At 43.3% G+C, this 144,179-nt stretch overlaps 6 protein-coding genes and 4 non-coding genes across 18 annotated transcripts; 7 read left to right on the top strand and 3 right to left on the bottom strand.

Moving 5' to 3' along the window:
• Nucleotides 1-48,370: 48,370 nt before the first annotated feature.
• ntmt1 (N-terminal Xaa-Pro-Lys N-methyltransferase 1) lies at nt 48,371-52,972 on the top strand. Of its 5 annotated transcripts, none has more exons than XM_046290440.1 (5): nt 48,371-48,528; nt 50,392-50,532; nt 51,056-51,219; nt 51,459-51,711; nt 51,968-52,972. In XM_046290440.1, the coding sequence occupies exons 2-5, from the start codon at nt 50,448-50,450 to the stop codon at nt 52,222-52,224; spliced, it is 759 nt and encodes a 252-aa protein (XP_046146396.1). In that variant the 5' UTR covers nt 48,371-48,528; nt 50,392-50,447; the 3' UTR covers nt 52,225-52,972. The 5 variants fall into 5 exon arrangements, with proteins under 5 accessions (XP_046146396.1, XP_046146398.1, XP_046146395.1 ...); XM_046290439.1 differs by having other exon boundaries at nt 48,376-48,518; nt 51,462-51,711; XM_046290438.1 differs by having other exon boundaries at nt 48,379-48,518.
• Nucleotides 52,973-53,286: 314 nt separating this feature from the next.
• Nucleotides 53,287-67,255, bottom strand: ndor1 (NADPH dependent diflavin oxidoreductase 1). Of its 2 annotated transcripts, none has more exons than XM_046290436.1 (15): nt 67,106-67,255; nt 65,709-65,848; nt 63,637-63,714; nt 63,369-63,466; nt 62,946-63,044; nt 62,645-62,746; nt 62,328-62,531; nt 62,000-62,127; nt 61,678-61,895; nt 61,360-61,467; nt 61,019-61,133; nt 60,648-60,794; nt 54,056-54,174; nt 53,835-53,929; nt 53,287-53,617 (listed from the first exon to the last, which is right to left on the bottom strand). In XM_046290436.1, the coding sequence occupies exons 2-15, from the start codon at nt 65,841-65,843 to the stop codon at nt 53,473-53,475; spliced, it is 1,791 nt and encodes a 596-aa protein (XP_046146392.1). In that variant the 5' UTR covers nt 65,844-65,848; nt 67,106-67,255; the 3' UTR covers nt 53,287-53,472. The 2 variants fall into 2 exon arrangements, with proteins under 2 accessions (XP_046146392.1, XP_046146393.1); XM_046290437.1 differs by having other exon boundaries at nt 67,179-67,215.
• An 80-nt stretch (nt 67,256-67,335) lies between these two features.
• Nucleotides 67,336-93,023, top strand: fkbp15a (FKBP prolyl isomerase family member 15a). 3 transcript variants are annotated; one of them, XM_046290435.1, is made up of 26 exons: nt 67,336-67,487; nt 75,430-75,536; nt 75,839-75,908; nt 76,098-76,167; nt 76,717-76,791; nt 77,072-77,170; nt 77,790-77,939; nt 83,158-83,226; nt 83,503-83,646; nt 83,795-83,934; nt 84,036-84,084; nt 84,371-84,490; nt 84,892-84,928; nt 85,013-85,113; nt 85,198-85,276; nt 85,386-85,495; nt 85,677-85,778; nt 86,537-86,631; nt 88,990-89,092; nt 89,214-89,385; nt 89,563-89,699; nt 90,045-90,233; nt 90,414-90,536; nt 90,631-90,744; nt 91,124-91,231; nt 91,453-93,023. In XM_046290435.1, exons 1-26 carry the CDS (start codon nt 67,441-67,443, stop codon nt 91,540-91,542), a joined length of 2,700 nt encoding a protein of 899 aa, XP_046146391.1. In that variant the 5' UTR covers nt 67,336-67,440; the 3' UTR covers nt 91,543-93,023. The 3 variants fall into 3 exon arrangements, with proteins under 3 accessions (XP_046146391.1, XP_046146390.1, XP_046146389.1); XM_046290434.1 differs by having other exon boundaries at nt 84,847-84,928; nt 85,419-85,495; XM_046290433.1 differs by having other exon boundaries at nt 84,847-84,928.
• On the bottom strand, nt 92,464-109,941 carry lrsam1 (leucine rich repeat and sterile alpha motif containing 1). The gene is made up of 25 exons (XM_046368027.1): nt 109,567-109,941; nt 108,886-109,131; nt 108,633-108,689; nt 108,284-108,328; nt 108,013-108,090; nt 107,251-107,319; nt 106,709-106,793; nt 106,407-106,528; nt 104,140-104,230; nt 103,729-103,838; nt 103,429-103,458; nt 103,191-103,313; nt 100,110-100,249; nt 99,522-99,566; nt 99,168-99,238; nt 98,887-98,986; nt 98,410-98,497; nt 97,913-97,987; nt 97,284-97,364; nt 96,500-96,694; nt 96,060-96,190; nt 95,282-95,357; nt 95,093-95,165; nt 94,990-95,048; nt 92,464-94,812 (listed from the first exon to the last, which is right to left on the bottom strand). The coding sequence occupies exons 2-25, from the start codon at nt 108,955-108,957 to the stop codon at nt 94,690-94,692; spliced, it is 2,139 nt and encodes a 712-aa protein (XP_046223983.1). The 5' UTR covers nt 108,958-109,131; nt 109,567-109,941; the 3' UTR covers nt 92,464-94,689.
• A 1,865-nt stretch (nt 109,942-111,806) lies between these two features.
• On the top strand, nt 111,807-114,522 carry rpl12 (ribosomal protein L12). Of its 2 annotated transcripts, none has more exons than XM_046290431.1 (6): nt 111,807-111,974; nt 113,133-113,206; nt 113,476-113,574; nt 113,662-113,743; nt 114,041-114,127; nt 114,367-114,522. In XM_046290431.1, exons 1-6 carry the CDS (start codon nt 111,938-111,940, stop codon nt 114,483-114,485), a joined length of 498 nt encoding a protein of 165 aa, XP_046146387.1. In that variant the 5' UTR covers nt 111,807-111,937; the 3' UTR covers nt 114,486-114,522. The 2 variants fall into 2 exon arrangements, with proteins under 2 accessions (XP_046146387.1, XP_046146388.1); XM_046290432.1 differs by lacking the exon at nt 111,807-111,974 and adding an exon at nt 112,008-112,088.
• Nucleotides 112,871-112,992, top strand: LOC123989647. The gene has a single exon (XR_006830602.1). It is a non-coding gene; the product is annotated as a small nucleolar RNA SNORA65 (small nucleolar RNA).
• Nucleotides 113,276-113,399, top strand: LOC123989646. The gene has a single exon (XR_006830601.1). It is a non-coding gene; the product is annotated as a small nucleolar RNA SNORA65 (small nucleolar RNA).
• On the top strand, nt 113,807-113,930 carry LOC123989643. The gene has a single exon (XR_006830599.1). It is a non-coding gene; the product is annotated as a small nucleolar RNA SNORA65 (small nucleolar RNA).
• LOC123989644 lies at nt 114,181-114,302 on the top strand. Its single transcript, XR_006830600.1, has one exon. It is a non-coding gene; the product is annotated as a small nucleolar RNA SNORA65 (small nucleolar RNA).
• A 2,738-nt stretch (nt 114,523-117,260) lies between the features above and the next one.
• pole3 (polymerase (DNA directed), epsilon 3 (p17 subunit)) lies at nt 117,261-121,511 on the bottom strand. Its single transcript, XM_046368315.1, has 4 exons — nt 121,022-121,511; nt 119,316-119,401; nt 119,022-119,140; nt 117,261-118,391 (listed from the first exon to the last, which is right to left on the bottom strand). The coding sequence occupies exons 1-4, from the start codon at nt 121,085-121,087 to the stop codon at nt 118,207-118,209; spliced, it is 456 nt and encodes a 151-aa protein (XP_046224271.1). The 5' UTR covers nt 121,088-121,511; the 3' UTR covers nt 117,261-118,206.
• Nucleotides 121,512-144,179: the final 22,668 nt, after the last annotated feature.

Here is a 144,179-nt window from a genome sequence, read left to right as displayed (position 1 = left end):
AACAGGGCTAACCCTAACCAGAGAGGGAACAGGGCTATCCCTAACCCTAACCAGAGAGGGAACAGGGCTAACCCTAACCCTAACCAGAGAGAGAACAGGGCTAACCCTAATCCTAACCAGAGAGGGAACAAGGCTAACCCTAATCCTAACCAGAGAGGGAACAGGGCTAACCCTAACCAGAGAGGGAACAGGGCTAACCCTAACCCTAACCAGAGAGGGAACAGGGCTAACCCTAATCCTAACCAGAGAGGGAACAGGGCTAACCCTAATCCTAACCAGAGAGGGAACAGGGCTAACCCTAATCCTAACCAGAGAGGGAACAGGGCTAACCCGAACCAGAGAGGGAAGAGGGATAACCCTAATTCTAACAAGAGAGGGAACAGGGCTAACCCTAATTCTAACCAGAGAGGGAACAGGGCTAACCCTAACCAGAGAGGAAACAGGGCTAACCCTAATCCTAACCAGAGAGGGAACAGGGCTAACCCTAATCCTAACCAGAGAGGGAACAGGGCTAACCCTAATCCTAACCAGAGAGGGAACAGGGCTAACCAGAACCAGAGAGGGAAGAGGGATAACCCTAATTCTAACAAGAGAGGGAACAGGGCTAACCCTAATTCTAACCACATTTACATTTACATTTAAGACATTTAGCAGACGCTCTTATCCAGAGCGACTTACAAATTGGTGCATTCACCTTATGACATCCAGTGGGACAGTCACTTAACAATAGTGCATCTAAAACTTAGGGGGGGTGGTGTGAGAGGGATTACTTAACCTATCCTAGGTATTCCTTAAAGAGGTGGGGTTTCAGGTGTCTCCGGAAGGTGGTGATTGACTCCGCTGTCCTGGCGTCGTGAGGGAGTTTGTTCCACCATTGGGGGGCCAGGGCAGCGAACAGTTTTGACTGGGCTGAGCGGGAGCTGTACTTCCTCAGTGGTAGGGAGGCGAGCAGGCCAGAGGTGGATGAACGCAGTGCCCTTGTTTGGGTGTAGGGCCTGATCAGAGCCTGGAGGTACTGAGGTGCCGTTCCCCTCACAGCTCCGTAGGCAAGCACCATGGTCTTGTAGCGGATGCGAGCTTCAACTGGAAGCCAGTGGAGAGAACGGAGGAGCGGGGTGACGTGAGAGAACTTGGGAAGGTTGAACACCAGACGGGCTGCGGCGTTCTGGATGAGTTGAAGGGGTTTAATGGCACAGGCAGGGAGCCCAGCCAACAGCGAGTTGCAGTAATCCAGACGGGAGATGACAAATGCCTGGATTAGGACCTGCGCCGCTTCCTGTGTGAGGCAGGGTCATACTCTGCGGATGTTGTAGAGCATGAACCTACAGGAACGGGCCACCGCCTTGATGTTAGTAGAGAACGACAGGGTGTTGTCCAGGATCACGCCAAGGTTCTTGGCGCTCTGGGAGGAGGACACAATGGAGTTGTCGACCGTGATGGCGAGATCATGGAACGGGCAGTCCTTCCCCGGGAGGAAGAGCAGCTCCGTCTTGCCGAGGTTTAGCTTGAGGTGGTGATCCGTCATCCACACTGATATGTCTGCCAGACATGCAGAGATGCGATTCGCCACCTGGTCATCAGAAGGGGGAAAGGAGAAGATTAATTGTGTGTCGTCTGCATAGCAATGATAAGAGAGACCATGTGAGGTTATGACAGAGCCAAGTGACTTGGTGTATAGCGAGAATAGGAGAGGGCCAAGAACAGAGCCCTGGGGGACACCAGTGGTGAGAGCGCGTGGTGAGGAGACAGATTCTCGCCACGCCACCTGGTAGGAGCGACCTGTCAGGTAGGACGCAATCCAAGCGTGGGCCGCGCCGGAGATGCCCAACTCGGAGAGGGTGGACAGGAGGATCTGATGGTTCACAGTATCGAAGGCAGCCGATAGATCTAGAAGGATGAGAGCAGAGGAGAGAGAGTTAGCTTTAGCAGTGCGGAGCGCCTCCGTGATACAGAGGAGAGCAGTCTCAGTTGAATGACTAGTCTTGAAACCTGACTGATTTGGATCAAGAAGGTCATTCAGAGAGAGATAGCGGGAGAGCTGGCCAAGGACGGCACGTTCAAGAGTTTTGGAGAGAAAAGAAAGAAGGGATACTGGTCTGTAATTGTTGACATCGGAGGGATCGAGTGTAGGTTTTTTCAGAAGGGGTGCAACTCTCGCTCTCTTGAAGACGGAAGGGACGTAGCCAACGGTCAGGGATGAGTTGATGAGCGAGGTGAGGTAAGGGAGAAGGTCTCCGGAAATGGTCTGGAGAAGAGAGGAGGGGATAGGGTCAAGCGGGCAGGTTGTTGGGCGGCCGGCCGTCACAAGACGCGAGATTTCATCTGGAGAGAGAGGGGAGAAAGAGGTCAGAGCACAGGGTAGGGCAGTGTGAGCAGAACCAGCGGTGTCGTTTGACTTAGCAAACGAGGATCGGATGTCGTCGACCTTCTTTTCAAAATGGTTGACGAAGTCATCTGCAGAGAGGGAGGAGGGGGGAGGGGGCGGAGGATTCAGGAGGGAGGAGAAGGTGGCAAAGAGCTTCCTAGGGTTAGAGGCAGATGCTTGGAATTTAGCGTGGTAGAAAGTGGCTTTAGCAGCAGAGACAGAGGAGGAAAATGTAGAGAGGAGGGAGTGAAAGGATGCCAGGTCCGCAGGGAGGCGAGTTTTCCTCCATTTCCGCTCGGCTGCCCGGAGCCCTGTTCTGTGAGCTCGCAATGAGTCATCGAGCCACGGAGCGGGAGGGGAGGACCGAGCCGGCCTGGAGGATAGGGGACATAGAGAGTCAAGGGATGCAGAGAGGGAGGAGAGGAGGGTTGAGGAGGCAGAATCAGGAGATAGGTGGGAGAAGGTTTGAGCGGAGGGAAGAGATGATAGGATGGAAGAGGAGAGAGTAGGGGGGGAGAGAGAGCGAAGGTTGGGACGGCGCGATACCATCCGAGTAGGGGCAGTGTGGGAGGTGTTGGATGAGAGCGAGAGGGAAAAGGATACAAGGCAGTGGTCGGAGACTTGGAGGGGAGTTGCAGTGAGGTTAGTGGAAGAACAGCATCTAGTAAAGATGAGGTCGAGCGTATTGCCAGCCTTGTGAGTAGGGGGGGAAGGTGAGAGGGTGAGGTCAAAAGAGGAGAGGAGTGGAAAGAAGGAGGCAGAGAGGAAAGAGTCAAAGGTAGACGTGGGGAGGTTAAAGTCGCCCAGAACTGTGAGAGGTGAGCCGTCCTCAGGAAAGGAGCTTATCAAGGCATCAAGCTCATTGATGAACTCTCCGAGGGAACCTGGAGGGCGATAAATGATAAGGATGTTAAGCTTGAAAGGGCTAGTAACTGTGACAGCATGGAATTCAAAGGAGGCGATAGACAGATGGGTAAGGGGAGAAAGAGAGAATGACCACTTGGGAGAGATGAGGATCCCGGTGCCACCACCCCGCTGACCAGACGCTCTCGGGGTGTGCGAGAACACGTGGGCGGACGAAGAGAGAGCAGTAGGAGTAGCAGTGTTGTCTGTGGTGATCCATGTTTCCGTCAGTGCCAAGAAGTCGAGGGACTGGAGGGAGGCATAGGCTGAGATGAACTCTGCCTTGTTGACCGCAGATTGGCAGTTCCAGAGGCTACCGGAGACCTGGAACTCCACGTGGGTCGTGCGCGCTGGGACCACCAGAGTAGGGTGGCCGCGGCCACGCGGTGTGGAGCGTTTGTATGGTCTGTGCAGAGAGGAGAGAACAGGGATAAACAGACACATAGTTGACAGGCTACAGAAGAGGCTACGCTAATGCAAAGGAGATTGGAATGACAAGTGGACTACACGTCTCGAATGTTCAGAAAGTTAAGCTACATAGCAAGAATCTTATTGACTAAAATGATTAAAATGATACAGTACTGCTGAAGTAGGCCAGCTGGCAGTGGGTGCGTTGTTGACACTACACTAATCAAGTCGTTCCGTTGAGTGTAATAGTTTCTGCAGTGTTGCTATTCGGGGCTAGCAGGCTAGCTAGCAGTGTTGTTTACGTTACGTTGCGTTAAAAGAACGACAATAGATGGCTAGCGAACCTAGAAAATCGCTCTAGACTACACAATTATCTTTGATACAAAGACGGCTATGTAGCTAGCTAAGTAGCTAGCTACGATCAAACAAATCAAACCGTTGTACTGTAATGAAATGAAGTGAAAAAGTGATACAACCTGTGAATGCGACCGGGTAGTTGAGTTCTATACAGAAGACGTTGGCTAGCGTTGGCTAGCTGTTGGCTAGCTAGCAGAGTTGGCTAGCTAGCAGAGTCACCTACGTTAAGGACGACAAATAGCTGGCTAGCTAACCTCGGTAAATTAAGATAATCACTCTAAGACTACACACTCTAAACCTAAACAACACAATTATCTTGGATACGATGATACGATGATACGAAGACAGCAAAGACAGCTATGTAGGTAACTAACACTAAACTAATCAAGTCGTTCAGTTGAGTGTAATAGTAATAGTTTCTCAGTGCAGCTAATCAGAGAGGGAACATGGCTAACCCTAACCAGAGAGGAAACAGGGCTAACCCTAATCCTAACCAGAGAGGGAACAGGGCTAACCCTAATCCTAACCAGAGAGGGAACAGGGCTAACCCTAATCCTAACCAGAGAGGGAACAGGGCTAACCAGAACCAGAGAGGGAAGAGGGATAACCCTAATTCTAACAAGAGAGGGAACAGGGCTAACCCTAATTCTAACCAGAGAGGGAACAGGGCTAACCCTAACCAGAGAGGGAACAGGGCTAACCCTAACCAGAGAGGAAACAGGGCTAACCCTAATTCTAACCAGACAGGGAAAAGGGCTAACCCTAATTCTAACCAGAGAGGGAACAGGGCTAACCCTAACCCTAACCAGAGAGGGAACAGGGCTAACCCTAACCAGAGAGCAAACAGGGCTAACCCTAACCCTAACCAGAGAGGGAACAAGGCTAACCCTAACCAGAGAGGAAACAGGGCTAACCCTAATCCTAACCAGAGAGGGAACAGGGCTAACCCTAACCCTAACCAGAGAGGGAACAGGGCTAACCCTAATCCTAACCAGAGAGGGAACATGGCTAACCCTAACCAGAGAGGGAACAGGGCTAACCCTAACCAGAGAGGGAACAGGGCTAACCCTAATCCTAACCAGAGAGGGAACAGGACTAACCCTAACCCTAACCAGAGAGGGAACAGGGCTAACCCTAACCAGAGAGGGAACAGGGCTAACCCTAATCCTAACCAGAGAGGGAACAGGACTAACCCTAACCCTAACCAGAGAGGGAACAGGACTAACCCTAACCCTAACCAGAGAGGGAACAGGACTAACCCTAACCCTAACCAGAGAGGGAACAGGACTAACCCTAACCCTAACCAGAGAGGGAACAGGACTAACCCTAACCCTAACCAGAGAGGGAACAGGACTAACCCTAACCCTAACCAGAGAGGGAACAGGACTAACCCTAACCCTAACCAGAGAGGGAACAGGACTAACCCTAACCCTAACCAGAGATGGAACAGGACTAACCCTAACCCTAACCAGAGAGGGAACAGGACTAACCCTAACCCTAACCAGAGAGGGAACAGGACTAACCCTAACCCTAACCAGAGAGGGAACAGGACTAACCCTAACCCTAACCAGAGAGAGAACAGGACTAACCCTAACCATAACCAGAGAGGGAACAGGACTAACCCTAACCCTAACCAGAGAGGGAACAGGACTAACCCTAACCCTAACCAGAGAGGGAACAGGACTAACCCTAACCCTAACCAGAGAGGGAACAGGACTAACCCTAACCCTAACCAGAGAGGGAACAGGACTAACCCTAACCCTAACCAGAGAGGGAACATGACTAACCCTAACCCTAACCAGAGAGGGAACAGGACTAACCCTAACCCTAACCCTAACCAGAGAGGGAACAGGACTAAACCTAACCCTTACCCGAGAGGGAACAGGACTAACCCTAACCCTAACCCTAACCAGAGAGGGAACATGACTAACCCTAACCCTAACCAGAGAGGGAACATGACTAACCGTAACCCTAACCAGAGAGGGAACAGGACCAACCCTAACCCTAACCCTAACCAGAGAGGGAACATGACTAACCCTAACCCTAACCAGAGAGGGAACATGACTAAACCTAACCCTAACCAGAGAGGGAACAGGACTAACCCTAACCCTAACCAGAGAGGGAACAGGACTAACCCTAACCCTTACCAGAGAGGGAACAGGACTAACCCTAACCCTAATCCTAACCAGAGAGGGAACAGGACTAACCCTAACCCTAACCAGAGAGGGAACAGGACTAACCCTAACCCTAAACAGAGAGGGAACATGACTAACCCTAACCCTAACCAGAGAGGGAACAGGACTAACCCTAATCCTAACCAGAGAGGGAACAGGACTAACCCTAACCCTAACCCTAACCAGAGAGGGAACAGGACTAACCCTAACCCTAACCAGAGAGGGAACAGGACTAACCCTAACCCTAACCCTAACCAGAGAGGGAACATGACTAACCCTAACCCTAACCAGAGAGGGAACAGGACTAACCCTAACCCTAACCAGAGAGGGAACAGGACTAACCCTAACCCTAACCAGAGAGGGAACAGGGCTAACCCTAACCCTAACCAGAGAGGGAACAGGACTAACCTAACCCTAACCCCTAAGAGAGGGAACAGGACTAACCCTAACCCTAACCAGAGAGGGAACAGGACTAACCCTAACCCTAACCAGAGAGGGAACAGGACTAACTAACCTAACCCTAACCAGAGAGGGAACAGGACTAACTAACCCTAACCCCTAACCTAACCAGAGAGGGAACAGGACTAACCCTAACCCTAACCAGAGAGGGAACAGGACTAACCCTAACCCTAACCAGAGAGGGAACAGGACTAACCCTAACCCTAACCAGAGAGGGAACCTAACCCTAACCCTAACCAGAGAGGGAACAGGACTAACCCTAACCCTAACCAGAGAGGGAACAGGACTAACCCTAACCCTAACCAGAGAGGGAACAGGGACTAACCCTAATCCTAACCAGAGAGGGAACAGGGCTAACCCCCTAACCCTAACCAGAGAGGGAACAGGACTAACCCTAACCCTAACCAGAGAGGGAACAGGACCCTAATCCTAACCCTAACCCTAACCAGAGAGGGAACAGGACTAACCCTAACCCTAACCAGAGAGGGAACAGGACTAACCCTAACCCTAACCAGAGAGGGAACAGGACTAACCCTAACCCTAACCAGAGAGGGAACAGGACTAACCCTAACCCTAACCAGAGAGGGAACAGGGAACAGGACTAACCCTAACCAGAGAGGGAACAGGGCTAACCCTAATCCTAACCAGAGAGGGAACAGGACTAACCCTAACCCTAACCAGAGAGGGAACAGGACTAACCCTAACCCTAACCAGAGAGGGAACAGGACTAACCCTAACCCTAACCAGAGAGGGAACAGGACTAACCCTAACCCTAACCAGAGAGGGAACAGGACTAACCCTAACCCTAACCAGAGAGGGAACAGGACTAACCCTAACCCTAACCAGAGAGGGAACAGGACTAACCCTAACCCTAACCAGAGAGGGAACAGGACTAACCCTAACCCTAACCAGAGAGGGAACAGGGCTACCCTAACCCTAACCCTAACCCTCCTAACCAGAGAGGGAACAGGGCTAACCCCCTAACCAGAGAGGGAACAGGGCTAACCCTAATAACCCTAACCAGAGAGGGAACAGGGCTAACCCTAACCCTAACCAGAGAGGGAACAGGGACTAACCTAACCCTAACCAGAGAGGGAACAGGGACTAACCCTAACCCTAACCAGAGAGGGAACATGACTAAACCTAACCCTAACCAGAGAGGGAACAGGACTAACCCTAACCCTAACCAGAGAGGGAACAGGACTAACCCTAACCCTAACCAGAGAGGGAACAGGACTAACCCTAACCCTAACCCTAACCAGAGAGGGAACATGACTAACCCTAACCCTAACCAGAGAGGGAACAGGACTAACCCTAACCCTAACCAGAGAGGGAACAGGGACTAACCCTAACCCTAACCAGAGAGGGAACAGGCTAACCCTAATCCTAACCAGAGAGGGAACATGACTAACCCTAACCCTAACCAGAGAGGGAACAGGACTAACCCTAACCCTAACCAGAGAGGGAACAGGGCTAACCCTAACCCTAACCAGAGAGGGAACAGGGCTAACCCTAATCCTAACCAGAGAGGGAACAGGGCTAACCCTAACCAGAGAGGGAACAGGGCTAACCCTAATCCTAACCAGAGAGGGAACAGGGCTAACCCTAACCAGAGAGGGAACAGGGCTAACCCTAACCAGAGAGGGAACAGGGCTAACCCTAATCCTAACCAGAGAGGGAACAGGGCTAACCCTAACCAGAGAGGGAACAGGGCTATCCCTAACCCTAACCAGAGAGGGAACAGGGCTAACCCTAACCCTAACCAGAGAGGGAACAGGGCTAACCCTAATCCTAACCAGAGAGGGAACAAGGCTAACCCTAATCCTAACCAGAGAGGGAACAGGGCTAACCCTAACCAGAGAGGGAACAGGGCTAACCCGAACCCTAACCAGAGAGGGAACAGGGCTAACCCTAATCCTAACCAGAGAGGGAACAGGGCTAACCCTAATCCTAACCAGAGAGGGAACAGGGCTAACCCTAATCCTAACCAGAGAGGGAACAGGGCTAACGAACCAGAGAGGGAAGAGGGATAACCCTAATTCTAACAAGAGAGGGAACAGGGCTAACCCTAACCCTAACCAGAGAGGGAACAGGGCTAACCCTAACCAGAGAGGAAACAGGGCTAACCCTAATCCTAACCAGAGAGGGAACAGGGCTAACCCTAATCCTAACCAGAGAGGGAACAGGGCTAACCCTAATCCTAACCAGAGAGGGAACAGGGCTAACCAGAACCAGAGAGGGAAGAGGGATAACCCTAACCAAGAGAGGGAACAGGACTAACCCTAACCCTAACCAGAGAGGGAACAGGGCTAACCCTAACCAGAGAGGGAACAGGGCTAACCCTAACCAGAGAGGGAACAGGGCTAACCCTAACTAACCAGACCTAACCCCTAACCAGAGAGGGAACAGGGCTAACCCTAACCCTAACCAGAGGGAACAGGGAACCAGAGCAAACAGGGCTAACCCTAACCCTAACCAGAGAGGGAACAAGGCTAACCCTAACCAGAGAGGAAACAGGGCTAACCCTAATCCTAACCAGAGAGGGAACAGGGCTAACCCTAACCCTAACCAGAGAGGGAACAGGGCTAACCCTAACCCTAACCAGAGAGGGAACATGGCTAACCCTAACCAGAGAGGGAACAGGGCTAACCCTAACCAGAGAGGAACAGGGCTAACCCTAATCCTAACCAGAGAGGGAACAGGACTAACCCTAACCCTAACCAGAGAGGGAACAGGGCTAACCCTAACCAGAGAGGGAACAGGGCTAACCCTAATCCTAACCAGAGAGGGAACAGGACTAACCCTAACCCTAACCAGAGAGGGAACAGGACTAACCCTAACCAGAGAGGGAACCCTAACCCTAACCAGAGAGGGAACAGGCTAACCCTAACCAGAGAGGGAACCTAACCCAGAGAGGGAACAGGACTAACCCTAACCCTAACCAGAGAGGGAACAGGGACTAACCCTAACCAGAGAGGGAACAGGGCTAACCCTAACCCTAAGAGAGGGAACAGACTAACCCTAACCCTAACCCTAACCAGAGAGGGAACAGGACTAACCCTAACCCTAACCAGAGAGGGAACAGGACTAACCCTAACCCTAACCCTAACCAGAGAGGGAACAGGACTAACCCTAACCCTAACCAGAGAGGGAACAGGACTAACCCTAACCCTAACCAGAGAGGGAACAGGACTAACCCTAACCCTAACCAGAGAGGGAACAGGACTAACCCTAACCCTAACCAGACCCTAACCAGAGAGGGAACAGGACCCTAACCCTAACCAGAGAGGGAACCTAACCCTAACCCTAACCAGAGAGGGAACAGGACTAACCCTAACCCTAACCAGAGAGGGAACAGGACTAACCCTAACCCTAACCAGAGAGGGAACAGGACTAACCCTAACCCTAACCAGAGAGGGAACAGGACTAACCCTAACCCTAACCAGAGAGGGAACCTAACCCTAACCCTAACCAGAGAGGGAACAGGACTAACCCTAACTAACCCTGACTAACCCTAACCCTAACCAGAGAGGGAACAGGACTAACCCTAACCCTTACCAGAGAGGGAACAGGACTAACCCTAACCCTAACCCTAACCAGAGAGGAAACAGGACTAACCCTAACCCTAACCAGAGAGGGAGCAAGACTAACCCTAACCCTTACCAGAGAGGGAACAGGACTAACCCTAACCCTAACCCTAACCAGAGAGGGAACAGGACTAACCCTAACCCTAACCAGAGAGGGAACAGGACTAACCCTAACCCTTACCAGAGAGGGAACAGGACTAACCCTAACCCTAACCAGAGAGGGAACAGGACTAACCCTAACCCTTACCAGAGAGGGAACAGGACTAACCCTAACCCTAACCCTAACCAGAGAGGGAACAGGACTAACCCTAACCCTTACCAGAGAGGGAACAGGACTAACCCTAACCCTAACCAGAGAGGGAACAGGACTAACCCAAACCCTAACCAGAGAGGGAACAGGACTAACCCTAACCCTAACCAGAGAGGGAACAGGACTAACCCTAACCCTAACCAGAGAGGGAACAGGACTAACCCTAACCAGAGAGGGAACAGGACTAACCCTAACCCTAACCAGAGAGGGAACAGGACTAACCCTAACCCTAACCAGAGAGGGAACAGGACTAACCCTAACCCTAACCAGAGAGGGAACAGGACTAACCCTAACCCTAACCAGAGAGGGAACAGGACTAACCCTAACCAGAGAGGGAACAGGACTAATCCTAACCCTAACCAGAGAGGGAACAGGACTAACCCTAACCCTAACCAGAGAGGGAACAGGACTAACCCTAACCCTAACCAGAGAGGGAACAGTACTAACCCTAATCCTAACCAGAGAGGGAACAGGACTAACCCTAACCCTAACCAGAGAGGGAACAGGTCTAACCCTAACCCTAACCAGAGAGGGAACAGGACTAATCCTAACCCTAACCAGAGAGGGAACAGGACTAACCCTAATCCTAACCAGAGAGGGAACAGGTCTAACCCTAATCCTAACCAGAGTGGGAACAGGGCTAACCCTAACCCTAACCAGAGAGGGAACAGGACTAACCCTAACCCTAACCAGAGAGGGAACAGGACTAACCCTAACCCTAACCAGAGAGGGAACATGACTAACCCTAACCCTAACCAGAGAGGGAACTAGACTAACCCTAACCCTAACCAGAGAGGGAACAGGACTAACCCTAACCCTAACCAGAGAGGGAACAGGACTAACCCTAACCCTAACCAGAGAGGGAACAGGACTAACCCTAACCCTAACCAGAGAAGGAACAGGACTAACCCTAACCCTAACCAGAGAGGGAACAGGACTAACCCTAATCCTAACCAGAGAGGGAACAGGACTAACCCTAACCCTAACCAGAGATGGAACAGGACTAACCCTAACCAGAGAGGGAACAGGACTAACCCTAACCCTAACCAGAGAGGGAACAGGACTAACCCTAACCCTAACCAGAGAGGGAACAGGACTAACCCTAACCCTAACCAGAGAGAGAACAGGACTAACCCTAACCCTAACCAGAGAGGGAACAGGACTAACCCTAACCCTAACCAGAGAGGGAACAGGACTAACCCTAACCAGAGAGGGAACAGGACTAACCCTAACCCTAACCAGAGAGGGAACAGGACTAACCCTAACCCTAACCAGAGAGGGAACAGGACTAACCCTAACCCTAACCAGAGAGGGAACAGGACTAATCCTAACCCTAACCAGAGAGGGAACAGGACTAACCCTAACCCTAACCAGAGAGGGAACAGGACTAACCCTAACCCTAACCAGAGATGGAACAGGACTAACCCTAACCCTAACCAGAGAGGGAACAGGACTAACCCTAACCCTAACCAGAGAGGGAACAGGACTAACCCTAACCCTAACCAGAGAGGGAACAGGACTAACCCTAACCCTAACCAGAGAGAGAACAGGACTAACCCTAACCCTAACCAGAGAGGGAACAGGACTAACCCTAACCCTAACCAGAGAGGGAACAGGACTAACCCTAACCCTAACCAGAGAGGGAACAGGACTAACCCTAACCCTAACCAGAGAGGGAACAGGACTAACCCTAACCCTAACCAGAGAGGGAACAGGACTATTGTATAAAAAATTAAGTATTCTCCTTTTTCCTTCTGTTTTTCTTTAAACAAAGGTTTTTTCCACCTCTGGAGTTGCGGTACGGCCCATCGGCTAGCTTTCTCTCTGCCTGCAGTCCTACAGTACAGATTCTAGCGTGGGGGCTGCTAAGAGGGAGTTTGCCTCTGCAATATTAATGAGAAAATGGGCCATGCATTTTTAACAATGCACCAGCCACCACTGGAGACCCAGCTCTCTCTCTCTCTCTCTCTCTCTCTCTCTCTCTCTCTCTCTCTCTCTCTCTCTCTCTCTCTCTCTCTCTCTCTCTCTCTCTCTCTCTCTCTCTCTGCACCAAGGCCATTACTCTGACTTTCTCTTTCTGTGTGTCTCTACAGTCGTGGCCAAAGGTTTGAGAATGACACAAATATAAATTTTCACAAAGTCTGCTGCTTCAGTTTGTATGATGGCAATTTGCATATACTCCAGAATGTTATGAAGAGTGATCAGATGAATTGCAATTCATTGTAAAGTCCCCCTTTGCCATGCAAATGAACTGAATCCCCAAAACACATTTCCACTGCATTTCAGCCCTGCCACAAAGGACCAGCTGACATCATGTCAGTGATTCTCTCGTTAACACAGGTGTGAGTGTTGTTGAGGACAAGGCTGGAGATCACTCTGTCATGCTGATTGAGTTCGAATAACAGACTGGGCGCTTCAAAAGGAGGGTGGTGTTGGAATCATTGTTCTTCCTCTGTCTAACATGGTTACCTGCAAGGAAACACGTGCCGTCATCATTGCTTTGCACAAAAAGGGCTTCACAGCCAAGGATATTGCTGACAGTAAGATTGCACCTAAATCAACCATTTGTCGTATCATCAAGAAATTCAAGGAGAGCGGTTCAATTGTTGTGAAGAAGGCTTCAGGGCGCCCAAGAAAGTCCAGCAAGCGCCAGGACCGTCTCCTAAAGTTGATTCAGCTGCGGGATTGGGGAACCACCAGTACAGAGCTTGCTCAGGAATGGCAGCAGGCAGGTGTGAGTGCATCTGCACGCACAGTGAGGCAAAGACTTTTGGAGGATGACCTGGTGTCAAGAATGGCAGCAAAGAAGCCACTTCTCTCCAGGAAAAACATCAGGGACAGACTGATATTCTGCAAAAGGTACAGGGATTGGACTGCTGAGGACTGGGGTAAAGTCATTTTCTCTGATGAATCCCCTTTCCGATTGCTTGGGGCATCCAGAGAAGACAAGGTGAGCGCTACCATCAGTCCTGTGTCATGCCAACAGTAAAGCATCCTGAGACCATTCATGTGTGGGGTTGCTTCTCAGCCAAGGAAGTGGGCTCACTCACAATTTTGCCTAAGAACACAGCCATGAATAAAGAATGGTACAAACACATCCTCCGAGAGCAACTTCTCCCAACCATCCAGGAACAGTTTGGTGACGAGCAATGCCTTTTCCAGCATGATGAAGCACCTTGCCATAAGGCAAAAGTGATAACTAAGTGGCTCGGGGAACAAAACATTGATATTTTGAGTCCATGGCCAGGAAACTCCCCAGACCTTAATCCCATTGAGAACTTGTGGTCAAACCTCAAGAGGCTGGTGGACAAACAAAAACCCACACATTTTGACAAACTCCAAGCATTGATTATGCAAGAATGGGCTGCCATCAGTCAGGACGTGGCCCAGAAGTTAATTGACAGCATGCCAGGGCAGATTGCAGAGGTCTTGAAAAGAAGGGTCAATACTGCTAATATTGACTCTTCAACATCAACTTCATGTAATTGTCAATAAAAGCCTTTGACACTTATGAAATGCTTGTAATTATACTTCAGTATTCCATAGTAACATCTGACAAAAATATCTAAAGACACTGAAGCATCAAACTTTGTGGAAATTAATATTTGTGTCATTCTCAGAACTGCTGTTCACAAATGCTCTCCATCCAACCTCACTGAGCTCGAGCTGTTTTGCAAGGAAGAATGGGAAAAAATGTCAGTCTCTCGATGTGCAAAACTGATAGAGACATACCCCAAGCGACTTACAGCTGTAATCACAGCAAAAGGTGGCGCTACAAAGTATTAACTTAAGGGGGCTGAATAATTTTGCACGCCCAATTTTTCAGTTTTTGATTTGTTAAAAAAGTTTGAAATATCCAATTAATGTCGTTCCACTTCATGATTGTGTCCCACATCTTGTTGATTCTTCACAAAAAAATACAGTTTTATATCTTTATGTTTGAAGCCTGAAATGTGGCAAAAGGTCGCAAAGTTCAAGGGGGCCGAATACTTTCGCAAGGCACTGTATATCTCTCTCTGTCTCTGTCTCACTCTCTGTCTCTCTCTGTCTCTGTCTCTCTCTCTCTCTCTCTCTCTCTCTCTCTCTCTCTCTCTCTCTCTCTCTCTCTCTCTCTCTGTCTCTGTCTGTCTCTCTGTCTCTCTCTCTGTATCTCTCTCTGTCTCTGTCTCTATCTCTATATATATCTCTGTCTCTCTCTCTGTCTCTCTCATTCTCTCTGTCTCTCTCTCTGTCTCTCTCTCTCTCTGTCTCTCTCTCTGTCTCTCTCATTCTCTGTCTCTCCCTCTGTCTCTCTCTGTGTATCTCTCTCTGTCTCTATCTCTATATATATACATGTCTCTCTCTCTGTCTCTCTCTGTCTCTCTCATTCTCTCTGTCTCTCTCTCTGTCTCTCTCTCTGTCTCTCTCTGTCTCTCTCTCTGTCTCTCTCATTCTCTCTGTCTCTCTCATTCTCTCTGTCTCTCTCTCTGTATCTCTCTCTCTGTATCTCTCCCTGTCTCTATCTCTCTATATATATATATCTCTGTCTCTGTCTCTCTCTCTGTCTCTCTCTGTCTCTCTCTCTGTATCTCTCTCTGTCTCTGTCACTCTCTCTCTCTCTCTTTCTATATATATATATATATATGTCCCTGTCTCTCTCTCTGTCTCTCTCTGTCTCTCTCATGCTCTCTGTCTCTCTCTCTGTCTCTCTCTCTGTCTCTCTCTCTGTCTCTCTCTCTGTATCTCTCTCTGTCTCTGTCACTCTCTATCTCTCTCTCTTTCTATATATATATATATATATATCTGTCTCTGTCTCTCTCTCTGTCTCTCTCATGCTCTCTGTCTCTCTCTCTGTCTCTCTCTCTGTATCTCTCTCTCTCTGTCTCTCTCTCTGTATCTCTCTCTGTCTCTGTCACTCTCTCTCTCTCTCTCTATATATATATATATATATATATATATATATATATATATATATATATATATATCTGTCTATATATGTATATATATATATCTGTCTCTGTCTCTGTCTCTGTCTCTGTCTCTGTCTCTGTCTCTCTCTCTGTCTCTCTCTGTCTCTCTCTGTCTCTCTCATGCTCTCTGTCTCTCTCTCTGTCTCTGTCTCTGTCTCTCTATCTGTCTCTCTCTCCGTCTCTCTCTCTCTCTGTCTGTCTGTCTTTTACTCTTCTCTCGTTCATTGCTCTCTCTACCACTCCCTTAGTACTCTCTTTCCATTGACTATCTTCATTATTTATCTCTCACATTTTCTCCTCTTCTTCAACCATCTATCTCTCTATTTATCGTTTTCCGATGGAGGTTCCCAGGTTTAGCTCTTTCATTCCCAGGTTTAGCTCTTTCATTCCCAGGTTTAGCTCTTTCATTCCCAGGTTTAGCTCTTTCATTCCCAGGTTTAGCTCTTTCATTCCCAGGTTTAGTTAGCTCTTTCATTCCCAGGTTTAGCTCTTTCATTCCCAAGTTTAGCTCTTTCATTCCCAGGTTTAGCTATTTCATTCCCAAGTTTAGCTCTTTCATTCCCAGGTTTAGCTCTTTCATTCCCAAGTTTAGCTCTTTCATTCCCAGGTTTAGCTATTTCATTCCCAGGTTTAGCTATTTCATTCCCAGGTTTAGCTATTTCATTCCCAGGTTTAGCTATTTCATTCCCAGGTTTAGCTCTTTCATTCCCAAGTTTAGCTCTTTCATCTTCTTCTTGTTTGCCTATCCATGTCCTTACTCCTTTCTCTCTCTCCCTTCATCCCTCCCTCTCTTTTTATGGCATGCACACAGTCAGTCATCTTCATGACTTTGAACAAGCCATTGACTTTAACCTTCCACTGACTATGGGAGGTTAACTAATGCGTAGCACCTTGCATTCTGATAACAAGCACACAATGGCTGGAAATTAACACGATTTGATGTAGTGATTTCACTACTTCCGATTCCATGTGAATAACAGGCAGCCTATGGTGTAGTTCTAATGGTTCTATGGGTTCCATGTGAATAACAGACAGCTTATGGTGTGGTTCTAATGGTTCTATGGGTTCCACATGGTTAACAGACAGCCTATGGTGTGGTTCTAATGGTTCTATGGGTTCCACATGGTTAACAGACAGCCTATGGTGTGGTTCTAACGGTTCTATGGGTTCCACATGGTTAACAGACAGCCTATGGAGTGGTTCTAACGGTTCTATAGGTTCCATGAATTGCACAATAAAATATACTGAACAAAAATATAAACGCTACAGGCAACAATTTCAAAGATTTTACTGAGTTACATACAGTTCATATGAGGAAATCAGTCTAATCTATGGATTTCACGACTGGGAATACAGACATGCATCTGTTGATCACAGATACATTTTAAAATGGGTAGGGGCGTGTATAAGAAAACTAGTCAGTATCTGGTGTGACCACTATTTGCCTCATGCAGCGCAACACATCTCCTTCTCATAGAGTTGATCAGGCTGTTGATTGTGGCCTGTGGAATGTTGTCCCACTCGTCAGTGGCTGTGTGAAGTTGCTGGATATTTGGCGGGAACTGGAACTCTGTCGTCAGGGCTGTGTGAAGTTGCTGGATATTTGGCGGGAACTGGAACTCTGTCGTCAGGGCCGTCACCAGAGTTTCATAACAATCGGGGCTCAGTCCTGAAGACCATGGGTTTGTGGTTCCGAAGAAAATGGCCTTTTCTAAAACAATTTCCTGCTATTCCTGTCATTATAGAATTTGGCAAATGTATTTGAATGAATCTGCAGCACTTCCTGCAGCGCTATGATCTCCCCATGGCCAAATTTATTCATTACTTTTTATTATTCATTCAATCGATTGTGGTCAATAACCCCATATGATATTATTGTGTAGGTCTACTGTTACAATCATATTTCAAATAATCTATCAGCTGGTAGCCTAGCCTCCAATTACGAGAATAAATTCAGTAAGTTAATGAAGCCAATGGTGACTTCAGCTACAGTACCAGTCAAAAGTTTGGACACACCTACTCATTCAAGGTTTTTTCTTTATTTTTACTATTTTATACATTGTAGGATAATAGTGAAGACATCAAAACTATGAAATAACACATATGGAATCATGTAGTAACCAAAACTGTATTAAACAAAACAAAATACATTTTATATTTGAGATTCTTCAAAGTAGCCACCCTTTGCCATGATGACAGCTTCACCTGGAATGCTTTTCCAACAATCTAGAAGGAGTTCCCACATATGCTGAGAATTTGTTGGCTGGTTTTCCTTCACTCTGCGGTCCAACTCATCCCAAACCATCTCAATTGGGTTGAGGTCGGGTGATTGTGGAGGCCAGGACATCTTATGCAACACTCTATCACTCTCCTTCTTTGTCAAATAGCCCTTACACAGCCTGTAGATCTGTTGGGTCATTTTCCTGTTGAAATACAAATGCTAGTCTTTTTATTTTGGTCTCCCCCACTCTCTCTGTCTTCACCTTCTCTTAACTTCTCTCCATTTTACTCCTCTTTTTTTCTCTCCTCTTGTCCCTCATTCTCACCCTAACCGTCCCTCTATCTGTCCCTCTTTCTCACTCTCTCTCTATCTCCCTCTCCCTCTCCCCCTCTCCCTCTCCCTCTATCATTGTTTGGGCTGTAATCAGAGTGTGCTGGGCAGATTAGAGCAGACAGGAGAGTGGAGCGAGTCCTCAGCCCGCCTCCGCCTGTGACCTAGAAAACATGAGCCTCCAGCCTGAGAGAGAGACAGAGGAAGAGAGAGAGAGAGAGAGAGAAGGAAGAGGAGGAGAGAGGGAGTGTGTGTTTGAGAGAGAAATGGGTTAGACATGCACGCTGGGTTGAGGGCGGGGTTGAAATATTGTGTAACACTCTGTCCTATTTAATCCTGTAAACACGAACATGCACACAAACTCATGCTACCTCCCATTCTCTGTATTGCTTTCACATAGACACACACAAAATGAACCAGACACCGGTCTTACACACAGCTAGGGCTGGGTCCAGCAGGTTGAAACAAAACATTGCAGATAGACTTCCTCACATAGAAAGAATGCATTTGCTCTAGACCGGGTATTCCAAATCTGGCCCCAGGTGTACGCGCATATTTTTTTAAAGATAATTTTTGTAACGTTTATTTTTCTTCACATTTTTAAACAGTCCATTAATATTTTCCAACGGGGCTATACATTTGGGTGAGGTTTTTTTCTCACCTGAGTAGCCCCGTTTCACTGCCAAAAATGTCATTAAACCTTCTAGTGTTCAACAAAATAACAACACAATGTCAAATACAGGTAGCCTAGTCAAATAATTAACATCCAATCACATTAACCGTTACTGTCTCGCAGGAATTCCACTAACGGTCTGTATGTAGCCAAACATAGCTGCTGCTCATGTTGTTATCAGTACTGATGGCGCAAAAGCCATGACAGGGAGACAGTGGAGTGGTAAACGCATGTGCAAGCAGTTGCTCTCTCGCCTTCTCCAAGAAGAAGACGACTCAATTACCACCCCATCGTCGGGGGGGATTGTGCGATTGTAGATGCCGCACTTCCTAGGAGTCACATGTATCCCCTGTCACCGACAGAGACAGCGGCTATGGAGACATATGTCTCGGAATCTCTGCGTCAGGGGTACATTTGGTCCTCCGCTTCACCTGCCTCCTCCAGTTTCTTGTTTGTGAAGAATAAGGAAGGAGGTCTGCGCCCGTGTATTGACTATCAAGCCCTTAACCAGATCACTGTGAAGTACAATTACCCACTACCTCTCATTGCCACAGCGATTGAGTCAATGCAAGGGGCAAGCTTCTTCACTAAACTAGATCTCAGAAGCGCTTACAACCTGGTGCTTATCCAGGAGGGAAACGAGTGGAAGACAGCATTCAGTACCACCTCAGGTATTATGAGCACCTTGTCATGCCGTACAGGTTGATGAATGCTCCGTCAGTCCCCCAAGCCTTTGTGGACAAGATTTTCAGGGACCTGCACGGGCAGGGTGTAGTGGTGTATATCAGTGGTGTATATCGATGACATTCTGATATACTCCACTGCACGCGCCAGGCATGTGTCCTTGGTGCGCAAGGTGCTTGGTCAACTGTTGGAGCATGACCTGTATGTCAAGGCTGAGAAATGCCTGTTCTTTCAGCAGTCCGTCTCCTTCCTAGGATACCGCATTTCCACCTCAGGGGTGGAGATGGAGAGTAACCGCATTTCAGCCATGCGAAATTGGCCGACTTCCACCACGTAAAGGAGGTGCAGCATTTTTTAGGGTTTGCCAATTACTACCGGAGGTTTATCCGGGTTTTGTTCAGGTAGCGGCTCCCATTACCTCCCTGCTGAAGGGGGGCCCAGTGCGGTTGCAGTGGTCGGCTGAGGCGGACAGGGCTTTTGGTCACCTACGGGCTCTGTTTACCTCGGCTCCCGTGCTGGCGCATCCGGATCCTTCTTTGGCGTTCACGGTGGAGGTGGATGCGTCCGAGGCTGGGATAGGAGCCGTGCTCTCTCAGCGCTCGTGAACACCACCGAAGCTCCGCCCATTGTGCTTTCTTCTCGAAGAAGCTCAGCCCGGCGGAGCGAAACTATGATGTGGGGGACCGGGAGCTGTTGGCTGTGGTCAAGGTGTTGAAGGCGTGGAGACATTGGCTTGAGGGGGTTCAACACCCTTTTCTCATCTGGACTGACCACCGCAACCTGGAGTACATCCGGGCAGCAAGGAGACTGAATCCTCTTCAGACAAGGTGGCCATGTTTTTTACCCGTTTTGTGTTCCCCCTTTCTTTCAGACCAGGTTCCCAGAATGTGAAGGTAGACTCACTGTCCCGGCTGTATGACACAGAGGAGCGGCCCATGGATCCTACCCCAATATTTCCGGCCTCCTGCCTGGTTGCACCGGTAGTATGGGAGAGCTGGACGCGGACGTTGAGCAGGCGTTACGTGCAGAGTCAGCTCCCCTCCAGTGTCCCGCTGGGCGTCTGTACGTTCCGTCTGCTGTCCGTGACCGGCTGATCTATTGGGTCCACACGTCACCCTCCTCTGGTCATCCAGGCATCGGTCGGACGGTGCGCTGTTGAGTGGGAAGTACTGGTGGCCCACCTTGGCTAAGGACGTGAGGGTTTTTGTTTCCTCCTCGTCAGTGTGCGCCCAGTTTAAGGCTCTTAGGCACCTGCCCAGAGGTAAGCTACACCCCTTACCCGTTCCACAATGGCCTTGTGGAACGGGTCGGTCGATTTTCTCACCTCACAGGGTAACACCACGATACTGGTAGTTGTGGACCGTTTTTCTAAGTCCTGCCGTCTCCTTCCTCTGCCCGGTCTCCCTATGGCCCTACAGACTGCGGAGGCCTTGTTTACACACGTCTTTTGGCACTACGGGGTGCCTGAGGATATAGTGTCTGATCAGGGTACCCAGTTCACTTCGAGGGTCTGGAGGGCGTTCATGGAACGTTTGGGGGTCTCGATCAACCGGGGTTTTCACCCTGAGAGTAACGGGCAGGTGGAGAGAGTGAACCAGGATGTGGGTAGGGTTTCGGCGGTCCTATTGCCAGGACCGGCCAGGGGAATGGGCGGCATTCGTGCCCTGGGCCGAGATGCCACAGAACTCGCTGCGCCACTCTTCTACTAACCTCTCCCCCTTCCAGTGCCTACTGGGGTACCAGCTGGTTCTGGTGCCTTGGCATCAGAGTCAGACCGAGGCTCCTGCGATGGACAACTGGTTCAGGCACGCGGAGGAGACCTGGGACGCCACCCATGTTGACATCCATCGGGTTGTGCTGGGCCTTGGCGTACTCCGTTGGCTCCATACTGGATTCAAGGCGTTGGGCGAGGGGCCTTCAATACTTCATGGACTGGGAGGGGTACGGTCCAGAGGAGAGATGCTGGGTCCCGGTGGAGGATGTTTTGGACCCTTCTATGCTGCGGGAGTTCCATCGTCTTCATCCGGATCGCCCTGCACCTCGCCCTCCGGGTCGTCCCCAAGGCCGGTGTCGGCGTGCTGCTGGAGCCGCGCGTCAAGGGAGGGGGTACTGTCACGACTTCCGCCAAAGTCGGTCCCTCTCCTTGTTCGGGCGGCGTTCAGCGGTCGACGTCACCGGTCTTCTAGCCATCACCGCTCCACCTTTCATTTTCCATTTGTTTTGTCTTGGTTTTCTGCACACCTGGTTCACATTCCCTCATCTGACTAATGTATATTACCCTCTGTTCCCCCCCATGTCTGTGTGTGGAATTGATTGTTTGTTACGTGTGGTTCACCTCAGGCTGGTTTGCGCAGGGTATGTGTTTGACCCGTGTGCAGTTAGCAAGCAGTTTAGCAGTTACATTTTGAGGGCCCCGGTGGCAATAAATGAATAAACCCTAAAGCTTACCGTATCTTGGAAGAGTTCCAGTGTTGAATAGCCATAGCCAGCTAGGTAACATAGCATCTCTCTCTGTTTGATCCGAGTGTTTGAGCAAGCTAGCTAAGTAAGTGAAAGTGAAATTGAAAAAATGAAACATAGCTCTCTCTCGCTCTCTCTTGCTTCTCCTTCATTTTTGAAAAAATAACTATTATCTTTATCTTTCTTTTAGTCAACTACTCACCACATTTTATGCACTGCTAGTGTAAAGGACGTCACGCTGGTTTCTTAATGAGTACCATTTCCTCCCGATTCGGCCCATACCTGGTGCAAACTCGGGACCGCTGTCTCACAAACACACATGACCGCCTTCCTCAAACGTCTTAGCCGATCGCGCCACCTCAAAACCTAGCTGTTGAGGAGCCTACCTGTTGAGGAGTAAGTTTAACACATCGTCATGTGCTACACTAGCTAGCTGTAGCTTATGCTTTCAGTTCTCCGATCCTTTGATTGGGTGGACAACATGTCAGTTCAGGCTGCAAGAGGCCTGATAGGTTGGAGGACATAAGCCAGAAGTTGTCATAATTCATGTGTAAGTCTATGGAAGTGGGTGAGAACCACAGCCTCCTAGGTTTAGTATTGAAGCTAATGTACCCAGTGCAGAACAGAAGCTAGCTGTCCTCCGGTACACCATGGTGCTACCCTACAGAGTGTTGCTGAGGCAACACTTCATTGCAAAACAGTGTGTTTTAATAAATTATTTGGTGACGTGAATATATTGAAAATATTAAATTCACGTAGGAAGATGGTCCTCCACTTCCTCCTCTGAGGAGCCTCCACTGACACATACACACATGCCTTCACACACACACACACACACACACACACACACACACACACACACACACACACACACACACACACACACACACACACACACACACACACACACACACACACACACACACACACACATTTCAAATCAAATCAAAGTTAATTTGTCATGTGCGCCAAATACAACAGGTGTAGACCTTACAGTGAAATGCTTACTTACAGGCTCTAACCAATAGTGCAAAAAAGGTATTAGGTGAACAATAGGTAAGTAAAGAAATAAAACAACAGTAAAAAGACAGTGAAAAATAACAGTAGCGAGGCTGTAAAAGTAGCGAGGCTACATACAGGCACCGGTTAGTCAGGCTGATTGAGGTAGTATGTACATGTAGGTATGGTTAAAGTGACTATGCATATACGATGAACAGAGAGTGGCAGCAGCGTAAAAGAGGGGTTGGTGGGTGGGCGGGACACAATGCAGATAGCCCAGTTAGCCAATGTGCGGGAGCACTGGTTGGTCGGGCCAATTGAGGTAGTATGTACATGAAGGTATAGTTAAAGTGACTATGCATATAGAAAATAGGGTTGGGGGGGGGCACACAATGCAAATAGTCCGGGTAGCCGTTTGATTACCTGTTCAGGAGTCCTATGACTTGGGGGAAAAAACTGTTGAGAAGCCTTTTTGTCCTAGACTTGGCACTCCAGTACCGCTTGCCATGCGGTAGTAGAGAGAACAGTCTATGACTGGGGTGGCTGGAGTCTTTGACAATTTTTAGGGCATTCCTGACACCGCCTGGTGTAGAGGTTCTGGATGGCAGGCAGCTTGGCCCCAGTGATGTACTGGGCCGTACGTACTACCCCCTGTAGTGCCTTGCGGTCGCAGGCCGAGCAATTGCCGTACCAGGCAGTGATGCAACAAGTCAGGATGCTCAGGACCCATGCTAAATCTTTTTAGTCTCCTGAGGGGGAATAGGCTTTGTTGTGCCCTCTTCACAACTGTCTTGGTGTGCTTGGATCATTCTAGTTTGTTGTGGCTGTGGACACCAAGGAACTTGAAGCTCTCAACCTGCTCCATTACAGCCCCGTCGATGAGAATAGGGGTGTGATCGGTTCTCCTTTTCCTGTAATCCACAATCATCTCCTTAGTCTTGGTTACGTTGAGGGATAGGTTGTTATTCTGGCCTCACCTGGCCAGCTCTCTGACCTCCTCCGTATAGGCTGTCTCGTCGTTGTCGGTGATCAGGCCTACCACTGTTGTGTCGTCTGAAAACTTAATGGTGGTGTTTGAGTCGTGCCTGGCCATTCAGTCATGAACAGAGAGTACAGGAGGGGACTGAGCACGCACCCCTGGGGAGCTCCAGTGTTGAGGATCAGCATGGCAGATGTGTTGCTGGCTACCCTCACCACCTGGGGGCAGCCCGTCAGGAAGTCTAGGATCAAGTTGCAGAGGGAGGTGTTTTGTCCCAGGATCCTTAGCTTAGTGATGAGCTTTGAGGGTACTATGGTGTTGAACGCTGAGCTGCAGTCAATGAATAGCATTCTCACATAAGTGTTCCTTTTGTCCAGGTGAGAAAGGGCAGTGTGGAGTGCAATAGAGATTGCATCATCTGTGGATCTGTTTGGGCGGTATGCAAATTGGAGTGGGTCTCGGGTTTCTGGGATAATGGTGTTGATGTGAGCCATTACCAGCCTTTCAAAGCACCTCATGGCTACGGACGTGAGTACTACGGGTCTGTAGTCATTTAGGCAGGTTGCCTTTGTGTTCTTGGGCACAGGGACTATGGTGGTCTGCTTGAAACATGTTGGTATTACAGACTCAATCAGGGACATGTTGAAAATGTCAGTGAAGACACCTGCCAGTTGGTCAGCACATGCCCGGAGCACACGTTCTGGTAATCCGTCTGGCCCCGCAGCCTTGTGTATGTTGACCTGTTTAAAGATCTTACTCATGTCGGCTACGGAGTGCATGATCACACAGTTGTCTGGAACAGCTGATGCTCTCATGCGGCAGGGTAGCCTAGTGGTTAGAGCGTCAAACCCCCGAACTGACATGGTACAAATCTGCCGTTCTGCCCCTGAACAGTTAGTTAACCCACTGTTCTTAGGCCATCATTGAAAATAAGAATTTGTTCTTAACTGACTTGCCTAGATAAATAAAGGTCAAATAAAATAAAAATGCATGCCTCAGTGTTGCTTACCTCGAAGCAAGCATAGAAGTGATTTACCTCATCTGGTAGGCTTGTGTCACTGGGTAGCTTGCAGCTGTGCTTCCCTTTGTAATCTGTAATAGTTTGCAAAGCCCTGCCACATAAGACGAGCGTTGAAGCCGGTGTAGTATAATTCTATCTTATTATTGACACTTTGCCTGTTTGATGGTTCATAGCAGGATTTCTTAAAAGTTTCCGGGTTAGAGTCCCGCACCTTGGAAGTGGCAGCTCTACCCTTTAGCTCAGTGCAAATGTTGCCTGTAATCCATGGCTTCTGGTTGGGGTATGTATGTACAGTCACTGTGGGGACGACGTCCTCGATGCACTTACTGATAAAGCCAGTGACTGATGTGGTGTACTCCGCAGTAGAGGACCATCTTCCTAAGTGAAAATATTAAATTCACTTAGGAAGATGGTCCTCGACTTCCTCCTCTGAGGAGCCTCCACTGACACATGGCTTTACACACACACACACGCCTACACACACATTTATCCCCCACAACCCCATATTATCCCCAAAACACACAATCACACTTACGTAACTCAAACACCCAGACAATGCCACAAGCACACATGCCTTAAAACACACATATACACACACACACACTCATTCATATATAATTTCTCTCCGCCAAGCGAATACCCTCTGAATCCAACTCCCCTCTTTGGTACCACATTCCTTTCCTGTTATTCCTCCCCATTCCACAGCACCAAGGCCAGGTTCCCCCTCCACTCAGCCATGATGTAATGTCACGGTAATGCTGCACATCAAACGAGCTCAAGGCGCCGCAGACCTGCCCAGACACTGTGCGTGGGGGGATCTGAGACTGACACACACACACACACACACACACACACACACAGGCAGGCAGGCAAAGTGCACGCACGCATGTTTTCGCAAGCACACACACTCAGTTCTCTACTCTGAAGAATGGAGTTGGGTTACTATGTTGGTTTAAATAAGCTGGTAAGGCTGTGGAGTAGTGGGTAGGCCTACAGCCATTGCTTTTTGGACCATTAACATGAAAAGCAACACTTCTATTGAGCTTTCGATCATTAAAGGGAAAGTAGCATGATGTTTTACTCACCAAAGTAACAACACAGTGTGGTCAAAGACTTAATAACTTAGTTGTAGTCACCATCTGGTTGGCTATAAGTACAAACATAGTTATGTTTTTGGGGTTATTGCAAATGTATTAACTTATTTCCGGATATCTTCTAAACTACCCACAATGCACTAACATCATATGGAGGACCTACTCTGTGCTACCGAGTTTGTATGCTAGTTAGGTAGCTCAAGCTGACTAATGTTAGCCACTAACCATGCTAGCATGTAATTAAGATACAAATCAAATTAAGATTAAGATAACTTTATTGGTCAATTGCACACAAGTTCCAAGGACTTACGCTTTTAACCTAACCCTTCCGAAAGACACACATGCATGTTTTGGAGAGGTGTGGGGGCTGCTACACTGAATGCCCAGGGAGCTGTTGTTGTGGGGGTTTAAGTGCCTTTGTCAAGGGCACAACGGAGGCAATGGCATCTAGGATTTTCTACCAGCAACCATCTGGTTGCCAGCTCACTTCCCAACATATTTTTCCGATGGGACCCGGGATTTGAACTGGCAACCCTCCGGTTGCTGGCTCGCCTCTCTAATTTATAGCTAACGTTAGCTGGCTGGCTAACTTGCTGGCTAAGATAACTGCATATACAGTGTCTTCAGAAAGTACTCATATCCCTTGACTTATTCCACATTAGTTGTGTTATAGCTTGATAGATTTTTCTCTCTCACCCATCTCCACGCAAAACCACATAATGAACTAAGTGAAAACATGTTTTTAGAATTGTTTTGCTAATTTATTGAAAAAGAAACGCAGAAAAATACAATTTACATAAGTATTCACAACCCTGAGTCAATACTTTGTAGAAGCACCTTTGGCAGTGATTTCAGCTGTGAGTCTTTCTGGGTAAGTCTCTAAGAGCTTTCCACACCTGGATTGTGCGACATTTTCCAATTATTATTTTCAAAGTTCTTCAAGCTCTGTCAAATTGGTTGTTGATCATTGCTAGACAACCATTTTCCGGTCTTGCCATAGATTTTCAAGCAGCTCTAAGTCAAAACTGTAACTCGGACACTCACAAACATTCACTATCTTCTTGGCAAGCAACCCCAGTGTAGATTTGGCCTTGTGTTTTAGGTTACTGTCCTGCTGAAAGGTGAATTCATCTCCCGGTGTCTGGTGAAAAACAGACTGAACCGGGTTTTCCTCTAGGACTTTGCCTGTGCTTAGATCCCTTATGTTGATTTTTTATCCTGAACAACTCCAGAGTCCTTATTGATTACATGCATACCCATAACATGATGCAGCCACCACTCTGCTTGAAAATATGGAGAGTGGTACTCAGTAATGTGTTGTATTGCATTTGCCCCAAACATAACACTTTGAATTCAGGACAAAAAGCTAATTGCTTTGCCACATTTTTTGCACTACTACTTTAGTGCCTTGCTGCAAACAGGATGCATGTTTTGGAATATTTGTATTCTGTACAGCAGAGGTGGGACCAAGTCATTGTTTTACAAGTCACAAGTAAGTCTCAAGTCTTCACACTCAAGTCCAAGTCAAGTCTCAAGTCAAGACCATCAAGTATCAAGTCAAGTCTCAAGTCCTAAACTTTGAGTTTGGAGTCCTAAAAAAGTCAATATGTGCTCTTCACCAAATGTAATACCATTTCATATTTTTACATTTTTAACAAGAGTAATAGTTAGTATATGACATTTACGCAAATCATGAATGCTTTTAAAAATATCTATGAATTTATTACTTTCCAAATAAATGTTATATTTCCATGGAAATACATGGGTAGCCATGAGAAAGACACCACCCCCCCCCCCCCCCCAATAGTGATCGACTATCGAGGATCGCTATAGGGAGCAATCGAGCGATGTAGGCTTGTACACAATCACCCAACCTTAACACACACACACTCTCTCTCTCTCTCTCTCTCTCTCTCTGTGTGTGTGGTTATAGTAGGCTAACGTATGTCAATGGTTAAAGGAACAGCAGTAACATCAGGCAGGATTTAGACTACCGACTGCCTAGCTAGTTGTAGCTCAATCTTGGGTGCAATGATCACGTTCCTGCACTGACTGACTGTGTTGAGGCTCATTGATTTAACGTTAGGTTAGCCTACATGATGCACTAGTAATGTCACGCCCTGACCTTAGTTATCTTTGATTTCTTTATTATTTGGTTAGGTCAGGGTGTGACAAGGGTGGTTTGTGTAGTTTTGTATTGTCTAGGGTTTTTGTATGTTTATGGGGTGTTCTATCTAGGTGTTTATATGTCTATGGTTGCCTAGATTGGTTCTCAATCAGAGGCAGCTGTTTATCGTTGTCTCTGATTGGGGACCATATTTAGGTAGCCATATTCCTTGGAGAGTTTTTGTTGTTATTCTATGTTTAGTTGCCTGTTCTGCACTATCCATATTGCTTCACGTTTAGTTCTGTTCAGTGTTCTCTCTTTATTAAAGTGTTATGTTCACTTACCACACTGCGCCTTGGTCTCCTCTTTATGACGACCATGACAAGTATAGTAATAAAATATAAAGCTGTCGGCTATATTAGCCACGACTTACCATTCTTTGTGCAGCTTCAAATGTCAAACAAAGTTGGAAATTGTTGTGCCTCCAACTGTAATTTTCTTCCCTGTAACGGTATTCCTTAGGTGAAGTAGAGGCGGACCAAAACGCAGCGTGGTGGTTATTCATGTTTTTTAATAAAGACACTAGACATGAATAAACTAACAAAAACAATCAACGTGGAAAACCAAAAACAGCCCTATCTGGTGCAAAACACAGAGACAGGAACAAATCCACATATGGTTCCCAATCAGAGACAATGACTAACACCTGCCTGATTGAGAACCATATCAGGCCAGCTCAGTTGGTAGAGCATGGCGCTTGTCACGCCAGGGTAGTGGGTTCGATCCCCGGGACCACCCATACGCAGAATGTATGCACACATGACTGTAAGTCGCTTTGGATAAAAGCGTCTGCTAAATGGCATATATATTATATTATAACATAGAATGCCCACTCAGATCACACCCTGACCAACCCTGACCCACCCTGACCAACCAAAACATAGAAGCATACAAAGCAAACTATGGTCAGGGTGTGACATTCCCGCATGTTTTGCAAGTTGCAATCCATTTTTTGTTGATACAGCGTCGTCTTTATATCCGAAAATAATTATTTTGGGTATCATCTTTCCAAGGGCTCCATCTGAATTCACCCACCAACGTTCCTCTGCACTGCCACGTACAACTTCTTCTCAGCTGGCACAATTTGATTGGCTGCTGTCCGATTCAAACTGTAACCCGTTAAATGAAGAGTTGATGCGCTGCACAATTTTTAATAGCATCATTTTTAATATTTGGGCTTGGGAAGGGTATCAAGTCAGATCGAGTCATAAGGCTCGAGTCCAAGTCATGTGACTCGAAAGTCACGAGTCCACACCTCATGACCTGCTGTACAGGCTTCCTTGTTTTCACTCTATTAATTAGGTTGGTATTGCAGAGTAACTAAAATGTTGTTGATCCATCCTCAGTTTTCTCCTATCATAGTCATTAAACTCTGTAACTTTTAAAGTCACCACTGGCCTCATGATGAAATCCCTGAGCAGTTTCCCTCTCCAGCAACTGAGTTGGAAAGGATGCCTGTATCTTTGTCGTGACTGGGTGTATGGATACACCATCAAAGTGTAATTAATAACTTCACCATGCTCAAAGGGATATTCAATGTCTGCTTTTTTTTTACCCAACTACCAATAGGTGCCCTACTTTGTGAGGCATTGGAAAACCTCCCTGGTCTTTGTGGTTGAATCTGTGTTTGAAATTCACTGCTCAACTGAGGGACCTTACAGATAATTCTATGTGTGGGGTACAGATATGAGGTAGTCATTAAAAAAATGTTGAACTCTATTATTGCTCACAGAGGGTGCAACTTATTGTGTGACTTGTTACATAAAAATCTAAAACATAATTCCACTTTGACATGATATTCAATGTAATTTTGTAATTTTTATTAGGATACCCATTAGCTAACTCTGTAACACTAGCTAATCTTCCTGGGGTCCAACACCAATTAACAAGACATTACAAACAACCACAAATCAAGACTTCACAAACATTCAACAAGTAGACAATACAGATAATTAAAATACCTGACAGGAAACACATTTAACATTCAGTTGATGCTTTCTATTTCCTGTCCAGTCATATAGCATTAGATGTTCTTTACTTTTTTTCTTGAAGGTGGATTTACTTTTTGCCTGAGAAATATGGATTGGTAAAGAGTTCCATTCAGCTATGGCTCTATATAAAATTGTAGATTTAAGGTTATTACCATATAGATAACCATATAACTGGACAGTACTCTAAGTTTGATAGGACCAGGGATTTAATCACCTGATTCAGAGTGCTAGATGTTACATACTCTGAACATTTTCCTGTAACAGCAATTCCCTTACCCATCTTAACAACCATTGTATTTATGTGTTCTGACTATGATAAAGCTGTGTCTAAAATGATGCCTAGTAGTTTCTATTTTTCACTTACTCTACATGCGTTATATTCATTGACACATCAGCAGCATATATCTTGAACCAAATACAATACATTTCATTTTAGAAATGTTCAAAACCAGTTTGTTCATATCAACCCACTCAGACACCATTCTTAGTTCACTGCTCATCTGTTAGCTCACTACATTCTGATGCTGCGCAATACATTGTAGAGTCATCAGCATACATGACCACCCTTGCTTTGTTCATTACTGAAGGTAAATCGTTAGTAAAGTTAGAGTAGAGAAGTGGGCCTAGGCAACTTCCTTGAGGAACACCACAGTGTACATCTTTACTGTTTTAAAAGCTACCATTAAATAACAATTTTGCTTTCTCCTGGATAGATAGCTTATCAATCCATGATAGAGCTGCAGAATTAAAACCATAACATTTGTGTTTACCTAGTAACAGTTCATGATCAATTACATCAAAAGCAGCACTGAAATCTAGCAACACTGCACCAACTAACTTCTTGTCTTCCATACTCTTTAACTCTTTATGTAGGACAGTGACAAAAAAATCTAAATTGAATCCATTTTAAATTCAGGCTGTAACACAGCAAAATGTGGAAAAATACTTTCTGAAGGCACTGTTGCTAATATTCTTTGATAACTGGTTAGATGGAGTTGCATATTTCTAAAGCTTTGGTTTACTTTAACGTAGCTGTAAGCTAGGTGTTGGCTGAATCATTCCGTGTTAATGTAACGTTAGCAGGCTGGTAGAGCTAATGTTAGCAGACTAGTTGGTTAGCAACCTTACAAGTTGATTTATCACAATACATTCGTAAAATATTTGCTTGTAAGTTGACTGAAAATTGACTTGAAACCAGTAGTGATCAGAGCAAACAATTTGGTTTCATTTCAAGTTATACATTTGATGTTATTTCTGTTGCAGTTTACATTATAGGGAATAGGCTGGCTTGCCAGGTCCTCTATATTACTTCACACCCCGGAAAATAATTTTCCAACATGACTTAGTTATTCTTTGGAATTCTGATCGGTTTTATGTAATAACCCGTAAAATACAAATGTGAGGTGTAACTTTGTATTGGGACTTTTGATGTGTATACTAATGCAAATCCACATGTTACATGTGGTTACGTTTATGCTACTTACCCTATAAGTTGTCTTTACTGTGTCATAAGCATGGCATTGCTGATATAATGCTATATACTTTATTAACACTTTACCCAACCTTCAAATGAGTCATAATGCTTTACAATTGAGCCATGAACCCCACATACTTTGCTGCAGTATATGACAACAGTCAATATCATACGACACTATGTTATAGTTCATTACACAACGGGTGGGTCTAATCCTGAATGCTGATTGGTTAAAACAGCATTCCAGTCAGTGTCTATTCTACAAGTTACCACCGGCTAAATCTATGCCATAATGCAACAAAACATATAGGTCATGACAGGCAATTATATAAGTCATATCTCAGATGACAATAATCATTTACAACATTTTTATTCACATTTTGTCATGTGTTATGACACTTTATGATGCGGTTATGACATTGTTATGGATGCATCATGAACAACACTGAGTGTTACCGTCAGTTGTCAAAGCCTGATATCAGTTATGACTGCTTATGAAATGCTATGTCATGGTAATGACAGTGCATAGACAGATTCATGACAGGGAATCAATAAAAGTAACAGTTACTGAACAATATACAAATAAATATGTCTGAACATGTCTGCCAATGTATTTTGCTATTCTACTCCCACTCCCTTTTTATACACTGATAATAAAACATCTTATGTGGATGATAAAATGGTGTCTATTTAAATCCTGCCATAGAATGTCAGCTTGTAGCTGTATAGAGCCTACAGAGGCAAACAGGAACAGCTCTATATTGTGTGGGAAGAGAGAGAGAACATTCTAGACTCAAAATGCTATGTGCTGCAGACTTGATGTGTTTGTACACAGCTGTAAATTAATAGACTGTGTGTGTGTGTGTGTGTGTGTGTGTGTGTGTGTGTGTGTGTGTGTGTGTGTGTGTGTGTGTGTGTGTGTGTGTGTGTGTGTGTGTGTGTGTGTGTGTGTGTGTGTGTGTGTGTGTGTGTGTGTGTGTGTGTGTGTGTGTGTGTGTGTGTGTGTGTGTGTGTGTGTGTGTGTGTGTGTTACATTGTTCATTCTATGTTGTCTGTGTGGGAGGGTAGCAGTGTGTCAGTGATTTGCCAGCTTTCTTGTGTGTGAGCAGTGCTAAAATGTTTGATACTTTCATACTTCTCTCATGTATGTGGGTGTATTGTCTATACATGTAGTAAATAGACTGGCCAAGTAAATATGCAGCAATATATACATTTTTAATGGTTTTGGAGAATTTTGAATTGTGTTGAAACATTTGGAATAGTCTTGACGCATTTTCAATTGTCTTCAAGCATTTGTTTCCTTGGAACCCCATAAGGAGGCTTACATACTGTAACCGTGTCATAGTGACATAACATCGGCCATCAACAGTCATTAGAAGTGTTATGCTTAGACAAAGATCTGATGTGGAGAACAGTTTGATATAATGTTGAGTTCTTATTATCTTATAAACTCAATCAATCATAATGAGTATGTTGTTGTTATCCAAACAGACTAGGTGTATAGAGAGAGGATTTCTATTTTGGTTAATGTTTATTTTGTTTCTCTCCCATATCTCTTTATTTCTCTCTCTTTCTCCATCACTCACTCACTCACGCACTCACTCACTCACTCACTCACTCACACACTCACACACACACACACACACACACACACATTAGTGGTGTGAGGGTTAGCTGTTTCTTCACCCGCACCCGTCCACAATTGCTAATAACCGCAACCGCCCGACTTTGTGATAAAGTGGAAATCTGAGGCCCATACCCGACCTAAGCTGCAAATATAGAAAATGCGCTGTAGGCTATAGTCAGAAACAGTGGCCATTTTTTTGACAGTGGGTGCAGGATATTGTTTTGCCTAATGTTTCTGCTTATAGTTTCCAAGATTTTGGTAGGATATTTGTTAGTCAACATGTCTATAATTAGATACATGCAGCTTCTCTTCTGTCATTCATTATATGTTGCCCTAGAAGACTAAATAAACCATTGTTCACCAGAATAATGTCATAAATGATAGAATGAATGCTTCAATTTCTCTGTCATCTCTGTTTCCTTCAGGCAGCAAAAGCGTTTAGGGACCAGGGAGAAAATGCAAGCCTATTTGAAGATGCAGTCTTGTGACTGTCAAATTTGTATAGCGCCTGACAATCATCACACATAACAGAGGCACTGCTATCATCCTCTTTCACCAAATCCTTTCTAAACTTGACTTTTCAAGCCTTCCCTTCTCTTTATTTTAAACTCTTCATTCCACAGCTCTTCTCTTTTCAAATTAAAATCAGACATTGTCCTTTTTGCCTCAGTGGATCAACATGAACTTTTTCTGCCTGTTCCCAAAAGCATTTGGTAGATTGGCGTGTAGGCTATTTGGAGTAGGTAAAGGTAGGCTCTAAAGCCTCGTTCACATTACAGATAAGCCCTCCATTATATTGTGCCAGATGTCATGCATTTCAATGGGAACGTCCACAGCGGAGTGGAAACGCAACGCCCCCCCCTTGCAGTTGAAGGCTTCGTTGTGAGACCGACGCAGCATACTTTGACATTTTTCAAACTTTGTGTCGTCTTCAGTCCAGCCAGAGTCCATCAAAGAACAGGAAGTTACCAAACCACAGAAGAAGATGAATGTGGTGGTTTTCAGTGATGGCTTTATGGGATAGCTAGCAACTTGTAACAATGACCTATTCCTATAAGTTAGTACTATTTTAATAGTAATGTTAAATCATATACATTGGCTGTTATGCCAATTATATTATATGACTGTCGCCTCCCGTTTAAGTTTATTGTGATGGAAATGACGTTTGTTTTTTAGTATAATTACTTGGCTAGCTAACTGCTCTGCAATGCAAGCCAATTTGACTTGCTATAAAGTTATAGAAACAAGTTGTGGAAAACCAACATGTTTTATTATCATTATCATTATCCTGCCTTGAATGAAAAAGTAATTTTTTGAAATATCTCAAAACAAATGCAATCTCTGATGAGACATGTTCTCCTCCAAACACTACACTTCTCCGTTCAGTAGCTTCACAAGACTGTGAAGATGATGTATGGCTTAATGAAATACTTCACAATGATAACAGGGCATAAAACTAAAGGCGTCAGCATGCTTTAGTTCGGCTGGTGCTTAGCCGACCCGAATGAGTGTGCACGCATACTCCTTAAAAGCAGAAATAGTACTGTTTGTCCATTTTGAGACACCGTAACCAGTATGCACTTCCTCTAAATAGTCCGAATTAATATAAGATAACAAAAAAAAATCTGTCATTTTTACACTTTTGACGAAGAGATCTTAGTCGCACAATTTTAGTCGCACAACTAAGACGTTTGATGCAGTATTTTTCAATAAAAGAATGTGCATGAAAACAAGTCGTTTCTCGTTGAATGACAACAAAGACTTTATTGAAGAATCCTTACTGTTGACCAATCACTGATGAAGGGCCGTAGACTTCGGCTCCGAACTTCGGCTTGCTTGGCTTGCCTCCATAAAAATAATTGTGTGCCTGAACAGCCAAAATTAAAAGCTCACTGAAATCCAAAACAAACAAAAACATCACAAAATGGTGGGATAATATATGTATGAACTCTTCCTGTTTGGGCTGGTAAGCATGCAGACGGCTTTAGGCTCATGCACTAATGCCTGATAGCCTAAAAATAATTAAAGAAAAACCTCAAATGTAGCCTATAGAGATCTGAATTGCATATGTATTGTTTTCTCTTTAATCAACCTGACCTCCACCCACCCGCCCTTCATCCACACAATGTATCATGACCCTACACCCGCCAAGCACGCAGATACAACCGATGGGACTGCGGGGTATAAATCAACCCGCCCATCACGAACACGCACGCACACACACACACACACACACACACACACACACACACACACACACACACACACACACACACACACACACACACACACACACACACACACACACACACACACACACACACACACACACACACACACACACCTAAACCTCTCCATTGCCTTCCCTTGCCAGCGGCTGGTTGAGCACACACGTCCTACTTTTGACACACATAAAAAGAAGAGCACACAAACCCACACACATAAATATACTCAATTGGTAGAGCATGCAACGCCAGGATAGTGGGTTCAATTCCCGGGACCAGCCATACGTAAAATGTATACACGCATGACTGTAAGTTGCTTTGGATAAAAGCATCTGCTAAATGACTTATAATATATTATATTCTATATTACTACACCTACTACGGAACCCACACACCTCCTCTCGCGTCATAAGAGGAACGCACACACTCCCCTTCTAGCGTCATATGATGAGCGAACACACTCCTCCTCTCACATCATAAGAGGAGTGAACACACTCCCCCTCTAGCATCATAAGAGGAGTGAACACACTCCCCCTCTAGTGTCCTACAAGGAGCGAACACACTCCCCCTCTAGCGTCATAAGAGGAGTGAACACACTCCCCCTCTAGTGTCCTACAAGGAGCGAACACACTCCCCCTCTAGCGTCATAAGAGGAGCACACACTCCCCCTCTAGCGTCATAAGACGAGCACACACTCCCCCTCTCTCATCATAAGAGGAGCACACACTCCCCCTCTAGCGTCATAAGACGAGCACACACTCCCCATCTCTCATCATAAGAGGAGCACACACTCCCCCTCTCTCATCATAAGAGGAGCACACACTCCCCCTCTCTCATCATAAGAGGAGCACACACTCCCCATCTCTCATCATAAGAGGAGCACACACTCCTCCTCTCTCATCATAAGAGGAGCACACACTCCTCCTCTCTCATCATAAGAGGAGCATACACTCCCCCTCTCTCATCATAAGAGGAGCACACACTCACCCTCTCTCATCATAAGAGGAGCACACACTCCCCCTCTCTCATCATAAGAGGAGCACACACTCCCCCTCTCTCATCATTATTATTGTTCTTTTTTTTACCAGTTAGGGCTCATTGAGATTTAAAATCTCTTTTTCAAGAGCTTCCTGGCCAAGATAGGCAGCACCAAGTCATTACAAAAATTACAGACAAACAACATGAAAAACTATAAGTAATCTAGTAAAAACCATAGAATTCACAAGAGTATAACAAAATCAAAAACAGCTAATTAAAAACACTGACAGGTCACGGAATCAGTCTCAAGATCATTCATCAGTGATTTAAAACCACCAATCGGGACAAGTTCTTCCAGTTTAAAAGTATTTTGTAAGGTGTTCCAAGACGATGGCGCAGAGAACATAAAAGCCCTTTTACCAAATTCAGTTCGGACATTTGGAACAGTTAGCAGGATAAAGTCCAGCGAACGAAGAGAGTACCCACCACATTTCTGAACAATAAAAATGCCCAAATAAAAAGGTAATAAACCCAAAATGGCTTTGTGAGCATACGAGGGACTAGAGAAGGCCAGCCAACCCTGGTATACAAAGTGCAGTGGTGCGTAAGGGTTTTGCAGTTTAAAATGAATCTCAAAGTGCTATGTTAAAGGGTGTCAATTGATCTCAAACACTGAGCGGAAGCATCATATGTAAAATATCCCCTTTGTCTAGTAAAGGCAGAAATGTAGCTCATACTAGACTCCTTCTGGCTTCAACAGAAAAACAGGCCTTATTCCTAAAATAAAATCCCCTTTTGTAAGTTGTTGAATATGCAATTTAAAAGAGAGGCCGTCATCAATTAAAATTCCAAGATATTTATATGAGGTTACAACCTCAATCTCAATGCCCTGACAGGTAGTAATAGGTGAAACGTTCAGAGGTTTTCTGAATTTCTTGCTTTAGAAAACACCATTAGTTTAGTTTTGTCAGTATTGAGGATAAGCTTCAATTGACACAAGGTATGTTGAACATTATAAAAAGTTCTGGAAAGCTTTTGTAAGAGACGAGGCACAACAGTAAATAACAGTATCATCAGCATAAAAATTAAGTTGCGCATTTTGGACATTTTTGTCTAAATTATTTATATAAATAGTGAATAAGAGAGAACCAAGTACAGAGCCTTGGGGCACACCATTACAGACAGACAATTTAACAGACATGAGCCCATCAAATTGAGTGCACTGAGTTCTATCAGACAGATAGTTAGCAAACCATGCAACTGCATGCGCCGAAAGACCTACACTCGACAATCTCTGCCTTAGTATAGCATGATCAACTGTATCAAAAGCCTTAGAGAGATCAATAAAAAGTGAGACACAGTGCTGTTTTTTCTCAAGGGCTTCTGTGATATAATTTAGAACCTTCATGGCTGCTGTAATTGTGCTATGCTTCTTCCTGAAGCCCGATTGGTACATTGATAAAATAGAGTTAGTAAATAAAAACTCTTTTAGCTGTCCACTCACAAGGGTTTCAAGTATTTTCACCAGGGGTGACAGCTTTGAGATTGGCCTATAATTATTTAAAAGAGTTGGATCTCTCCCTTTTAAAAGTGGTAGGACAAATGCTGATTTCCAGATCTTTGGAACATTCCAGGGTTAGAATGAACAGAGATGTAAGTGGTTCAGCTATGAAATCAGCTGCCAGATTTAAAAAGCAGGGATCCAGAAGATCAGGACCTGCAGGTTTTCTCTGATCTAAGGATTTCAGGGCTTTATGTACCACCTGCACTGAGAATGGCAAAAAGCTACAAGTTTGACCAGCTCTCACTGGTTCATCCACACAGAATTGTACAGAGACAGAGGACACTGAATCAAACAGCTTACCAGATGATACAAAGTGCTTATTGAAACAATTCAGCATTTCAGTTTTGTCATATACATTTATTCATTAACATTACTGTTACCAGACAAATATTTAATAGTCTTCCAAAACGTTCAGGTTATCAGTGGTAACAGACATAAAATATTCAGACTTGGCCTTCCTGAGAAAAAAAGAAGACTTGTTTCGTAACTGCCTAAAAATAAGCCAATCAGCATCAGAACATGACTTCCTTGCTTTTGCCCAGGCTAGATTACGGTCGTGAGTAATACAAGACAGCTCAGAGGAAAACCATGGATTATCTTGCCCTTTAACCCTGAACCTGTGGAATGGGGCATGTTTGTTTACTATTTGGGAAAAACCACCATGAAAGAATTTCCAGGCAGTTTCCACATCAGGGATATGCTCAATCTTGCTCCAGTCAAAATAAAACAAATCATGAAGGAATGCCTGCTCATTAAAACACTTCAAATTTGTCTTACGAATAAAACGTGGGTTTGTCTTAGGAACCTTAGTATTTCTAACAGCAACAACAGCACAATGGTCACTTAAATCATTACAAAAAACACCAACCGCAGAATATTTATGTGGAACATTTGTCAATATCGAATCAATCAGGGTAGATAAGAGGAGCGAACACACTCCCCCTCTAGCTTCATAAGAGGAGCATACACTCCCCCTCTTGCGTCATAAGAGGAGTGAACACACTCCCCTTCTAGCGTCATAAGAGGAGCACACACTCCCCCTCTACGTCATAAGAGGAGCACACACTCCCCCTCTCTCATCATAAGAGGAGCACACACTCCCCCTCTCTCATCATAAGAGGAGCACACACTCCCCCTCTACGTCATAAGAGGAGCACACACTCCCCCTCTAGCTTCATAAGAGGAGCACACACTCCCCCTCTACGTCATAAGACGAGCACACACTCCCCCTCTACGTCATAAGACGAGCACACACTCCCCCTCTAGCTTCATAAGAGGAGCACACATTCCCCCTCTACGTCATAAGAGGAGCACACACTCCCCCTCTAGCTTCATAAGACGAGCACACACTCCCCCTCTCACGTCATAAGACGAGCACACACTCCCCCTCTAGCTTCATAAGAGGAACGCACTCTCACCCTCTACGTCATAAGAATAGCAAACACACTCACCCTACACACACATGCTTTTACTGTTGTACAGCACACGCACACAGTAGCATGTCTAATGACTGGGCAGGCATGGTTGAATTCACATGTGAAAGCACAGACAAAGACACATACACACACACATAGGAGCACACACATGTAGGAGCACACACACGTAGGAGCACACACACATAGGAGCACACACGCGTAGGAGCACACACACACGTAGGAGCACACACACACGTAGGAGCACACACACACGTAGGAGCACACACACACGTAGGAGCACACACACGTAGGAGCACACACACGTAGGAGCACACACACACATGTAGGAGCACACACACGTAGGAGCACAAATACGTAGGAGCACAAATACGCACACACATAGGAGCACACACACACACATGTAGGAGCACACACACACACGTAGGAGCACACACGTAGGAGCACACACACACACGTAGGAGCACACACACGTAGGAGCACACACACACATGTAGGAGCACACACACACACACGTAGGAGCACACACACACACGTAGGAGCACACACACACATGTAGGAGCACACACACGTAGGAGCACACACACGTAGGAGCACACACACACATGTAGGAGCACACACACACGTAGGAGCACACACACACGTAGGAGCACACACACACATGTAGGAGCACACACACACGTAGGAGCACACACACACACGTAGGAGCACACACACACACGTAGGAGCACACACACGTAGGAGCACAAATACGCACACACATAGGATCACACACACACATATAGGAGCACACACACACACGTAGGAGCACACACGTAGGAGCACACACACACACACACACACACATGTAGGAGCTCACACACACACAAACACACGTAGCAGCACACACACGTAGGAGCACACACGTAGGAGCACACACGTAGGAGCACACACACACACACACACATGTAGGAGCTCACACACACACACACACACGTAGGAGCACACACACGTAGGAACACACACACAACACACGTAGGAGCACACACACACACGTAGGAGCACACACACAACACACGTAGGAGCACACACACACGTAGTAGCACACACACACGTAGGAGCACACACACACACGTAGGAGCACACACACACGTAGGAGCACACACACGTAGGAGCACACACACAACACATGTAGGAGCACACACACAAGTAGGAGCACACACACACACACGTAGGAGCACACACACACACACGTAGGAGCACACACACAACACACGTAGGAGCACACACACACGTAGTAGCACACACACACGTAGGAGCACACACACACACGTAGGAGCACACACACACGTAGGAGCACACACACGTAGGAGCACACACACAAGTAGGAGCACACACACACACACACGTAGGAGCACACACACACACACGTAGGAGCACACACACACCCGTAGCAAGAGGACAGTTGGGTGATTGTGAACATGAGTTCCCCCATTGAACCAATCATTGATTTAACTAGAAATAGTTAAATAAAGGTTCAATAAAAAATACAATTACATTTTTTTATGTTTACATTTTTTTATGTTTACATTTTTTAAATTGAACCGTTATTTAACCTGGCAAGTCAGTTAAGAACAAATTCTTATTTACAATGACGGTCTACCCCGGCCAAACCCTAACGGCTCTGGGCCAATTGTGCGCCACCCTATGGGACTCCCAATCATGGCCGGTTGTGATACAGCCTGGAATCGAACCAGGATCTGTAGTGACGCCTGAGACTGCTGCACCACTCGGGAGCCCATGTTGCAGGTAACTGGCCTCCATTTGCATATTACACTGTCTTCAGGGTAGGCCTTGTTCCATGGCAGCTTTCTAATACGCCTTTCCAATGTAAAGCATGGCATTGTGAAGCTAGTCAAAAGTTGAAAAACTAGGTAATAAGCAGTCATGAAATTGCTTATGATAGAGTGATATTTCCATCGTACATCAATGATAAAGACGAAGTGTAGAGAAAAATGCAGGCACAACTCCCATTCACATTCACATCCCCAGAAGTAGCGTATTATCATTTATATGCTATGATATCAGAAAATGTATACATAGCCTATGTCATACTGTCCCTTCAGAATGCTTGACTTATTCCACATTTTGTTGTGTTACAGCCTGAATTCAAAATGGATTAGATATATATTTTTCAACTATCTACATACAATACCCAATGATGACAAACTAAAAATAGTTTTTTAGAAATTTCTGCAAATGTATTGAAAATTATATTCATAAATATCTAGTTTATGGAAGTATTCACAACCCCTGAGACAATACATGTTAGACTCACCATTGGCAGCAATAACAGCTGTGAGTCTTTCTAAGTAAGTCTCTGAGATCTTAGTACATTATCATTTAAAAGGTTCTTCAAACTCTGTCAAGTTGGTTGTTGATCATCGTCAGAAAGCCATTTTCTAGTCTTGTCATAGATTTTCAAGCTGATCTAAGTCAGAACTGTAACTAGGTCACTCAGGAATATTCAATGTTGTCTTGGTCAGCAACTCCAGTGTATATTTGGCCTTGTGTTTTAAGTTATTGTCCTGCTGAAAAGTGAATGAAAGGTGAATTTGTCTCCCAGTGTCTGTTGGAAAGCAGACTGAACCACATTTTCTTCTAGGATTTTGCCTGTGCTCAGCTCTATTCCATTTCTTTTTATCCTAAAAAAAACTCCCCAGTCCTTGCAGATGACAAGCATACCTATAACATGATGCAGCCACCATCATGCTTGAAAATATGAAGAGTGGTACTCAGTGATGTGTTGTGTTGGATTTGCCCCAAACATAACGCTTTTTATTCAGGACATAAAGTTAATTTCTTTCCCATATTTTTTGCAGTATTACTTTAGTGCCTTGTTGCAACAAGGCACTAAAGTAATATTCCAAAACATACATCCTGTTTGCAACAAGGCACTAAAGTAATATTCCAAAACATGCATCCTGTTTGCAAACAGGATGCATGTTATGGAATATTTTTATTCTGTACAGACTTCCGTCTTTTCACTCTGTCATTTTAGGTTATTATTGTGGAGTAACAGCAATGTTGTTGATCCATCTTCAGTTTTCTCTTGACATTGTTATTCATCTCTGTAACTGTTTTCAAATCACAATTTCGTTCCTCTCTGGCCACTGAGTTTAGTAAGGACTCCTGCATATTTATAGTGACTGGGCGTTTGATACACCATCCAAAGTGTAATTAATAACTTTAATGTGCTCGAAGGTATATTCAATGTCTGTTAAAACAAACAAAAAAATCCACCAATAGGTGCCCTTCTTTGCAAGGCATTGGAAAACCTCCCTGGTCATTGAATCTGTGTTTGAAATTCACTGCTCGACTGCGGGACCTTACAGATAATTGTATGTATGGGGTACAGACATGTGGTAGTCATTTTAAAAAATCATTTTAAACACTATTATTGCACACAGAGTGAGTCCATGCAACTTATTATGTGACTTGTTAAGCACATTTTGACTCCTGAACTTATTTAGGCTTGTCATAACAAAGGGCTTGAATGGTTAAGACCTTTACGGTTTTTATGTTATATTAATTTGTACAAATTTGACTTTGACATTATGGGGTATTGTGTGTAGACCAAAATATCAATTGAATCCATTTTAAATTCAGGCTGTAACACAATAAAATGTGGGAAAAGTCAAGGGGTGTTAATACTTTCTGAGGGCGCTGTATGGCAGATACACATTTGACTTGTTTTATGAGGAAGGCCATCCTACTCTTCCTCCCTGGATGAGCCTCCTCTGTTGTGTGGTAGACTGTTAGCCTTTCTAGTGTATGCCCCTTACACATCTCAGATAAATAAGCTGTATAGTGGTCCGAATGAATATCCATGTCCTTTCAAAGTCCTCCAGGTAAAAACGGCAACAGTGCATCCAAACTGGTGCCTAAATTAGCATTTACATTTGGTCCAAAAGGGATTTAGCCATGTCTAGCCAACATGGAAAATGTGTAATATCTCACAGTTATGGTGGTTATGACTAAAACTTCTGAAAGTTAGAAAATCACTTAGGAGGGCAGTGCTACGTTTCAGTGCCCTCACCTGGCCCATTTGCCAAAGTGCAATTCTCCTCACATTGATTTGATAAGCACTTGTTGTTCCCCCACCGGTGGCTTGTTCACTACAGTGGCCTTACAGCAACCTAGGGGTAGAACACAAGCACTTTCATTACCGAGAATAATAGATAGTACTAATATACACTCCTAAGTTTCAATGAACCACGGACAACTACTAATGATGTTGACCTTTGCCCTCTGATGGCTATTGTGGGTGGATTGAAAATCTTGTAAAAATGTGTAGGTTGAAAACTGAAAGTGATCGCCTCACAACTTCTTTTAATTGGGTGTTCGTAGACTTTTTCAGTGGGACAAGAGGGTAATGTTTAATGTAGCCTAGCAAAAGCATGCAAATCGATATATTTAGGAAATAGGTTTTGGAGTCTTAAAACCTATTTGACACTTGTAAGCATAAGTCTATATTCAATAGGCTACAGACACTAAAGTGACTTTTAGATGTACACAATAAATTGTTCAGTTCTTCTTTTTCAATGGGAGAAGACAGTATTACCAGTTTACAATCAATGGAGGCTGGTGGAAGGAGGAAGGGCTAATCGTACTGGTTGGAATGGAATAGTGGAACGGAGTCAAACGTGGTTTCCATATGTTTGATGTGGTTGATACCGTTCCATTAACTCCATTCCAACCAGTACAATGAGCCCGTCCTCCTATAGCCCCTCCCACAAGCCTCCAATGTTTGAAATGTCCCCAATTCAACATTCAGTGCACTAACTCTAGATTAAGCTCTAGTAGACACCAGGGATGCATGGACCGAGAATACCAACTGCATGAAGCACAACATTGCCATCTAGCGGTAGCCTGGAAGAAAGCAGATAGGTTGTTATTATCTATTAAAGATATAAGCCTGTAGTGTTCTCTGATCTACTTTATGTCATTTTATGCTCTCAAAAGTTCCATCCATATCCCTCTTTTTTTGTTGTTGTTTACAATTCATCCTCTTCCTTGTCACAAAGTCAAATGTGTCACAATCACATAGACTCTTTCAAGCTAACTCCAGCCTGGACAGTGCTGTTTTTTAAAAGAGCTATGTGAGAATCTCAATGAGGTCTTCACTGCGGCATCAGCTAGTGAATTGATGCAGATTCCTATACATTTCATTTCATTGATATTATCTCTTCACATAGAACATACAGGTATCCTTGTGTGATAATACTGAACTAAGAATTCTGATACTGAATGGAATTGTGTTTGGTTTTATTATTTCGAAATGCCACAAAATTAAGAAAAGATATTCCACATCAAGCTCTCAATTCAAAGAGGTGCAGCAACATTTCTGTGTAGCTCACTTCAGTTCATGTGTGTCAGGTGTTGCTAGAAGCAGTCCCCTCCACAGTAACAGTGACACAGCACAACCCTTCAGAGGGACCAATCAGATTTAGGGCTGGTCGGTGGTTGGGACATCCTCGTCTGATAGACCTAGGCCTGTATTCGTAAAGCTTCTCACAATAGGAGTGGTGACCTAGGATAAGGTCCCTCCTGTCCATATAATCTTATTAACTATAATCTAAAATGCTAAACTGATCCTAGATCAGCACTCCTACTCCGAGGCACTTCATGAAAACGGTCCCAGGTAATGCAGACCACTTGGAGTAGCAGCTAGGGTGTTGGACTTTGACTGACAGACATCAGTAAGATTTATGAATTTAGCCCAGCTACAAGACATAGACCATGGACTAGAACAGACTTAGATACTGGATTATGTTAGGATAATACAGTCGTACGAAACTCTAAGGCATTCATTCATAAGTTATATTCTTCAAGAATCAACCGTTGAACAGCAGAAAATCTTGTAGATTTTGGATTTAACCAGTTTAGATCATCTTCTTGGAGTTACCGAAATGCCTCTCTGCCTTCGGAGAACATTTAGATGACAGTCCCACAATATTGTACAATATCCTGCAACCACAATATTGGCAAAACATTTCTAAAATATTCATATCTCAGAATTAGGTCATGGCCTTATTACAACATTAAGAGAATGTTATTGTTGGGTTGCCATACTAACCTGGGCTGTATTCAGAGTTGAAATATTGAGAATGTTGCAGAAAGAACTGTAATAGATATGGCACAATGTCAGTCAAACCTATCTGTTCATATGCATTTCTTTCTGAACGTTCTGTAACGTTTCACCCTCCGAACAGGCCCTTCATTGGCAGACAGACTTCTTTGCCATTAAGTTTGATTGGCTCTGAGTTTTCCTGCTTCCCTCTAATTGAACGTCTTCCAGATCTCAAGCAACGAGACTGTAGATCTGTCAAAGCTCAGTGTAATGAGATTTTTATATGGAGGAGACACAAATAAGTGTCACCTATATTGATGAGGCCTCTGCACTTCACACGTATTTCACACTGCATTGATAGTCACGTAAACCATAAGGCAGCACTTTGGTTTATATTTCAGATATACTTCTCGTGTAATATATGGGAGTCTAGTATTTTTCTCATGTAAATTTGGCTCTGTGATATTGGTAATGCCCTTGGGTTGGAATTTATTTTGCCTGTTGTAATATTTAAATACAGTCAGAGCCCAAAATGAGTCTAACTACGGAGTATACTACAGACAAAGAATGGATTTGAAATGAGGGTGCAACTAGAAATAATGTGATTTATACCTAATTATTGTTGATTTTTTTATCAACATAAACAAAATACTTACATTTTGGATTCCAATCCTCAAATCGAGGGTTGAGTGAGTCACAATGGGGCATATGACACCTGGGGGAAAATGTGTATTCTGTAGTAATAGAAAGCTCTTGATGAGATCTACCCAATGGCAAAAAATCTACCTTAACATCAATCACATGAACTCAGCAAGGTGTGGGACAGGGGCTTAGCAGTCTTGGCATGTTGGTATGCATCTGCCCTGTGAAGTGGCGGCTTCGTATGGAAGTGTTTCCCGTGTAAGCGAGTGTGCGTTTGTAAGCATGTACGGTATGTAGATGATGGCCCGGCAAGGCTGTGACCTTGTGCTTATGTGGATGGTGGGGGGATGAGGCGAGTTTCCGGATGTGATTAGGATGATGAGTGTCGCCGACTGACCTCAACCCCTAGTGAGCACCAGCTTACCCATCAGCTACCCCCTACCCAACCCCCTTCTCTCCATCTGTCACCTCCCAATCCCACTACTAGCATTCTAAAGATGGTGACCTTGGAGAAGTTCCTTGTTAAAGTACTCTTTCTCAATTCATCTTTCCTCGATTCCTTGCATCATCTCTCTTCACCTCCTTTTCAAAATGCATAGAAAGAGAGGTGGGACCTTGGACCTTCTCTTCCAGTACTGTTGAGGAGGCAAGGACAGGAAGGGATTTGTTAGCATGTTGATCTGCCCAGATCTAAATCTTTGTCACACAACTTCAATAAGTCACATAATTTCAATTTAATTCAGGACGTACAGTACAGAAATATACTAGCATCCACCTATAAAACAATCAAGTCGAAGACAGACACGGCGAGACAACAGGAGACACAGAAGGACACAAGAAAGGACAATTATTTGAAGAGGAAGTCTGTCGAGAGAGCAAACGGAGAGATGGTGGAGGTAGAGAAAAGCATGGAGAGATGAAGGTAGGGAAGGGATTCTCAGGCTGGCGTTGCTGACTAAGGACTATCTGATAAAAGTGTTGATTTCCTCTCCATTTCACTGCTGCTGCTTTGTAATTCTAATGAGCAGGGAGAGTGTCAGGCAGAGACAGAGAGAGCAGATCAGATTAGATATCGACTGACTTGGGGCTGTCCAACTTCCTGACAGGCAAGCATTGCACTGAGTCATCAGTGAGCACCGCCAACAGCTGGTGAAGAGGACAGAGAGAGAGAGAGAGGCAGAAACAGAGAGAAGCAGAAAGAGAGATAGATGGATTGATGAACAGATGTACGACAGACCATGTATACACCCTGCACACCCATTGACAAATACACAAAACAAAAGCAAAGTCTTCTTCTCATGCTTAGTTGATTTCAAAAAGGTTTTGACTCAATTTGGCACCACAGTCTGCTATAGAAATGTATGGAAAGGGGTGTTGGGGGGAAAACATATGACATTACAAAATCAATGTTCACAAACAACAAGTGTGCTGTTAAAATAGGCAATAAACACAGATTTCATGCCAATAAAGCCCCTTTGAATTTAAATTCAATTGAGAAAGGCAGGGGGAGTGACAGAGTGAGGAGAGTGAGAGACCAAAACAGAGGAAATTCAGAGAGAAAGGGATAGAAAGAGAAAGAAAGCGAATTGCTTATTTCACTTGCTTGAGCAATGTAAACATTTCCCATGCCAATAAAGCCCTTTGAATTGAATTGAGAGGCAGAAAAAGAAAGCAAGTGAGAGAGAGAGAGAGAGAGAGAGAGAAAGAGCGAAAGAGCAAGATCAAGAGAGCAAGAGAGAAAGTGAGCGAGAGAGAGAGAAACCAAGAGAGAGAAAGAGGGGGGGGGGTGTGGCTGATATAAAGTGGAGAGGGGTGGTGGAGAGCATAGACAACAGTGAAATGGACCAGAGGGAATGGGTGGAGAAAAGGGTGAGAATAGCGGGAGACAGAAAGAGAAAGAGGTAGGTGGAATAGAAGCAGAAGAGAAGTAAACAGTTATAGTAGAAAGAAGATATGGAGGCAATGACTGATAGATGGAGAGATGACCATATGAGAGGGTAATGGGGGGACTAGGGAGAGAAGGGTAAGGCAAGACAGGCCAGACAAACCCAACTTCTTCACGACACAACCAAATTCTCATGAATTTTGATCTCTGCTGATGCACACACATACTGTAGCCCAACACATAGCCTATCTGTAATTCCGCGATAAACCACTGAGTGGAGACAGTGAACTATCTCATGCCACAAAGCGCAAACCAAATAAGGAAATTACGTGGACTGCAAGGCGTTTGGCAGTGTGGTGTACAGGGATGCTTTCTGCAAGCAGAAAAAAGCACGTTGGCACTTGATTTGTGACATGATCGAGGTGTTTGGTGATTTAGGACTAAGACGTACGTGAAGGTAAATTGCCGCATCCCAGTTTGTAAAGATTAGCTTTGATTGAGGTCAAATGTTGGGCGCATTCAACTTCACAGCCTTGTCAACGCACTGATTCAACATGCTACCTACCGGTAGCTAGCTACTTTATCATTGATGGCTAAGTCAGTGGTTATCAGTCCTTGACAACAGTCTGCTTCCAAAAATAGATCCTTAAAGTAAAGTGCCTTGCTGTCATAACCACTTTGCTTGCTAACCTCCCAGATAGCCAAACTAGAAAACCATTGGCATTGCACTTCAACAAACAAGCTAGCTACCAACTAGCTAACATGGCAGTTTCTGGCTACCTGACCCCCATGTTCATTGTCAACGTGCACATTGGTTACTAGTTAGATTTGTTTTCAACCAGTAAGCTTTCTTCAATATGTGTGCATGTCACTAGTCGTGTCTGCCTTGTACATTTTGTTACGGTTGGTTTGATCATAGACCCTGATCTGCGGAGGGTCGCCCTCCCAGTTAGACCAGCGAGCTACACTACTTGGCAAAAAGTATGTGGACACCCCTTCAAATGAGTGGATATATCAGACACACCTGTTGCTAAAGTGTATAAAATCGAGCACACCACCATTAATCTCCATAGACAAACATTGGCAGTAGAATTGCCCGACTTTCAACATGGCACCGTCATAGGATCCCACCTTTCCAACAAGTCAGTCAGTTCGTCAAATTCCTGAGCTGCCTGGTCAACTGCAAGTGCTGTTATTGTGAAGTGGAAACGTCTAGGATAGGGCTGCCAAACCCTCTTCCTGGAGATCTACGGTCCTGTGGGATTTCAGTTCAACCGTAATTTAACACACCTGATTCTACTAATTAGTTGATCATCAAGACCTTAACTAACTGAATCAGATATGCTAAATTAGGGTTGGACTGAAAACAACAGGACAGTAGATCTCCAGGAAGAGGGTTGGGCAGTCATGGTCTAGGAGCACAATAACTGTTTGTCAGAATCTGGGTTTCCATGGCCGAGCAGCCTCACACAAGCCTAAGATCACTATGCACAATGTCAAGCATTTGCTGGAGGGGTGTAGCTCGCTGCCATTGGACTCTGAAGCAGTGGAAACGTGTTCTCTGGAGTGATGAATCATGCTTCACCATCTGGCAGTCCGACAGATGAATCTGTCTTTGACTAATGCCAGGAGAACGCTACCTGCCATAATGCATAGTGCCAACTGTAAAGCTTGGTGGAGGAGTAATAATGGTCTGGGGATGTTTTTCATGGTTTGGGCTAGGCCCCTTTGTTCCAGTGAAGGGAATTCTTAACGCTATTGCATACTATGACATTCTAGACTATTCTGTGCTTCCAACTTTGTGGTAACAGTTTGGGGAAGGTCCTTTCCAGTTTCAGCACGACAATGATTTGTGCACAAAGTACTGACCTCAACCCCATCGAACACCTTTGGGATGAATTGGAATGCTGATTGCAAGCCAGGCCTAATTGCCCAACATCAGTGCCCGACCGCACTAATACTGTTGTGCATGAATGGAAGTCCCTACAGCAATGTTCCAACATCTAGTGGAAAGCCTTCCCAGAAGAGGGGGAGCTGTTATAGCAGCAAAGGGGGACCAACACCATATTGATGCCCATGATTTTGTAATGAGATGTTTGATGAGCAGGTGTCCATATACTTTTGGCTATGTAGTGTACTTGGTTAATTCTCTGCCATGCCCCACAATAACCCTGGTCACAAGATGAGTGCTGAACTGGGGCCAAGTTGGGCCACATTTGGCTACTCTCTGTGTGTGTGTGTGTGACAGGTGAGGATAAATGCAGACCTCTCACGTCATCACTAGGACTTGGGAGTAAGGTTAAACGTGTCTGTCTCCTAGGGTTTCTCGGGGACACATGCTGGAGAGAATACACGACGTCAGCTAATCATACCATCATGAATAACATGAAGTCGGCATCTCGGAGAGGAGTGAAGAAGCCTGGGAGGGGAGTAGGCACTGCTTCAACCAACGTAACACAAGGTGCAGGCCCTACTAAGGCAAAAAATCTGATGGTCAGGTAGCCAGAAACTTACTAACTAGAAGTCAACCTAGATGTGGCATGTTCCCTGCATTGCTCGCAATAAGGAGAGAGAACTAAATAACCTTCTCCAAAGTCATGGGTCAGACCTACTAGTTGCTTTGTTATTCTTTCACTCTGTGTGACTTTAGCTTTAGTCATAATAATCAACTTTATAATGAAGGCCCGAGGGGGTGTGGTATATGGCCTATATACCTCTACTAAGTGTTGTTCTTATGCACAACGCAACATGGGAGTGCCTGGATACAGCCCTTAGCCGTGGTATATTGGCAATATACCAGAAACACCAGAGGTGCCTGCCTTATTGGTATTATAAACTGTTTACCAATGTAAAAATGTTTTTTTCATACCCGTGGTATACGGTCTGATATACCACGGCCTTCACCATTCAGGGCTCGAACCACTCAGTTTATAATGATGCATATGTGGGCAATCCTACTTACCTCAGCCCCTTGGGTTCTTCAGATAGGATGGGTGACGGTGTGCAGAATGAGACCGTTTTCTACTCCAAGGCTGAAAACTACTGGAGAGAAGTGGCGCCCACCGTGGATGGCATGCTAGGAGGCTACGGCAAGATCTCTAACATTGACATTGACGGCTCCAAGAAGTTCCTGCAGAAATTCCTTGGCGTAAGAACCAGTTTCCAAACTTGTCTGTAGAAACACACTTAAAGCGCATCATGTTAGGTTATTTATTTGCATGCATACTTTGTTTGCACACATAACGAAACCTAATGGGGGGGACATGGCTTAAAACATTTCAGGAAAATGATGGGCCAAGTATAGAGCATTGGCATACTTCTTCTGCAGTTATCTGGTGCTGACATGTCAAGAAACCCACTCTAACCTCTCTCTCTTGGCACTAAAAGCAGGGTGAAGGGAAGACCGGCAATGGCTGCGCCCTGGACTGCGGCGCCGGAATAGGGCGCATCACCAAGCGACTGCTGCTGCCCCTCTTCAACACTGTGGACTTGGTGGACGTGACTCAGGAGTTCCTGGACCAGGCTAAGGTCTACCTGGGCGATGACAGCAAACGGGTGGAGAACTACTTCTGCCTCGGCCTGCAGGACTTTATCCCACAGGACAGACGCTACGACGTCATCTGGATCCAGTGGGTCATTGGTGAGTCCTCTCAACTCACAATTCTAAAAGAAAATTGGGGTTAACTGACCCGTTTGCTAAGACAGCTCTATGTTTAACTTGCTTAATTCTCAGACTTGATCATTTTTTATTTTGATTAGCTTTGTAATACAGTATGTTCTGTATTTATTTTACTCAGGCATATTGCAATTCAGCTGCAAATGTGTACAACATTATGCAATAAAACCAGACTGTTAAGCTAGAGCTAGCCGCCCTTCCCTCCTTCCCCTCACCTCAGGCCACCTGACTGACGACCACCTGGTGGAGTTCCTGCACCGTTGTCGCGGCGGCCTCCGCCCTGAGGGAATAATTGTCATCAAGGACAACGTGGCCTATGAGGGCGTGATCCCCGACGATGTCGACAGCAGCGTGTGCCGGGAACTGGCTCTGGTGAAGAGCCTGGTGACCCGGGCAGGCCTCACTATCGTCTGTGAAGAGCAACAGATGAACTTTCCTGACGAGATCTACCAGGTCCACCAGCTGGCCCTCCGATAGGGACAGAGATGTACGGGTGTGGAGGATGGGTGCCAATGCCAAAATGCTGCTGCCCATGCTCAAGCCATGGGACTTTCATGACAAGCCTCCTGTCCACTGAAAGTTGGACAGTCCAGCTTAGTGTGTAGGCGTGTTTGTCTAATGGCGTATATATGACCCACTCTGTGTGAATACATCAGGTAGAGGTTTTATCGTCAGTGTAATTTACTAAAGGATAATTGTGACTGATTCTGGGATCACCCTTAGGAATTATGGATGTACTGTATGGGGGCAGATCAGGTAAGGCTCAGAAATGCAAATGCCACTGAGTCAATTCTTTACTGGAGGACATGAGTTACAGCACTTGAGTTCACATAGGACAGGGATGAGCAATTCTTTTCAGGGCTATGTTCCATAGGGCACACAGTTTTGCAATGGAAACTACACAAAAACATATTTGGTCAAGTTCACGTACCTTATTGTAAATGACCCAGGTTCTCACTTTTGCCTAACGCACAATTCATTCATGTCACTGAATGCTCAGTGTATCTGGTCACATCTGTTTTCCCAAGTCGGAATTAGATCGAGCAACAAATCAGGAACAAAGTATCCCATCACTGGCCCTCCACATTACCCGTTTGTCATTTATTCACAGTACCAAGAATACATAGATTGGCTGTTTGTAAGATGTGGCAAATACTGATGAAATTTAAGTACTGTATGTTTCCCATGAGTGTTCAAATGTCAAATTAAACAACTTTTCAGGAAATCTCATTGTTTTGTGGTTTAGGTTACTGGTTGTGGGGGTGTGATGAATCTTTGGTCTAGTAGTTTCTATAACAAAGGTATGTTTTGATACCTTTATTTACATCAAGTTCGATAATGGTCAGATCAATCTCAATTTGTCCACTAAAGGGACCCTATATTTGGGACAATTCAAATGTTAGGACCTTCAGTGTTAACTGAAACTTTTTTTTTTGCATTATTTATTAGCTGCAATTGTACAGATAGTATGTACATGTCGTATTGTTTTTCATTAAGTGCATGGCAGTCAAAGTAAGGAATGTCAGACTTAGTCAAATACACTTTGGAAACATTTAATAGCGCTATGCAGTGTTGCTTGTAATAGTGCAGTAGTATAATATCTAGTAATATTTGACACCTATTTTCTTTGATTTTGAATTCCACTGATTGTCAAATGAAAGCACTTGGAGCAGTATACTGATAAAGCTTGCTGCGTTTGAATAGCACCACTCTGTAGCCATGTGATCAGGACCAAGTCTCGCTCTGGAATCGGCCTGCCCTCTCCATGGCGACCAGCATCTCGTCCGCCTCGGCAGAGGACACGCCCCCTTGGCTCTGAAAGCCCTCCTTCAGGGCGTCACACACTGCCGTCGGCATCTGTTTGGCGTTGCTGGATACGGATGATAGAAGATATGCATCAGTAAAGACCTAATCTGGGGTTGTGCTCATTAGGGCACACCATGCACATTCTGATTGGTAAAACATTCGGCTCTGTATTTCATTCCATTTTGTGTCTACTGAACACGACCAGGGTAAGATGCCCACACATTTACCAAGCACCATTTTATCAATGTAGCACACTTTTCAGCACGTTAAAGTACACTCACCCTGCAATGTAAAAGTAGCCGTTCTTTTTGGCGATCAGGTCCCATAGCAGCTCAGCTTGCTCCTGCACACGCTGTTGCACATAAATCTTGTCTTCCTGCAAAAATCACACAGAAACATCCATTAGAGTGAAGTGTGTGTGTGTGTGTGTGTGTGTGTGTGTGTGTGTGTGTGTGTGTGTGTGTGTGTGTGTGTGTGTGTGTGTGTAGCCTGGTCTACCTACCTGGTCCCTGGAGAAAGCTGTGAAGAGTGTCAGCTGCCCTGCTTTCTCCATCTCCTCCCATTCTGAGCTGCAGTAGAAATCCTTAGACTGGGACCGGCAGCCAAAATACAGCACATTGGCTGATATACAAGAGGAGAAACAGGATTCAATTTACTAACCGGTATATGAACAGAAGGGAACAAGTATAGCAACAAAGGTACACATGTCTGTTACTAGGTAGAACACACATTGACTGACTCATACAGGAAATGATAGAGGAGTGGGGAGAAAGCTATGACTAAATCATTGACAAGGCCATCGATGACATGACACCATTCACTCCTATGTGAAGAGTCAACAGCACATTTGAAGCCCAGGAAGTCTGTTTTTAGCTTGCCAAGACTGCATCTCATGGAGACAACATGTGTAGTTAGAGCTACTCCAGGAAGTGACATTGCAGGATCAAGGTGCTGCCCCCTCGCATTGAGGATAAAAAATAAACTGAATGGAGCTAACCACAAACAAAATCCTAGAGGAAAACCTTGTTCAGTCTGCTTTCCACCAGACACTGGGAGATGAATCCACATTTCAGCGGGACAATAACCTATAACACAAGGGCAAATCTACACGAGTTGCTTGCAAAGAAGACCGTGAATGTTCCTGAGTTACCGTTTTGACTTAAATCTATGGCAATAACTGAAAATGGTTGTCAAGCAATGATCAACAAACAATTTGGCAGAGCTTGAAGAAATTTGAAAATAATAAATGGGTAAATGTTACACAATCCAGGTGTGGAAAGATCTTAGAGACTTTCCCAGAAACACTCACAGATGTAATTGCTGCCAAAGGTGCTTCTACAAAGTATTGACTCTGGTGTGAATACTTATGCAAATGAGATTTCTGTATTTCATTTAATATATTTGCAAAGAATCCTAAAATATATATTTTTACTTTGCCATTATGGAGTGTATTGTGTGTAGATGGGTAAGGATTTTTTTTTTTTAAATACATTTTGAATTCAGGCTATAACAAAATGTGGAATATGTCAAGGTGTATGAATACTTTCTTAAGGCACTGTAAATTATCCTTAACTTCTCTGTGCGATTTTGAAATAAAAAAAATAGGTTGAAGGACATACACTACCATTCAAAGTTTGGGGTCATTTCGAAATGTCCTTGTTTTGGAAAGAAAAGCTCATTTTTGGTCCATTAAAATAACACGAAATTGATCAGAAATACAGTGTAGACATTGTTAATGTTGTAAATGACTATTGTAGCTGGAAACGGACGATTTTCAATGGAATATCTACATAGGTGTTAATAGGCCCATTATCAGCAACCATCACTCCTGTGTTCCAATGGCACGTTGTGCTAGCTCATCCATGTTTTTCATTTTAAAAAGGCTAATTGATCATTAGAAAACCCTTTAGAAAGTATTTTAGCACAGCTGAAATTAGCCTTTTAAAATTATAAACTTGGATGAACTAACACAACGTGCCATTGAAACACAGGAGTGTTGGTTGCTGATAATGGACCTCTTAACGCCTATGTAGATATTCCTTTTTTTTTTTTATCAGCCGTTTCCAGCTACAATAGTCGTTTACAACATGAACAATGTCTACACTGTATTTCTGATCAATTTGATGCTATTTTAATGGACCAAAAACAAGGACATTTTTAAGTGACCCCAAACCTTTGAACGGTAGTGTACATCTAGTGTATTAGAAGTAACTATTGATACCATGATCGTCTGCGAAACATTTATTTTTTAAATCTATACAAAGATTGGAAAAATGGCAATATTCATTGGGATTCACTATAATGGGGGATCCTGTTTTCTGCTAACAATGCCTGCAGTACCGCAGTCTGCCTTGAACTACCGTGGATTCAAATGTGTATTTTTTATTTATTTAATTATTCAAGTCAATGAAGAATAAATTCTTATTTACAATGACGGCCTACAAAAGGCAAAATGCATCCTGCGGGGACGGGGGCTGGGATTAAAAATAATAATATAGGACAAAACATCACAAGAGACACCACAACACTACAGAAAGAGAAACCTAAGACAACAACACAGCATGGTAGCAACACAACATGACAACAGCAGCACAAAACATCACAAGAGATACCACAACACTATAGAAAGAGAAACCTAAGACAACAACACAGCATGGTAGCAACACAACATGGCGACAGCAGCACAAAACATCACAAGAGACACCACAACACTACAGAAAGAGAAACCTAAGACAACAACACAGCATGGTAGCAACACAACATGGCGACAGCAGCACAAAACATCACAAGAGATACCACAACACTACAGAAAGAGAAACCTAAGACAACAACACAGCATGGTAGCAACACAACATGGCGACAGCAGCACAAAACATCACAAGAGACACCACAACACTACAGAAAGAGAAACCTAAGACAACAACACAGCATGGTAGCAACACAACATGGCGACAGCAGCACAAAACATCACAAGAGATACCACAACACTACAGAAAGAGAAACCTAAGACAACAACACAGCATGGTAGCAACACAACATGGCGACAGCAGCACAAAACATCACAAGAGACACCACAACACTACAGAAAGAGAAACCTAAGACAACAACACAGCATGGTAGCAACACAACATGGCGGCAGCAGCACAACACATGGTACAAACATTATCAAAGGCAAGAAGGTTGAGACAACAATACATCATACGAAGCAGCCACAACTGCCAGTAAGACTGTCCATGATTGAATGAAGAGATAAACTGTCCAGTTTGAGTATTTTTTATGCAGCTCGTTCCAGTCGCTGAGAGAGGGGGCAGTTCTTCTCCCCTACTAGAAAGGATTGGTTCGGAATTGGGGCCATATTTAATTCAGTAAATGTACAGTGTTGTGATAGAGGAGTAATGTTAATTTCATTAATAACAAAAAACATTTCGCCAACCACCTATTTTTCCTGACAAACTAATGAACATATCGAGATGCCCTGAAAAAAACGATAACCATTAAATAACTTAATTTAAATCGACAAACAAATGTAACGAGACGAGAATTCTACGAGACTAATGGACAGTGAATGTGACGTGAACCTTTTCACCAATGTTGTCCAATCAACATGGATGAAAAGGTATACCGGTATAATGCAATCCTCCCAGTAACCATGTTTTTATGGGATTAAAAAAATGTATCTGTGCTGGAAGTTTCCGTACAATTTTATAAATGCAGACAGATAATTTGTTCGTTAACAAGGGGGGAATTTTTTTGTGTTGGTAAAATGTATTATGCGAGAAATGGCAGTGGAAATGCCTTTAAGCAAAAATATTGAAATAATAACCATCATATCGAAGTAAACTTGGACTCAGGAAATGTTGTGTGGTCCTCTCACTACGACTCATCTGGAAAACATGCATGTTATTAGGCTACACATTCAATAAATTAGCTTTACAGGTTATTCAAATTATACAGTGATCTTGATGCTCCTTTCAAATAAATATATATTTTTTACATTTAAGTCATTTAGCAGACGTTCTTATCAAGAGCGATTTACAGGGGCAATTAGGGTTAAGTGCCTTGCTCAAGGGCACAGACACATTTTTACACCTAGTCAGTGCAGAGATTTAAATCCAGTTTCCTTTCAGTTAGTGGCCCCAAACGCTCTTAGCCGCTATGTTATCTTCCGCCCTATATATCGAGGGTCTTATTCTGGTGACAAGATGATCGATGCTTGACTGCCGTTTAACAAATAAACATATTCTCGCTATTATCTATAATAATCTCATCATGTTGACTAGCCAACCCGAACTGTATCCCGAACTGTATCTGCAAGCTGTTGGCTAGCCTCTAGTAACTACCCATCCCGCATGAGGGAGGGTAATCATCGACTGACACTAATTAGCATAATGCAACGGACATAAATATTCCTAGAAAATATTCCTATTCATGAAAATCACAAGTAAACACATTGAGACACAGCTTAGCCTTTGGTTAATCACCCTGTCATCTCAGATTTTCAAAATATGTTTTACAGCCAAAGCTAGACAAGCATTTGTGTAAGTTTTTCGATAGCCTAGCATAGCATTTTGTCCAGCTAGCAGCAGGTAACTTGGTCACGGAAATCAGAAAAGCAATCAAATTAAATCGTTTACCTTTGATGAGCTTCGGATGTTTTCACTCACGAGACAGTTTGTTCTTCACGTTTGGCTAAGAAATCGCCCGGAAATTGCAGTCACGAAAATGCCGAAAAATATGACAAATTAGCTCCATAATATCGACAGAAACATGGCAAACGTTGTTTATAATCAATCCGCAAGGTGTTTTTCAAATATCTATTCGATAATATATCCACCGGGACAATTGGTTTTTCAGTAGGACGGATTGGAATAATGGCTACCTCTGTATTTTACACGGGAATCACTCTGGGAGCCATCAGTTGACCAGTTGCGCAATGTAGCCACTTACGGGTATTCTTCAACATAAATGAGTAAAATTACGTCACAATGCTGTAGACACCTTGGGGAATACAGAGAAAAAGTAATCTGGTTGATAGCCCATTCACTGCTCAATGGGGATGCATTGGAACACAGAGCTTTCAAAACATGAGGCCTGCAACATCAGTTCTGTTATACTCACAGACAATATTTTTACCGTTTTGGAAACTTTAGAGTGTTTTCTATCCTAAGCTGTCAATTATATGCATATTCTAGCATCTTGTCCTGACAAAATATCACGTTTACTACGGGAACGTTATTTTTCCAAAAATGAAAATACTGCGATGCAAATACATTGAACTTTAGATTTTTATTCGTTATATGAAAAAGTACATTTTGTGTGCACTACGTATGTTTGGTGGAAACACCACTGGTGGGAAAATATGCATATTTTCGTTATGCAGATTTCTTAATATTCACATGAAACCTAGCTATTGGCTTATTGAGCTGATATGCCCGATCTCCCACACAACTCCCATGAGGTCACTTCAGTCACTCATCAATCTTTTGACCTGATGCGCAGGCAGCCAGGACACTCCATTGTAACAAACCTCAACTAGAAAAAATCCTTACTCTCTCTTACTTTCATGTAGCCTATTACCATGTGCACTGTTATTCATCAGTGTTTCCGTTCTTGCGGTCCACTACTGCGAGTGCAGTTGCTTTTTTCCGATTGGAAATACTCATGCTATTTGCTGAATATTTGACATACAATAATACTTCTGGCATTGTTAGAAAGCTCAGATTCTCCCCCTTTGTCACTTATGTACCCCATCACAAGGCTAGGATGGGGAGCAAATCAGAGCTGTAGGCCTAAATTGTTTAACCTGTAGCCAAGGCTTTGAAATCTTTGGTTTGAAGAAATCAACTGTGGGAGCAATTATTAGGAAATGGAAGACATACATACTGATAATCTCCCTCAATCTGGGGCTCCACGCAAGATCTCACCCCGTGGGGTCAAAATGATTACAAGAACGGTAAGCAACAAATCCCAGAACCACACGGGGGGACCTAGTGAACGATCTGCAGAGAGCTGGGACCAAAGTAACAAAGCTTACCATCAGTAACACACTATGCCGCCAGGGACTCAAATCCTGCAGTGCCAAACATGTCCCCCTGCTTAAGCCAGTACATGTCCAGGCCCGTCTGAAGTTTGCTAGAGAGCATTTGGATGATCCAGAAGAAGATTGGGAGAATGTCATATGGTCAGATGAAACCAAAATAGAACTTTTTGGTAAAAACTCAATTCGTCGTGTTTGGAGGACAAAGAATGGTGAGTTGCATCCAAAGAACACCATACCTACTGTGAAGCATGGGGGTGGAAACATCATGCTTTGGGGCTGTTTTTCTGCAAAGGGACCAGGACGACTGATCCGTGTAAAGGAAAGAATGAATGGGGCCATGTATCGTGAGATTTTGAGTGAAAACCTCCTTCCATCAGCAAGGGCATTGAAGATGAAACATGGCTGGATCTTTCAGCATGACAATGATCCCAAACACACCGCCCGGGTAACGAAGGAGTGGCTTCATAAGAAGCATTTCAAGGTCCTGGAGTGGCCTAGCCAGTCTCCAGATCTCAACCCCATAGAAAATCTTTGGAGGGAGTTGAAAGTACGTGTTGCCCAGCAACAGCCCCAAAACATCACTGCTCTAGTTATTGACCAAATACTTATTTTCCACCATAATTTGCAAATAAAGTCATTAATAATTTTCTGGATTTTTTTTCTCATTTTGTCTGTCATAGTTGAAGTGTACCTATGATGAAAATTACAGGCCTCTCATCTTTTTAAGTGGGAGAACTTGCACAATTGGTGGCTGACTAAATACTTTTTTGCCCCATTGTATATGGTAAATCATGGCTTGCATTGGTTACAATCTGCCACAATAGCTATGTGCCAGCTATATGAAGGAAAGTAGGCCTAGTTGGACAAGGCTATCTTAATGTGCACATCATGGAAGTTACCAGTAAAAATGTGACTAAAAGTAGACTGAAATCTTCCAGAGTTTTAGTCGACTGATAATAACTAAAACTAAGGATGAAATAACTAAGACTAAATCTAAAATAACACGGTACAGGAGTGGTGAGTGGAGGGTAAAGCCAATCCAAGGGTAACTCACCAGTCTTGCCCTGGGCTATCCTCTCCTGCAGAGCAGACCTGAAAGGAGCCACTCCCGTTCCAGGCCCAACCATGATCACAGGGGAGTAGGGGTCCTTAGGGAACTTCATACTCCCCTTCTTCACCCACAAAGGCACATAAACATCCCCTGCAAAGTGGAAGAGTCAACAAATTGACTGATATGACAGCTGATATAGCTACTGTGTTAATACCATTTCTTCTATTTGATATCAATTCAAATTCAATTTACAAGAGTTTATTTACCCAAAATGTGCTTGGCAAACACTGAACGCTCAGTAGCTACTAGCTACCTGCATACTGCATTAGAGTGCCACCATTGCTAAAACCATGTAGTAGACAGTGCTAACAGACCTTGTGTGGGGTCCAGTGAGGCTAGCCAGGAGGAACACAGGCCCTTGCGTGGCAGGTGCATCTTGGTTTTGTATTGCACCACAGCTAGCAGTATCTGGATCCTGTTGGGATGTGCCTGTGTGGAGAGAAGACGGAATTGTCCAAGGGCCAGTGTAGGTGCAGGATTTTGCTCCAGCCAAACCATTAACAGTTATTTTAACTAACAAAGTCTTGGTTGAAGACAATTAGTTGAATCCGGTGCATTAGTGCTTTGGCTGGAATAAAAGCCTGCACCCACAGCAGCCCTTGGGGAACATCATTGCCCAACCCTGACATGGGGCCTTTCAGTGCTGTAACCTCACCAGCAGGGAGGAGGCAATGGAGAAGGAGCGAGGCTGAATCTCAGGGAACAGGTCCAGTAGGTAGTCTACACTCAGCTCTGCTGTCGTGTGGGGGAAGTCGGTCAACACCTGAGGACCATGCACGCACACACACACGACCCCACAAACACACACAGGGAGTGGGAATCTGGACGCAGCCCTGTCGTATTGACCTTTGACCTGGCTCACCAAATATATTGAACATAATATTGATTATTGTTTTAAGAAGTGGGATCAACTGAACTTCCATCCTGTGCCCCCAAGTGGCAGCATAATCACATCATTACAGGTCCCTCTAACCTCCAAGGCGGTGCGTCGCGGCCTGTTGCAGTAGGCATGCAGCTCGTCCTGGCCCTGGGCAGAGTTAAACTCAGACAGCTTCTCCCGCTCCAGCTCATTGGTGGCAAAGGTGGCGAGGAGCTCGAAAAAGGAGCGACGAGGCACTGCCGCTATGTCCAGGAAGCTCTCCACCAGATGCCGAACCGTGCAAGGTTGGGCCAGGCGGGCTGGGACCGAACCTGGGGAGACAGGGTAGAGGGTAAAAGAGGGACATTATGTGGTTGTGGATGTGACCGTCTCTCACATCCACTGATACAGGCAGTCAAATGTGACAAGCACAAACCTGTGTCGCAGTTTGTGGGGCTGAGGGTGAACTGGCGATCAGGGTCCAGTCTCAGGAGCTGACAGAACTGCTCCACGTCCTCAGGGGTGTTACAAGGTCTCATCATCACCACATCCCCAGCAGTGAACCTGCCAATGACACACACACACACTTCAGTCAACCAGTTAAACATTATCATCTAAAGTCAAATCCTTTTTAAGCACAGTTTAACAACCTCCGAGCAAGATGGTTCACCATCACAAAATACATTTTAGACAGTTACATTTCAAGAAATCGGTCAATAAACATGGTAGCAATTTCTTAAGGCTCAGTACATTAGAGCACTCACTCAATATCTGAGCCTGTGATGTCAAACTCAATGTGTCGAACATCCTGGAAGTGGGAGGCGTGCGTAACCCTTCTATTGGATACCACCCTGCCTGGAAAGGTGTGTGTCTGAGAGGGCGAGATCGGCGGCTCTGGCACGCTTCGCCTATCCGCCCTATTCTCAGTGACGTCATCCAGAAATCTGACAACGAACCTCGGAGGGAGTCTGTAAAACGAACAACGGTAAGGGTACAGTTACAGTACATCATGGGAGTTGGGCATATTCAGACGGAATATTAGACACACTGATTTGTCAACAGTCAAGTAAAGTAGACTTACGGTTCATCCACACTGATAAGACTCTGGCCTGCAGGTGTTGGATATAGAGCTTGTGCCCTCTCCCAGAATGACGTGAGCCAGGGGTCAATCACCCCATCTGCGCTGTTGAACACAATGGTTGGACAATCCAAACGGTCAACAAAAGTTACGAGAATTAAGTGATATAATGTACTGACTTTACAGGTTACAATATTGAGCCAACATGGCATTATGAAGAATACAGAGTATATAAAACCAATAGAGGAAAGACTGAACAGGCCAAAGACAGATCCCTGAGGAACCACATGCAACGGTCTCTCACCCCAGGTCGTGCTGGTCATCTGCCAGTCCCACAGGCAGCAGCACACTGGCCCCCAGCTGCATAAGGCGCTTGTGAAGCTTCTTCGCTACAAAGTTGAACCTACAAGTAAAAATCTAACTGTATTATTCAAAGCTAGGGTATGTTATGTTCCAGATAGTGCCTCATACGGGTACCGTTTTCATTTAAATTGAGTCAATGCGGGAAGTGACTTCACGTAGAAGTCCACATAGAAAAACAATGGGGAAGTTTTGATTCATTAATCAAATTTCACTTAATCTCTCTTCCAGTCATTGACATGCGTGCCGTGATCCATGTTTGGGTTGGTAACTCACTACCATCGTAAATAGATTTCAATGATGTGCATGTATAGACAAAGGGATTTCGAATTATTTATGTGGTTGTGTTTTTGACAAAAGCCCTCACTTGGGATAGGAGGAATCACCCAAGCCCAGCACGGCACAGTCTAGGCGACACAGAGATCCAGCGGGGAGAGACTTCCTAAACACGAACCGCCAGAAATTCTGCAAAGGAAGTGAAGAAAAAATTATACATAAAAACGTCCAAGTCACTTTGGATGAAAGTGTCTGCAAAATGCCATATGTTATTAAGTGCAAATTGAGAGAGAAGCATGCAGCAGCACACAGCAGCTTTTACCACAGACACACACAGTTTGGGCACTATTATCTGATACCTTCATGTTGTCTGGTGGATCTCCTTGGCCAGTGGTGGAACACACAAATACAACCAGTGACTCAGAGATGAGGTTAGCCTGTTGAAGAAACACAACCCTCAGATGCATGCCAAATACAACACCCTCTTTAATTGAGCTGAGCTCTAACCTTGTCAACTTAACAAATCCTATTTAAAGCACATAGCTCAGCCTCAGAAATATCATAGCTATATACTGAGAGTACCAAACATTAGGAACACTTTCCTTATATTGAGTTGACTCTGTCAATCACCATATTCTTATCGGCAGACTCAGTAGCCTAGGTTTTTCTAATGACTGCCTTGCCTGGTTCACAAACGACTTTGCAGACAGAGTTCAGTGTGTCAAATCGGAGGGCATGCTGTCCGGTCCTCTGGCAGTCTCTATGGGGGTACCACAGGGTTCAATTCTTACATTTACATTTAAGTCATTTAGCAGACGCTCTTATCCAGAGCGACTTACAAATTGGTGCATTCACCTTATGACATCCAGTGGAACAGCCACTTTACAATAGTGCATCTAAATCTTTTGGGGGGGGGGGGGGGGGTGAGAAGGATTACTTTATCCTATCCTAGGTATTCCTTTAAGAGGTGGGGTTTCAGGTGTCTCCGGAAGGTGGTGATTGACTGTATATATCAATGATGTTGCTCTTGCTGCGGGCGATTCCCTGATCCACCTCTACGCAGACGATACCATTCTGTATACTTCCGGCCAGTCCTTGGACACTGTGCTATCTAACCTCCAAACGAGCTTCAATGCCATACAACACTCCTTCCGTGGCCTCCAACTGCTCTTAAATGCTAGTAAAACCAAATGCATGCTTTTCAACAGTTCGCTGCCTGCACCCGCACGCCCGACTAGCATCACCACCCTGGATGGTTCCGACCTAGAATATGTGGACATCTATAAGTACCTAGGTGTCTGGCTAGACTGTAAACTCTCCTTCCAGACTCATATCAAACATCTCCAATCTAAAATCAAATCTAGAGTCGGCTTTCTATTCCGCAACAAAGCCTCCTTCACTCACGCCGCCAAACTTACGCTAGTAAAAAAAAAAACTGACTATCCTACCGATCCTCGACTTCGGCGATGTCATCTACAAAAATAGCTTCCAATACTCTACTCAGCAAACTGGATGCAGTTTATCACAGTACCATCCGTTTTGTTACTAAAGCACCTTATACCACCCACCACTGCGACCTGTATGCTCTAGTCGGCTGGCCCTCGCTACATATTCGTCGCCAGACCCACTGGCTCCAGGTCATCTACAAGTCCATGCTAGGTAAAGCTCCGCCTTATCTCAGTTTCCTGGTCACGATGGCAACACCCACCCGTAGCACGCGCTCCAGCAGGTGTATCTCACTGATCATCCCTAAAGCCAACACCTCATTTGGCCGCCTTTCGTTCCAGTTCTCTGCTGCCTGTGACTGGAACGAATTGCAAAAATCGCTGAAGTTGGAGACTTTTATTTCCCTCACCAACTTAAAAAATCTGCTATCTGAGCAGCTAACCGATCACTGCAGCTGTACATAGTCTATCGGTAAATAGCCCACCCAATTTGACCTACCTCATCCCCATACTGTTTATATTTATTTACTTTTCTGCTCTTTTGCACACCAATATCTCTACCTGTACACGACCATCTGATCATTTATCACTCGTGTTAATCTGCAAAATTGTAATTATTCGCCTACCTCCTCATGCCTTTTGCACACAATGTATATAGACTCTTTTTTTTCTACTGTGTTATTGACTTGTTAATTGTTTACTCCATGTGTAACTCTGTGTTGTCTGTTCACACTGCTATGCTTCATCTTGGCCAGGTCGCAGTTGCAAATGAGAACTTGTTCTCAACTAGCCTACCTGGTTAAATAAAGGTGAAATAAAAAAATAATAAAAAATAAAAATGTTTTGTATACTCAGTGTATTCAGCTTTAACAAGGCAAGCAGATTCAATGGAGAATACTTATTTTTCATAGTAGTAGTGCTGTATGTTTGAATTATTTTAATTATTTAGGCACTGTGTGGCTCTCTTATCTCACTTGCTAACTGACCACATTGTATCTGTCAAGAGCCTCCGCTTTCACTTGCATTCCCCTCCTTTGCGCCTGACGTCCGATCCGCTCGGCCGTGTCCTGGGCAGTGCCCGTCTGGCTCCCATATAGAATCAACAGCTTTGGGGCTGACATTCTCACTGTGGATAAAGATGGGCACTTAAATTATGATTCTTCCAATATAGCAGGCTGTACACACTAATCCGACATGTTGGACATACTGTAGCAGCAGTGTGTCAAGACACACAGAATAGCTAACCTAAAGAAGCATCCCATTGATGGCCTACACAATGGACACTTGATATGATATTGACATCCTTGAAAATTAGCTAGCTGTCTTTAGTCTGTTTACTCTTTTGGCAATTTACTTAGGTATTGACAAATGCATATGTAAATTGCACCCAAGGTTATCTGTTTACACAGCCTTAGTTACAATCAGACTCGGTGCATGGTTGTCTGCAGAATTAGTTACTGTTGCAAAACTCAGCTGGAGTTTATCAGGACCACCATGTGACTACAGGTAAAGTTTACTACACTACCTCCAGTGCCGTAAAGGGTCTGGACCGAGACTGAGCTACTATAAAGCAGGTTGACGTTTATTGTCATGAATCTTGCCCTGGAGGCAGAACTGAGCGATTTTGGCTAGATGGGCCAGCTGCAAATTCATAAAAATGCATCGGGAAAAAAAATGGTCTTAGGGCTAGGATTGTGGTTAAGGTTAGGTTTAAAATCAGATTTTATGACTAGCTCGTGACCACTCTGCAGAGGGTGGGTATACAAATGTGTATAGCGGCAGAATAAGATACCGGGTATGGAGTGGACTACTTCATTAAGTTTTTCACTCACCACGTTTATACAAAAAAATGTCTGTCCTCACTGGTAGCCTATGGATAAACGTTAAGAATAAGCTACGTGTGAGTTGATGCCTATTCGGCAGCTAATTAGCTAGGTGAATTGATCAGGCTACTTTGTATGCGTTGTTTGTTGACAACCTTGTTATTTACGAAGTTTTTGAAACAGATCCCTGTTGGAACGTTCCACAAATTATACCCACTTCCCTGCAGAGCTTCCTCCAGGTCAAGATTCATGACAATAAATGCCAACCTGCTACTATAAACCCAATGCGAGCAGGGTCGTAGGTCCGACAAAGGGCTGAAAGAGATAGCATAATTATCTGCCATCAATTTCACCTAACTGTTAGTTTCATTTAATTAATTAGCTAACCTCTAGCTCTCGAGAATGGAGCCCAAGATGGCTTACAGTCTATTTGAATGGGCTAGCCTCTCGAGCAGTACCAGTGGCTAGTTAACTAACTAGTGGATACGTGACAGATCCCTCGTTCACGAAATACATCCATAAAAGCCGGATAACAGCCCTGCTCAGTTCAAGATGCTCACCTACGGTAGCTATAACAGATTATCCTAGGGGTCTTTGACAATCTCGAAAGTGAATCTAATAATACTGAAAAACCTTTCTTCGACGAGGACTACATTTCCTCCAGCGTGTTGTTGTGTTTGCGCTTTACGACTGCAGAGCTTGAGTTTTGATTGGTTACTGGGCCGTTTTACGACAGTAAGTTGACTAGTCAGCTGTGGCCATTCTACATGAAATGAAGGATGGAGGCATATTTGAAGTGTATCACTTGAACGTGCTGTTTGTGTGTGATGTTTCGCTAGTCATAAAATACCCCCTGTATTTTTCTATTCGAAGGGTACGACGCAGACTTCTAGATATGTTTTGTGGTTATCAAGAAGGGGATTTTCTGTTGCCTAAAGGCGGGTGAGTTTACAGAGAAAAAGTAAACGCATGTGCAGTTGTTTTTATTTGCTTGCGAAGCGCATTGTCTTTTGATTGGATCATTCTTCATACACTGAGAAGAGGGAAAAGTCATGTTTTTTCATTGTAAACGTTGTTTCTTTTTTTGAACAATGTGTTACAATGTAACTAACAGTATCAACGTTTATTAGGCTACAGACTATATTTAGGGATGCATGAAAATCATTCAAATAATTTAAAAGTAGTGCAGCAAAGCCTAAAAATAATATAGAATTAAATAGTGATTTAGATGTTTATCTCATCTTCCTCCCAAATTGTTTTGCAGTCCTTAACCACGTGCATTGGATAAACCGTAACTATAATTTGTGAGTCTGAAGTGGCTATGTTGAAACAGGGGTGCCCTATGGACTTAGTCAAAGGTGGCATTATTGATTTTGGGGAAACTAATTTGGTGGAATGTGTGAGAGCCTCATAGCGTGGGTAGGCTAAACAAAAACTATTCAATTTAAACCAATGGATTGTGTAAGGGATAATCAACAAGGGACTCTGGAAAATAATTAACTGATAGCCCCTGGTTGATTATCGCTTACTTGGGATGTGACAGAGCTAGGCTGAGAAGCCTGTCCCACCTATGCAATGGTAGGGAAAACAACAAATGGGAATATACCAATTAGACCACCTATGCTTTCTCGCAATGTTTTCTGGTATGTCACCATAGCAGCATGGACCGTACTGCTGAATGGTCCCTTGTCATAACTGTATGGAACCGAGAGGAGAGGATCAGAGAAAAATCTGGCAGGGCACACAATCTGTTTGCCAGCCAGCTCCTCTCCTACCTGCCCTCCCCTCCTCGGTGTCTTCTTCATCTGGCACAGGGCCTCTGTCAGAAGCTACAAACTGGCGACCATGGCTGTATTGTGGCTTACTGACTACCTTTGGTGGGAGTTCCATGGGTCAGTATGTTCTGTGTACATGTGTTCTTTGAGAGAGAACCTAACTTCATCCCTAGGCTATTGTGCACAGAGGTCTGGAGTGTGAGACTAGAGAGAACCTATCATGTAAGTAAACATGGGAGGACTGGCTGCTTGTCTATTGGTTGAGTGTTGAGTTTATTTAACCAGGTTAAAACAGGTTCACTGCTTTGAGTGCTGCTGTAGTTAAAAATATGTTTTAGCTTTCTTGAGGAAGGGGCCACCAAGGGTGGGTTAAATAGATGTCATGGGATGCTGATCTCTATAGAGAGTGGATAGGCTTGCCTGGGGATGTCGTGTTTATGTCATGGGACGCTGATCTATATAGAGAGTGGATAGGCTTGCCTGGGGATGTCGTGTTTATGTCATGGGAGCTGATCTCTATAGAGAGTGGATAGGCTTGCCTGGGGATGTCGTGTTTATGTCATGGGATGCTGATCTCTATAGAGAGTGGATAGGCTTGCCTGGGGATGTCGTGTTTATGTCATGGGATGCTGATCTATATAGAGAGTGGATAGGCTTGCCTGGGGATGTCGTGTTTATGTCATGGGAGGCTGATCTATATAGAGAGTGGATAGGCTTGCCTGGGGATGTCGTGTTTATGTCATGGGAGGCTGATCTATATAGAGAGTGGATAGGCTTGCCTGGGGATGTCGTGTTTATGTCATGGGACGCTGATCTATATAGAGAGTGGATAGGCTTGCCTGGGGATGTCCTGTTTATGTCATGGGATGCTGATCTATATAGAGAGTGGATAGGCTTGCCTGGGGATGTCGTGTTTATGTCATGGGAGGCTGATCTATATAGAGAGTGGATAGGCTTGCCTGGGGATGTCGTGTTTATGTCATGGGACGCTGATCTATATAGAGAGTGGATAGGCTTGCCTGGGGATGTCCTGTTTATGTCATGGGACGCTGATCTATATAGAGAGTGGATAGGCTTGCCTGGGGATGTCGTGTTTATGTCATGGGACGCTGATCTATATAGAGAGTGGATAGGCTTGCCTGGGGATGTCCTGTTTATGTCATGGGAGGCTGATCTATATAGAGAGTGGATAGGCTTGCCTGGGGATGTCGTGTTTATGTCATGGGACGCTGATCTATATAGAGAGTGGATAGGCTTGCCTGGGGATGTCCTGTTTATGTCATGGGATGCTGATCTATATAGAGAGTGGATAGGCTTGCCTGGGGATGTCCTGTTTATGTCATGGGATGCTGATCTCTATAGAGAGTGGATAGGCTTGCCTGGGGATGTCGTGTTTATGCCATGTGGGTCTGATATTCCCTGCTAGTAATGCACTTTATATTGCATTTAGCACAGAGGGCGAGGAAATGTTATATTTTGAAGAATGTAAGTAGTGTTTTTCTATTTTCTAGTCTTTGGAATATGTGGAAAATGTTTTGCATTGTGGAGATCATGTTCATTTGTAGCCTATTGTCTGGTAGCACATCACATTATACCAGAAAATACTTGTTCAACTTAACTTTCATGCAAACATTCATACTGGGCACTGACTGTCTATTATATTTTATGTTGCTCTGGATAATATTGGCTTCTAATCGAAATGTAATGTGAGCGAATTTTAATCAATCACCTAAGCAAACAACTAGAAAGGTATGCTGTCTCTTCTCTCTACCCCGGGAAGCAAGGTTTGGATGATAGGAAAGCTGTGATAAAATTGTTTACATCCAAACAGATACTAAGTGACTGATTGGTGATGATACAAATCATGATACAAGTATTTAACCCTGTGTTGATGCCATCATTGTCTCTGCTACCTCTTCATTGGTCTGTGAGTGGATTGCATTGTTTCGACTAGATTGTGTCATTCCAAGCTAAGCATTGTGATGAAGTGATCAAAACATACTCGTGCTTGTGTAAGTTTCCATACATGCACACTAAAACTTGTATGTATTGTTGCCATACACATATGGTCATTTCCATGTAAATGAACCCATGAGCACCAGCATGACTTAATGGACCCATGAGCACCAGCATGTCTTAATGAACCCATGAGCACCAGCATGTCTTAATGGACCCATGAGCACCAACATGACTTAATGGACCCATGAGCACCAACATGACTTAATGGACCCATGAGCACCAAAATGACTTAATGGACCCATGAGCACCAACATGACTTAATGAACCCATGAGCACCAAAATGACTTAATGGACCCATGAGCACCAACATGACTTAATGAACCCATGAGCACCAAAATGACTTAATGGACCCATGAGCACCAACATGACTTAATGAACCCATGAGCACCAAAATGACTTCATGGACCCATGAGCACCAACATGACTTAATGAACCCATGAGCACCAACATGACTTAATGGACCCATGAGCACCAGCATGACTTAATGAACCCATGAGCACCAAAATGACTTAATGGACCCATGAGCACCAACATGACTTAATGGACCCATGAGCACCAAAATGACTTAATGGACCCATGAGCACCAACATGACTTAATGAACCCATGAGCACCAACATGACTTAATGGACCCATGAGCACCAGCATGTCTTAATGAACCCATGAGCACCAGCATGTCTTAATGAACCCATGAGCACCAACATGACTTAATGAAACCATGAGCACCAGCATGTCTTAATGAACCCATGAGCACCAACATGACTTAATGGACCCATGAGCACCAGCATGTCTTAATGAACCCATGACCACCAGCATGTCTTAATGAACCCATGAGCACAAGCATGTCTTAATGAACCCATGAGCACCAACATGACTTAATGGACCCATGAGCACCAGCATGTCTTAATGAACCCATGACCACCAGCATGTCTTAATGAACCCATGAGCACAAGCATGTCTTAATGAGCACCAGCATGTCTTAATGAACCCATGAGCACCAGCATGTCTTAATGAACCCATGAGCACCAGCATGTCTTAATAATGAACCCATGAGCACCAACATGACTTAATGGACCCATGAGCACCAGCATGTCTTAATGAACCCATGACCACCAGCATGTCTTAATGAACCCATGAGCACAAGCATGTCTTAATGAACCCATGAGCACCAGCATGACTGAATGGACCCATGAGCACCAGCATGTCTTAATGAACCCATGAGCACCAGCTTAATGAACCCATGAGCACCAGCTTAATGAACCCATGAGCACCAGCATGTCTTAATGGACCCATGAGCACCAGCTTAATGGACCCATGAGCAACAGCATGTCTTAATGAACCTATGAGCACCAGCTTAATGAACCCATGAGCACCAGCTTAATGAACCGATGAGCACCAGCATGTCTTAATGAACCCATGAGCACCAGCTTAATGAACCCATGAGCACCAGCATGTCTTAATGGACCTATGAGCATCAGCATGTCTTAATGAACCCATGAGCACCAGCATGTCTTAATGAACCCATGAGCACCAGCTTAATGAACCCATGAGCACCAGCATGTCTTAATGAACCCATGAGCACCAGCTTAATGAACCCATGAGCACCAGCATGTCTTAATGAACCCATGAGCACCAGCATGACTTAATGAACCTATGAGCACCAGCTTAATGAACCCATGAGCACCAGCTTAATGAACCCATGAGCACCCGCTTAATGAACCCATGAGCATCAGCATGTCTTAAATGGAGCCAGCATGTCTTAAGAACCCATCAGCATGTCTTAATGGACCCATGTCTTAATGCATCAGCATGTCTTAATGGACCCATGAGCACCAGCATGTCTTAATGCATGAGCACCAGCATGTCTTAATGGACCCATGAGCACCAGCATGTCTTAATGGACCCATGAGCACCAGCATGTCTTAATGGACCCATGAGCACCAGCATGTCTTAATGGACCCATGAGCACCAGCATGTCTTAATGGACCCATGAGCACCAGCATGTCTTAATGGACCCATGAGCACCAGCATGTCTTAATGGACCCATGAGCACCAGCATGTCTTAATGGACCCATGAGCACCAGCATGTCTTAATGGACCTTTATGAGCACCAGCATGTCTTAATGGACCCATGAGCACCAACATGTCTTAATGGACCCATGAGCACCAGCATGTCTTAATGGGCCCATGAGCACCAACATGTCAATGAGCACCAACATGTGAAGTTCATAGGAGAATGTCAAATGAAAGCTACAAGACTCATTTTGAGAAGTTTTAAGGCATACACATGCATTTTCCAACCATTATCCATCCCAAAAAATTGGAATTAGGAAAGACTTTGATTTGTGGTCAAACAGATGGAAAAAGGGTCTCAGAAAAGTCTGAAAGGTGTTAGAAATGCATCAAAACACAATGTTGAAGTGAAGACCCCTGCCAACTAATATCAACACTTCTATTTTGTTTTGGTGAAATTATTCTGCCTTCTGTAAGTTTAACAAACATTGCCTTGTGCCTTGAAATTCTGTTACTGAAAATACACATACAGACACCCTGAGTAGCACAGTGGTCTAAAGCAGTGCTTGAGGCATAACTATAGACCCGGGTTCGATCCCAGTCTGTGTCATAACTGGCCGTGACCGGGAGTCCCATAGGGTTGCGCACAATTGGCCCAACGTCCGGGTTTGGCCGGGGGGGCTTTGCTTGACTCATCTCGCTTTAGCTACTCCTTGTGGCGGGCCAGGTGCCTTATAGGCTGACTTCGGCTGTCAGTTGAACAGGGTAAAATACAAAATGTAAAAAATAATAATACACACACACACACACAAGGCCTTCAGAAAGTATTCACACCCCTTGACGTTTTCCACATTTTGTTGTTACAAAGTGGAATTAAAATGGATTTAACAGCTGTGACACCTTAATTGCTTTGCACACCTTAATTGTACAACATTTGCACATTATTATTTTTCAAATTCTTCAAGCTCTGTCAAGTTGGTCTCCCAAGTGGTGCAGTGGTTTAAGACACTGCATCTCAGTGCAAGAGGCGTCACTGCAGTACCTGGTTTGAATCCATACTGCATCACATCCGGACGTGATTGGGAGTCCCCTAGGGCAGCGCACAATTGGCCCAGTGTTGTCCGGGTTTGGCCGGGGTAGGCCATCGTTGTAAATAACAATTTGTTCTTAACTGACTTGTCTAGTTAAATAAAAATCATTGCTAGACAGCCATTTTCAAGTTTTGCCATAGATTTTCAAGACGATTTAAGTCCGAACTGTAACTAGTCCACTCAGGAACATTCAATGTCATCTTGGTCGGCAACTCCAGTCTGTATTTAGCCTTGTGTTTTAAGTCCTTGTCATGCTGAAAGGTGAACTTGTCTCCCAGTGTCTGTTGAAAAGCTGACTGAACCTGGTTTTCCTCTAGGATTTTGCATGTGCTTAGCTCTATTCCATAGTCCTTGCCGATGACAAGCATACCCATGACCCAACATGATGCAGCCACCACAATGCTTGAAAATATGAACTAGTACTCAGTGACGTGTTGTTGGATTTGCCCAAAAAATAACACTTTTATTCAGGACATAAAGTTAATTTCTTTGCCAAATTCTCTGCACTTTTACTTTAGTGTCTTATTGCAAACAGGATGCATGTTTTGTACAGATGTCTGTCTTTTCACTCTGTCATTAAGTTAGTATTGTGGAGTGACCTCTACCTGTTTTAAAGTCACCATTGGCCTCACGGGGAAATCCCTGAGTGGTTTCCTTCCTCTCAAGCAACTGAGTTAGTAAGGACTCCTGTATCTTTGTAGTGACTGGGTGCATTGATACACCATTCAAAGTGTAATGAATAACTTCAACATGCTGAAAGGGATATTCAATGTTTGTTTTTTGCCATTACCAATAGGTGCCATTCTTTGCGAGGCATTGGAAAACCTTACTGCTTGACTGAGGGACCTTACAGATAGTTTGATGTGTAGGGTACAGAGATGAGGTAGTCATTAAAAAATCATGTCAAACACTATTATTTCACACAGTGAGTCCATGCCATTTATTATGACTTGTTAAGCAAGTTCTTACTCCTGAATTCTAGGTTTTCCATGACAAAGGACAAAAAGTCTTATTGACTCAAGACGTTGTTATTGACATCATTCTACTTTGCCATTATGGCCAGTGACAATGTTTTTCTTCTAAATATAATAAATGAAATTCAGGCTGTGACGTGACTAAATGTGAAAAGGGATGTGAATACTTTCTGAAGACACTGTACATGAAGACACTGTACATGAAGACACTGTACATGAAGACACTGTACATGAAGACACTGTACATGAAGACACTGTACATGAAGACACTGTACATGAAGACACTGTACATGAAGACACTACATGAAGACACATGAAGACACTACATGAAGACACTGTACATGAAGACACTGTACATGAAGACACTACATGAAGACACTGTACATGAAGACACTACATGAAGACACTGTACATGAAGACACTGTACATGAAGACACTGTACATGAAGACACTGTACATGAAGACACTGTACATGAAGACACTGTACATGAAGACACTGTACATGAAGACACTGTACATGAAGACACTGTACATGAAGACACTACATGAAGACACTGTACATGAAGACACTACATGAAGACACTACATGAAGACACTGTACATGAAGAAGAAGACACACATGAAGACACTGTACATGAAGACACTGTTGAAGACACATGGATTTAACAGAGTTTTGAAGGACACTACATGAAAACCTGAAGACACTACATGAAGACACTACATGAAGACACTGTAAATGGATTTAACAGAGTTTTGGAAAAACCTGGACGAATAAAAAAAAAAACTGTTACCAAACTTTGCATCTGCCTAGTTCTTCCAGTAAATGTGTTTCTGTAAAATGTTCTGTGTAAATTGTTAAAAGTATTCCTTGTGCATAGTTGTGTGGTTTATTAAACTTTTTAATTCAACGGTTTTTGTTTGGCATACATTTTTAAAGTGAAAAATCAGTCCCAGTGCAATTCTGATATTTTGGAATTACCCATGTACAGTAGTGTTGTGTTTGTGTGTTGACAGAGCAAAGCTAGCCTCTCTCTTTGATCTGGATCAGGCTGCCAGTCAGGGCAACGAGTCCTTCCAGTTCAGAGCCCCCAAACAGCCGAAGAAAACCCCCACCGCTCTGAGTAAGATATGTCTGAGGCCTTGTTTAAACACTGGTGAAATCCATTCTCTCCTTCCTCCCTTTGACGTAAACACTGATCCGACATGATTGGATAGAGGGAGGTTATGACTCCTCTAGACAGCAGGAAGGATGCATTTCTTCAGTATTGTGGCTTGTACAGTTTAAACAGACTTCAGACCACGTGTAAACGTTAATGCAATTCGTCCAATACATCCATTAATGGATTGGTGCAAAAGTTCACATTATGGAAGTGTTTAAATATGGTCTGCGTGGTTTTTGTTAACTCTGTGTGCATTTTCAAAGGCCCATCTCCTCAAAAGCCTGCACCAACTCCTTCTGTCCTTTTGGCTACTGCTGTTCATGCATTCCGCTTGTGAGTATGTCCACCAACAAGCACCTGAAATCCATATCACTAGATAGAGTTGATATGTCTGAGTTGAATGTGTATGTGAGTATGTCCAGTATTAGTGTGCTTGAGGTGGTGCGTGAGAGAATATGCGTGTGTTTGTTGTTGTGTTCACAGGTCCTGTTTGATCTTGTCGTCATGGTTTTGTGTTTGCAGTGTGAATGGCCAGTACACAAAACAGGGGAAGGTGGGAGCTGCTATCCTGGGAAATCATCCAACCAGAGAGGTACTTGAGCTGTGAAGGATATGTAAAACTGGTTTCCATTAAGAATAAACACGTCTCCATGTCTTTACATTCAGTGCTTGGACTGAAATGGGTGCTGGTACTCATTTTGAGTGCTGTTTTTATTTAGGTGCTGGAGCTCTGCAATGTTTTTAAAGTGAATATTCTGTAAGAGGTGCCGGAACTCAAGCAGTAGAACATTTGAGGTGCTTGTGAGCTCCGCCCCAAGTCATGCACTGTTTATATTTAATCATATGATTTTCCAACTCAATTAATGAAGGGTCTTGTATTCTGCTCTAACCACTTAATAAGAAATATGTGACTCAGTTAATTGTATGATCTTGAGATACTCTAGGCTGTTTTAGTGTAGAGTGAAAAAGGCTCATGATAAATTGTTTTAATTTGTCTTGATACAGTAATAAATCTATGGCAGTGATAGAAACTTTTGTATAAAAGGGTTGTGTAAAACATAGTGTAAATCTGCCTTTGTAACTACCACATAAATACATGTTATTGTTATCTGCTTCATCTCGTCTTGATTGTTTTCTTCAGTACATGATCCTGCTTTATGGCAGCGAACAGAAACCAATCACAACTGCCAAGATCCATCTAGGATTCATCTTCACAGTGAGTAGTACATCTTCCTATGATGTGTACATGCTTGTGTAGTTTTAACTGTGTGGTGTGTTTTACTAGACTATATCAATTTTAACTGTGTGGTGTGTTTTACCTAGACTATATCAATTTTAACTGTGTGGTGTGTTTTACCTAGACTATATCAGTTTTAACTGTGTGGTGTGTTTTAACTAGACTATATCAGTTTTAACTGTGTGCTGTGTTTTAACTAGACTATCAGTTTTAACTGTGTGGTGTGTTTAACTAGGCTATGTCTGATTTGACTTCTCAGGTTCAGCCAGGTAACTATGGAACATTCTACGATGATCTGAGGCACAACTGGTCCCTGATGTTTGAGTCTGAGAAAGCTGGAGTGGACTTTTGCAAAGAGGTGAATGACAGAAGTATTTTTTTTCTCATGCTGGACAGATATACATGGAGTTTACAAAACATTACGAACGCTTTCCTAATATTGAGTTGCACCCCCCCTTTGACCCTCAAAACAGCGTCAATTCGCCAGGGCATAAACTCTACAAGGTGTCGAAAGCGTTCCACAGGGATGCTGGCCCATGTTGACTCCAATGCTTCCCACAATTGTGTCAAGTTGGCTGGATGTCCTTTGAGTGGTGGACCTTTCACAGAAAACTGTTGAGCATGAAAAACCCAGCAGCAATTGTTGACACAAAACGGTGCGTCTGGCACCTACAACCATACCCCGTTCAAAGACACTTAACTTGTCTCAAGGTTTAAAAATCCTTCTTTAACATGTCTCCTCCCCTTCATCTACACTGACTTGAAGAGGATTTAACAAGTGACATCAATAAGGGATCTTAGCTGTCACCTGGATTCATGTGTGCATAATGATTTGTACACTGTGTATATAGATCTCTATATATGGCTCTGGAAAAACAGATGGGTAGACACATGGATAGTTTGTTTTATTGAGTTATTTGCACACAGTAAAAATCCATAGACTTTTTTAATGTTTAAATCTTTACCCACCATTATAGCTGTGTGTGGCCAGATGGAATAGTGAGACCACTGTAGATACACTACTGACCCAGGACCTGCTGTTAGGAGAGGGACCGGCGGTGGACTATGGTGACACGGTAGAGGTGGCCTTCACAGGCTGGCTTCTACAGAACCACAACATCGGACAGGTGACAAATAACTCAGAATACAGCCAAAATAATTGTGCTGTATTTGGAGAAAATCAACTGGTTCTGACAAAATGAACTGCTTGTGACAAAATGAATAAAGGCTCAGAAAAGCTCAGAGCATTGGGCAATTTGATATGTGGCTTTATAATTTATTTATTTTTTAAATACAAAAGATCAGAATATATTCAAACATTGACAATATACTGACATACTAGATGCTTTTGATTTGATTTGATTTGGATCTCTTTTAGTCCCCATTTGGACTAATCTTCCAAGAGTCCCGAAACATTAAAATACTATTTATAATACTAACACATTTCTACATACAGTGGGGCAAAAAAGTATTTAGTCAGCCACCAATTGTGCAAGTTCCCCCACTTAAAAAGATGAGAGAGGCCTGGAATTTTCATCGTAGGAACACTTCAACTATGACAGAGAAAAAAAAATCCAGATAATCACATTGTAGGATTTTTAATGAATTTATTTGCAAATTATGGTGGAAAATAAGTATTTGGTCAATAACAAGTTTCTCAATACTTTTATATACCCTTTGTTGGCAATGACAGAGGTCAAATGTTTTCTGTAAGTCTTCACAAGGTTTTCACACACTGTTGCTGGTATTTTGGCCCATTCATCCATGCAGATCTCCTCCAGAGCAGTGATGTTTTGGGGCTGTTGCTGGGCAACACAGACTTTCAACTCCTTCCAAATAATTTCTATGGGGTTGAGATCTGGAGACTGGCTAGGCCACTACAGGAATTTGAAATGCTTCTTACGAAGCCACTCCTTCGTTACCCAGGCGGTGAGTTTGGGATCATTGTCATGCTGAAAGACCCAGCCACGTTTCATCTTCAATGCCCTTGCTGATGGAAGGAGGTTTTCACTCAAAATCTCACGATACATGGCCCCATTCATTCTTTCCTTTACACGGATCAGTCGTCCTGGTCCCTTTGCAGAAAAACAGCCCCAAAGCATGATGTTTATACCCCCATGCTTCACAGTAGGTATGGTGTTCTTTGGATGCAACTCAGCATTCTTTGTTCTCCAAACATGACGAGTTCAGTTTACCAAAAAGTTATATTTTGGTTTCATCTGACCATATGACATTCTCCCAATCTTCTTCTGGATCATCCAAATGCTCTCTAGCAAACTTCAGACGTGCCTGGACATGTACTGGCTTAAGCAGGGGGACACGTCTGACACTGCAGGATTTGAGTCCCTGGTGGCGTAGTGTGTTACTGATGGTAAGCTTTGTTACTTTGGTCCCAGCTCTCTGCAGGTCATTCACTAGGTCCCCCCGTGTGGTTCTGGGATTTTTGCTCACCATTCTTGTGATCATTTTGACCCCATGGGGTGAGATCTTGCGTGGAGCCCCAGATCGAGGGAGATTATCAGTGGTCTTGTATGTCTTCCATTTCCTAATAATTGCTCCCACAGTTGATTTCTTCAAACCAAGCTGCTTACCTATTGCAGATTCTGTATTCCCAGCCTGGTGCAGGTCTACAATTTTGTTTCTGCTGTCCTTTGACAGCTCTTTGGTCTTGGCCATAGTGGAGTTTGGAGTGTGACTGTTTGAGGTTGTGGACAGGTGTCTTTTATACTGATAACAAGTTCAAACAGGTGCCATTAATGCAGGTAATTAGTGGAGGACAGAGGAGCCTCTTTAAAGAAGAAGTTACAGGTCTGTGAGAACCAGAAATCTTGCTTGTTTGTGGGTGACCAAATACTTATTCTCCACCATAATTTGCAAATAAATTCATTAAAAATCCTACAATGTGATTTTATGGATTTTTTTTCTTCTCATTTTGTCTGTCATAGTTGAAGTGTACCTATGATAAAAATTACAGGCCTCTTATCTTTTAAGTGGGAGAAATTGCACAATTGGTGGCTGACTAAATACTTTTTTGCCCCACTGTATAACACACTATTACAAACATACATAATATACTAACATAATGACCCAATAAATACTCAATCTAAAAAAATATTGATTCTTCATCTACTATAGTCCTATAAACATTTATATGTATTATATTTAAATTGTGTCTAAATGTATATATTGAAAGGTTTATATTGAGGTATATATTGAAAGGTTTCTGGTTTGCTCAGTTAATTTATTCAATTTCTTTATGGCTCTAAATCGAAATGTTCTTTTGCCTATTTCTCTTTTCTGTCTGGACAACGCATAGATGGTGGACAATCTATTCCTAGTATTAACGGAATGTCTGTCTCTTACCAACTGAATACTTTTCTGTCTGGACAAAGCATAGATGGTGGACAATCTATTCCTAGTATTAACGGAATGTCTGTCTTTACCAACTGAATACTTTTCTGTCTGGACAACGCATAGATGGTGGACAATCTATTCCTAGTATTAATGGGATGTCTCTTAACCAACTGAATACCGTTGTGAATAGAACTTGGCCGTTTTAAATTATGTATGTTATAAAATAAGCATGTTCCTTTCAATTATCTTAATGATTGATGACCAACCAAGAACATTGCGCATGACTGCAACAGAAAAACCATATCTCCACCTTAAAACAATCCTTTCTGGATCCTATATTTGCACAATGCACCCTTCCTCGCACAGTGCTCATTAGTTTACCTAATGAGCACCGTGCTGGCAGAAATTATGACTCAAACATTATGACCAGTATCTTAACCTAGTATGGTCCTATACTCGTCATGTCAAACAGACTGACAAATGCTGATAATAATGAGAATAAAAACTCCATTGTACAATTTGGGAATTTAAGAGTCTGTGACTTTGAATGTAGAGATGATGAGAGGGAAGATTTCACCATTAGGATTTGGGCCACGGTATGGATTTGCAGTCAGTGAAAGAGTAGATATGAGACCAGGCCCCCACATCATAAAAGGAGACCTGACCATCCTCACAATCCATAAACACCCCTGCCTTCTGTGGTGTGTCTCTCAGAAAGATGGGGACAGGGTAGGTGTCACTGGCTTTGTACTCACACCCAAACCTCTGCATAGTCCAGTATCCATTCTGAGGCCTTAATGTTATATCCCTCTTCCTGTTGACAGACTCACTGGCTACTTCTAAATCCTACTCAGTAAAATCTCCCTGAAGAGAAGCACTCAATTCCAAGGACATTGACAAAATAATCAAACCTCTCTGGGTGGTTTGGGAGATCATGTTCTTCTGTTTTTCATTTGCTTCCCATCCTAGACAGAATGAGGTAAGGAAGTGCTGTATCAGGGTCCAGGGTCACATCTACTGCTGAATCCCCTCCAGCTCAACATCACCAAACCTCTTCACTTCACTCATAAGTGTCTCCTCCAGCTGAGACACAGCTCTCCTCAGAGTCCCCAGACAGAGATCACTGTGAACACTGATCTCAGACCAGTCCTCGGTGGGTGGAGGGCTGCACAGGGATGGGAAGCTCTGGAGGAGTTGAAGGTGGCCCTCAGTGTGTGAGAGCTGCTCCAGCTCATTGCTTCTCCTCTGTAGCTCAGTGCTTTCCTGTTCCAGCTCCTTAATCACCTCAATCAATGATTTCTACCTGGCTTCTCTCAATGGAACGCACCAGAGCAGTAAAGACCTGCACGTTGTCTCTCTCTTTCCATTTCTCTTGCTGAGATCTGAGTTTGAGCTGCTCAACCTTACTCTATCTTGTAAGCATCTTCTGGTCTACCTCTGCCATAACCTTTCCTAGTTTAGCCATTTTCTCTCTGTACTCTTCTCTAGAGGGACAGTGTCATGTGGTCTGTTTTCTAGCAAAACACATGCAGACATGTCTGGTCACTTCAACAGAACAGATCCAGGAGTCTCTCGTGCTTCTTACGCATCCCGTCTTCCAGGTTCTCCACAGGGTCGATGAGCTTGTCTCTTTAAACCGGTGACTCTCTGAGGCTCCAAGTGAGTCTCACGGAAAGATGTCAGACACCAGGCAGGACTTCAGGGCCTTGAGCTTTGTCCCAGATACAGATGTCACAGGAAACTTCTAGAGGTTGAGCAGGGCTTTGGGTGAGGTCCTTGGTCTAGGCTGGTGGCTTTCCCTTGAACTGACTTCCTGAACTGAGTAGCCATCTCAGAAATGAGAGTATTGATGCAAAGCTCCGGTTTCCTGTCGAATTTCTCCAAACACATGGGACGCCGGCAAGGGTCACTAGTATCCCAGTACTCTTTGATACAGGCCATACAGAAGTTGTCCACATGGAATGGCTACTGGCTCAGTGAACACATCCAGACACGTAGAGCACAGGAAGTGCTCCTCAGACAGCAGACTGCCGGAGGCGGCCATATCTAAACCGAGACCAAAGGTGAAACCATTATCAGTCAGTTCGAGATCATTTCAGTTTGAGTCAACATGGTACGATATTGACATCCCTATGTGATCGTAACAAATCGTGACACATGGATCCTAACCAATTGTAAAGCATGGTTTTACCTTTACAGGGCAACATTGTGCACATCCTTAGATATTCATATGATGGGTCTTCATTGACAAAACCACAAAATGCTATAGAACAGAGGGATGGGGCTGGATACATTTAACCACCAAATTATATCTACTATATGGAAAAAAAACACAAAAGGACGAGGCCAACATGATAGTTTCTAGACAATTTGAAGCTGTACATTAATGTATGTTTATGACATAGCTTACAAACAATGGAGTAAAGCAACCTTATATTTTGGGTTATGATCGAGTTATCATGAATCAGCGGCCATAATGTATATCATTCATAATTTAAAAAATAGCTGTGTATATCACAGGGACTTAAACATATGAGGCAAGCAATAGAGTTTGGGAAAATCCGTCTCACCTCTGTCGGGAATATCTCTGTGCTTTCAAGAGGCCCAGATAAGGCTGACCCTAGTAAATGTTTTATCAGAGAGGAATAGACCTAGAGGCCTAGTTAAATCTTTAGATTTACTTCTTTGCAGGGAAGTTTAATAGAACATTGTTGTTCCCACCCACTTTTCTCTTCCTTGAGCACTGAGCACTTCACCCTTTACGCTGAACTCCCCCCCACCTTGTTTACTATTGTCTGGAGAGAGTCTAAATGACATGGATTTTAAAACAAGAATTTGAGTTGTTTTTGTTGTTGTCCAGTGAATGTGTTTTGTGTGACTGTCCTATTTCTCTCTTTCTCTCACTCACTCACTTATCCTCTTCACAGTGCATGTCAATGCCAATTTGATCACCATTCAGCTGAATGTATTATATTGTTTTCTGTGTGTCAGATGTTTGACTCCAACGTGGGCAAAGACAAGCTGCTGAGAGTGAAACTTGGCACCGGCAAAACCATTAAGGTAGGATGTAGAGCAGGCTGGTGGGAGGAGCTATATGAAGACTGGCTCAACGTAATGGCTGGAATGGAATATATGGAACGTATGGAAACCACCTGTTTGACCCCGTTCCATTTATTCCATTACAGCCATTAAAATGAGCCCATCCTCCTATAGCTCTTTCCACCAGCCTCCACTGGTGTAGTGGTCAACTCAGCAACATGACATCACCACACATAGTGAGGCAATTCATGCTTACAGAAAAAAACGAATGTTTCTCTCTCTCCTATCTCACTTTAGGGATTGGAGGATGGGATGTTAGGGATGCAGAAAACTGGGTGTCGCCTCCATATTGTGCCCCCCACCCTAGGCTATGGGTCAAAGGGCATACCCAACCACGTCCCCTCCTCAAGCACACTGGTCTACAATGTGCAGATCCGCCGGGTGGGTGCACACACACTCACACATTCAGTTTCAAACGTCAAACAGTATCTCACTGTAGCCATGTGGAACTGTTTGTGTACCGAAGCTAGAGGGTGTAATTGGCTAAAGATGACTGTCTAGATGTTCTAACTCTGTGGGATGTATTTAGGTGAAGTTTGCTAAGGACAGTGGGTCGGAGCGACAGAGTGGGGGATTAACCACCAACTCTCCCTCCCCAAGTGTGGACAGTCTGAGCTTTGGGATGTCCCCTCAGTCTCAGCCCCCCAGCTCTATCCCAGCAGAGCCCAGGTATGTACCACTACCTTCACTGTTCCTCAGTGGGGGAGTTAGGAGGCTTTTTTATTTGGGGGTCAGATGTCAGGTTAACTATTTGACTTTTCTGCCAACAGGGGAAAGCCTCTGAATGTGAAATCCAATTCAATAAATGAGCAACTGATGGTGAGTGTTATTTTAATTTAGTTTAACTTCTTTGCATGCTTTCACACACACATTTTCACTCACAATTGTGCACACATGCTCGCTCGCTCACCCACTCACCCACTCACTCACCCACTCACCCACCCACTCACTCACTCACTCACTCACTCACTCACTCACTCACTCACTCACTCACTCACTCACTCACTCACTCACTCACTCACTCACTCACTCACTCACTCACTCACTCACTCACTCACAGTCAATCAGACACAATCTCTCTCAAACCGTATTATCTTACATACAGCTGTCGGATACAGCCAAAGCCAAGTTGATCTCTCATATGGCCAAGATGGGTCAGCCCATGCTGCCCTTCCCAACAGGAGCCATCTCCACCCAGCCAGACCACAGTGACTCCAAGACAGAGGTGGGCTCCATAGTGTGTGTGTGTGTGTGTGTGTGTGTGTGTGTGTGTGTGTGTGTGTGTGTGTGTGTGTGTGTGTGTGTGTGTGTGTGTGTGTGTGTGTGTGTGTGTGTGTGTGTGTGTGTGTGTGTGTGTGTGTGTGTGTGTGTGTGTGTGTGTGTGTGTGTGCACCTTCTGTTCTGTATAGAATTGTGCATTCCCACAATTCCAGTTTTTGACCAAGTCAATGCTTTTACTTTGGAACCTGTTTGCCAGGTATGCTGGAAAAGGAGTACAACCTACAAACCGCTGTAATGTTTGACACCCATGACAGTGCCACTGACCTGTTAATATTCTACTGTATCTGTGTCACCCTGCAGGACCCAAGTGAATCTCACCCTTCACATCACTGTCTGTTCCCCCAGCCCGTCCAGATGTCAGCTGCACCCCCTGTCCATGCAGGTAGTTCAGTGTCCGTTTACGTCCATATGTTTGGTAGATCCACCAGTAATTTGCTTATATTCAGGGTTATATTTTCTGTTTCAGTGCCTGAGGTCGTTGTGCCAACTGCTGCCCAGCAACCAGTGTTTATGGAGACAGTGGTCCCACAGGCTGTGGACTGTGGTGGGAGCAGTCATGCATTCCAGGTATTGAATTTGAATTGAATAACCAATATTGATCTCCAAAGGGGAAATTTGAAATGATACAATATGCTTCCCCCCCCCTCACAGCCATACCCATCGTTTCAGTCTGCCTTTGGTCCGTCCTACCTTGGACAGTTCCACCCTCATCATGCAGTTTCATACCAGGGTAATGAAAATACCATTTTCACTGTCACCTTGTCTAAGTGCAGTATAGCAGACATACTATTGTAATATGTTTTCAAGCTTTTATCTAAAACAACATTTGACCCGTCTAGCACCTAGTGATGTCACTTCCTTGTTGATGACAGAGGTGCGACAGCACAACACTGAGATCGGACAGGCTGTGGGGAAAGTGGCAGATAAAATCAATCTGTTGGTCTCCAAGGTCAGCAGTGGACTTGTTTGTAGTTCTGGTAACACTTTCTTGTATTGCATTGTTTTGCGTATGACCTCATCATTTATTTTAATCTGATAATGATCCTGTCAAACTGAGACATTATAAGGGCTCATAACAAGTAACAAAGCATCGTAACAGTTTTAAGTCATGTTAACATATTTTATACCAGGTGGATGAGCTCCAGAAGCATGGTGGCGGCAACTCTCTGGGTCTGTCCTCGGTGTCCATGGAAACAGCCATGATCCTGCACAACATCCAGAGAATCACCCAGGTCAGTCATCTGTCCGACTAATCTACAGTGTCCTCCTCTTTTTCTGCTCTCCCTCATTCTGCACTGGTCTGAAAAAAAGGATTCTTGTCCTGGTCTACTGTCCTTCAACTGCACTGGTGTGGGGAAAAGGATTCTTGTCCTGGTCTACTGTCCTTCAACTGCACTGGTGTGTGGAAAAGGATTCTTGTCCTGGTCTACTGTCCTTCAACTGCACTGGTGTGGGGAAAAGGATTCTTGTCCTGGTCTACTGTCCTTCAACTGCACTGGTGTGGGGAAAAGGATTCTTGTCCTGGTCTACTGTCCTTCAACTGCACTGGTGTGTGGAAAAGGATTCTTGTCCTGGTCTACTGTCCTTCAACTGCACTGGTGTGTGGAAAAGGATTCTTGTCCTGGTCTACTGTCCTTCAACTGCACTGGTGTGTGGAAAAGGATTCTTGTCCTGGTCTACTGTCCTTCAACTGCACTGGTGTGTGGAAAAGGATTCTTGTCCTGGTCTACTGTCCTTCAACTGCACTGGTGTGTGGAAAAGGATTCTTGTCCTGGTCTACTGTCCTTCAACTGCACTGGTGTGTGGAAAAGGATTCTTGTCCTGGTCTACTGTCCTTCAACTGCACTGGTGTGGGGAAAAGGATTCTTGTCCTGGTCTACTGTCCTTCAACTGCACTGGTGTGGGGAAAAGTAGGACGGGTGAAAGCAATTACCTGATAGGCATTGACCATTGCATGGAACGACATAACTTCTCCATTTGGGTTCCACAGGAGAACTTGTTTCTAAAGAAGGAGGTTCTGGAGAAGAGCATCCGAGTGGAGGAGCAGAACTGGAAGATCAGAGAACTCCTCAAGCAGAACCAGAGGTTTGAGTGTACAGTACTGCGTGTGTGTGCTTGTTCAATGAATTCTGTAGATTAAAAAATATATATATATATATACAGTACCAGTCAAAAGTTTACACCTACTCCTTCAAGGGTTTTTCTTTTATTGTTACTATTTTCTACATTGTAGAATAATAGTGAAGACATCAAAACAATGACATAACACATATGGAATCATGTAGTAAACAGAGGAGTGTTAAACAAATCAAAATATATTTTTAGCCTTTGCCTTGATGACAACTTTTTACACTCTTTGCATTCTTTCAACCAGCTTCATGAGGAATACTTTTTCAACAGTCTTGAAGCAGTTCCCACATTCTGAGCACTTGTTGGCTGCTTTTCCTTCACTCTGCAGTCCTACTCATCCCAAACCATCTCAATTGGGTTGAGGTCGGTTGATTGTGGAGGCCAGGTCATCTGATGCAGCACTTATCACTCTCCTTATTGGTCAAATGGCCCTGACACAGCCTGGAGATGTGTTGGGTCATTGTCCCGTTGAAAAACAAATTATAGACCTATTAAGCGCAAACCGGGTGCGTATCACTGCAGAATGTTGTGGTAACCATGCTGGTTAAGTTTGCCTTGAATTCTAAATAAATCATTGACAGTGTCACCAGCAAAGCACCATCACACCTCCTCCTCCATGCTTCACAGTGGGAACCACACATGTGTAAATCATCCGTTCACCTACTCTGTGTCTCAAAGACACGGCAGTTGGATCCAAAAATCTCATATTTGGACTCATCAGACCAAAGGACAGATTTCCACCCGTCTAATGTCCATTGCTCGTGTTTCTTGGCCCAAGCAAGTCTCTTCTTATTATTGGGGTCTTTTAGTAGTGGTTTCTTTGCAGCAATTTGACCATGAAGGCCTGATTCATGCAGTCTCCTCTGAACAATTGATGTTGAGATGTCTGTTACTTGAACTCTGTGAAGCATTTATTTGGGCTGCAATTTCTGAGGCAGTTAACTCTAATGAAGTTGTCCTTTGCAGCTGAGGTAACTCTGGGTCTTCCTTTCCTGTGGCGGTTCTCATGAGAGCCAGTCTCATCATAGCGCTTGAAGGTTTTTGTGACTGCACTTGAAGGTTTTTGTGACTGCACTTGAAGGTTTTTGTGACTGCACTTGAAGAAATTTGCAAAGTTCTTGACATTTTACGGATTGATTGACTGACCTTCATGTCCTGAAGTAATGATGGACTGTAGTTTCTCTTCGCTTATTTGAGCTGTTCCATAATATAGACTTGGTCTTTTACCAAATAGGGCTATTTTCTGTATAACACCCCTACCTTGTCACCTCACAACTAATTGGCTGAAACACATTAAGAAGGAAAGAAATTCCACAAATTTTACTTTTAACTAAGCACATTGCAATGCATTCCAGGTGACTATGTCATGAAGCTGGTTGGGTTGAGAGAATGCCAAGAGTGTGCAAAGCTGTCACCAAGACAAAGGGTAGCTACTTTGAAAAATCTAAAATATATTTTGATTTGTTAAACACTTTTTTTGGTTAGTACATTATTCCATGTGTTATTATTCTAGAATGTACATATATACATATATACATATATTAATCCTGGGTAGGTGTGTACAAACTTTTGACTGGTACTGTATTAAAATATTTTATTTTAACAGGAAATATATTACAATTCATACATATCACAGTCAATTTATTTATAATTTGCCAAGGAAAAGGTTTGGAAACCAAAGTTGAAACTCATAGTTTATATGTACACACATCAACACCTCCGCTTCCACATGATTCATCTCATGAGGATAATGTAGTACTCTCATTACTTACACCAATAGAAGTTTGTCCCTAGGGGTCCACCGCCCTGCAGCACCCCAAACCTAACACACCCAAACTTCAGAATCTTAGTGAAACATGTGTACTAGGCCAGAGCCAGAGTGACAATCCACAGGACGGTAGACACCCGGGGCCAGGACAGAGCGGCCTAAAGAGGTATACACCCTGACATGGGTATGTTTTTAATACCGACTCCTTTTGTCTTACGGTATTCAATACAAGGCCTCCACACCTTATGAAAGTCACCTGGTATACTCTTAATCTGGTAATAAATCAAATGTAGTGGGTCATGGCATTTCTACCTACCCATTGTGGGAGGATAACCAGCCTTCCAATTAATGGCAATGCATTTCTTAGCCGCTGTGAATGCTAGGGTAAGGTTACGCAGTATTTACAATGAATGGCAATGCATTTCTTAGCCGCTGTGAATGCTAGGGTAAGGTTACACAGTATTTACAGGCAAATAAAACAACGGGAAGATAGATTGTGAATCTGTAGACGTCCTGAGCTATAAACAAGATGGTGTGTGTGACAGGTGTATGGAGCAGAGTGGTTTACTGTTGGAACAGAGGAAAGACGTGGTGAAGACCAGCAACCAACAGGACCAGACCAGCCTGCTGGAGGCAGAGCAGGACAAGGTAGGAAAGAGCAGAGGAAACTTACTACACTCACACAGCGCAGGAGAGGGAGAGAGTCTCATATGCACACACACTTAAGTCCCTCCCCCCACCTCTCGCTCTGTCTCTCTCTCCATCTCAGCCGCACCTGACAGAGTACCTAGCCGCCTCCTCCACCCTGGTCTCCAAGCTTCAGCTGGAGTCGTCCTCTCTGCAGCGCTCTGTCTCTGACCTGCAGACCCAGCTCAGCCAAGTCCTGCAAGACAGGGACAGCCACTGTACTCATTTCAGCTCATTAGAGAGACTAGTAGAAGGTACATGACTGGCAGAACCACTGCACTTGGATCTGTTTGAGAGACTACACAATTTTGAATATCTTTTGAGTTGTGTCCAGCGTGCTGGGTGGGCAGGGTTTAAACTTTTGGGAATGTTCTATTGGGTCATTACACCATGCTAACTAAAGAGGTGTGTGTGTGCGTGTGTGCGTACAGGGCTAAGGAAGGGGGAGGGGAGGGTGCAGGCCCAGTGGCATGCAGAGAAACTGAAACGTAAAGAGATGCAGCTGACAATTGCCAACACGGAGGAGGAGCTACAGGACCTGAGGTCTGGGAAAGGCAACCTGGACAAGGTGTGTGTCTGTGGAGACGAGCAGGCGGGACCATTGGTTATTATCAGGCTGCAATACCACTGTCCCACACGCTGCCAGTATTCTTCTAATAACTGTTTGGTATAAAAAATAATCCCCTGACATTTCTTCTATAGAAAATAGTACACTTACCCAATTCTGAATATACCCCTTGTTCCCAAAGTGTGCTCCCTTTCACTCACTCCTCCTCATTCATACTCATCCAATGTTTTTAAATCATTGAGTGGGAAGAAGTATAACCTCTGTCAGAGTCCCCATCACACTTCACAGAAGAGAATGGGAATTAGACTTTGGTCTTGATCTTGTAACACTGTCGGTCTCTGTCAGATGCTGTCGGAGAGGAAGAGGACGTGGCAGTGTGAGCATCAGCGTCTGTCTGAGGAGGTGGAGGAGGCGAGGAGAAGCAGCCAAAAGGATCAGCGTCTGTCTGAGGAGGTGGAGGAGGCGAGGAGAAGCAGCCAAAAGGAAACTGACCACCTGAGGGCCAGGAGAGGAGAAGTAGATCAGGGGGAACAGGTATATACACACACTCTCTCTCACACACACACACACGATGATCCAGACTAAATACCAGCCATATCAGTTGAAATGTTGCTACATACACAACATTATTATTAATAATTATTTGCATATAATAATGCTTAACATTATGTAAAGCATTAAACCTGCAGGCTTTAAACGTGTGTTTATCTAAAGGTGATTCTGGATATGGACTGGCAGCAGGGTGGATATGAGAAGGAACTACATAGCCATGAGCTAGCAGAAATCACACAGCAGAGAGACATTCTGGCCAGGACACTGTCAGAACTACAGGAACAGGTGAAGGACATACTGAGTGTACACTGAGTGTCCCTAAACATTAGGAAATGTAAACGATTCAAACAGTTGAATTCCAATGCTCTCTCGCTCTCAGTATATGGCAGCACAGAGCAGGGCAGAGACCACCAGGAAGCAGCTGGAAATGCTATTGGTTGAGCAGGAGAAGAGGCATGCCCAGCAGCCCAATCAGGATGCAATGGCAGAACAGGTGAGTGTTCCAACATTCACCTCAGACTAGTCTGTACATGATTGAAGTAGTGTTTCTTAATCCTGGTCCTGGGGACCCACCATTTTAGTTTGTCCCTAGCACAATACATCTGATTCCACTAATCACCTCATCAAACCTTTAATTAGTGGAGTCAGGTGTTTAGTGCTTGGGCAAAAACTAAAATGTCCCCAGAAATACAGGAGTAGAGAAAGCAGACTTTGGGTGGGTGGGTGTTTCAATTTTTTAAAATCTACCTTTGCTCTAACAAACTACTCCAATGAGCAATACCAAGAGAAATTGACTTCCAGCTTCTATATTGTTCATTCCTACCTCTCTCTGATCAGTGATTGTTTCAATGGTTTACGTGTGTTCCCTCCAGGTGAAGAGAGTGATGAACCGAGTGTTCCATTCTCTGAGAGGGGAGTTCGGCCTGCACCAGTCATACCAAGGAAGCGATGTCCTAGGAGTCATGCTTAGCACCATCAAGGTACAGTGCAACCAATACCTGGTGTTTCCATTTCACATTGCCCTGCAGGTAGGGAGGCTGCACCAACAGTTGATAATCGCTGCTTATGGGTGGTGCCCATGTTAATCATTTTAACACCATGGGTTGTCCTGCACCAGTAATTTGAATCCAGAGTATGACATTGAGCATGTTGTTAATGTAAACAAGGAAAATATGTTGTGTTAACATTCCCCATCCTACAGAGTGTCACCCTGGATCTGCTAACAGCCCACAATCCAGAGGAAGAAGAAAAGGTGGAAGAGGAGGAGAAATGGACAAAAGCAGTAGAGTAAAATAGGAGGGATGATGATGATACAGAGATGAATCGATCCGATGGATCAATACAAGAAAAAGAGGACCGTGGAGTTACTCAGACAGCCTGGACCTCTATTGTTAGGTCCTTGTGGTCTGAGGCTCAAGTGGAGGAAGAGTCCATCAATTCGGAAGGCCTAGAAAACAAGGGTGAAGACACCAAGTACATCCAGAGAAGAAACACCTTCTAAGGCTTGGACTGGCTCAGAGAATGGCCCAATGCCATCATCTCTCATGGTTCTTATTGAGGAAATGTCTTGTCAAGTACAGCCTCTCCCAGTCCAAATTGACCAATCAAAGTAGATGGAAGTTGTACCTCCCCCACCATTGTTAAAAAAAAAAAAAAGATTTTGGAAGCTATACAAATGCATTTATTAATGTCCACATTTGTTTTATACCATGTTTATTCATTTAAAAAAACGTTTTTATTTAAACGGCCTACCCTGGCTAAACCCTGTAACGACGCTGGGCCAATTGGGACTCTCAATCACGGCCAGTTGTGATACACCCTGGAATTGAGCCAAGGTCTGTAATGACGCCTCTAACACTAAGATGCAGTGCCTTAGACTGCTGCGCCACTCGGGAGCCCCTATTAAACACCTTATTTTGGTTTGAGTTAACAATATTAACTTTTGAAAGTGAGATTTTCTTGGACAGTATAACACAGTATGTTCTGGGCAGCTACAAAATATATGTTTTACAAGCCTCATCCCTACAACTTCATAAAACATTTGTTTTTTGTCTTGTAGTTCAGGAATTCATGTCTGAATTAAATGATCAAAACGCACTTTCGCATGTTTGATTTGCGACCAGTGTACTATCAAAATGTAATTTACATTTTATTCAATAAATATCAGTGCATTAAACGACTAAGATAATGCACTGTCAAATCACAAACAAAAAATGGTAGAGCAGATTTTATTTGCATAGGGTTTTTCCATCAAACTACCAGTGAAGAGAAGTGGCGGTAACCGTTACTCCACGTATCCTGCAATAACACTGTCATAAAGTGACAACATGCATGGCATGAAATAATTCAATATAAGCAAGGCTACATGAACATGCCTTCTTTTAATGCATGAATTCCTATGGTCATTATAGCAGGATACGGAGTGTTGCCTAAGTGATGACAACCCATACTTACCAACACCGGAATGAAAGAAGTATACATTAAATAGACTGAAGTGGTTTAACATCTAGAAAGTTCAGCATTTAATGCATAGAAGACCGAGAGCGATGCAGGCATAAATCTGAGGCTGGAGGCCTGACCATGTGATATACTCTTAAATTAGCAATATGGTTTCCATCGAGGCTAGGTCCGAGGCTATGCCCACTGCATCAAATGACACCCACATATGATATTTTATCTGCCCATTTCGTTTGTTCAGTTTCCTTCCAATAGTGTATATCAATCTAAGCAATAAGTAAATATTAAACAGGTGTGTGTATAACATGCTATTGTATGCAGTGTAACTATTATATTTGACTGCATACAAATTAAAGGATATTCTATACATTTTTCTGTATATATTTACATTCTAGAGCAGCTTTAAGTGATCATGTACCTGACACTGATACTCTTTTCACACAAGTTTGCCAAACCTAACCAGAGATTTTCTTATGACATGGTAGACGCCTAACCAGACCAGGCCCCGGGTTTTCCCGATAGCGATGCAATTTAAGCTCACAAATGTTTTTAACGATGGATCGTTCCTATAACGACCGCAGAAATCTCATGTTTCCCAAAGCACTACATTGGGAACATTCTCTAAGTGCGTCGTTGGAGCATTTTTTTATACTGGTGGTGTCGAAACAAAGGCAGTGCTGCCCTTGGATCAGATTTCTCCATTCAAATTGTTCCACAATACGACGACGGCTCAGCTCCGAGATATCACCATATGGCTGCAAATATTGAGACGTCTTATTCCAATGTTGAGGCTATCCTATAATAATGCACAGTCGTAGCTTTGGAACATCAGTGCGCACGTTCTACATTCAATGGAGGAAAATTAGACAGCACTAAAATGAGCAAAATAACTCGATGGAATTAACATGAAACTGATTTACATATTGGCCTATGTAGCCAACACATCTCGGTTTTAATTGGTATCATTCGCTTGTACGTAACAATTGCAAAGACATTGGAAACGTTGTATTTGTAGTTATCGGCGGTCACAGGTAAACATCCGTAGATCGTGTATAAACTGAAAGGGCAAAAAAATGTAACGACGCACTTAGTTGTTCTACAAGTGGTCTGAGGCTACCGTTAAATAACAAGCGTTAAGTGCATCTTTAGTAACGATGGTTTTGGGAAACAACGCTCCTACGACGAAGGTTCTTACGATTCACTTAGCCACAAGATGATTTTGGGAAACCGGGCCCAGCCCAGTTCAGCTCGGCTCAGTGCGTGAAAAGCCATTGACAGTACATATAGGTGATCTACTGTGGCAAATGCTAGGAGAAAGTATGACCAAGAGAATACATTCAGAAGCTGAATACACACACAAGTTGAAAGTGATCACATAACCAGCTAAGGAACATAACACTTACATCACCACATTACAATTTCAATCGAATATCATTAAATGTCTTCATATTCAGCATATGTTTAACACTCAGATTGTTTGATGGTATCATTCCGTACAACATAAGTTTCCAATAACCTGTAGCATGCTATGTTTACAAATGACTATAAGAGCACTTGAATGGAGAAAGAGAGAGAGATCAGAAAAGTGTCATTGGTTACCATTGGATGGATGCGCATAGATATGTATGATGATGCATTTTAAAGGGTGGCCAACCACTATTTCAACTATGAAGAGAGGAGTGAGCAAAGGTACAGTCCCTCAGACAGTTAGTTCACTAAGGCAAGACATATATCCCCCACCACAACTAACAGTCATTGATTGACCTTGTCCCTTTTGGGTCACAAAATGTGAATAAAAAAAGTGACTTGGTTGACAGAGTTAAAGATGAGAAAACAGGCTATTTCCTAGACTTGTATGATAAGAGTTGCACATATTGCCAGGCATAAGACGAAGTGAGTGCTGGAACAAAAGCCTGCAGGTAGAGTGCTTGTGGCTCTCCAAGGCCACATTGAGGCCTCAGAGGGTTGGAAAGAAGGACCTTTAGCCGTGGTAGAGGCGTAGGTGCTGGGCGATGTTGCTGCGACACAAGGGGCAGGTCTGGAGGGCATCGCTGCACATCTGGCAACAGCACACGTGGCCACAGGGCAGGAAGATTACCTGAGACTGAGAGACAGACACACAATGAGAGGTGGTGTGGTCCTGTGTAGCTGTGTAGCTCAGAGGCGCTTGGAAGATTACCTAGAATGTATGCACACATGACTGTAAGTCACTTTGGATAAAACTAAATGGAGAGGGAGACAGAATACAATAACTGGAGTGTCTGAATGTCTGCCTGCTTACCCCTGTCTCCATGCACACCACACACTCTGAGCTACCCGGGCCGTCGATGAGGCTGGGGGCTGAGGGGTTGATGGGGGTCAGTGGAGGAGTGGAGGTGGGTGTCTCGCCGGGGGCACTGGGCAGAGAAGATGGTGACGGGACAGCTTCCTCTTCCTGAGGATCGGCCTTGCAGGCCCCTGGGGGAGAGGGAGAGAATTAGGTGACACAGTAATGGATAAAAAATGCATTTGTAGCACATTCTATCACCCAATAGTGCAGTAGGTGACTTGTTTAAAGCAGAGTGTGTGTGTACCTTCAGAAGGCGTGGTGGGCTGCTCCCTGGCCCAGTTGAGAAGAGCCTTCTGGATACCCATCTCATTGATTCCCAGCTGGGAGAAAAGCAGAGGGGGGACACACACACACACACACACACAATAATTTGAACACACTGACATTAAAAAGGTGCGACACATTCTTTTTTTCTCCAGAAAATGTTTCAAAATTCTACACTGTTCACTCAACTTTAGTTTGAGAGAACAAGCACTGAAGTGTACGATCTAAATCGCTGTGTAATATATTTTAAATAACAAAAAAAAGTGTTTTTACAGCTCTTTGAAGCTGGTGAACCAAAACCAAAAGTTGCTTTCAGTTTTAGTCAACCAGCTTTAAACAGCTGTAAAAACGCGTTTTTTGTTATTTTAATATGTTTCACAGCGATTTAGATGGTACAATGACTCCCTACACTATTCTGTGATCGTTTTCTCACAAAATGAAAGAACTGTAGAATTTTAGCAGCCAGGAAATGACCAATTCTACTAGATAACACAGCCTCAAAGTCAGAACATTTTTCCCAGCTTGACAACAGATGCCACTCCGGCAGGAGAAATCAATAGGCAAATATCACAGCCAATCACAACACTGGCAGGTAAGGAATACTGTGAAACACTATCATTCCACTATAACTACAGATATATTATGGACATTTTTTGAAATTACAATGCAGAAATATCCTATGTGTAGCACCTTTAAAACATGTTATGGAATTGCCATGTCTGTGTTGATTCCATGACACAAACTTCATTTTTACACACCTTACGGAGGTCTTTGTGGTCATGTGGCGCAGGGCCTCGGAAGTGACTCTGTGGTGGGCCATGATGGGGAGATAGTGCTGGGCTGACAGCTTACACAGCAGACTGACAAGGTCACTCTCCACACCAACCTCCTGAGACAGAGAGACACAGAGAGAGAAGAGTTTAGGTCAATTCAATATCTTTGAGGAGGGGAACAACATTCAAAAAATTATCCAGGGACATTATCCTTCATTAAAAAAACTCAATGCTTTGGAATTTATTCTGTGTATAATTTTTGGTAATATAAAAATAACATACACCATTTAGCAGATGCTACACAACTTTATTGAATGGGCTGCCCCAGCGGGAATCGAACCCACAGTGTCCTGGTGCTGCAAGTGCATGCTCTACCAATAGCCACACAGGTGGTGTATTATGGTGGTATAAGGTAGTGTACATACCTGCATGCGTAGCAACAGAGGCTTGGCGTCCAGCAGCCTCTGGTACTGGATCAGCCAGTAGTTCTGCTGGTTGGAGTCACTCTTCAGCTCCATCTCCTGGAGGACCTGTCTCAGCTCCACCTCTCTCTGGTCCTTCTCCTTCAACAGCTGCTGCAGCAGGTCACTGAGAGCCGATCGCTGCTCCCACAGCACCTCCTGCGCGCACGCACACACGTCAGAGGACACTGGCAGTTCCTCATGCAAGTTTGTCTAAACCTCACTAACCTGCCTAATAGAGTTCACCAGAGAAAATAAGAGAATATTTGTATAATAATCCCAATCTATACGAATAATTAGTCACATACCGTCATGCATAATGCTGTGTAATATCTTATCCATGCTCAATGCCCACACCCTGTCATCTTCAAATAAGAGGCATGAAATGTACTCATGGCAGAATGACATGGAGGGGCTAAACCAAGGTAGAATATTCAAGAAAAGAAGCCGGGGTAGGGACAGGATAGAAGCCGGGGTAGGGACAGGATAGAAGCCGGGGTAGGGACAGGATAGAAGTGAGGGGGATCTAGTTTTGTAGTGTATGTAAAATAGTCATGACATAATCTCGTAATTTTAGCAGACACTCTTTATCTAGAGCGACTTACAGAAGCAATTTGGGTTAAGTGCTTTACTTAAGGGCATCGACAGATTTTCACGTAGTCGGCTCAGGGATTCGAACCAGCAACGCTCTTAACCGCTAGGCTACATGTCAGTGATGTCAAACTATTTGCTTATATCTATGACGTACCTGCAGGTTCTCAGCGTCCAGATTGTGTCTCTTAACCTCCAGTTTAGTCAGCTGCATTAACTCTCCTTCTATTAGCCTGATCTAGAAACATATGAACATAACAGGGAGGTGAGCTGGAGGCTCCGGCAGCAAACTCGGTAGGGGGATGATGGCATGTAATGCAAAAAGCACTGGGACTAATGGAAACTGCATGATTCTACCTTCAGACAAGCAGTCTTCCCCAAACATAAAAACAACAGAAAAGGCTGGGAGGGATCAGCTGTTAGTTAGTGATGGGCTGGAACAAAAGCCTGCACTCCCAGTTGGTTTCTACAGCCTAAAGTTTGTCTAAACCTTGATATTCAACGTGTGTGATTGAATGATACAGACGTCATAGTGGAGATGTCCAAAAATGATTACAAATAAATAATAATGTTGTCAAGGGTCTATAGATCTAACACAGGACTAATACACCTCTGTATTGCCAGATTTGTTGAATAGTGTGTAGTATTCCTGTTAATGATATAAATATTGAATGTGTGTAATATTGAAAGATACTGAATGTTATATAAAATGACACTTAATGTGTGTATATCGAATGACAGTGAATTCATACTGAATGCATGTTGACGGTGTGTTACCACAGGTACCTGTTGTTGGATGTAGCCGTGCACACTGTCCTTCTGCAGCTGCAGTACCTGGAAGGCTGCCTTCTGCATCTCCTCCTGTAGAGGGCCACAGAGAGTAACTAATGTCAGCTATTTCAACTGGGCTGGGTTTCCTTGTTTTCCACGATTTACAATGGAGTTGAGTGGCGACTTGTGTGGGCAAACTAGAGATCTAACATCACATAGAATGATGTTGTTTTATCAAAGACTTTCAGCGCCCAAAGAATAGCCTGCATTTACACAGGACAATGTCCAGCCTGACCACCACCAGTCACCGTTCAACTCTAAATCGTGGAGTTGAGTTTAGTCGGCTACCTGTTTCTATAGTCGTTCCAACGTACGATCCAACCTTAACAAAGTGCGATGTCAGTACCAAGTGTTTCATGTAACACTAGACATTCTCACTAGCTTGTGAAAACATTGTAAATATTTGTTTACTATCTATCTGTGATGCACATAGCAGTAAATATAGATTTTACCTCCTGTAGGATACAAGCGATGGCTTTGGATTTGTCTAGCTGCTGGAGCGAAAGCACCTGATCGAACTTCCTGTCCTGACTCTCCAGACTACGACGAGAGGAGAGAGGAAGCAAGGTGGAAATGCGTTTCTAATCAGGAACCTCCTACAAAAATAAAGTGCTCAAAGAGAACTACACCAAACAATATCTCATTGATAAAGCATGTGGTGTGTGTGTGCGTGCTTTGGTTTTACTATCCTTATGTGGACCAGAAGTCCTCAAGGACAGTAAAACAAGAAGAATTCTGACTAGAATTTCGCTAGTCCCCACAAGGAAAAAAAGCTATTTTAAAGACTGGGTTTATGTTTAGGGTTAGGATTAGAATTAAGCGTTAGGGTTAAAATTAGGGTTAGGAAAATAGATTTTTGAAAGGGAATCAATTGTTTGGTCCCACAAGGATAGTAAAACAAACGTGTGGGTCTGTCTGTGTGTACTGACCTCCTGCAGGCCTCAGAGACCAGACTCTGTCTGCGTGAGTCACTGGCTTCCTGCATCAGACGCATAGAGCAGCTCTCTGACAACATCTTCTGCATGGCCACTGGAGAAAGAAAGAGAGACAAGAGAGAGAGGAGACAAAGGAAAAACAAAGATAAGACTTTGAGAGACCCCATTCCTTATGCTAACTGCAATCCGTTCAGAGGTTATAGCTTCAATCCACATTGCCCTCCTTCCAAACTTGCTCTGGACTTTTTCTTGGAGACTACATTTCCCATGCTCACCTGCTACCTCTCTCTTCCTGAGTGAGTTGGTCTCTTCTTGTGTGATGGCTGTCAGATGCTCCATCCGTATCCTGCACAGAATAATGGAAAGAAAGACATCTCACACTGCAACAATTCTTTTTCAGCAGTATTCCGTTTTAATATTTTAAAAATTTTTTAATAAGTATTCTAGAAGGAAATTCTGGCCTGCAGCTTCCATTTGGCACCGTTCGTAAATAGTCTTTCTATTTGGAATATGAGTCAGATCGTTGAGTACCTCAGTCAGCGAAAGAGCTGTAATCTTTTAGCTTCTAGGATCATAGATGGATTGCTCCAGTAAGGGTGGATCGATAAGAAAGGCTCTCTCCCACTTACCGGTCCTGCTCCAACTGTTGAAGAAACTCTGAACTCTTTCTTTGTCTGAAAAGACACACACAAACATACAGTCAATCAGAGATGGGAGTTAAGCCTAGAGCTCTTGAGACCCACGGCCAGCCTCAAGACCCATGTTGCAGTCCAAATGGCACCCTATATAGTGCACTTCTCTTGGTCAAAAGTAGTACACTACATAGGGAATAGGGTGCCATTTGGATGCAGAGCCTAGTGCCCAGCTGCCACATTAGTGAACCAAGGTACCCTGGCAATTGTGTGCTATGTCACCCCTATTTAGTCACAGAACACTGACAAAAATATGTATTGGGTAAAGTTTAGTACCAACAACATGGTCTTGTTTGAGACCATTAACTGAGACAGAGACCCAGACTGCATTTATGTGGTCTCAAGACCAAGACCACAAGATCAAGATTAATGATACATGTCAACAAATGTCATCATCCATTATTTTTAGAATATTGAACACGTCTCCTTTTTCTGCATCTCATTGTCCACTTTTATTACGAGTAAACCTGCCAAACGTGCGCACCCCCCTCCCTCTCCTCCTCGCTCTCTCTCGCTAGTCCTCACCGTTTGTTGTCCAGTAGCAGGTTGTTGATGCGGTTAGCGATGCCCGTCTCGGCCTGGCGGACCTTACCCAGAATCCTCTGCCTCTCAACCTCCTGGAACCTCTGCTGCACTGACACGCCTAGCTCCAGACGCTCCTGTTCCTGGAGAGGGGGAGAAGACATGACAACCTACCGCCGTTGTGCCCTTGAGCAAGGAACTTTACCCCGAAGTGCTACAGAGGTGCTGCTGTGTACTGTGACAGCAAAAATAAATTATATCTGGGGAAATGCACCCAATAAATCAATTATTGTATGTCAACTTTTAATAGGACAATGGAAGTCTGCTTTGAAAAAAAAAAACATTATTAAACCCAACACGTTTCAGCAAATGCCTTCATCAAGGTATGACCTGTAGAGGGGAAGAGAAGTGCCGAGGCAGGGAGTAAAGGATTGGCCAGCTCAACTCAACATTCTCTGACATATAGTAATAGGGCAATGATATTGAAACTTTTTCAGCAGGGAACCCATTTCTTCTGCTAGAGTTCTGGGGACCCCATTTTGTTTTCGAAATGATAGTTTCCGGATTCGACCATATTAATGACCAAAGGCTAGTATTTCTGTGTGTTATTATTAAGTCTATGATTTGATATTTGATAGAGCAGTCTGATTGAGCGGTGGTAGGCAGCAGCAGGATCGTAAGCATTCATTCAAACAGCACTTTCGTGAGTTATGCCAGCAGCTCTTCGCTGTGCTTCAAGCATTGCGCTGTTTATGACCCAAGAATTTCTTGCGACTTCACCCCAAATCTAATGACACAATCTTAAAAATCGGTACAATTCGATTTTACGTCAACAAATAACATCTCTTATCAAAATGTAAAGAAACCAATAAATACATTTACTCAATAAACAGTTCCTTCGGAAAGTATTCAGACCCCTTAACTTTTTCCACATTTTGTCAGGTTACAGCCTTAACATAAAATGTATTAGTTTACCCCCCCCCCTCAATCTACACACAATACCCTATAATGTCAAAGCAAAAACTGGTTTATAGACATTTTTGCTAATTTATGAACTGCAATATCAAACTTACATAAGTATTCAGACACAACAGTACTTTGTTGAAGCACCTTTGGTAGCGATTATAGTCTTGAGTCTTCTTGGGTATGACACTACAAGCTTGGCACACCTGTATTTGGGGACTTTCTTCCATTCTTCTCTGCAGATCTTCTCAAGCTCCGTCAGGTTGGATGGAGAGCATTGCTGCACAGCTATTTTCAGGTCTCTCTAGAGATGTTCGATCGCGTTCAAGTCCGGGCTCTGGCTGGGCCACTCAAGGACATTCAGAGACTTGTCCTGAAGACACTCCTGCATTGTCTTGGTTGTGTGCTTAAGGTCATTGTCCTGTTGGAAGTTGAACCTTCGCAACCAGTCCGAGGTCCTGAGTGCTCTGGAGCAGGTTTTCTTCAAGGATCTCCCTGTAATTTGCTCCGTTCATCTCTACATCGATCCTGACTCGTCTCCAGTCCTTGCCGCTGAAAAACATCCCCACAACATGATGCTGCCACCACCATGCTTTACCATAGGAATGGTACCAGGTTTCCTCCAGACGTGATGCTTGGCATTCAGGCCAAAGAGTTCATTCTTGGTTTCAGACCATAGAATCTTGTTTCTCATGGTCTGAGAGTCTTTAGGTTCCTTTTGGCAAACTCCAAGCGGGCTGTCATGTGCCTTTTACTGAGGAGTGGCTTCTGTCTGGCCACTCTATCATAAAGGCCTGATTGGTGGAGTGCTGCAAAGATGGGAGTCCTTCTGGAGGGTTCTCTCATTTCCACAGATTAACTCTGGAGCTCTGTCAAGAGATTGCTCAGTTTGGCCGGGCGGCCAGCTCTAGGAAGTCTTGGTGGTTCCAAACATGTTCCATTTAAGAATGATGGAGGCCAATGTGCTCTTGGGAACCTTCAATGCTGCAGAATTGTTTTTGCTACCCTTCCCCAGATCTGTGCCTGGACACAAACAAACAATGCTACCTAATATAATGTTTACATACCCTACATTATTCATCTCATATGTATATGTATATACTGTACTCTATATCATCTACTGCATCTTAATGTAATACATGTATCACTAGCCACTTTACCTATGCCACTTTGTTTACATACTCATCTCATATGTATATACTGCACTCAATACCATCTACTGTATGTTGCCTATGCCGCTCTGTACCATCACTCATTCATATATCTTTATGTACATATTCTTTATCCCCTTACACTTGTGTCTATAAGGTAGTAGTTTTGGAATTGTTAGCTAGATTACTTGTTGGTTATTACTGCATTGTAGGAACTAGAAGCACAAGCATTTCGCATTAACATCTGCTAACCATGTGTATGTGACAAATAAAATTTGATTTGATTTGATTTTAATCCTGTCTCGGAGCGCTACGGACAATTCCTTTGACCTCATGGCTTGGTTTTTGCTCTGACATGCACTGTCAACTGTGGGACCTTATATAGACAGGTGTGTGCCTTTCCAAATCATGTCCAATGTCCAACTGAATTTACCACAAGTGGATTCCAATCAAGTCGTAGAAACATCTCAAGGATGATCAATGGAAACAGGATGCACCTGAGCTCAATTTTGAGTCTCATAGCAAAGGGTCTGAATACTTATTAAAAATAAAAAAACAGAAATACTTTATTTACATATATTTGCAAACCCTTCTAAAAACCTGTTTTCCCTTTGTCTTTATGGGGTATTGTGTGTAGATTGATGAAGAAAGTTTTATTTAATCCATTTCAGAATAAGGTTATAATGAAAAAAAATGTGGGAAAAGTCAAGGGGTCCGAATACTTTCCGAAGGCACTGTATATCTATATATTGTTGTGCCACACCATTAGGGGTCAAGACCCCGGCTCTGAATAACACTGTAGTAAGGCATATGTAGTCTTATACTAAATGAAGTTCTAATGAAGGTTGCCACTGAACGCTAAAGACTATTATGGGCTTTCCAAGGGTCTTTACAATGACTGTGATGGTTGCTATATTAGAGATTGTGTGTCTGTGTGGTGCGTGTGTGTGTGTGTGAGCCCAGCAGTCACCTGTCTGACAGACAGCAGGATGTTCTCCTTGTGGGAGTTGTTCATAAGGATGAGCTGGTGATGCTCCTTCTGCTTCTTTTCCAGCTGACGCTCAAATGCCAGTTTCTCCTGGTGCTTCTGCTCCTGTGTGTGTGCGTGTGTGTGAGAGAAAGAAAGAAAGTGATAGAGACTGTCATTAACTCTGAGTCACCAGCCATTGAGTGTCGATAAAATGTGATTAAAAAGTCTCCTATAGTACCTTTCTCTTCTCAAACTCATTGAACTTACTCTGCAAATGGAGACAGGGAAACAAGCAGTGTAATCAGTCAGACAGTTATGACAATAATCAAATAAATCATTACATTGAGATTGTCATGGTGTGTGGGTCCATCTCATGGTGTGTGTGCGTGCTTTCATATGTGCGTGTTTGTAAAAGAATGAAAGAGAGAGCTCCTTCATTGCTCTGTGAAAGGTTGGTGTATGTTCCTCTCTAAAAATGGCCCTTGCTGCTCCACAGAACTAAGATGGTTGCAAGGTGACAGCCCAGGCCAGCACTCACCTGCCAGGCCCCCTCCAGACTGTCCACATCGTCCGGGCTCTGCTTCCCTGAGTCACTCTCTAGCACGGGCAGCAGGAACTGAGACGAGGGGCAGTACTCCTCCCCCAGCTCTGTCAAAACACACACACACACAGACAGACAGATGAGACAAAGTGTGTAAATGAGTGGGTAGAAGTGAGAGTATTGACTGAATTTCCTCTTGCCTGACTAGGGACTTCCTTATACTTATGTCATGTTCTGTTGCCATTTTCTTGGAAACTGAGCAAGTTTGTTTGGGGTGTCTGAATCAGAAGTCCTGAAATTATGGAATAACTGCACTGTTTCATAGTACAGCAGGGACCACATGTCTACATTGCAATTCCACCAAAATTGTCTGAGTAACACTATACTAATAGTACTTTTCTAACTCACCAGTGCAGAGGAACCGTTGGATGTCCTCAGTCCCCATGGTGCACACCGAGGCAGGGGGGTAGGACATGAGAGCAGCGTCCAGGGTCAGGCTCTGGTGTGAGAAAACACAGACCGGTTGTTAACAGAATGTACAGAATGTAAATGAGTGTTATTCCAAATAGAGGTCGACCGATTAATCGGAATGGCTGATTAATTAGGGCCAATTTCAAGTTTTCAAAACAATCGGAAATCTGTATTTTTGGACACCGATTTGGTCAGATTTTTTTATTTTTTTTTACACCTTTATTTAACTCGGCAAGTCAGTTAAAGAACACATTCTTATTTTCAATGACGGCCTAGGAGCGGTGGGTTAACTGCCTTGTTCAGGGGCAGAACAACAGACTTTTACCTTGTCAGCTCGGGGATTCAATCTTGCAACCTTACAGTTAACTAGTTAAACGCTATAACCACCTGCCTCTCATTGCACTCCACGAGGATCCTGCCTGTTACACGAATGCAGTAAGAAGCCAAAGTAAGTTGCTAGCTAGCATTAAACTTATCTTGTAAAAATCAATCAAACATAATCACTAGTTAACTACACATGGTTGATGATATTACTAGTTTATCTAGTGTGTCCTGCGTCGCATATAAACGATGCGGTGCGCATTCGCGAAAAAGGACTGTCGTTGCTCCAACGACGTGTACCTAACCATAAACATCAATGCCTTTCTTAAAATCAATACATAGAAGTATATATTTTTAAACCTGCATATTGAGTTAATATTGCCTGCTAACATGGATTTCTTTTAACTAGGTGAATTGTGTCACTTCTCTTGCAACAGAGTCAGGGTATATTCAGCCGTTTGGGCTGCCTGGCCCGTTGCGAACTGTGTGAAGACTATTTCTTCCTAACAAAGACAGCCAACTTTGCCAAACGGGGGATGATTTAACAACAGCGCATTTGAGAAAAAAAGCACAATCGTTGCACGACTGTACCTAACCATAAACACCAATGCCTTTCTTAAAATCAATAAACAGAAGTATATATTTTTAAACCTGCATATTTGGCTAAAAGAAATCCAGGTTAGCAGGCAATATTAACCAGGTGAAATTGTGTCACTTCTCTTGCGTTCATTGCACGCAGAGTCAGGGTATATGCAACAGTTTGGGCCGCCTGGCTCGTTGCGAACTAATTTGCCAGATTTTTACGTAATTATGACATAACATTGAAGGTTGTACAATGTAACAGCAATACTTAGGGATGCCACCCGTTAGATAAAATACGGAACGGTTCCGTATTTCACTGAAATAATAAAAGTTTTGTTTTCGAAATGATAGTTTCCGGATTCGACCATATTAATGACCAAAGGCTAGTATTTCTGTGTGTTATTATTAAGTCTATGATTTGATATTTGATAGAGCAGTCTGATTGAGCGGTGGTAGGCAGCAGCAGGATCGTAAGCATTCATTCAAACAGCACTTTCGTGAGTTATGCCAGCAGCTCTTCGCTGTGCTTCAAGCATTGCGCTGTTTATGACTTCAAGCCTATCAACTCCCGAGATTAGGCTGGTGTAACCGATGTGAAATGGCTAGCTAGTTAGCGGGGTGCGCGCTAATAGAGTTTCAAACGTCACTCGCTCTGAGACTTGGAGTAGTTGTTCCCCTTGGCTGTTGTCGATGTGTCCCTGGTTCGAACCCAGGTAGGGGCGAGGAGAGGGACGGAAGCTATACTGTTACACTGGCAATACTAAAGTCCCTATAAGAACATCCAATAGTCAAAGGTATATCAAATACAAAATGGTAGAGAGAGAAATAGTCCTATAAATACTTTATTAACTACAACCTAAAACCTCTTACCTTGGATTATTGAAGTCTCATGTTAAAAGGAACCACCAGCTTTCATATGTTCTCATGTTCTGAGCAAGGAACTTAAACATTAGCTTTTTTACATGGCACATATTGCACTTTTACTTTCTTCTCCAACACTTTGTTTTTGCATTATTTAAACCAAATGTAACATATTTTATTATTTACTTGAAGCTAAATTGATTTTATTGATGTATTATATTAAGTTAAAATAAGTGTTCATTCAGTATTGTTGTAATTGTCATTATTACAACAAACAAAAAAGTTTTTTTTAAAGTTTGTAAATCGGCCGATTAATCGGTATCGGCTTTTTTTGGGACCGCCAATAATCGGTATCGACGTTGAAAAAAATCATACTCGGTCGACCTATAATTACAATTAAGCAACATTCCATCTGGCAATGTACGAGTACACACACACACCTCTAGAGTGCGTGCCAGAGCCAGGTCCCGGGGTAACTCCCTCACACTGTTCTCACTCAGGTCAAGTGTGCGCAGGCTGCTCATACGGCCCACAGAGGTAGGCAGCTGACTTAGACAATTACCTATGGAGGAAGATAAAGTACTTTACAAACACAATGCCATACCGACAGACACATACACCAACAAATCCATATCCTATTCAAACTAAGTCAAAATCCATTCATCCTTTTCCCGAATAAAATATACTTCCTAAGTTGGATTCCCCTGGAAGGCTACCCCATTCAGACCAAAGGTAAACAAACCTTTCACATTGAGGGTCTGCAGAAGTCTGAGATTCCCAATGGAGTCCGGCAGGGCCTTGATCTGGTTATTTTCTATATTCAGCACCTAAGTGGAGGATTCAAAATGGCAGTGGGTGAGCATCCATTTAGGTACAGTATGTTTCCATTGATATCCTTCTGTTATTAAAGCTAGAATCCTTAATGGCTACATCCATTTTTGAACTTAAATATTAATGATATATACTCATTGATTCTTAAAGAATAACTTCTAAATGCCTCATTAGTTTAGTTCAACTGTTGTACCCCATCGGAACACAAAATATAAGCTTGTTTAACTCCAATGTTTGTAAGCAACGTAAATGTAAACAAACACTGAATAGCCTCAAATAATGGTTAAAACTATACATTTGCATCCATAGCTCTGTCTATGACTGTGAGAGTGGTTACATTTCTCCAGCACCATCACTCAGCTTTTTCGCAAAACAGGGGATGGGAGCACAATTTCTTAATGTTTCAGTTAAGGATTCTAGCTTGAAAGGCTATTATATGTATGATGATCTGACCTGCAGGGATGCCAGTTGCCCTATATCGTCAGGGAGGGCGGTCAGCATGTTCTCGTGCAAATCCAACACCTATGAGAAATGGACAGGGAGAGCGGGAAGGGTAAGGATGTACCTCGTTGGAAGGAGTCATCCGATTGAATGTTTGCTGAATCATGCAGGTAATTATGGTTAAGTCATTGACTAACTAACCCATAATGCTTATTAGGTTAAACACAACTCATCAAACGTAAATCGAGTCAACAAAAAATACTAGTTCCTTCAACTCGTTATATCACTAAATGTACATATTGATCAACTAATAACAGGTATTCATTTTGAAAAAGACTGAATGGAATTTCTAATGTTTTTTTTCTTCCCCCCAATGAAATGACTGTATAGTCGTGTTTGATTTGTCCTTTGTGCTCATCCAGTACAGTACATGTCTTGCCCTATCTAATACTACTAGTGTCTAATGTAATGCTCCCATTGTCCATACCTCGCATCTTTAGTGATGTTTTTGTGGTGTTTTTGTCCTGTGCAATGTGCAGTGTCCTATGCAATGCTTAGGCCTAATGTGTCCTATACAGGCTAGGTAATGCCTACTGTGTCCTATACAGGCTAGGTAATGCATACTGTGTCCTATACAGGCTAGGTAATGCATACTGTGTCCTATACAGGCTAGGTAATGCATACTGTGTCCTATACAGGCTAGGTAATGCATACTGTGTCCTATACAGGCTAGGTAATGCCTACTTTGTCCAATGCAATGTTTTGTCTTCAAACCTTTAGTGTGACCAGAAAGTTGATGCAACAGCCTTTGGGCACCATGGACTTCAGTTGGTTTCCATGGAGAATGAAGACCTTGGTAGATCAAAGAGTCACACAGGGATGTTATTGGCTTACCAGTCTTCTAAAGAGCAACACTTCTGCACTTTGTAACCTACAAGCTTGAGATTAGGTCAATTCCATTCAGTAAATTCAGAAGGTGATATTAAATTAAATTCATCAAGTTCCTTTATCGACCCAGACTTCCACATGTAATTGGTAGTCTTACCTTCTTCTGTAGCACCTTGCATATGGAGAACGCACTGGTTGGAACCTGAGCAGAGGGGACACCAGACATATTTTCCTCTTCATGTCAACAAGACGATCAATGTTTTTTAATAGCTACATGATGCTGATAGTACTGCTGTCATTTCAGAGATTAGATTTTACTTTGAAGAACTTGGTATACTTAAAGGCACACATGGAAGTTTTAGTGTTGACTAGACTACAAGATAGCCCACAAAAAGATTCTTACATTCTCCTGTCCTCCATTTACAACATGACTTGAGCGTTAATTTATCATTAATACCTGCTATACTACACATCTATGCAAATTTGTAGACCTACATCACACTTACCTCTGTGAGCTCACAAGCGGAGATGTCCAGAATGTCACCAGCCCCTACTTCTTTAGACTGCCAAAACAAAGAAGATGTCAATGCAAGACCTGATCATAGATCAGCACTCCTACTGTGAGACACTTTGTAAATTCTGGCCCTGGTGACCCAGGTCGGAATCAGACCCTGTCAAGAGGGGGAGCATGAAAACCAAAAGTGCTGCTGACTTCAATACCCGGATTACTCACATACACAGAGAGATAAAGCTCCTTACCAGGCACAGTTGATGCTCCAGACGCTTCTTGGAGTCCTCACTGGGCTTCCTCTTTCTGAAGAACAGAGGCATCCTGAGGCCTGTCTGTCCTTCTACCAGTCTGTCTGTCTATATATCGGTCTGTCTGTCCCTCTGTCTGTATGAGGCTGAATTTGTGCCCCCTCCTCTCGGGTATTGAACTCCGAGCAGAGGGCAGATGGCTTGAGGTTTGAAATTACCAGTGTGGAGAAATCAGTCTCACCAATACTGTAGAACAGAAAAATACATTGTTATGGTTCACATAACCCGTTTTCAGCTTACTCTCGTTTAGGGGTTATTGTCAATACATAAATTAGGCCTAAGAACAATATAAAGACACAGAAACACACAAACCAACAAAATCACAAAAAAATGTGATGTTGCCAAAATACGCTACTGTATCAACAAAACATTACAGTTGTCGTATCTAAAGGTTAGAAGGACTTCTAACTAGCTCGTTTAACCAGCTGAATGCCTCTATATGGTATAGCTAGCTAATTTAGCTAGCAACAATCCGGTTGACAGAGCAAATTCTTCTAATGATGTATGCTAGCTACTTAAAGTAAGCTAGCCTTAGCTAGCTAACAAATTACCACAGTTTTCTAATGTATGATTTAACTGGCTAACTAACGTCAGCTTTCGGCTTAGTAATTTTGAACAAACCTTTATCTAGAAACGACTAGTTTTGGGATAAATCCGAATTGGAGTCTGAATATAACGTTGAGTACGCAGGTCAATATTCCGATAGAGACATAGTTTGCTGTTTTTATTTGATGGTTATTCTGTCTGTTTTTGTTTAGTGTTCCCGTTGTCAAAATGAGTTCTGCCCGATGGGCGGATTCGATTCTGCTGAACCGCTGGGCACCGGGCATAGGCTGGTCACGTTACCGGGCCAAAACGGGGAGAGGCGCACCCCTCTCAAATCGAACAGTAATCTGCATCGCTCCGTCATTTTGGCAATATGGTGCATCGTCCAGAAACATACATCTCTTTTACATTAAATACATTTTTGAACTGTCTAACTATTTTTCATTGGGAAGGCATATAAGCGTTTTGGGAAAACACAGAATAATAGTAATTAAGTCATTTTTGTATTGAGCCGACATCGCAGTGGCTTTAAACGGTGATTTAGAAACCCTGACAAGCGCCGCCCTATGAAACTCCCAATCACGACCGGTTGTGATACAGCCTGGATTCGAACCAGGGTGTCTGTAGTGATGCATCTAGCACTGAGATGCAGTGCCACGCGGTCTAAGAGCCCACACAGAAGCAAGACCAATGCGTCATTGGTCCAGGGTCCGTGCTATCCGGAATCCTTCAGACTATGCCACTGAAATTGACATTTTAAGGTAAGGGTTACATATTTCTATGTGCATATTTCCGTTAGGGGACGTATACTATGTGAAGTGCGCGTGTGCAATAACACAATTCGACTTGTCACTCCTAAATAACACCATTTTGTAAAACTTTGGCAAAGGGTAAATTCAACAAAACATAGTCCACTCTGTGGATAACATATTTTAGTTTTGGGAACAGAAAACTGTATTGAGATCAAATGTTTCGTCGATGAGAAAATGTGCATAATGTCGTCCAAAATCCATCTCGTTCCATCTTCTCCCACTGCCGACCACTAGGCTTTCTTGGTAGTGAGTGGAAACACCTTCTTCTTCTATGAGGTTTAACGGCGGTTGGCACCAAATTTCTTGCATTACCGCCACCTACTAGATTGGAGCAGTATTTCAAATTTAGAGGCAGGTTGATTTGTTGCTAAAAGTTGCTTAAATGACGTTGTGATGTCATTGCGTGATAACGTAAAACTGCGTCATTACGTAGAATACACAATAACGTTACTCAAATTGACTGGCCAATTCAACGAAAAATATGATTTGACATTTGTTCAGGTACAGACTCCCACTATTTTCCGTTCTTCTGGCTGTACAATTTTGATTGAGACGTGTTGATTGATGTTGTAAATTCTGTTCAAGATCAAACATACGTGACCAACTATATTCATTGGCTTAGGCTCGTCGAACCTGTTCCACCAGGTGGCCTGCTGCCGCCGCCTGCTGCTCACAATGCACTTTTGCAGCCAGGCACGTGTGTTGTGACTGAGTGTGTGACAGAGAAAATCGTTTTTGTGTAATTTAGAGGGAAAATGCGTGCATTTTAGCATTTGAGTCACTTTTCAAACGTTGCTAAAAGTTCAAAATAAAAAAATGTATGTAGCTAAATCTGTTGCTCGTACTGTTTGAAAAAAAAAGTTGCCAGGTAGTCTGAAACGTGGCTAAATCTAGCAACAAAATTGCTAAATTGGCATCACTGGACTGGAGTACAACTCCCTTATACTTTGCTTGAAAAAAACATGTACTAAATAAATACCGTTCCATCTAACACTACACTCATTTCTAAATGATATAAATTTAAATTAACACCACCCTACTCCACTATTTTTTTTTAAATATATATTTTTTATTAACAACAAATCAATACATCAAGCACATGAGGGAACACAAGCATACATAGATTACAAACAATAGACAATCGAGCTCGGGGGTACAATATCACATTACAATTACACAAGGACCTTAAGGGACATGCATATACTTACAATTCTAACAGCTTTTTTGTTAGTAGAGCATTTAACCGTCCTAAAATACAGTTCCATTTCTTTTTATAGGGTACGAAAATGTGGTTTTCTGTTTGTAAATTTACATTTGTGTATATGGAATTTGGCCAACAGAATAATGAAATTAATTACATAAAAATGATTCCGCTTATTTTTATTGTATCTAAATAGTCTAAACGGGTGCCTCAGCTCATCAACTGTGTGAATGACGTACGGACATGACAGCGCGTCATTTCGGCCAAGTCTCGCGTTATTCTCGGTCTATAAAATGTCACGCACCCTATTTTCGTTCTTTCCTTTATCACTTTAGCGGTGAAGGTGCAACAGTAATCGGTCGTCCCGAATCCGGGTTCATCCGACACCCTCACCAACTCAAGCTGAACTGAGCTCAACTTCTACTGCAGCACCATGCCTCCTAAATTCGACCCCAATGAGACTAAAGTTGGTATGTGTGGCATCTACTGTAAAATTGTTGTTTCAGATGAGATCCAAAATGGCAAAATGGAGTCGACTTCTGTCTGGCGCGTCCATGCAGGGGCAGCAATGAGCTGATGAAATGGTAACGTTAGTTAGGATGAACAGCTAATATCTCTTGAATGTAAATGCGAAATGACATATGTTCGTGATTCGTTCTAACGAACATATTCTGTTGAACTATTTTTGTGTTACCGCTATGTAACCAACGATAGCCCATTTCATATCCATGATGTTGGCCTAGCCAAGTAGCTGCCACGTGGTTGCAAGTAACACTTTCTGACGCGTCTAAATTGTAAGGTGAAGGATATTGAAATTAAATACTTTATTTTAGTTTGGCTACCCAAATCATCAAATTCCCATTTAATTTGAAAGACGTGACATGGACTGGATAGACTACAGGCTCGCATGTAACATTTTAAGGCCGACTACAATCTGTTTTGCCACTACATTTGGTATGCAAATCAAATGTAGCAACCTAGCAGGTGATTCATTTTGACTGGGGGATTTAAGGCAGGTCTTGAGTCTTTTGTTAATTTCTGCCTGGGTGGCCTAGTTATGTGAAAGTTTGCACGGACCTACAAGGGTACTTGTTGTTAATAGGCGTTTGACGTTGACAGCAGAATTTTAATAGTTAACGTTTATTGTAATCGGATGCATTGACCTTATTCTGATTGTAGTCCACGAATGTATCCTGTCATACTTGCCACTTACACAGTAATGCATTAGATGGTTGATATTTGTCACAGAAATCCAGTATACACCGTAGTGGAATACGTGTGATGGGGTATTTTTCGTTCACTGGCACCCCAGAGACAAATTCTATAATATACAATCGATGAATTGCCCGCTATTAGATTTCAGCCTCCCGCCACTTTGCCAGTCTGAGTGACTGAGTGTAGTCCAGTGGAGGCTAAGATGGACCCAGTTCTAGGAAACAGGGCTGCCCTGGCGGTGGGCAACTTTGTGCCGAAAGTCCTGGAACAACGGTGCCCTCATAACGAGGTTTCTGTCATTTGTGAATTCTATAACTGTTGTCTGGTGAACCAGCATGGAGCTATAACCCATACCGCAAGGATGTTTCTTCCCCCTCAAAAATAACCAGTTTATCCTGTTTTATCCCTTGCAGTGTACATGCGATGCACAGGAGGAGAAGTTGGTGCCACCTCAGCGCTGGCCCCAAAGATTGGACCCCTGGGTCTGGTAAGTGTTACATTCCTCCCAATTTAATGATTGGTGTGGTTTGATTACCCATTTTCTACAGATCAGCCTCCCGCCACTTTGCCAGTCTTTGAGTGACTGAGTGTAGTCCAGTGGAGGCTAAGATGGACCCAGCTCTAGGAAACAGGGCTGCCCAGACGGTGGGCATCTCTGTGCCGAAAGGCCTGGAACAATTGTCACTATTGAGCAGTTTGGCGCTTGATACCTTTTCTGTTCATTTAAATCTGTACATTCCTTGTTTTGTCATTTAGTCTCCTAAGAAGGTTGGTGACGATATCGCCAAGGCCACCGGCGATTGGAAGGGCCTGAGGATCACTGTCAAGCTGACCATTGTGAACAGGCAGGCAGCGGTACGTACCAACTCTATTCCCAAATGGGTTGGCCACTGAATGTTTATCAATCAGCTGTTATTAACATGGCTTCTTGCTCTATTGTAGATCGAGGTAGTGCCCTCTGCTTCAGCGTTGATCATCAAGGCCCTAAAGGAGCCCCCTCGTGACCGGAAGAAGGTCAAGAACAGTACGTTTTCCTGTGTCTAATGCCGCTTTCAATTTAACCTGTAGTGGGGGTACATTCCAGCCTCCCGCCACTTTGCCAGTCTTTGAGTGACTGAGTGTAGTCCAGTGGAGGCTAAGATGGACCCAGCTCTAGGAAACAGGGCTGCTCAGACAGTGGGAAGCTCTGTGCCGAAAGGCCTGGAACAACTGTGCCAAAAGGACCACTTATCTAGTAACATAGCTGTCCCAACTGTTTTTACAACCAACAATGATTCATAGATCCAGTGTACGCATCTAAGCACGCTGTCTTTGTTTCCAGTCAAGCACAGCGGTAGCGTGACCTTCGATGAGATTGTGACAGTTGCCCGCACGATGAGGCCCCGCTCCATTGCCAGGGAGCTTTCTGGTAAGAGCCCCTATCCTCTCAGGGTCACTGAATCACCTGTTATGATTCCGCCTCCCGCCACTTTGCCTGTCTGTGTGACTGAGTGTAGTCCAGTGGAGGCGAAGATGGACCCAGCTCTAGGAAACAGGGCTGCCCAGAATGTGGGAAGCTCTGTGCCGAAAGGCCTGGAACAAAGTTGCCCCTATCCATACAATATAAACTATTGTCCCCTGCTGGTTCCTAATGTCTTTTTTTCTCAGGCACTATCAAGGAGATTCTGGGAACTGCCCAGTCTGTGGGTTGCACCATCGATGGCCGCCCTCCCCATGATGTCATTGATGACATCAACAGTGGCAAGGTGGAGTGCCCATCTGAGTAAAGCCTCAAATGGAGAAATAAATAAACATGAATATTCATTTTGTTGTCTTTATGGTTGCCAGTTATTTACCTTTCTGTCGGCCTACTATTTACACACTTTGTATGTATTTTGTAAACTCCAGTGTTGGGAAGTGTTTCTATTTGCTGGTGAACAGCTGTTGATGGTTGACCATGAATTATACATAATATACTTCACCCAAAGGACAAAAGGACAGATTGGCTTCTGAGGGCACAGGTGTGATGTGTTCCAGTGTGTTGAGTGCCTGCAGGTTCATTTCCTCCCTTGTTCTTGATGAATTGAGTAAACTTAAGGCACTCTCCACCTTGTAGTTGTAAGGGAAAAAAATTGAGTCAAGTTAGACGGTTTGAATCCAAAATGGGTACCCTACGTGATTGGTGTAGAGCCGATGAAGTTTGCCATTTACCTTACAGCAGCATGTCCCTTGAACAGTAAAGAGGTAGGTGATGGGTTAACAGATCAAATTAATTGTATGGTGTTAAAATGAGTTGGATAACAGTAATGTTACAACAGATGGTGTTGGTAAAATCTAGCCAAGTACAATAGTATCACCTGGTACAGTAATGTTATTACACTCATTCCTCAAGTTATATAACATGTTGCCAGGGTCCAATAAGCAATTTTAAATGCAAACTACTATCTAAACTGGTGTATTTGGTTAATTTTCCTAATTGGGCATTGCTGGTTAAACAAGTGGAGCTGGGCCTGTTTTAAGCAGGATGCCACTGGAGGTGAACTTTTTTTCAATAGTGGCTAAAGCAATGCCAACAGGGTATCATGCTCTGCTACAGGCACACTAGAACAGATGTCCACAGGCAAATTGTACAATGTGCAGTGCAGACAATATATGGTCTGTAGCTCAGTTGGTAGAGCATGGCGTTTGTAATGCCAGGGTAGTGGGTTCGCTTCCCGGGACCACCCATACGTAGAATGTATGCACACATGACTAAGTCGCTTTGGATAAAAGCGTCTGCTAAATGGCATATATATTGTCCAACTTGGAAGTTGTGAGTTAGGGGTGTTCACATGTTTGGAATGTTATTTTTGCACACATGTAGCCTTGTGCATTTGTAGTTAGTGGCCACTAATAGAGCAAAAATGTCATCAAGTTATATATTTCTATATGATCTTTAGTTAACCTACATTTCACCCTAGTATTCTTTTTTTTGCTGCACACAAAGTGCCCTCACCACTTTGCATCAGTCTGCCAGGTCAGTGTAGTGGTCTACCTGGTGAAATAACAATCTCTAGGGGTTTTAAGCAGTGGTGGCAAGGGTACTAGCAGTGGCAAAATGGCATGCTAGCTGTTCCTGTAGTCATTGCCTCAAAGTAGTTAAAAGCCTGTCTCAACAGATGCCTATTTTAAACCCTTAAATCGTTTGTGGTGTATTGGCAACAATGTAGCAGTGGTGGGCCACTTCTAAATATAGGGGAATATGGTTTCTAGCCCTGTGAGCAGTCTGCTTTAAAAACCTGGCACTATAAGCAAATGCTCAAATTCTAGTCTGTGGCACAAATTCAATGGAAGTTAGTGGTACATGCCTTCTGTGCTTGTCCACATCTTAAAATAACCTGCGCTACACATTTAAGATACGTGAGGGTTTGGATGGTTTATGGAATTCCCGGTGTCTGCATTGACCAGACATTATTTACTGCACTGTGGCCTCTGCATGAATCAGGGTGTTCACAGTACTTGCCCCCACCTACCATCAATGTGGAGCTATTTGCGGGCCCCTCTGTATTTGGGAGGTGTACAGCATTTGATTTGACCACAAGCCTCTGGATGCTTCCAAATTGCTTCACACCCTCTGTACTGAGCCTCTGGACCACATTGTCAGGTCAAGCATAAATCTGCTTTAAGGAAAGTAATTTTGTAATTTGGGAGAATTGTCCCTTTTAAGAATTTAATCTGTGTTTGCCCCAATGATTGGCACTGTGGGACATTTAATTATAAGTGGAGTGCACTGAAGTGTAGAAAATTGGGCACCAATATTTCTAAAATTGTCCACTTAGTGTCCCAAGTCCCCTGTGTTTGAGTTGAGTCTGAGTCAGTCACCAATGATTTAGTTGAGTCCAATTTATAACAAGTACTTAGGCATTTGTTTCTAGTTGCCGCTCCCTAATGAAAACAAATGTTATTCATCACTACTTTGCTATGGGATGCAGGGGAAAAGTGGGAGGGTAGAGGAAGATGACATTCAAACAGGCTACTTTTCTATTCTCAAGGGGAGAGGAAGAAAAATAGCGAGACTTAATATTAAACTAGTATCAATTTCAATTTCGTATAGAAGTTTGTTTCTCATCCAGGCAAAGCTAAATAGTAAACTGGTGGTTACGGGGAAGCAAGGGTCGCTTGAGCGAGCGGAGTCTCTGCCTGCCCAATGTGGGCTGTGTGCCTGGTGCGGTGCGTCTTTCCCTCTGATAGAAAACATCTTTCAGTGCTGCTAATATTCTTCTTGTCATAGTAGCCTATCCAGTGCAAGTCCCCATTGGTCTAACCCAAACTGAGTCACAAAAATCTGGATTAGAATACACTTGTCAGCATCTGTAGAAGGTCATGGAAATAATACCCAAGAATGGTAGCCTTTTTCAGTGAGTCAACTTGCAAAACGTGCAGACACTAGGCCTTCCATGGAGTAGGTTTGACACCCCTGCCCCAGTTTTTCAGCAGCGGTGGCAAGGGTAGTGGACACCGGGAAATGTTTTTTGATGAGCTAACTTCACAAGTAATTTTGCAATTAATGGAAAAGCATTCAGTGGTTTATACAAAAATCTTTATTGAAAAAAAGTGTATCCAACACTACAAAAGTACACAGTTAATCCCCTGAAAACAGTCTTCACTGGAGGCCTTCTGTTCTAAAGAAAAGTTAGTCACCTACAACATATAATACTTTTGGTAATCTGTAGCCTGACAAGGACATGATAGTTACTTGCATGGCTGATTTTGAAAGCCTTAATCCTAGTTTGTCATCTTCCAAGATTCCAGACAGACCAAATCATTAATTTCAAAGCCAGAGTTTGAGTCATGACCAACAACCACACAACCTATGAACATTTTTCACATTCTCTGCATCATTCTTTTAAGGTCAAGAATGGCTGATCTCATTTGTGCCAAAGACTAATATTTGGATGTCAGGTACACAAATCTATGAGTTCAGTGAGGACGGAGAGTCAGTCGACACCAAGTCTACCAAACACGAGTAACTTCGTTGCTATCAAATCTACATTGGAATAATTAGTACATCTGAGAACATCAACAAATTATATCAATAATGGTCTTAGAACTGTGGTATAAGGCCTTTCTGATCAGAATACAGCAAGTTTGCATTGTGCTTTATTCCAGCAAATAACTGATGGAGATGGTTGTTGGTCTAAATTACTACTCCCTTTATTCAGAGTGAGCCAGTGGCTGGAAGACAACAGAATAGAACTATTACATTAATGCTAAGGCACTATTTGTTTACCTTGAAAAAACACCCTTCATCAAAATAAAATCACTGATCTGACAACTGAATCTGTGAATGCTGTGTAGAAGAGTATCTGTTGCTGGATGGAACATGTTCATGCGTTTAAAAAATGCTCAAACCAAGAGACTATTATATTTACATATTAGTGTGCCTTTTCCAAGTACTCAAACAGGGCCCCTGCCTTCACATCTGTGTTCTGATCAGTGCTCTACTACATGAAGAATAATAGTCAGTTATCAATTCTCAACTTCTTCCTCTTCAACCTCATTCTCTGCTTCCTGGTCTTCATCCATGCGCTCTTCCTCCTCCTCTTCTTCCTCCCTGCTCTTGTCGTTCTCCTCCACATCGTTCTTTTTCTCCTTTGCATCTTTGCGTTTTTGTTCCGATGCCTCTTTCTTCCCCTTCTGGCCCTTCTTGTAAGCTGTATTGGAACAACATTGTTATAAACACAGCATTCACTTAATAAGTCAGTGGTTAGCAAGGTGGACAATTGTAGTCGACACTGGCCACAATTTTCCATAGCTTTATAGAGTGCTATAAATATCCACCCCATAATAGGAAAAAAAGTGCATTGTTCCAATGAAGGGGAAATTAGATAAATGAGGTTTAAATGGGACAACTGGGCCTACACCCAGCAACCTCTGCTACTTATAATCCTCTGTGGTGGCAGTCACAATTAAAATGGGAAAATGTGTCAGGTTCTCTAATCAAAACAAAATGTAATACAACAAGAAGTGTCCCAATTAATTCAGAACATTGTTCCAATAGGCTAAAATGCATCAAGTAGTCTGCAAGAACTGACCACAATGCATTGCTGGGCCATTTTCAGGCCAAGCCAGCCAATGGCCATGTTTGAGAGTGTCAATACTGATCAGTTGCTGTTGAGCACAGACCAATCCACAAATCATAATAAGTTGTTATTTAGTGTAGATCTGTCCGTCTGCTCAGTCAAAGATTAGCGACCGATTATAATTGATGCGCTCAAACACAGCCAATGTCTCCAAAACACACAGGCTGTTAAGAAATTCAATGTTGATCGGTGATCATTTACCCTCCAAAGATTCACGTAGAGGCTGCAAGAAGCGTTCAAACTCCATCTCCTCCATCGCAGACATCACATCTGTTGCGTTTAGAGTTTTCCGTTTGGCTTTCATGGCAAAGTTGTTTGCACTGTTGGCAAAGGGGGGGGGTTCAATTAATATTATTTGTTGCACTCAGAAAGATACCTTTATATGTATATATTCCAGGTGCTGAAAGCACTTGACTGTATGGAGGTATGTATTATAAAATGGCCATTTAATAAGTGTTTATTGCATAAACCTGATGCACGTGTAGTTTCTCTTACCAAGATGTTGCATAGAGGACGAATACACTGGCAGCTTGAGATATGGCTCGCCTGGCTTCTTTTGACACGTTCACCCCATCTGGGAGCTATTTACAATAAAAGTGAGAGTAGTGTTACTAGATTAGCTGGCAGTGTTGTCATTTGCAAGCATGTGTTGTCACTATATATACACGAGCTGAAAGTGGACTAAAAGGAGCCTTAATGTTGTTTAATAAGGGTTGAATTGGCTCTGAAAACCTCACAAATACCCCAGCTAAAGGTGAATTAATTTAATTGCAGTACGGTTCTAAAAGCATATATCCCTCTACTTTCATATCACATCAAAATGATTTACAAAAAAACAAAAACACATTGTGTGCAGTTTTAACACAGTTGCAGCTGAGTATTTTTCAGTGATTAAACAGAAGACTGACACCAAACGTGTTCACACAGATAGTCAACTGTCTTCCGTCCGTTTTCCGTAAACAAACACTAACATGGAGATATGGCCGTGTGGGAACACAGACCCTATAAATAGGTCTATTAATTTAACCCTTTTTTATTATTTCTTGCTGATATGAAAGATACGGTCCTTATGAGTGTTAATGTTCAGAGCGTCGGGGCTCTTAACAAAACTCCCCCGTACAGAAGACGCCTTGGCCAATGACTTGTGTAATGTGGAACTGAGTCATGATCAAGGGCTATAAACACACAATACTGAGATTTGGGTATAGGCTAGGTTCAGAATGAATCTATAATAACATTGTAGGTACCCACAAAAACACTAGCTACTCCATCCATGGTTATTTTATGATACAGAATTTATTTACACACAAACCAGTTTATTAGGTACACCACCCGTTCACAAAAATGGTTCATCCTACACAGTGAGTCACGTAGCTGTGGCTTGCTATATAAAAGCAGGCAGACAGGCATCCAGTTACTGTTCGCTTTAACTGAGCGTGGAATGATCGGTGCCAGGCCCGCTGGTTCCAGTATCTCAGAAACGGCTGGGCTTTTACTGAGAATGGTGCAACAAACAAAAACCATCCAGTCAGCAGCAGTGGTGGGAGAAAACGGCTTGTTTATGAGAGGTCAAAGGAGAATGGCAAGAATCGTGCACGCTAACAGTTGGGCCAAAAATAGTACAAATAAAAATGCAATACAACAGTGGTGTGCAGAATAGCATCTCGGATCACACAATTCGTTGGTCCTTGTCACGGATGGGCTATTGCAGCAAATGACCAGATCGGGTTCCACTCCTATCAACTAAAAACAAGAAGCAGTGGGCACACAATCACCAACACTGAACAATTGATGCGTGGAAAACATAAAGAGCTCCCACGAATCCCGGTTCCTGTTGTGTCATGCTGATGGCAGAGTCAGGATTTGGCGTAAGCATGTGTCCATGGCCACATCCTGCTTGGTGTCAACGGTGGTGTAATGGTGTGGGGAATGTTTTCCTGGCACACGTTAGGTCCCGCGATACCAATTGAGCAACGTTTGAACACCACAGCGCATCTAAACATGGTCGCTGACCAGGTGCATCCCTTCACTTCATGACTACAGAGGGGTCCGACCGGTACTAGATGGGTGTATCTAATAAACTGTCCATTGAGTGTATATGCCATTTAGCTTCGTAAAGGTCATGGGAATGGCAGGCATTTGTCCCATTGTTGATTTACCTCCTATTGAAACAAAAATCTGTAGAACATGTTCGCACTCACCGCCTCCTTGATGATGCGCGTGATAACAGCATTGGGCAGATTGAGGTCCTCGGGTCTTTCTGCCATTACTTTGTTAGTTAGCTAGCTAGTTTACGCGTATTTTAACAAAACGAACTAAATGCAATTGTTGCAATTGAGGCAGCCTTCGCTCTTTCTCCCCTAAATATGAGAAAAGTCGTATTGAACTGTAAAATAGCTAGCACGTTACAATGGAATTAACGTTAGCAAAATAATCTAGCCAGCTAGCTATCATGTCCCGGCAAAAAAAAGACAACTGCAACAAATAAGGTATTCGTGTAACATAAGCTTGTTCACTCTGTACAGAACTGAGTAGCCTAGAAATTTTACTTTAATAACACGCGAACATGTTATTGACTTTAACTTCAAAGCTAGCAAGATCAGAACTCTGTCACATTTGTTTTTGAGATTACTCTTTCGCGCGTATCTTCCAACCACGTGGTTCTCCTATCAACTTTCAACTTTGACCTTTATAAAAAAATATATATATATTTAACTTGACTTGCGCATACCGCCTCTGTGCAACGTTGGTTGTGCAAATGAACACACACACATATATATATATATATATATATTATTTTTTTTAAGAAGAAGTATTTAGCTGTTGGTGGGAAGAAATGGCTAGATGCGTTTGTCAAATTGACGTCTATAAAGTTTTATAAAATGTATTTTTTGCTAACCTTAACCAAATGTTCCTAACCGGCTACGTTAATTATCCCAACCTGCCGCGTAAATTCTAACCTGCTACGAAAAGTCAATTCTGGTCAGTTTTGACTGTATCTACGTTGTCAAAACCAGGAAACAGTGACACACTGCTCAAGCGCTGTAGACCTTTTTAAATCTTCACCCGATTATTTATTTTATTTATTTCACCTTTATTTAACCAGGTAGGCAAGTTGAGAACAAGTTCTCATTTACAATTGCGACCTGGCCAAGATAAAGCAAAGCAGTTCGACAGATACAACGACACAGAGTTACACATGGAGTAAAACAAACATACAGTCAATAATACAGTATAAACAAGTCTATATACAATGTGAGCAAATGAGGTGAGAAGGCAAAAAAGGCCATGGTGGCGAAGTAAATACAATATAGCAAGTAAAACACTGGAATGGTAGTTTTGCAATGGAAGAATGTGCAAAGTAGAAATAAAAATAATGGGGTGCAAAGGAGCAAAATAAATAAATTAAATACAGTTGGGAAAGAGGTAGTTGTTTGGGCTAAATTATAGGTGGGCTATGTACAGGTGCAGTAATCTGTGAGCTGCTCTGACAGTTGGTGCTTAAAGCTAGTGAGGGAGATTAGACGACAATCACCCCATTAAAAGGTGTGATTGGTAAAATGATTTCCTTTTAATGGGGTGATTGTCTAATCGGGTGGAATCTTGGACCCTTTACCAGACCGTTGTGTGGCGGCCCAGGCATATTTTGGTTATTTTGGTTGTAGTGAGCACAGTCAAACAGTTGTAGAGAACGTCAGCTACTGTGGTAAAATGAATTCAACTTTGAATATCAAAATGATGTCCTCGAAAGGGTTGTTTTGCTGTGTTTACGGATGTTCGTTGAGACCTGCAACAAACTATAAACAATTCAAGTTTTTAGTTTTCAGAAGAAAGTGGACCACTGCTATGAATAAAGATGTTTGGCTACCAACAGTAAATTCAAAGAATTTCCGTGCACGCTTAATTACAGGTAACGTGAATGTGTTTAGTCTTATCTGCTTTCCTCTTAGTGTTTGAGAGCCTGTTAAAAAAAGCTGTCAATGTCTTTATTTACCCTTATTTTACATGGTAAATTGACTGTGAACATGTTGGGTGGGTTAGACTAGATCAATTTTGTCTAGGCCAGGGGTGTCAAACTCATTCCTTGGAGGGCCGAGTGTCTGCAAGTTTTTTTTTTCCTTTCAATTAAGACCTTGACAACCAGATAAGGAGTTCCTTTCTAATTAGTGACCTTAATTCATCAGTCAAGTATAACGGTGGAGCGAAATCCCTCACACTGCCCTCCGTAGAATGAGTTTGACACGTGCATTATGGGGATAAAAAATGATCACAGGTCAAGCGGTTTCTGATGAAGTCGCCTTCAAGTTGCTTCTGACCAACTGCACCATGCAGCCATCGCCTACCTGGTAGAAGGCACTATTTGTCAACCAATTATTAGGATGTTTTTAGATGACTCACTTGAAACTGACCAAAGATGTGACTAAAAAGGCACGCAACATTACCATGATTCTAAAGCTACAGGGGATGCAAATGAATGTAATTGAGACCTCGAACCAATTTATTGTACACATGTAATTATTTTTTGTTTGGGAGTGTGTGATAGGGAAACCTTTATTTTGAAAATAAAAATACAGTAGCAGCTACAATTGAAGTCGGAAGTTTACATACACATTTGCCAAATAAATTTTAAACTCAGTTTTTCACAATTCCTCACATATACTCATAGAAAAAAATTCCCTGTCTTAGGTCAGTTAAGATCACTTTATTTTAAGAATGTGAAATATCAGAATAGTAGTGATTTATTTAAGCTTTTATTCCTTCATCACATTCCCAGTGGGTCAGAAGTTTACGTACACTCAATTAGTATTTGGTAGAATTTCCTTTTAAATTCTTTAACTTGGGTCAATCTTTTCGGGTAGCCTTCCACAAGCTTACCACAATAAGTTGGGTGAATTTTGACCCATTCCTCCTGAGAGAGCTGGTGTAACGGAGTCAGGTTTGTAGGCCTCCTTGCTCACACATGCTTTTTCAGTTCTCCCCAAAAATGTTCTATAGTATTGAGGTCAGGGCTTTGTGATGGCCACTCCAATAGCTTGACTTTGTTGACCTTAAGCCAAGTATGCTTGGGGTCATTGTCCATTTGGAAGACCCATTTGCGACCAAGCTTTAACTTACTGATTGATGTCTTGATGTTGCTTCAATATATCCACATAATTGTCCATCCTCATGATGCCATCTTTTGTGAAGTGCACCAGTCCCTCCTGCAGCAAACCACCCCCACAACATGATGCTGCCACCCTTGTGCTTCACGGTTGGGATGGTGTTCCTCGGCTTGCAAGCGTCCCCCTTTTCCCTCCAGTTATATTTTTGTTTCATCAGACATTTCTCCAAAAAGTACCATCTTTGTCCCCATGTGTAATTGCAAACCGTAGTCTGGTATTTTTATGGCGGGTTTGGAGCAGTGGCTTCTTCCTTGCTGAGCGGCCTTTCAGGTTATGTCGATATAGGACTCGTTTTACTGTGGATATAGATACTTTTGTACCTGTTTCCTCCAGCATCTTCACAAGTTCCTTTGCTGTTCTGGGATTGATTCGCACTTGTCACACCAAAATACGTTCATCTCTAGGAGACAGAACGCGTCCCCTTCCTGAGCGGTATGACGGCTGCGTGGTCCCATGGTGTTTCTACTAGCGTACTATTGTTTGTACAGATGAACGTGGTACCTTCAGGCATTTGGAAATTGCTCCCAAGGATGAACCAGACTTCGCTGATTTCTTTTGATTTTCCTATGATGTCAAGCAAAGAGGCATTTAGTTTGAAGGTAGGCCTTGATATACATCCACAGGTATACATCAATTGACTCAAATGATGTGAATTAGCCTATCAGAAGCTTCTAAAGCCATGACATAATTTTCTGGAAATTTCCAAGCTGTTTAATGTGACTAGGGGGCAGTGTTTTCATTTTTGGAAAAATAATGTTCCCGTAGTAAACGCGATATTTTGTCAGGACAAGATGCTAGAATATGCATATAATTGACAGTTTAGGATTGAAAACAATCTAAAGTTTCCAAAACTGTAAAAATATTGTCTGAGTATAACAGAACTGATATTGCAGGTGAAAGCCTGAGAAAAATCCAATCCGGAAGTGCCTTGTGTTTTGAAAGTGCTGCGGTCCAATGCGTCCCTATTGAGCAGTGAATGGGCTATCAACCAGATTACTTTTTCTCCGTATTCCCCAAGGTGTCTACAGCATTGTGATGTAGGTTTACGCATTTATGTTGAAGAATACCCGTAAGCGGCTACATTGCGCAACTGGTCACCTGATGGCTCCCAGAGTGATTCTCGTGTAAAATACAGAGGTGGCCATTATCCAATCGGTCCTACTGAAAAACCAATGGATACCGGTGGATATATTATCGAATAGATATTTGAAAAACACTTTGAGGATTGATTATAAACAACATTTGCCATTTTTCTGTCGATATTATGGAGTTAATTTGGAATATTTTTCGGTGTTTTCGTGACTGCAATTTCCGGGCGATTTCTCAGCCAAAAGTGAAGAACAAACTGAGCTATTTCACCTACAAAAATAATGTTTTTGGAAAAAAGGAACATTGGCTATCTAACTGGGAGTCTCGTGAGTGAAAAGATCCGAAGCTCATCAAAGGTAAACGATTGAATTTGATTGCTTTTCTGATTTCCGTGACCAAGTTACCTGCTGCTAGCTGGACAAAATGCTATGCTAGGCTATCGATAAACTTACACATGCTTGTCTAGCTTTGGCTGTAAAGCATATTTTGAAAATCTGAGATGACAGGGTGATTAACAAAAGGCTAAGCTGTGTCTCAATATATTTCACTTTTGATTTTCATGAATAGGAATATTTTCTAGGAATATTTATGTCTGTTGCGTTATGCTAATTAGTGTCAGTCGATGATTACGCTCCCTCATGCGGGATGGGGAGTCACTAGAAGTTTAAAGGTACAGTCAACTTAGTGCCTGTAAACGTCTGACCCACTGGAATTGTGATACAGTGAAATAATCTGTCTGTAACCAATTGTTGGAAAAAAGTAGACATCCTAACCGACTTGCTAAAACTATAGTTTAACGATTCATTTGTGGAGTGGTTGAAAAACAAGTTTTAATGACTCCAACCAAGTGTATGTTAACCTCTGACTTCAACTGTATGTTGACACTGCCATGTTGATCTGAGCCTTGCTGTCTGACTTGGCTTTCAGATGCATCTCCCTTGGCTTCACTCACCAACTTTCATCTACATTCGGCTTCGTTAGATGTATTACTCAAACACACCATTCTCTTTTACAGCAATGACTTGGGGAAGAGTTACAGGTGGAACTTGAGATGATTGAAAGCTAGGGATGAATAGGTCTATTGAAAAAATTAAATAATAATCCCCATTTAACAACCCTTAAATATATTCTCAGATTGTGGGTTGCTAGATCAGGCCTTGCGACCCAATTATGCACCCTTTCCCCTGAAGTATGCACTTGTCCACTACCCCCACATGGAACTCACCTGTAAGCATAAGCCTATGCTTACACCAATCCTATGATTTTAATTCCACGATTGGGAGTGAACAAGTGTGCACTTCACGGAAAGTGTTGTTGTTTGCCTACATCCATCCTCTGATTATAACAGATTGTGAGAATGTAATGTAAATGTAATGTAAATGTAAATGTAAATGTGAGATGTTAAGGGACAAAGACAAACATCTATTGTAATAAATGGACAAAGTAAGTATTTTCATCTTAAGTCAAATGTCATTACCAAATTAGTATTACATACTTTTATCTAATTACATTGCCATCCAATGCTTCTGAGCTCCTGTCTTTTGGAGAGATATAATCCACTACTTTCTATTTTCAGGTAAACCATCCAAGGATGCCATGCACCCAAATTTTGTTCCTTAACTCCCTGACAAAGATGGGGACCACGGTATACAACAGGTAATTGAATAGAGCGGCTCAGAAAGACAGCCTGCTGATGGAGGAGATTAGAGTGGCAGTGCAGCAAATGGAGGAAGCGCCTCAGTTTACCAATGTTGACATGCAACTACATTAGCAATTTGAAACTGTATATATTTGCAATCACTATTCGGTCTGACACAGAGGCATAAACTTCCCAGAACACATTCTCTCACGATCTCCGCAGGTCGGAATGTTGAATATAATCACATTTTAACATACTCTACTAGTTGTATGTGTAACAGTATAACTTTAGACCGTCCCCTCGCCCATACCCGGGCACGAACCAGGGACCCTCTGCACACATCAACAAAAGTCACCCACGAAGCATCGTTACCCATCGTTACCCATCGTTCCACAAAAGCCGCGGCCCTTGCAGAGCAAGGGGAACTACTACTTCAAGGTCTCAGAGCAATGGACGTCACCGATTGAAACGCTATTTAGCGCGCACCACCTCTAACTAAGCTAGCCATTTCACATCCGTTACATATGCTTGGTTCGTCCTTATGCAGTCGGAAATTTAAGACCAAAATATCCACAGGAAAACATTATTAAACCAACTTTTAAAAACGATGGTACTGATGTGAGGCATGCACACGCAATGTAAACAGGTGCACAAGCTCTGCTATTGTTAACCACGTCTTGTGCATGTCTTTACAACGCAAGCCTCTGATGATGGAGACAAAACCGTCAGTATCAGCATTTTGAAAAGTTGGTTTAATAATACTTTCCTGTGGATATTTTGTCTCAAAGTTCCAACGGTGTATATCCTGGGCTTGTGGCAGACAGAGGGGGTAAAGCTTTGGCTCAGCAGGGAAGCCAAAATGTTATTTTGGGAACAAAATGAGGTGTTTGCCCACAATAAGAATTACTTATGGGTGTTCCATTTTCAGTTAATTGCTATAAAACTGGTCTGCTAACTGTGTGGACCAAAATATATCAAGCTGCTGTTTGAGGATGTGAATCAAGTAATTCTGAGAAGGTTGTAAAAAGAGACTAGGGGAAAGTTCCAACAGAAGATTCCCCAGTAATTCTTACCATTCTATATCTCCCCTCAACCATTGTGTTTATTTTCATGCTGGCAAGCCTCAGTAGTGTTAGTGTGTACACTTACCAAGATTATCATCTGGGAGTCCAACTGTGGCAATATTTAGATTAACACACTTTTCTCTCCAGCTGTGTCTAATGATAAGCATCAATCAATGGCATCTTAATTTAGTGGGACATACTGCCAACTGCATTCGTGTCAATAATGAGGGTATGTCTTTGATCCTTCCTGGGAAATGTCTGAACCGTACTTGCCTGTGTGGGAATTCATTTCAAGAATGGAGTTAAATGTTAAACGTCTTGTACTGAAATAACTTTGTGAAAAGGGCAAGGAAAATGAACTCAAGAATGTATATATTTATTTTGTGAGAAAGCAGCACAGGGAAAGGGCTGTGTTGGTTATAATATCATTACAATGTAGGCTCCATGCTTTAACACATGCACACCTGAATGTTAGATCATTTAAAGATGGGAGACTTTATTATCAGAAAATAGTCCTTTTTGCAGTCTTTTATTTTTATTCCTTACACCCGGACCACACACACACACACACACACACACACACACACACACACACACACACACACACACACACACACACACACACACACACACACACACACACACACACACACACACACACACACACACACACACACACACACACACACACACACACACACACACACACACGAGGCTGGAAGCAGCACAGAGTCAGCTGCAGAGCAGGTTTGGGGTGAAGTGCCTTGCTTAAAGGGCACAATGACAGTCAGTGGCACCTGAGGTTCTGATGCCAGCAACCCTCCCATTGCCAGCTTACTCTTCCAGGTTCTTCATCATGAGCCTTGGGATTCAAACCAGCAACTATTCCTCTATTCCCAAAACAAACTACTCTTCCATATATGGTTCTAGAGTTACCTCATTTACTAGTACAGGCTTCAAACTCTGATCTCAAGTTGTGTGTGGCCTTACCCCAAGTTTAAGAGTTCATAACAATTTGCATGTGGAATTTTCACAAGAAATCTAATCTACACATTGCAATAAAACAAGCAACAAAGGGCCATTGTGTCATTTGTGCTCAAGCAACACTACTATTTACATGACCTCAAAAACTTACTTGTGGTAAGTATCATGAATTTCCATGACCTTTTTTTATTTTTAATAGTTTTTCAAAGTTTCCCTTTATCCAAAAGCCCTGAGGTTAATGTGATATATTTACTTAGAATGCAATGATCATATTTAACCCTATGTTTTATTGAGCTGATGTAGTCATTTCTTTCCACTCTGTCAATGGCAGGGAAGTGATGTCAAAGCAGCCTTGCTTGGTTGTACAGTAAGTGTGGCTGAGAACAATAAGACTGCACTGTTAACCACCTCTCTCTTTAATTCTGCTTTGATGTCAAAATGGTCATGGCCATTCAGCTTGTGAAAACATATTGTTTCATTTTTGCATATGTCATCTGTTGCAGGTGGCAATGTTATGGTGTTGGAGACCCCTTAAATCTAAAACGTTGTTTTAGGGAATTTTGCAGTATGTCCAACCGGCCTCACAACCTCGTCGTGTGGGCGAACAGTTTTCTGATGTCAACGTTGTGAACAGTGTCTTATGGTGTCGGTGGGGTTATGATATGGGCAAGCTACGGATAATGACCACAATTGCATTTTATCGATGGCAATTTTAATGCACAAAAATACAGTGACGAGTTCCATTGTGAGGCCCATTTAAAAATATATATATATTTTTTATGTATCTGTTACCAACTGATGCATTTCTTTATTTCCAGTCATGTGACATCCATAGATTAGGGTCTAATGCATTTATTTCAATTGACTGTTTTCCTCATATGAACTGTAGCTCAGTAAAATCTTTAAAATTGTTGCGTTTTATATTTTTCAGTATAATTCTAGATGATATGTAAGAAAGGATGCATACACATCATTATATGTGTTTAATACGTGCAGGAGTATCTCTTTAAAGGTTCATGTTCTAAAGAAAACGCATAATAATAGCTTGGAACACAATTCCTGGAACTACTCACCATTTTCTCAAATCTTCACACACAATTTTAAAAACTCACCCAATGGTACAAACACCTAACTTCTGGGTCCCAATTCAAACTTTGCCCTCAGACAACACACACAAGCTGTCAAACGCAGACTACATGACTGTTTGTTACACACTGGAGGGATTCATTCAAAACACTGCTACTAAAATGTTTAGAATAGCTTTTCAGATAAATAATTTAAAACTTTGTAAAATCACAGCACTGACTATCCAGATAACCCTTTCAGGAACAAGAGAACTGGCGAGAGAACTTAAACAGTACTGTAATAAATATCTCTTACATTAGTGGATAAGGGAATACTACTGGATATGCTGTTTTGGTCAAAAACCTGACCTTTGTAATGTCACACTGACGAAACATGTAAGGAAGAGTCCATGCACAGTAAAACACCCCATTTCCAAATATACAGGTTACTCAGCGTCTCAGGTCTGGGTCCGGCCATAATATCTCATCAATGTCACACATTGTTTTCTCTTGCCAGGCAGTGTGGGAAAAATGCCCTTGTGTGCCTTAGAAAACCCTGGATAGACTCCACAGACACACGTGTCCACTATTGCCTCCAGGAGGTTTTGCTGTGCGTAGGGGTCACAGTCATACACTCTTCACCGCCATGCTGAGAGAAATTCCTCAATCGGATTCAGAAATGGGGAATATGCTGGCAAAATAAGAACTGTGAACCTGGGGTGGTCATTGAACAAGGCGCCAACCAGAGCAGACCAATGGAAACTCTCTTAATCCCAAATGACAACATCTTGGGCTAGCTCTGGTTGCCCTGCTCCCCTTCCTGTTGAGGAATGTTATTATGCAGCTGATCTAGAAATTGAAGGAGTTGTGCCGTGTTGCATGGACTCACTTTGACATGGCGGTGGAGGACGCCACGATTGCTGATGGCTGCACATAGGGTGACGTTGCCCCCTCTGGCCAGGAACTTGTATGATGGCACGGTGACCAATGCACTGCCTTTTGTTAGGTTGAACCCTACCTCGTCGATAAAGGTTTACTCCCGTGGGTCTGCCATGGCATCCAGCTCAAAGATTCTCTACAGAAGTTTTTACTCTACTACAGATACACTACTGTAGTGTACAACTGTACTGGAATGAAAGATTGTGTACTGCAGTTACAGTATCACATTACTATACAGTACTGTATTGATTTGCTGGATAGATGGGCCATACTCTACATACTGTAAAAAGTCTACAGTATAACAATTACCTGCACATATTGGAATCGTTGCTCCTTAACTATTTGAATTCCTTTCAAAAGGCACACGGTTGTCCTTATGTGGTTCTTCAGAACGATCCGGTCAATGGTGGAAATGCTGATGCTGTCAATTCCTTGGAACACTACCTGGTCTTCAACTATTCGGGTTTGAATTTACCTCTAACAGATGACATTATTACCAATAATCATCATATTCACCAGGGCTGTCTTCTGCTCAGCTGTGAGAAGTCTCCGCCTACCTCCAATAGATGGCCACCTCTCAGTTCTGCAAAAAATTGAATTTGACCATTACTGACCTATGGTCATCCATTACTGACCTATGGTCATCCATTACTGACCGATGGTCATCCAGTACTGTGGTAAAAACTACCCTGAGAACAAAGTGGAGATTCAGTCTATATGCACTACAACATTACATGTATCACAGTAACAACAAGGCAAATGACCTGTTTTCCCTTCTGAAATTACTGACAATGCATGCAACCATGTAACGGCTTAGGTTGGGTTCCACTAGCTGTCCAGTTTCTGTCGTAGTCCTCACATGTATGAGCACATGATGAACTAGGGTGGCATGGATTTCATCTGAGATTACTTGTTGTTGTCTTCCTCTGTTGTCTTTCAACTTCGGCATTGTTAGGATCCATTGTTCCAAAGCACATGGACATGCCTCTAGGCCCTATTTCTGATTGGTGTGTTAATCATTTTGAGGATTAGTGTTTGCACCTGGAGAAAGGTGTGCTCTTTGAGTTTAGGTTGTGATGACTTGAGTAAATTATATTGAGAGCACGTGTTTGCTGAATATAGTACAATGAATGATTTATTTGGCCACCTTTTGTGTAAGGTTTTGCAGAAAGCGTTTTGAATATTGAAACGTGTGGAAACTGGTGAATAGTGTTTACGGTTATGGGAAATGTGTGTGCATTTTTGGTAATGACGTAAGGGTATGTGTTTTTGTGCTAATGGAACCAGTTTTTGTGTTTTAAGTAATCGATAAAAACTGTAATAGATACACAATGAGTAACTTGGCTAAATACAAGGGGTAATGAGTCGATGTGCTGGGGTACGAGGTAATTGAGGTAGATACAGTTGAAGTCGGAAGTTTACATACACCTTAGCCAAATACATTTAAACTCAGTTTTTCACAATTCCTGACATTTAATCCTAGTAAAAATTCCCTGTCTTAGGTCAGTTAGGATCACCACTTTATTTTAAGAATGTGAAATGTCAGAATAATAGTAGAGAGAATAATTTATTTCAGCTTTTATTTATTTCATCACATTTCCAGTGGGTCAGAAGTTTACATTCACTCAATTAGTATTTGGTAGCATTGCCTTAAACAATTTCAACCACGGTCAAAAGTTTTGGGTAACCTTCCACAAGCTTCCCACAATAAATTGGGTGAATTTTGTCCCATTCCTCCTGACAGCGCTGGTGTAACTGAGTCAGGTTTGTAGGCCTCCTTGCTCACACACACGTTCTGCCCAAAAATGTTCTATAGGATTGAGGTCAGGGCTTTGTGATGGCCACTCCCATACCTTGACTTTGTTCTCCTTTAAGCCATTTTGCCACAACTTTGGATGTATGCTTGGGGGTCATTATCCATTTGGAAAACCCATTAGCAACCAAGCTTTAACTTCCTGATTGATGTCTTGAGATGTTGCTTCAATATATCCTCATAATTGTCCTTCCTCTTGATGCCATGTATTTTGTGAAGTGCACCAGTCCCTCCTGCAGCAAAGCACCTCCACAACATGATGCTGCCACCCCCGTGCTTCACGGTTGGGATGTTGTTCTTCGGCTTGCAAGCCTCCCCCTTTTTCCTCCAAACATAATGATGGTCATTATGGCCAAACAGTTCTATTTTTGTTTCATCAGGCCAGAGGACATTTCTCCAAAAGTACGATCTTTGTCCCAATGTGTACTTGCAAACCGTAGTCTGGCATTTTTATGGCGGTTTTGAAGCTTCCCTGCTGAGCGGCCTTTCAGGTTATGTCAATATAGGACACGTTTTACTGTGGATATAGATAGTTTTGTACATGTTTCCTCCAGTATCATCACAAGGTCTTTTGCTGCTGCTGTTCTGGGATTGATTTTCACTTTTCACACCAAAGTACGTTCATCTCTAGGAGACAGAACTCGTCTCTTTCCTGAGCGGTATGACGGCTGCGTGGTCCCATGGTGTTTACACTTGCGTACTATTGTTTGTACAGATGAACGTGGTACCTTCAGGTGTTTGGAAATTGCTCCCAAGGATGAACCAGACTTGTGGAGGTCTACAATTCTTTTGGCTGATTTCTTTTGATTTTCCCATGATGTCAAGCAAAGAGGCACTGAGGTTGAACGTAGGAATTTAAATGCATCCTCAGGTACACCTCCAATTGACTCAACTGACGTCAATTAGCCGATCAGAAGCTTCTAAAGCCACGACATAATTTTCTGGAATTTTTCAAGCTGTTTAAAGGCACAGTCAACTTAGTGTAGGTAAACTTCGGACCCACTAGAATTGTGATACAGTGAAATAATCTCTGTAAACAATTGATGGGAAAATTACTTGTGTTATGCACAAAGAATATGTCGTAACTGACTTGCCAAAACTATAGTTTGTTAACAAGAAATTTGTGGAGTGGTTGAAAAACGAGTTTTAATGACTCCAACCTAAGTGTTTGTAAACTTCCGACTTCAACTGTATGTCATATAGCTAGGAATAAAATGACAGATTGCAAGCAGTAGCAGCGGTGTAATGTGATGAATCAGAGTTACGATACATATTGTAAGTGTAGCTATTTGGTTAACTAACTATTTTGAGGTCTAATGGCTTGGGGGTATAAGCTGTTTATGGTCTTGTTACTTCCAGACTTGGTGCGTTGGTAACGATTTGCCGTGTGGTGGCAGAGAGAACAGTCTATGACTTGGGTGGTTGGAGTCTTTGAGAATTCCTCTGACACGTTTGGTATAGAGGTCCTGGATGGCAGGGAGCTCGGCCCCAGTGATGTAATGGGCCATCCACATTAACCTCTGTAGCATTTGCGGTCAGATGCTAAGCAGTTGCCATACCAGGTGGTGATGCAGCCAGTCAAGATGCTCTCAATGGTGTAGCTGTAGAACCTTTTGAGGATTGGAGGGCCCTCTTCATGATTTCAGGTGTTTTCATGCCTTCTTCACAACTGTGTTGGTGTGTTTGGTCCTGATGGATCCTTAGTGATGTGTTGTCCTGGCACCACACTACCAAGTCTGAACTCACCGTAGGCTGTCTCGTTGTCAGTGATGTGCATGGCCACGCAGTCATGGGTGAACGGGGAGTACAGGAGAGGACTAAGCACACACCCCTGATGGGCCCCTGTGTTGATGGTCAGCGTGGCGGATGTGTTGTTGCCTACCTTCACCACCTGGGGGTGGCCATCAGGGGACTAAGCACACTCCCCTGAAAACCTCTGTAAATGTATTCCGTTTTCTTCTGTTTTCCTTTATATGATCTCTTTATGTTGATTTTATTGTACTCACAATCAAAAATCCAGTGAAAAACAAACGTGCTATAACTTCAATAAAGGATCAACGGTTCAAACATGATTAGTCAGTAATTCAATGAAGCTGATAAAACACGACATTTTGCCTGTAAAGATGAATAGGGCTGATACTTCCTTACTACTCTGAGATAATTTCAGACAAATATCTATGATAAACAGGAACTTGGACTGTAAAAGCTGAGGCACAGCAACAGCGAAGAAAACACAGATAGCGGAATGGCAGTCTTGGTGTGCAGGTTAGCATTTTTTCGTTATGAAACTTGTTCTGGCGGCAACGCTGCAGAGTGGTCACTAGCTGGCACAACCACAAAGTCGTATAGTTCGATTTTAAACGTACACTCTTAGAAAAGTTTCTATCTACAACCTAAAATGTTCTTTGGCTATCCCCATAGGAGAACCCTTTTTGGTTCCAGGTAGAACCCTTTTGGGTTCAATGTAGAGAGTTCTACCAAGAACCAAAAAGGGTTCGCCTATGGGGATAGCCGAAGAACCGTTTTTCCTAAGAGTGTAACCTTACATTTAATTCATTTTTACAATATAGCCAATTTTGACTTTGCAGCTGACATATCAAAGTGGAAATCACTCAGTTCTTCCTCCAGGACAGACTCCGGACAATAAACATCAACCTTCTATTGGTAGTTGTGTGACTGGACTCTCTTGTCTGAGTCATTGGGCCCAATGTTGTGAAGGCATAGGACAACAATGGAAATTAAATCCTTAGTGAATCCCTCGACAACATGGGTGTTCTGATCAATCCCTTGACGAACCGAGCAGAAATAACAATCTCCCTGGAAGACATCATCGTGATGCACATTAAGATGGCAGACATGGAAGCCACCGAGGACACAAAGCATGAAGAATAACATCTAAAGAATGACAATGCAGGTAATGTAAAATTGAATATCAGGTACCAATGTGGCTATGACTTCAAAGTGATGAATTGTTGTTATCAATGGGGATTGGTCTTAGAATAGATGTCACGGCTGTCGAATGAACTGGACAATCCCCAAAAAACAACCGTGAAGCTAAAGGCTATAGTGCCAACAAACAAAGACAACTTCCCACAAAAACAGTATGGTTCCCAATCGGAGACAACGATAGACAGCTGTCCCTGATTGAGAACCATACCCAGCCAAAACAAAGAAATACAAAACATAGAATGCCCACCCAAATCACACCCTGACCAAACCAAAATAGAGACATAAAAAGCTCTCTACGGTCAGGGCATGACAATAGATTGATGTACCTTATATTTTTGTAGTTCTGTAATTGAAGCTGAAGCTGTTGGATTCCAAGTTGGTGTCCCTGCAGAGAGAGACTGAGGGTAGGATAATGTAGTCATTTTGGGTTTGCTGAGAAGTAGTCAGAATAAGTTTGAATAGTTCTCAACCATTGGTGTTCATTTCATTACAGTTCAAGTGAATGAGATGGACCAGCTGAAGAAAAATAATCAATGTGAGTGTATTGTATGTATCCCAGTTACATATGTATATAAAAGCATACTACCACTAAAGGAACAAGGAATCATCAGTAGTATTTTTATAATTCATACAAAAATATATTTAGATTCAAACCCTATTGATTGTATCACACATTTTATATAAGGGCTCAATGCAGTCTGTATCACTGACATGTTAGCTTGCGTGATAGAAATGTCAGTTCATTTCAGATTGAGCTAACATTTTATTTCACTTTTATTTAACCAGGTAGGCCAGTTGAGAACAAGTTCTCATTTACAACTGCGACCTGGCCAAGATAAAGCAAAGTAGTGCGACACAAACAACACAGAGTTACACATGGAATAAACAAACATACAGCCAATAACACGATAGAAAAGTCTATATACAGTGTGTGCAAATGAAGTAAGATTATGGAGGTAAGGCATTAAATAGGCCATAGTGGTGAAGTAATAACAATTTAGCAATTAAACACTAGAGTGATAGATGAGCAGAAGTTGAATGTGCAAGTAGAGATACTGGGGTGCAAATGAGCAACAAAAAAATGGGGATGAGGTAGTTGGGTGGGCTATTTACAGATGGGCTATGTACAGGTGCAATAATCTGTAAACTGCTCCAAGACTCCAGCTTCAATGATTTTTGCAATTCGTTCCAGTCATTGGCAGTAGAGAACTGGAAGGAAAGGAGGCTAAAGGAGGAATTGGCTTTGAGGGTGACCAGTGAGATATACCTGCTGGAGCGTGTGCTATGGGTGGGTGCTGCTATGGTGACCAGTGAACTGAGATAAGGCGAGGCTTTACCTAGCAAAGACTTATAGATGACCTGCAGCCAGTGGGTTTGGTGATGAATATGAAGCGAGGGCCAGCCAACAAGAGCATACAGGTCGCAGTGGTGGGTAGTATATGGGGCTTTGGTGACAAAATGGATGGCACTGTGATAGACTGCATCCAATCTGCTGAGTAGAGTGTTGGAGGCTATTTTGTAAATGACATCGCCGAAGTCGAGGATCGGTAGGATGGTCAGTTTTATGAGGGTATGTTTGGCAGCGTGAGTGAAGGATGCTTTGTTACGAAATGGGAAGCCGATTCTAGATTTAATTTTGGATTGGAGATGCTTTGATGTGAATCTGGAAGGAGAGTTTACAGTCTAACCAGACACCTAGAATATGTGGACAACTACAAATACCTACATCAGAACCGTCCAGAGTACTGATGCTAGACGGGCGGGCAGGTGCGGGCAGCGATCAGTTGAAGAGCATACATTTAGTTTTACTTGCATTTGAGGCCACAGAAGGAGAGTTGTATGGCATTGAAGCTCGTCTCATTGCAGCGTTTACCATAAATGCAGTCTCCGCTAACCTTTGTGTATGTTTGTGAATGTGTGGACACGTATGCATGCCAATCCTAATCTCTCAATTCTTCCCACTGAGATAGGCAACTTCTGAGCACCAGTGAGAGGAATCTATTGCTTTACCTTAAGCTGCTTCAAACACAATGACTACATAATGAATGTGCACTTGATGAAGGACTGAGTTGCCGTTGCTGGTGTGTATGATCACAGTGCTCCTGGCGGGAGAGATGGGTGACCAACGGAGTTACCGTGCTGTTGAGTTTGGGGAACAGATCTATGCTTTCTTAATTAGCAGGACACATGTCATTGGTTATGACCTACAAACCACCTTCAATGGTTTTCTTCTGTACCCCATGTGAGGAAAAAGCTGGTAGAGGCAAAGAGCCATCCCAAATAAATTTGATTCACAGAAAGTTACCACAATGTTTTCTTTCTGTTCTGTGTAAGTTTGTTTTTGAACATTTTGTTCTAGCTGGGATATACAGTAACTCTGTACAATTAATATCACATGCCATGATTGAAGTCCTTTGGTAATTATGTCTGTCTGTGTGGTACCGTGTAGCTCAGTTGGTAGAGCATAGCGCTCGCAATGCCAGGATTGTGGGTTCGATTCCCTAGGGGGATCAGTATAGGGGAGAAGTATAAAAATGGATGCACTCACTACTGTAAATTGCTCTGGATAAGAGTGTCTGCTAAATTACTAATATGTACATGGTACAGGTGGGAGACCTGTACCATTATTTTTTTGTATGTTCATACATTTTTGTTGCAAATGCATTTTGTGAATGATGAAATACAGTGAGGCCTATGTCTGTTACAGATTTAGTTGTGTTTGGGTACATCTTGTTACTGAGTGACATCATTCCAGATGACAACACCAGGTGTCACTAATGACTGGAAGCAAAGGGGATCTGAGAATTACCGGACCATGGTAACTGCCAGTCCCAAATCCACCCTACGGGAAGGCTATAATGTTGTAAACTATAGCTGCGAAATGCAGAAAACAGACACATTTATAAACAACGTGTGTACTCGTAAATGTATAGACTAATGTTCTTCTTTTACCCACAGTCATCTTTTTATATATATATTTTTTGACAATCTACCAATACCCAAGAATAAGTAGCAATGAGTAGGTAGTATGTGTGTTACACCCTACTGGAAATGAAATGTGCATGACGTGAAGCATAGATCTGTGTTGGTTTACATAGCACATTTGAGGAGAAACATCTGTGCTAATGTCTTCTGTCATTTTATGAAAAAAATAATGTTCTCTACTCCTCTTGGGGAATTCAAGCAAAGTGCCAGTGGCATCACCATAGCAACTGTCCTAATGACCGCAGAGTGAGTCTGTAAACAAACCAACAACACAAATTGCATTTTCGTTAAGTGATTAGTCTAACTCAAGTCCACTCCTTATTATGTCACTTAGATACAGTGGGCTCGGTGACGTTTTGAGTGTTGTGACATATTATGGTACTTTATCATAGACTCAAAGCTGTTTAGAAGGGATGGGCTGGTTTTCTAGACAGAATGTATTCAGGATTCAATGACGAGCACTCTGCGAACAGCATCATAAGTACTGTACGCTGCACATTTTGCAAATGGCACTATATTTCTCCCATACCTTTATTTTTTTAGATTTGATCTTATTCCACCCAGCTCCTATAGTGATAAGAATATGAAACCCTAACAATCTAGGTTATCTTTGCTATGGAAAATAAGGAAGAAACCCTTGCAGGAACAAGATGTTTGAGGGGGGTAGTTGCCATCCTCCTCTGGTTCAACAAAAGTTGAGCACTCACAATGCCTTGCCCTGTGGAATTGTCCAGCAGGACAAAGAGGACCTCAGATCATTGCTCCACACATGCTTTCCATGCCCTGGATGCTGCTGGGAACCATTTAGTAAACCACAGCCCTTAACAGGTTTTCCATCAAACAGTATCAAGAGGTCCTCCCTCCTGCTGTTTTTTTCCTCTCTCTCACAGACCCATCCTAACTGCAGTAACGTCTCAAGCAGGATGATGTAAACTTTTCCCTCCTTTTTCACCACAATGCTACCTTTTCCCCTGCACCCTCAGTACCCACAATGCACCATTGAGTGAGGATAGGCCTTTCAAAACAAACCCCCCTAAGTATGCTTTAATTTTCTTTCTCTCTCTCACACACACACACACACACACACACACACACACACACACACACACACACACACACACACACACACACACACACACACACACACACACACACACACACACACACACACACACACACACACACACACACACACACACACACACACACTAATGATCGTTCCTTGAGCTTATGTTGAGTCTTTGAACCAGAGCTTTGAACTAAGGGAGGGGTATGTCAACCAAGTGACAACATGGAGAACATTTTTATGAAGCCTCTGCCACCAGTTTAATGCCTCCACCATGCCTCCTTTATTTATTTCATAATTAGAAAACAATGGTAATTACGCCTCATAAATTGTTACGAGATTCCACAATAAAAGCCCAACGCTGGTCACTTAAGTCTTCCTTTGATGATTATATTCAATATGGAACAATGGAAAAATTGGGGAGCGCCCTACCAGTGTTTAAATTGTCTTTCCAAAACCGCCTGATGATTTTAGAATTGCCTCTTTAAAACCAAAAAGCTATATATGATCCTTGTAGTTATTCTCATTAAGTCCAATGATTTATGCTAGTGTAGTTCGAGGGTTTTGTGTCATTCTGACTGAATGATTCAGTGTGACTGGATCAGCAATACATGAATTAGTTGAGTTATAGCAGATGACATCAGTAGAGTTACCCGGTAGGCACTGCACTATCCAATCAGAATAGCCTACAGGGAAGCTGATTTTAAATAACAACTCATTAAATAATCTTACACCAGTATACTAAGTTAGATGTATAGGCCAATTTGATCGATTACGTGCATGGAGAGAGAATTGTATTATATTACTGATATTACTGTGATATTACTCACTATTAGTGTTGATTTGAGGAAGATAAAAGAAGCACAACCTAGAAATAACATCTTTGTATCATCTTAACTTCGCCCGCCTGCTTATTTGACCTTCTCTCCCGTCTAGCCGTTCCTCAGGAGAGAAAGGAAGTCTGAAATCACTTCCTCCCCCACCTTCTGCAGAGACTAGGTTGAATAGAAACAGGAAGATCTGTTCATCAACCAACTTCAATACATATACTCAGGACGCGGGCTGACTGAACAAAAATCCTAAATAAGCTCGTTACTGTCTGTACATTTGTCTGGCGTAAAATATCTGCTGCGGAAATCCCAGAGGGGTCAAATAAAGGATTTTCAAGGCCCACCCTGACAACAAAGACAAAATGGCCACCGAAATTTACTTTGTTCATCAGGGAGAAATATTATGCATTTCAGCTGATTTAAGAGAAACAGTCAGAGTCTCTGACCGTGAGACCTTTCAAGCCACCTCAGTCTAGCAAGTTGTGGTTGGAAATACTATCTGTAGACAACATGTACTGTTGATGTGTATGACTTGAATATTTAAATGGCTGTCTGGTGGGAGCATTTTCAAATCTCTAAGTGAACTGAAAAAGTGTTAAAAAATAATAATAATTGTGCTCAAACTGCACATCACTAGAGTAGATCTTGTATGACACTGATCTAGGCTGAACTGGGCCAAACATCGAGGCTGAACTAGGCCAAACCTCAAGGCTGATCTGGGGCCAAACATCTGTCCTAAAGATGGAGAAGTATTTTCTTTTGTTTACCACAATTTGAAACCCATAAAATCGCAGCCAAACCTGCCTGTGCATTAAATTCTTCCCTATAGCGGCAGATAGCCAAAATCGATCTCTTCAAAATTAATGTATGTCCGAGCGCAATTCAAGCTGGCTTGGCAGTGTAATAAAGAAAACATTTACATTTAAACAACTATTGTTTCTAATGGAAAAACAAGGTTGTCCTCTTTTAACTGTATGTTGTTACACAGAGCTACACCAGAGTGTTATTTTTCCTGTTGAAAGGTAAAAGCCTCTCGCTGCGTGTTTCCTCGCGGAATGCTCTGGACGTCCTGTGGTCAACCTAGCCTTGTACCTTTACCGTGTCTTGGCGTGTATCGCAGCGCCACACAAACATTTAGCTTTCCTCCGGATGGGATGGTTGACGTGGGTGTCAGCGGGCAAACAGAGAGGGCACCACACAGCTTGGCACTGCGAGGACCCAGTCCAACTGGTATTGGAGCATGTCCATTTTGGAACAGGCTTCATCACAGGCTTAGGCAGCCAAGCATTAAAGAGCAAATGTGAAATGAATATTCCATGTAAACATGACCACTTGGCCAGTCCAGTTACACTGGTGCAGGTAAGCTGTTACCCCCTGGGCCACATTGTGAGGCTTTTGTGTGTAGAAGATGTGAAACTTGCCGGTAGCATGTTGGTTGGAGTACATCGGTGACATCAATCCGCCTACCCATCCATCTAGCCGTTCATTGATTTTGGCATATTAAATGTGATGGCTGAGAAGACAAGTTCATGTGAAACATACGTCAAAGTCCATATCTGCCTCATCCTGAGGCCTCCCCAGGTGGCATATTGAACTAAGGCAACAGCGTTAACAAGGCAGTTAGCAGGGGAACTACAGCAGGAGTGATGCCATCAGCACAGTCCCCTCTTACAATCCTCCCACCACACACATACTCCTCAGGACCCTCGACCTAGAAACCCCACCAGAGCCTGGGAACGAGTGGGGGGTCGTGTGTATGTGTATGAGTGTCTCTGAGACACATTCCAATGTTTTGATCCAAGGAAGTCGTCTGTAGCCCCAGTCAAAGGTGCTTGCTTCCCTCCCCTAATGAGAAGTCCCAAGGCCATACAGAGAGACATTGAGCTTAGCAATGCCCTCAAAGAAAAGCGAGTGCTTGGTGTTAACAAACTCTCCGCTTTTTAATCCCCCGGCGAGTGAATGGGACATCTGTCTTCCATACTGGACTGTAGGTGGGGCACTGGCCCTCTCTCTGAAATACTAAACAAACAAACCAACCGACGGTGGGAGGACGATGCCCACCGATGCCTGGCTGCCCCTGCTGATGCTACAACAGCTTCACGTTTGCCCTCTCCCTCGGTGCCAAGTTGGGCTGCGAGGTAGTGAAGAACTTCAACATGCTGAACAGAAATACATGTTTCTGTGTTTAATATACCAGTGTATATGCTTACTGTTTTCATGTCATCCTTGACATTGTTTGAATTACTCCATCCAAAACATTATATATTTTTTAAGGTGAACATACTAAGTATGTTTTTGTACATTTTATTTAACCTTTATTTAACTAGGCAAGTCAGTTAAGTACAAATTCTTATTTACAATGACGGCCTACCCCTGCCAAACCCGGATGACGCTGGGCCAATTGTGTGCCGCCCTATGGGACACCCAATCGTGGCCGGTTGTGATACAGCCTGGAATGGAATCAGGGTCTGTAGTGACACATCTAGCACTGAGATGCAGTGCCTTAGACTGCTGTGGTACAGCCTGGAATCAAACCAGGGTCTGTAGTGACACCTCCAGCACTGAGATGCAGTGCCTTAGACCGCTGTGATACAGCTTGGAATCAAACCAGGGTCTGTAGTGACATCTTTAGCACTGAGATGCAGTGCCTTAGACCGCTGTGATACAGCCTGGAATCAAACCAGGGTCTGTAGTGACACCTCTAAGCACTGAGATGCAGTGCCTTAGACCACTGTGATACAGGCTGGAATCAAACCAGGGTCTGTAGTGACACCTCTAAGCACTGAGATGCAGTGCCTTAGACCGCTGTGATACAGTCTGGAATCAAACCAGGGTCTGTAGTGACACCTCTAAGCACTGAGATGCAGTGCCTTAGACCACTGTGATACAGGCTGGAATCAAACCAGGGTCTGTAGTGACACCTCTAGAACTGAGATGCAGTGCCTTAGACCACTGTGATACAGGCTGGAATCAAACCAGGGTCTGTAGTGACACCTCTAAGCACTGAGATGCAGTGCCTTAGACCGCTGTGATACAGTCTGGAATCAAACCAGGGTCTGTAGTGACACCTCTAAGCACTGAGATGCAGTGCCTTAGACCACTGTGATACAGGCTGGAATCAAACCAGGGTCTGTAGTGACACCTCTAGCACTGAGATGCAGTGCCTTAGACCACTGTGATACAGTCTGGAATCAAACCAGGGTCTGTAGTGACACCTCTAAGCACTGAGATGCAGTGCCTTAGACCACTGCTTCGATCGGGAGCCCATTATACGTTACATTATATGCAGTTGGAAACTGAGGTTTTGGAAGGTTTATATTATGTGCTGGTATGTTTGTTGATCAGTAGTAGAGGATAGCTCTATGTTTCCCTGTGTCGGAGCTTTCTCTCTCTATCTGCATCCCACTCTCAATCTCTCTCTCTCATGCTAATGGGTGCTTCAGAGCTCCATGTCGCCCTCTCAGCCAAACCCACAGAGGCAGACTCCGGTAAGTAGATACTCCTCTTTCATCTCTCCCTCCCTCTAACATAACGTCCTCTGTTGACCAACCTCACCATCAGCTCCAACCCTTTAAGTCCTTTAACCTTTTGGTGTGTCTGTGTTTGTTTGTGTTTTGTGTGTATTTAGTCCAGTAAGAGTGAATGGGGAGCAGTATACAGTATAAAGTCGAAAGTTTACATACACCTTAGCCAAATACATTTTCACAATTCCTGACATTTAACCATAGTAAATATTCCCTGTCTTAGGTCAGTTAAGATCACCACTTTATTTTAA

The sequence above is a fragment of the Oncorhynchus gorbuscha genome, linkage group LG11 (assembly GCF_021184085.1).
Source record: "Oncorhynchus gorbuscha isolate QuinsamMale2020 ecotype Even-year linkage group LG11, OgorEven_v1.0, whole genome shotgun sequence".
Classification (NCBI taxonomy): domain Eukaryota; kingdom Metazoa; phylum Chordata; class Actinopteri; order Salmoniformes; family Salmonidae; genus Oncorhynchus; species Oncorhynchus gorbuscha.
This window is presented reverse-complemented; position numbering and strand designations above follow the sequence as displayed.

What these genes read in the sequence shown, in the direction of transcription:
- fkbp15a (XM_046290433.1), top strand. Translation starts at nt 67,441, where the DNA reads ATGTTTTGTGGTTATCAAGAAGGGGATTTTCTGTTGCCTAAAGGCGG. An exon ending in ACAATGTGCAGATCCGCCGG is followed by an intron (nt 83,647 to 83,794) that starts GTGGGTGCACAC and finishes GGATGTATTTAG; the next exon opens with GTGAAGTTTGCTAAGGACAG. An exon ending in ATTAGAGAGACTAGTAGAAG is followed by an intron (nt 89,386 to 89,562) that starts GTACATGACTGG and finishes GTGTGCGTACAG; the next exon opens with GGCTAAGGAAGGGGGAGGGG.
- pole3 (XM_046368315.1), bottom strand. Translation starts at nt 121,087, where the DNA reads ATGGCAGAAAGACCCGAGGACCTCAATCTGCCCAATGCTGTTATCACG. An exon ending in GTCCTCTATGCAACATCTTG is followed by an intron (nt 119,141 to 119,315) that starts GTAAGAGAAACT and finishes CTTTGCCAACAG; the next exon opens with TGCAAACAACTTTGCCATGA. An exon ending in TCTACGTGAATCTTTGGAGG is followed by an intron (nt 118,392 to 119,021) that starts GTAAATGATCAC and finishes GTTCCAATACAG; the next exon opens with CTTACAAGAAGGGCCAGAAG.
- ndor1 (XM_046290436.1), bottom strand. Translation starts at nt 65,843, where the DNA reads ATGTCAGCCCCAAAGCTGTTGATTCTATATGGGAGCCAGACGGGCACT. An exon ending in CTCTTGACAGATACAATGTG is followed by an intron (nt 63,715 to 65,708) that starts GTCAGTTAGCAA and finishes TTTCTTCAACAG; the next exon opens with GCTAACCTCATCTCTGAGTC. An exon ending in CTTATCAGTGTGGATGAACC is followed by an intron (nt 62,532 to 62,644) that starts GTAAGTCTACTT and finishes TTCGTTTTACAG; the next exon opens with ACTCCCTCCGAGGTTCGTTG.
- rpl12 (XM_046290431.1), top strand. Translation starts at nt 111,938, where the DNA reads ATGCCTCCTAAATTCGACCCCAATGAGACTAAAGTTG. An exon ending in CCCCAATGAGACTAAAGTTG is followed by an intron (nt 111,975 to 113,132) that starts GTATGTGTGGCA and finishes TATCCCTTGCAG; the next exon opens with TGTACATGCGATGCACAGGA. An exon ending in AGATTGGACCCCTGGGTCTG is followed by an intron (nt 113,207 to 113,475) that starts GTAAGTGTTACA and finishes TTTGTCATTTAG; the next exon opens with TCTCCTAAGAAGGTTGGTGA.
- ntmt1 (XM_046290438.1), top strand. Translation starts at nt 48,485, where the DNA reads ATGATCGAGGTGTTTGGTGATTTAGGACTAAGAC. An exon ending in TGGTGATTTAGGACTAAGAC is followed by an intron (nt 48,519 to 50,391) that starts GTACGTGAAGGT and finishes TCTGTCTCCTAG; the next exon opens with GGTTTCTCGGGGACACATGC. An exon ending in TTCAACCAACGTAACACAAG is followed by an intron (nt 50,533 to 51,055) that starts GTGCAGGCCCTA and finishes TGGGTTCTTCAG; the next exon opens with ATAGGATGGGTGACGGTGTG.
- lrsam1 (XM_046368027.1), bottom strand. Translation starts at nt 108,957, where the DNA reads ATGCCTCTGTTCTTCAGAAAGAGGAAGCCCAGTGAGGACTCCAAGAAG. An exon ending in GCAAGGTGCTACAGAAGAAG is followed by an intron (nt 108,091 to 108,283) that starts GTAAGACTACCA and finishes TGATCTACCAAG; the next exon opens with GTCTTCATTCTCCATGGAAA. An exon ending in CTGCTACTGGACAACAAACG is followed by an intron (nt 99,567 to 100,109) that starts GTGAGGACTAGC and finishes GTGTCTTTTCAG; the next exon opens with ACAAAGAAAGAGTTCAGAGT.